We start from the raw sequence: 139,974 nt of genomic DNA on the forward strand, positions 1-139,974 counted from the left end.
AGAGATAACAGTATAATGAACCCCCATGTATCAATCACCCAGCTTCAGTAATAATTAAAAACTTTTAAATAACAAAAGACACCGCAGAGTGAAAGACAGTCCCCCACAGACTAGGAGAAGAGATTTGCAATCCATATAACTGAAAAAGATTTAGTATCAATCATAAACAAAGTACTTTTGTAATCAGTAAGAAAAGGACACACACACACACACACACACACATATCCCACAGAAAAGTGAACGGAAGATATGGGCAGGTCATTTCCTGAAGAGGAAACATGAGTGGTCCATAAATGTGAAAAGCTACTTATCCACATTAGCTCATGGGGAAGTGCAAATTATATCCAGAAAGAGCTCTCATTTCGCACCCCTCAGAAGCAGAAATTCATGGAGTATTGGACACAATTGTTTTAGAGGGCAATTTGGCAATATCTGGTAAAGCTGGAAACACACATTTCCTTTGGAACTCGGCAATTCTACTTCTAGGTGTGACTCTAGTGGAATTCTCACAGATGTGCACAGGGAGACATGTATGAGGATGTCCATTCATGGTTTTTGTAATAACAACAACAAAAACTGGAAACAACTTCAATGTCTACCTACAGGAGAACAGAAATGCAAATGTAATCAAAGTGGAATACTATACAGCAGATAAAATGAATGCACTAACTCATGTATCAACAGGGATAAGTTTCAAAAATGTGATGTTAAGGTAAAACCAAGTGGTAAAAGAATATAGGTCAAATCATACCAGGTATGTAAAAATGCAGGACACATGAGCAATAGGATATATTCTTGTGGATACATACCTACGTATGCCCATGTAGTAAAAGTAAAAACATAGATGGGAGAGACAGGACTCCAGAGGAATAGCTCCTTCTAAGGGAGAAGGGACAGGAAATGATGGTTTACAGGTGTTGGGGGGAGGGATTATAGCAGTGTCTCTAATGTATTATCCCTTTTAAAAAATAATGAAGAAAACTAGGGATGTCCGTGGCGGTCCAGTGGTTGAAACGCTTCGCTTCCACTGCAGGGGGCATGGGTTCGATCCCAGGTCAGGAAACTAAGATTCTGCATGCTGCACAGTGCGGCCAATAAATAAATAAACAAACAACAATTTAAAAATGAAGAAAACTAAAGGAAATATGGCAAAATGTTAACACCGTCTAATCTTGGTGGTGAATACATGGATGTATTCTGTTACACTACAGAATTGCTGTCCTCTGCATCTTTTTTTATTCTCCATATCTATCATTTAAAATGGAACATACATTGGTCCCCTTCACCTCTACCCTTTTTCTCTGGACCTCTCTAAGTCTCTTCCATCTTTTGCCCTCTCTTTCCCTCCCAACGTCCCACAAGTTTCTGGCCCCCCAGAAGTAAAGGCTGTGCATCCTGGCAGTTAGGGGGCATGGTGCCAGGAGGCAGGTCTCTTGCTTCTAGCTGTCCCCTGGGGGCGGGCATCCTCTTTTCTGTCCTCAGTCTCTCCTTGGGTATCCAGCGCTGGGCTCTTTCTGCCCCCTCTCCTTTCTCTGGCCCCCATAGTGCTTTGTGTCAAGGATGAGGCTGGCATCAGGGGAGTGGGAACAGGACAGGCAAAGGAGGAGGGCCAGGGAAACTACATACATGGAAGTGACCTTGCTATGCCCCCCCCAAGGCAGTCCAGGGGAGCAGAGCCTGTCCCCTGAGCCACAGACACAGAAGGATCCACCAAAACTCCCCTATCTCTCTTCTCCTGTACCCAGGGTGGCCTCTTCCCTCCCCTTCTTCATCCTCAATTCTCTCTTGGTGAGGAGATTCTGAAAACGAGGGAAGGGAATGGAAATCTCATCCTCAGAATGCTTGGAGGGCCTGGAATGGTGGGATTGGGGATATATATATGTCAGTACCACTGAAGGTAAGTCCATGCCAAGTATGACAAAACAGATGCCTTTAAACTTCTCTGTGTTTAATTCAGCCGATGAGTATTTATTCTATTTGAATCTGATAATACAAATGTCAAAGAACAAAAAATATGGGCATGATTCTTTTTTTTTTTGGCAGCACCGTGCAACATGTGGGAGTTCCCCAACCAGGGATCGAACCCACGCCCCTTGCAGTGGAAGTACGGAGTCTTAACCACTGAACTGCCAGAGAAGCCCCTGGGCATGGTGCTTTTTAAAGAGCTACATTTTGAACATGTCTCCATCCTTGGGAGATAAGTGATTATCTACACAAAAATCTACCTACAGATTTACCATTGGAGTTAGAATCATGCTGGGAGAACGTGGTTGTATGATTGGGTCACAAAACCCAATTAATTAATTAATTGAATAGGGCAGCTGTCAGACCAAATAATACTATTATTTAATAGACGGACAATATAGGGTGGTGGTTAAGCAAGTGGAGCTATGTGGTCTGGATTCAAATCCCAGCTCCTCTACTGCCAGTGTGGAATCCTAGGCAAATAAGTCATTAACTGCTCTGTGCCTCAGTATACTTTTCTATGAAAGGGGAGCTGATTTGTTTGGATGAAAGGTATTAATAGTTAGATGTTAGAACAGTGCCTGGTATAGAAAACATGCTGAATGAATGGTAGCACTCTTTTTTATGATGTACCCACACCTCGTATTCATTCATCACATTGCCATTTACAAAGTATGTCATTCACTTGGTCCTCACAATTTTCCCGAGTGTTCTCTTCTCTAGACAGGTAAGTAAACTGAGGTTCAGAGAGGGCCTCGGTGACAGTCAGAAAAGGGTGATAGGAAGACTATCAGTCGAGATGAAGGAGTTTGCACATCAGACCTAAGAGGATCCCAATTCCAGCTGGGCCACGTTGGCCCTCCAGGAGGCATCCTGGCTGGAGAGCTTTGAAGTTTCAATGTGGGAGCGGTCACATTAGCTGGGGGAGCCATTCCTTTCCTTGGTCAACAAACTTATTTAATGTTCATACGTGCAGGCATTCGAAATGCGTCAATGAAAATGACAGTCCTGCCCCCAGTGTATGGTCAATAGGGAGACAGAGGAATAAACAGGAAATGACAATACAGAGAGATAAATGGTCTGCCAGGGGAAGTGACTGGCACCTTTGGAGTCCGGGGCACCCGGCCAGCAAGGGGCCTGGGTGTGTGTGTGCAGCTTCTCAGAGGAGGCCTCCTGGAACACAGAGCCAGGGAAGGGGGAGGACTGCAGTGGGACACTCAGGAGGGAAGGGAAGGCGGGGCTGCGCTGGGGCAGAGGATGGGCAGAACGTGACGAACAGGTCGTGGGGAGACCTGCTGCAGGAAGGGGACAGCGAGGAAGAGCATGAATAAAGACAGGAGACCAAACAGAGCAGGGCAAATTCGGGAAATGTTTGGTGCACGCAAGACAAGACGTGGGCCGGAAACAATGCTTGGGCGAGTCTTGGACGTTCCTGTTGGCTGGTTTCACCAGCAGAAGGAGGGAAACTAGCATCTTTTGGGGTGATGGGTTGATGATCCGAGGTTTCCACCAAGGTGGTTCTGAAGACCCGATGAGACCAGGAATTTGACGTCTCTGGCAGGAGTGAGGGCAGTGGTTAAGCTTGGAGGGGGTGGGGATGGGGCAGGAGAAACGTGGCCAGGGGTCCAGGAGAGAGAGTGAGGCTGCTGTGGGGATGGGCAGGAGGGAAAAGTTCCCCCCACATCAGCTCCTCGAGCTTACCTCCTTGTGGAGACAGAATAGGGGCAAGGAGATATCCAAGAGGGAGGAAAGTGCAGTTATACACTCCCAAAGGAACTGGGTAAATGTAAGAAATTTATTTTGTAAATAAATAAACCTATACGCAATTAAAAACATGCATAGGCATTGATAAACAGGAAGTGGTTATCCTAAGAGGTGGAATATAAGGTGAGTTTTGCTTTTCTTCTGTGCGCTTTTCTGTGTTTTCTACGTTCTACTGAGAATGTGTAACCCCTAAAGTCGATAAAGGACAGAATAAATGTTATTTACACACAAGAGGAGTCTTCAGTATAGAGTCAGATGTCACCAAAAGGTCAAATGTCACCAGGAAGAGTGAGGAACTAAAGGGGCTTTGGGATGTGGCTGTGAGAGGGGGCAGGTGGCCTGGAGAGGGAGGTTCTGCTGGAGCAAAGGGCAGAGTCTATGGGCAAGCGTTAAAAACCTAGTGGAAACACAGATGACAAAGGAAAATATTTGCAGCCCCTATGCAGAGAAAGGTCAAGTCTTCCTAAAATATAAATAGCTCCTAGAATTTTATGAGGAAAAAACACAAAAGCCCAGTATAAAAATGAGCAAAGAATACGAAGCGCTCACAGAAAATGAAATGAAAGGAAAACATGAATATTTGCTCAGCTTCAATTGCAAAAAAAGAAATGCAAATTACAAGGACAGTCAGAAACCATTTTTCTTCTATCACATGATAAATATGCAAAAGTTTGACCACACACTGCCTTGATGGGGAAATAGACACTCTTATATTGCTAGTGGGAGCGTAAATTGGGATTACCTTTATGGAGGGGAATTTAATATGTATCCGACTTACTGATGTATATACTCTTTAGCTCAATATCCCACTTTTAGAAATTTATCCTATAGAAATATTTCCACTGTATGAGATGACATATGTGCAGTGTTATTCACTGTAGCATTGCTTATAGTGGTGAAAGACTGGAAACAACTCAATAAAGAGCTGATAAATAAATGTCGAGACTTTGCTGCAGTGGAATTCTCTGCAGCTATAACAAATCATAAGGAAGCTCTCTGTATACTAGTAGAAAAATATCTCCAAGGTATGTATCTCTTCCCCTCTAGCAACCACCTGTTTGTTCTCTGTATCTATAAACCTGTTACTGTTTTGTTATGTTTGTTCATTTGTTTTATTTTTTAGATTCCACGTATAAGTGAACTCATGCAGTATTTGTTTTTCTCTGTGTGACTTACTGCACTTAGCATAATACCCTCTAAGTTCATCCATGTTGTCACAAATGGCCAGATTTCATTCTTTTTTATGGCTGAGTAATATTCCATTGTGTGTGTGTGTGTGTGTGTGTGTATACACACACACACACATATATATATATACACACATATGTATATATATATCACATCTTCTTTATCCATTCATCTATTGATCGGCACTTGGGTTGCTTTTAATTACTTTTTAAAATAAACTATTTATTTTCAAATAGTTTTAAATTTACAGAAAATTGTGAAGATAGTCCAGAGAATTTCTGTATACCCACACCCAATTTCCCCTGTAATTAATATCATATCTTAGTATAGTATATTTGTTACAATTAAGGAACCAATATGGATATAATAGTATTACCTAAAACCCACATTTATTCAGATTTCCTTAGTTTTTACCTAATGTCCCTTTTTCTGTTCCAGGATCCCATCCAGAACACCACATTACACTTAGTTGTCTTACCTCCTTAGGCTCCTCTTGGCTGTGACAGTTTCTCAGACTTTCCTTGTTTTTGATGACCTTGACAGTTTTGAGGAGTATTGGTCAGGAGTTATGTATAATGTCCCTCAAGTGGGACCTGTCTGATGTTTTTCTTAGGATTAGACTGGAGTTTGGGGTTTGGGGGAAGGAAACCACAGAAGTAAAATGCCATTCTCATCACATCATATCAAGGGTATATTCTATCCACATGGTTTATCTCTGTTGTGTTAACCTTGATCACCTGCCTGAAGTCGTGTTTGTCAGGTTTCTCTACTTTTTTTTTTTTGGCCACACCACGCAGCTTGTAGGACCTTAGTTCCCTGACCAGGGATTGGACTCGGGCTCTCAGCTTTCACTGCTTGCGGAGTCCTAAGCACTGGACCACCAGGGAATTCCCAGGTTTCTCTGTCTTGAAGCTACTCTTTTCTCTCGATTTCCACACTGTCCTCTTTGGAAGGAAGTCACTATGTGCTACCCACACTTAAGGGATGGGGAATTACACTCCACCTTTGACATACTCTCATCGTGCTTTTTGTTTTTGCTACTTTTTTTTTTTTTTAGCATTTCCATACTTTCTGGCACTACAAGATGCTCCAGGTTCATCCTGTATATTTCTTGCCCCAGTCCTAGATTCAGACATTTCCTTCTCATTTTTCTTGTGATGAGAACTTTTAAGATCTACAGCCTTAGCCACTTTCAAATATGCAACACAGTATTATTAACTATAGCCAACTGTGCCATACACATCCCCATGACTTCTTTTTTTGTTGTTGTTTTTGGCCACACCACGCAGCTTGTGGGATCTTAGTTCCTTGAGCAGGGATTGAACCCAGGCCCACGGCAGTGGAAGCATGAAATTCTAACCACTGGACTGCCAGGGAATTCCCCCCATGACTTATCACTGGAAGTTTGTTCCTTTTGACCACTTTCACATATTCCACTCAGCCCTCACCGCCACCTCTGGCAACCACCAATCTGTTCTCTGTATCTATGAGTTGTTTTTAAATTATTAAAAATTTTTTTTTAGATTCCACTTGTGAGATCATAGAGTGTTTGTCTTTCTCTGTCTGAGTTATTTCATTTAGCATAGTGCCCTCAAGGTCCATCCATCTTGTTGCAAATGGCAAGATTTCTGGCACATTTTGACCCCACTTTCTCAGAGATCAGAGGACGAAGAAGCTCTGGAGCTATCTATTCCAAGGGACCTCTTCCCTGATGTGGCCTCATCTTTGCAGTGCAGTTGGAGGGTGTAGAGAGGGGTCTAAAGGAAACGGGGGCAGCTGCTGTGGAGAGTGGCAGTGAGTCATCCAGAGGTGAACTCTAGATTACCATGTGACCTCAGTCAAGGGCACCCAGCTTGTGTTGTGCAGGGTGCAGGCAGCATGGTCTAGTGCCCTTCCCCAGCAAAACCCCACCTCTGTGAACAGAGGAAGTGCCGCATGCTGAGGACCAGAAGAAAAGAGCAGAAAATGTGGCTACACACCACTGGGAGATGGCAAAGATGTCATGGGAAAGGTCTCCCAAGCATTAGGCTGGGGAAGGAGGCAAGTGAAGTTGAACAAGGTTGAGTCAGAAGGGGCTGGTGAGGGTGTGTGTGCAGAGAGCAGACTTGACAGGCAGGAGGAGGGAGCAGCCAGGCCTGGCTGTAGCTGGGGGGAACTTTTGTTTTAGAGTTTGGATGTGGAGGAATGTGATGTAGGCATGTTTGCATACATGTTGGATGCATGCATGAATTAGATATGTTTATTAAATGTATGCTAGTTCATCTCACTTTTCCAATACAGGGCAGTCATGTGCTAAAATTCTGGGGATGCCCCTCACATCATAATCTGGGTGAATGATGCCCCTTTTAATTGTTCAGAGCACAAACTATATATGGGGCTCTGCTAAGTGTGGTGACGATATAAGCAGAAAGGGTAGGGGGATCCAGATATAGTTTTTTTTTTTTAAGATTTTATTTTTATTCATTTATTTATTTATTTTGGCTGCACAGGATCTTATTTTGGCACGCGGGACCTTTTAGTTGCAGCGTGCAGACTTCTTAGTTGCGGCATGCATGCAGGATCTAGTTCCCCGACCAGGGATCGAACCCGGGCCCCCTGCAATGGGAGCGCGGAGTCTTACCCACCGGACCACCAGGGAAGTCCCCAGATATAGTTTTTTGACGTAAGAGAAGCCATTTAAGCCTAAACCGTTTTGTGATCTAAGCCTGGCCACAATGCTTGCCCTTGAACAGGTCTCAATAATAATGATCGTAAGGGAACAGAAGAACAAAATGACTTAGGCAAGAGAAGTAAGAATGGCAAAGATAATAAATCAGTTGTAAAGACTCCCAATTCTGGTTCAGTGGTAAAGATTAGCCTGAAGTGCTCAACCACCAGCTTGACTGGAACCTAAGAGATGGTGATGTTGACCTTTTCTGGCCCTTGTGACTTCAGTCAACTGAAGCTTGGCCTCTGTTGACTTTTGCCCCAATTCCATGCTGAATTCTCCTCTGCTCAAGCCCCGTCATGAATATGCATGTACTCTTAGTTTAGAACGTCCCTAATTTGGCTGTTGGGGAGACACTGCTTTGGGAAAGATCTCCAGTGTTCTCCTTACTTGCTGCAAGTAATAAATCCTTCCTTCTCCTGCTCTTTGGCTTGGTTGTGTCTTTTGGCTTGACACCCACCAAGAGGGGAACCCAATTTTTAGGTAACAGTAATGAGTTTACCATCTGTGGGAAGCACAGTACTTCACCCTCATAACCTCAGTCGTCCATACAGCAGCCCTGAGACAGGCACTGTCACCGCCATTTTTTTTTGGCCGAGCCACACGGCTTGCGGGACATCTCAGTTCCCCGACCAGGGCTTGAACCTGGGCCATGGTAGTGAAAGCCCAGAATCCTAACCTTTAGGCCACCAGGGAATTCCCTGTCACCCCCAACTGACAGATGAGAAAAAGGAAACCCTGTTACAGAGAAATAAAATAATTTGCCCAAGGCCATCCAGCCAGAAGTTGGCAGCATCTTCCGCTAGGGCAAGGGACAAGGATGGGGTGGGGTCAGCATCTTGCTGGGCTCCCCAGAACCAACTGGGCACTGCCAGGTTCTCTCAAAACTCAAAGGACCTGCTAGTTTTCCGGCCTCTCCCAAAGGATCCCTGACCCACCCAGGGACCTTTGCTCCTTCGCTGCTCTGAGGAGAAAAGGTGGTGGTAGAAAACACGGGTGGAGGAATCAGTCTTAAGACCCTCATTAACAGAGTGTGACCTTCTCTCTCAGACAAGAATGCAGAGGGGAGAGGATGGGAGAAGAGAGTGGCAGGGCTGGAAATGATTCCTCGGGAGGTGGTGCGGGAGGCAATGGAGTGACAGTGATGAGCAGTTGTCACAGAGGAGGCAGGGGGCAGGGCTGGTGCAGGGAATCAGTCACCAGATCCAGGAAGACTGGAAGCCCCCCACCCCCCAAGCATAAGAGGAATGGGCGTGTTTAGTGCAAATAGAAGGAAGTCTTTGAGTCCTTACTGCAGGAGGAAACGAAGCTAGCTACCCTGGGAAGCTGAAAGTACACAGACCCAGGAAGGATTCCAATTCTTTTGGGGTTTAGATTCATTCGACCCTAAGCTAAGGGAATTTGAAGGCGGTCTGTATGCAAGAGGCTGAAAAGCTCGCAGGCACAGTTCCCCAGAGGGGGAAGCCACGGAGCGATCTGGAAGGACAGGAGAAGTGCAGTTGGGGGGCACTGCTGGTGGTCTCAGTCTTCCCACTGCAGCAGGAGGCTGGGGGCTGGGGGCTGGAAGCAGGGGGCGTCTGAGGCAGAGACTCCAAGGTCAAGGACTGGTGAACCAAGGATCCCTCCACCCTTCCGGTGAGGACAATAGCCTGGCAGTCAGCAGTTTTTTAACAGTAAGAATGATTTGAATCTGAACACCTTTAAGGCAGGAATGAACTCACCTGCGGCCACTGTCCCCCACCCCTCCCAGTCACACATCCAAGAGGGTCAGTTCCTTTCTATGACTGGCTGACTCCTGCCGGTGCAGGATTTTTGACTTTTGAGAGACCAGCAGTGTCACCTTTGGAGACTCCAGTTTGAGGAAGGAGATGGGAGGGGCGGTTCTGGGTCCTGCGGCTCAGCCCTCCCCTCGGATGCTGCTCTGGGTACCGCTGTGTACAGTTCACAGACAGGGACTCATGCCTTTAGCATCCCAGCCGCTGCCCATAAATGACAATAGCGCCCTCTAGCTTCTGTGAGAACCACACATTTCCAAATGCTCCCTGGACAGGGCGTGGTATCACCCCAACTGAGAGCTCCTGGGTCCCCCCCTCTTTGGTACTGAGAAAATGACTTACACCCCTGCCAGTCTTTTCCTGGCATAGAAACACAGAGACACAGAAGCCTGTGGCATGTGTTGTTCATTATAATAATGCCCTTGAGTGAGGGGGAGAAGGGAGGAGCCATGAAACAGGCCAGCGCGAGCAGGGTAGGAAACGTGGACAGCCTCCCCAGCCGGGGACACCGCAGAAGTGTCACTTAATCTTTAGTGAAATGTACTCAGAGAGGGAGGGAGACTGTGGGGTAAATCCAGCCACCAGAAGCCTGGCTGGGGTAAAAGAAAAACACTTTGCGCTGGGAGGGTGGGCCTGGAAGTCCCGCTGCTGGAATAAGCATCTCGGCCCTTCCATCAGCAGAGACCGCAGAGTTGAGCGCCACAAGGAGCACCCCGCCTCCCAGGCCAGAACCCGGCGGGGGGCGGGGCGGGGCGGGGCGGGGCGGGGCGGGGCGGGGGGCGGTGTTGATGGCGGTAGGAAGCCAGGCTCCCGCAGTGACTAACCCCACATGGTTATCTGCAGCCACTGTGGGGCAAGAAGAACATCAGAGGATGGGCGAGGTGGTGGTGGGGCATGATGTCTGGGGAAAGGGAAGGGCCAGTGGAGCCGCGGCGGGGGGTGGGGGTGGGGGCGCGTGCCTGAGGATCCTTTCCATGTACCTGGTTCAGGTTCAAGCAAATCTGGCCAGTATTGTTAGGGTCCATGGTTAGAAAGTACGCTGTTTCGAGGAGGAGGCAAGGGAGAAGGGTTGGGAGCTGAGTCAGTGGTCTGCAAGACCCCTTCCCGACTAGGGAGGATGTCAGAAAGGGTGTAAGAAGCTGTTCCTTCCCTCTTCCCAGCCAAACCCCCAGCCCAGCAGGGAATTAATGGTAAGGACTCCTACAGCCTTGCTCTGAACCAGGGCCTGTTCTGAGTACTCTCCAAATACTATCTCATTTAATCTCTGCCTCCATTCTATGCAGGCTGTACTGTTATCTATATTTATAGGTAAGGCAACAGAGGCACAGAGAGATAAAGTGACTTGCTCCAGGCAACAGAGCCAGCAAGTGGTGGAGCTGGGGTTTGAACCCAGATCATCTGTGCCCGGTGCAGGGGAGTGGTTCTGGAGCAGTGCTCTTTGTATGGGTATGTGGGAGAAGGCCTGCGGTCCCCTGGCCCAGGGTGGGGAGTGGGCAGGTGCCTGACTCACTGAACATGGCCTTCAGCCTCAGGAAACAGCTGATGAAGCTGTCAAAGTCCATGATCATTTCGTCATTTGCATACCTGGCCACCAACACCTGTGTCACCTTGTTATTCAGTTTGATGCCTGGGAGAGAGAGGAGTGTGGAGGGGGAGAGTCCAGCCCTCTGGCCGCTGCTGCCTCCCCCGTCCCTGTCCCAAAGCCCTCTCCTGCCCCTGGCCACCTGCTTTCTCAATTGCCAAGCGCATCTCATAGGAGTTCAAGGTGCCTGAGTGGTCCTGGTCACACTCTCGGAAGATGTCCTGAAGGGACAAGACAGATGTGGTAGGGCCGTGTGCATGGCACAGTGGCTGAAGTGATGAAATGCTTCACGACTGCTACCCAAGACCCCAGGGGCCCCCTACGCTGGCCCACCCCCTGAGCGCCAGTATTCCTATCACCTGGTGACTGTGGGGTTAGTTCCTGGCACCCTGCCCAGGGCTCTCTGCCTGTATCCTTTACGATGGCTGATACCTGGACTGTGCTGGTTATTGAATATTTTGACTAGTTAATACGCCAACACATCAACGGCTCCATCCTTGGGGGGGTGTGTGTGTGTGTGTGTGTGTGTCTAGTCAGGGGCTCCTGTTCCAGCTCCATCCTCACTAGTCCTCATCCCTCTGGAGGACCTCTCTTTCTTACCTCCATAAACTGCCCCCTCAGTGCCCTTTACCGTCCATTTCTTGATTTTTCTCCACAGGATCTGGAACTCCTGAAGCCCCAGTTTGCCAGAGCCATCTTTCTGGGAGGTAGTCAAGGATATAAGAGGAGAGGGTGGGGAGGGCATCCTGGGGGCTGGGAAGCAGAGGGACTCACCGAGGTAGGGCACAAGACGGAAGGGGCCTGTATGGTAATCATGGTAACAGCCGGAAGAACTGGCATCTTTTGTTACTCCAGCGCCTAATCCCCATCCGGAAGGAGGGCATGGCTGGTCAGAGAGGTGGCCACCTTGGGGCCAGGCTCAGGGGTAGGGGGCTGGGGCTGGAGAGCACTGGACAGGACTGCCCACTGGACAGGAAGATACATCCAAGAGGTTGACCATACAGCGGCACACGTCCAGGCTGAAACCCTTGGTTTTGAGGTTTTTGACTGTGAGGGAGGGAAGGGGCAGGAAGAAGGGGAGGGATGAGCAGGGTGTGGTCGGGGTTGGGGGGAGGGGTGGGGGTGATTAAGGTTGGTGGGAAGGGTTGTGAGTGGGGGATGGAAGACTCACCTTTGGAGACCACCTTGTTGAGCAGCTTCTGTAGCTCATACATGCCCACCTCCTTGTCCTAGGAAGGGGGACCATAAACCCCCGCTCTGGCCCCTTCAGCCCCAAACCACCTCCTTTCAATCTCCCAGCCCTCTGCCTCTCACCTCTCCACCTGCCACTATGTGAAACAAACGTATGAAGTCCTGGTCTATGTCATTCTCAGAGATGTTCTCCTGGAGGGAAAGGAGTGGGAGAGGGAAACAGTCCAGAAAGTTCTTCCACACCCCTACATGCTGCCCCCAAATCCCACCCCACACAGCCTCCCCTCACCTCTTGGAGAAGCTCAGCGAAGTTGGCTTCATCCAGTTCCCTGGGCAGAGGTGGATGAAGGCTCGGAGTGAGCAGGGGTCAGGGAGACAGGGATTCCAGTGGGATGGTCAGGGAGGTCATGTCATGTGTCTGCAGCAATACGGAACGGGCTCCGTGGGATCTGGCTTCTGATTCTGGCTCTGTTACTACCTGGGACTTCCCTGCCTCATGCCTAAGTTTCCCTGACTGTAAAATAGGGACGGGGGCGGGGGGAACCAGCTGACTGTACCCTGAGCTTGAATCTTACAGCTCTGGGGCAGGTGGCCTTGGAGCAGTGAGGTGGGGCCCCTCACCAGGACTCGCTGTGCTTCTCCGTGAAGACCCGGAGCAGGAAGTCAGCATCCTTGTGCGGCTCAAAGGTGGAGGGAATGATGATGTATTCCCCCGGAGGCAGCCGGAGGTGGCTGCTCACCTCCCGTGAGTTGGTGAAGATCTCTGAGAAGCCCAGGTCCTGATACTTCACAAAGAAGTTCTTTTTCAAGTGGACGTCCTGGAGGTTCTGAAACTGTACGTGCCCTGGAGGTGGGTACTGGGCCCACAGGGGAGGGCAGGGAGGGAGGGACCCCCACGGTGATGCCCGGCTGGGCAGGGCTAGGGAGGGCCTGGACCCTGCCCATCTGGCAGGTAACCCCAGTGTGGTCGTTTCCTTCCCTGACCCTCACTCAGGGCCCAAGGGGGCCGGAACCCTGACCCAGTGGGCCCCAGAACCCTTCGCCAAATTCCACCCCTTGCCCATCCACATGCCAGGAGCAGGGTGGATGTCTGCCCAGGATCAAGCCCCACGTCTTCTGTACCTCCTTTGGGACCTGGGAAGGGAAGAGAGAGGAGGGTCAGATCCCCAGGATGGTGAAGGGGCTCAGGCCTGTGGAAGCCAGGTGTGTGTGTGTTGGGGGGTGCTAAGGGCACTGGGACGCTGGTAGTGGGGAGGGGCGTGGGCTCTAAGAGCTAAAAGTCCCAGCATTAATAACACTTCCGCTTTGAATCTAGAAAAATGGTACAGATGAACCAGTTTGCAAGGCAGAAATAGAGACACAGACGTAGAGAACAAACGTATGGATACCAAGGGGGGAAAGGGGGGGGGGATGAATTGGGATATTGGGATTGACATATATACACTAATATGTATAAAACAGATAACTAATGAGAACGTACTGTATAGCACAGGGAACTCTACTTCGCTGTACGGTAGAAACTAACACAACATTGTAAAACAACTACACCCCAATAAAAAAAAAAATAACCCTTCTGCTTTGGATGGCAAAGTACGGTTTACACAAAGTTTTGCCAAGGGGAGATTTTTACCACTGCAGGTTAAGGATGGGAAACAGAATCCCCCAGAGGTGAGATAACTTGCCCAATCTCACACTGCTGAACAGTTGAAGAGCTGGGATAAAAAACTAAGAGAGCATTTTCCATGGAGCGCTCATGTCTTGCAGGAAGTTAATAGGGGATTATTGAAACCGAGGAATGAGCACATAGAAGGTTGTAAAAAAGGTGAGCTAAACCAAGATAAATAGGTTGCTCTCCTCCAGGGATGACCAGAACCTTTAATATACTGATGGCCCCATGGAGCTCTGGGTTGGGGTAGAGAATACAGCCTTTCCTGGCAGGGCTGTGTCTAACCTTGGAAATGGCTTCAGCTGTGTCTGTTAACCTGGGGGACTCACAGCCTAGGAGGAGTGCAAGGCTCGTGTCTGCTTTTGTTCACGATTGAACCTCTGGAGACTGACTGGGGCCTGGCTTGCAGTAGGTGCTCCATGAATATCACTGACTATGTAAATGAATGGACAAACGGGCATTTCTAGGATTTTGCAAAGCACCGTTTGGGAAATGCTTGTCAGGAGTTTCTCTCGGCCGGAGTCCATGCTCTTGGTGGGGCAGCTGTGGGGAGGCTTGGGGGCCGTGGAGAAATCTCCGAGTGTGTGGGAACTGGTGTGAGTTTGGACAAGTGACCTCACCTCTCTGGTTCCCAATCGCCTTCCTCTTCATTAAAGGCGTTACTATTCAAAACGCCTTTGGAACAATGCCTGGCACAGAGGAAGTGCTCCCTAAGTGTTTTAGATTTTAAAAATCTGAAAAGAAAACTTCCAGCCCTGCCTCAAAAGCGCAAAGCACCACTCCAGAAAGAGACAGGGCCGAGATGGGCGGTGAGGATTAAATTGGGAGATTGGGATTGACATATACACACTACTATATATAAAATAGATAACTAGGACTTCCCTGGTGGCACAGTGGTTAAGAATCCGCCTGCCAATGCAGGGGACACGGGTTCGAGCCCTGGTCCGGGAGGATCCCACACGCCGCGGAGCAACTAAGCCCGTGTGCCACAACTATTGAGCCCGCGCTCTAGACCCCGCAAGCCACAACTACTGAGCCCGCGTGCCACAACTACTGAAGCCCGCGCGCCTAGAGCCCGTGCTCCACAACAAGAGAAGCCACCGCAATGAGAAGCCTGTGCACCGCAAGGAAGAGTAGCCCCTGCTCACCGCAACTAGAGAAAGCCAGTGTGCAGCAACAAAGACCCAATGCAGCCAAAAATAGATAAATAAATAAACAAATTTTTTTAAAAAATTAAAAAAATAGATAACTAATAAGGACCTACTGTATAGCACAGGGAAAACTACTCAATACTCTGTAATGACCTATACGGGAAAAGAATCTTAAAAAAAAAAGCGGATATATGTATAAGTACAACTGATAAACCCTGTAAATCAACTATATTCCAATTTTTAAAAAAAGGAAAAAAGAAAGAGCCAGGGGTGTGGAGGCGGTTGGAGGGTGTCCTGGTCCCGGGGCAGGTGGTGGGGTGGGGTGGGCAGTGGTCCCAGGGGTGAGGCCATGGGGAGAGCAAGAGTGGCTGGGGGACCAGCTGGGCACGCACAGAGTAGATGACAAAGCCGATGGTCTGCAGCTGGGCTCCCTGGGGCCGTGCCCGCCTCCAGTTCTTCTGCATCAGGGCCACCAGGCAGGTGCAGACGGCTTCGTCGTCCTCTGGGGCATCATCCTCCTCGGGGAGAGAGATCTTAAACTGTGGGTTGGTCCAGAATGTGTCTGTGGAGGAAGCAGGTCAGGTTGGCCCTGCCCTTCCCAGGGTGGACGGGCTTCCCAGCCAAGTGCCCGCCTCCTCAACGGGGCCCAGGTGTGCGGTGAGTCAGTGGCCCATCCCTTGCTCCCTGCTCCCCTGAGTCCCCTCGCCCACCAGTGTAGCTCCGGCAGCCCCCTGCAGTGCTGCCCCTCCTCCAGCTGCCCTCGTAGAAGGTGGTGTGCCAACACCTCTTGTAGTCCCCACAAAGCGTGTCGGGTATCAGGTTGCAGATTTCCAGGAGGGTGAAGTTGTCCAGGAAATCTTGGTAGGACATCCTGTGGTGGAGGGGTGGCCAGAGCCCATCAGCAGCACACCCACACCTGTAGGCGCCCCGCCAGAGCCTCCCCATCCAAGGCACAGGCGGGACAGTGGCAGGAGAGATGAAGGGACTGGGTGTGGGGACAGAAGGTGGTCCTTCTCAAGCGGCGCTGACCAGAACTCCCCGTCCTCCTTCCTGTGCAGCAGCTGCCTCTGGACGTCTGGGGCCACCTCTTCCCACTCCTTGGCACTGGAGCAGAGACAGGCAGTGGAGGGGCAGGGGGTCGGGAGGCACCTCGGTCCTCCCCCAGGGATGCCCTTACCCCTGAACGTCTGCCTACTGGGGGTCCTGGTTAGATGGAGAATCTAGAGGGGAAGGGCTCACACTGGGCGCAGGTGACCGGATGCCAGTCGGTCCCTCTGTGGCATGGCCTTGTTCGTGGGCCTGCTCTGTGCTCTGCCCCTCCCCCCAGAGTGCTGGTCGGGGCACCTACTTGTCACTCCAGGCTCCATTCCACTCAATCCGGCCCCAGGGATTCCGGACCCGAATCAGTGTTTCCATCCTGCCGCGGTACAGGACCTGGGTGGGTTGTGGGCAAAGGTTAGGAGTGTAGGGTCACAGAAGTTCTCCTTTTCCTGTCCCTCTGGGTGGGGTGTAGTGGTCAGACTCACATCCTGAAGGCCGGTCACTGAGTAAGCATGTCCTCTCACCAGCATCCTCTGCGTCAACGACTCCAAGTCACTTTGGCTGTTGATCTACACAGAACAGAGAGGAAGGAAAGGAACTCAAGGTCTGGTGAGAGGGATGGGGGCACCTGAAGAGAGGTGACAACTCTCTGGGTTCATTTTTTTAAAATTAAACTTTGTATTTTCAAATGATTGTAGACTCACACGCAGGTTTCTTTGTTTTTTGGGGTTTGTTTTTTCAGTTGTGGCATGGGGGATCTTTTAGTTGCAGCAGGCAGGATCTAGTTCCCTGACCAGGGGTTGAGCCCGGGCCCCTGCATTGGGAGCCCGGAGTCTCACCCACTGGACCACCAGGGAACTCCCTCACATGCAGTTTTAAGAAATAATACAGAGAGATCCGTGCACCCCATATCCAGTATCCCCCAGTGGTAACATCTTGCAAAACTATAGCACAATATCATGTTTTTTCTTTTTTTGGCCATGCCACGCAGCATGCAGGATCTTAGATTCCCAACGAGGGATCGAACCCTTGCCCCCTGCAGTGGAAGTGCAGAGTCCTAACCACTGGACTGCCAGGGAATTCCCTATAGCACAATATCAAAACCAGGATGAAGATGTTGACACAATTAGTCAATCTTATACGGATGTCTCCACGTTTACTAGTACTCATTTGTGTATGTTTTATGCATTGTTATCATATGTGTAGTTTTCTGTATCCACCACCATCGTCACAATATAGAACATTTCCATCACCAGTAGCATCCCTCGTGTTGCCCTTTTATAACCAACATCCACCTCTTATGACCCTCTTCCCTAACCTCTGATAACTCCTAATCTGTTCTCCATTTTAAAAAATTTTGTCATTTCAAGACTGTCATATAAACGGAATCATACAGTATGGAATCTTTTGGGATTGGCTTTTTCCATTCAGCATAATTTCCTTGAGATTCATCCAAGTTGTTCTGTGTGTCAATAGTTCATCTCTTCTTATTGCTGAGTAGTATCCCCTGGTATGTATGCACCTGTTAAACTATTCACCCTTTGAAAGATATCTAAGTTGTTTCCAAGTTCTGGTTATTATGAATAGAGCTGCTTTGAACACTTGGGTACAGGCTTTTGTGTGGACATAAGTCTTCATTTCTCTGGGATAAATGCCCAAGAATACAATTTCTGGGTCTTACAGGAGCACTCTGGGTTCATTTATTTATTTGAACAAATATGTGTTGGGTATCTATTGCATGCCAAGTACCATCTTAAGTCCCAGGACCCAGCAGTGAATGAGTTTTCATGGAATATGAAAACTGTCTGGAGAAGATTGGTTGTGAATATACACGTCGATAAGTAAGACAGTTTCTGATCATGATAAATGTTGGGGAGAAAATCAAAACAAAGTAGAGAGGAAATGGGGGGCAGGAGCGGCTAATTTAGATTGGGAAGCAGGGAAGGCTAGCCTGAGGAAGGGCCATTTGAACTAAAAAATGAATGAGAAGGAGCTAGTTATGCAGGTATTTGGAGAAAGAACTTTCTAGGTGAAAGCAACAGGAGGTGCAAAGGCCCTGAAGCAGGACCAAGCATGGCTTACTTCGATGGAGCACCCCATGAGGGAGGATCGCTCTATGGCCTTTCTAAGCATCCTCAGCAGGTTCGGAGGGGGCTTCTGGAGTTGGAGGCTCTGGGTCACGCCCCCCGTGAAGTCCTCAAAGCCCTCCACCGTGCTGCCCCCAGACAGGGCTTCATAGGATCCGTTCAGCCTGTGGGCACAGAGAGGGCACCGTCTGGGCTCTGGGATGCAGTTGTGAGCTTGGACCTCAGAGGGTGCGGTGAGGGAAGGGAGGGATGCCCTGCCGTCCCCTTGCCTCTTCCCCTGATTCCAGTTGCTCCCCTACCCCCCGTCACTGCCAACTGTCAGGGCAAGCTTGGAGGCCAGGCGAATCGCCAGGCTGGGGCACTCACTTGGCGTACGCCTTCTCCAGCAGGGCACTCCAGAACTCGGTGCACTCGGCTGAGTGCACGAACACCAGCTTGCCATTCTTTGTGGGCAGCCGGTCATCCACCACCACGTCCACCCACTGCCCAAACTGCCAAATCTGCGGGCGGCAAGGTGGGTCTCAGCGGGGCGTGGGGCATCTGTATGCCCCAGGACCCCTTCCGAGCTCATACACACATACATGCGCGCATGCGCGCGCGCGCGCACATTCTCCCCCCTTCTTGCATGAAGACTCTGTTACACGAGCGCCTCCTGGTGTCAGGTTCAGTGACACACCAGTAACAGAGGGCCCCCCCGCCCCTCCGCCGCCGCCGCTGCCGCCGCCGCCGCCAAAGAAAGGCAGTGAAAGGTTTGAACCTCCCCCCAGCCTCACCTCCAGGTTCTGCCATGGCCTCCAGAGGGACCCACCCACCTTTTGACCTTGGCTGGACTTTAGGACTTCTGAGGTTTTAAAAACTCTTGTGACTTTCAGTAATATTTTTATGACATGAGGAATTTGTCCACATGTTGAATAATTTGAAGAGCAGATTACAAAAATTACATGACAGAAACTCCCAGTGTCATATGCGCACATGCACATACACACACGTATACGTGCATATACATATGTGAGTGTATCTACCGAGAGAAAGAGACAGAGACAGAGAGAGAGAGAAGCAGGAGGAAGAGGAGGAGGAGAATGAATCACAAACTGATAACAACTATTTCCTCTGGGGGCTTTAAAAAAATTAGCTTACACAATTTCTTTAGTGAGCGGATATTTCTCTGATAATTAGACAAAAATCCACCCTAATAAATGTCGTTTTTTTCAAAAAGGAAAGAAAAAAGGTAAACTTCAAAGCATGTACTAATTCTCTTTCTCTCTGTCTCTCACACACACACACACACACACACACACACACACACACACACACCCCTCATACACAAATCAACTCTGGCTTTCAAATCGCCCTTCACCTGAAAATGGAAGATGCCAGCATAGTTTTTCTTGAAGCTCTGCCCCCTGGGCACCACGCGGTACAGCAGTTTGGGGTACGCAGTAAGGGAGCCGATGGCAGCCAGCAGCCAGCAGTCCCCTGGAAAGACAGAAGGGCTCCCCACTTGAGCACTCCCATGTGTGTGGGTCCCAGAGTCCAAGCCGCAGAGGAGCAGGAGCTGCCCTGTGGCCCCCTCCCCGACAGAGATGCCCTCCCACTGAGGAGTCTTCAGGGAGGAAGCAAGCAGGGAGAAGCTGCAGAAGGGCCAGCTCTGGGGGTGAGTTCTCCACCTTTTCTATTAGGCGAGAGACTCACAAATCAGAGCCGGATGTTTTTGTTCTGGGATTTGGGGAGAAGGAGTTTTTGGCCTTGGTCTTACTCCTCCCTCTGGGACCTGCCATCTTTGGGGGACAGCCAATCGTCTCCTGTCCCTTGAACAAGGCCAGTCCCCTTCCCCATGGCCCCCCACCTCTACCCCATGATTACAGTGGTGTGGTGATCAAGACGGCTCTCCTTGTTGTCAGCCCCGTAATACTAGAGACCCAAGGGGCTCAGTCTGTACCCTCGCTGGGACACAGGGGCGGGATTCTTGGGCTGAGGTCATCTGTGGCCATCTCTCCTGGGGAATCTCAGACCACGGGTGGGGCTTGGGGCAGGGTGGTGCCCTGAGGGGGGACGTGGGCCAGGCTGAGGCTGAGGGCACTGGCAAAGCTTCTGTGATTACCAAGGCCTTCTGGCTGCCTGAGGAACCCTTGGAGGGGGGCAGAAGGGGGGAGAGGAATGTTAAGGATACTCTAGTCACCATCGTGGAAAGGGCACCTAGGGAGAAGCAATTTTTCCTCCGGTAACCCTGGGCCCTCCAGCCCAGTGAGCCCCAGCGGCAGCTGTGGGACCTGCTGTCTCCTTGGCCTCTGCCCTACCCACACCCTGCCCTCTTCTCTGCCACAAATGGGACAGAATTCAGCCCTAGAGGAAGCACACCCTGGCCTTCTTCCTTAAGATGCAATGAGGGGTTTGGAGGAAACCGGGGGATAAGACCAGGCTTAGGGAGGAAGCTCTCTCTGGGGGCTGTCCGTGGGAGCCTGCGAGAGAGTGGCCGCTCCTTTACCTGATACCCCACTGAGGAAGTCGTTTCACTTGCAGTGGTTAGCAGAAGCCTAATTGCCCTCTCCTTGAGCTTAGGCCGGATTGCAAGCTTGCTTTTAACAGCAGAACATGGGGGAGGTTACCGCCTGCTTCTCCTGAGACCAGGTGGTGAAAGCATTTGGGCTTCCTCCTTGTTCTCTCTCTTGGGCCGCTCACTCAGGGGGAGGCCAGCTACCATGTGTGGACACTCAAGCGTCCTATGGAGAAGCTTATGTGGCCAGGACCTGGGGCCTCCTGCCACGTGAGTGCACCATCTTGGAAGGGGATCCTCTAGGTCCTGTGGAACCTCATGAGAAACCCTGAGCCAGACCAACACGGCTATGCTACTTCCTAATTCCTGCCCCAGAGAAACTGTGAGATGATAGATGTTTGTTGTTGCTTTCAGTCACTGACTCTTGGAGCAACTGATAACTAATATAGCACCCTGCTTACTCCCAGACCCAGATGGCAGCAGGTAGGGGTGGAATCCGGATTAGGGGAGGAGCAGGGACACAGAAGAGCTGTCTGAACCCAGGGCTCCCAGTCCCCCAGCCTCAGGAGACACCCCGGCACTCTTCCCCAATTCACCCCCTGCCCTCAGCTTTCTTGCCCCCCACTCACCGAGCACTCCCTGGCAGATGTCCGTCGGGCTAACCCCATTCACGATGAATTGAGGATTGCTTGTGATTTGCTGCAAAGAAGGAATAAAGGTTTCAGAGAGCCCAGGACACCCCCCCTCCCAAGCTCCCTCCCACTTCCCTGGGGAATGTTGCTGTCTCTTGGAGTTCTAGGGGAAACATGGATGGGGGTGGCAGGGGGAACTTGGCCTAATTGTAGGCTGTGATGGCAAAGGTCAGTGAGTGACCTTCCCAGGGGTTTTCTGAGAGGTTTTACTTAAGCATGTCCTGAACCGGACCCTGCCTTGATGGAAATGGAGTCTAGTACAGAGCCAAGATAGGGCGGTGGGGGATTGGAGATTATCCAAGTGACTGGGACGTCACGACTACCCCCACCCCCCATGAGTCCATGCCTCCCTTCCCAGTGCCCACACTGGGCCGCTGCCAGCTGATGTTCTGCACGTGTTTGGAGTTGGGACCCAGTTCCTTGAAGCCCAGTGAACTGGGTTCAGCGGGGAAAAAGGGGTCCTTGAACAGCTCCCCCTTCCGCAGGCAGAGTGCTCGCAGCTCCTCAAAGCTCTGGTTGTTGTAGTTCTGGGCGTTGTGGTGCTGGCCCAGGCCCTTGGCCTTGAGTCGGTTCTGGCTTATGTGAGCCGCCATCCCCTTGTTGGTGAAAACGGGCTCCACTTAATAATAAAAAGACAAATAACCCAATCAAAAAATGGACAAAGGATCTGAATAGGTGTTTTTCTGAAGAAGATACACAAATGACCCATAATCACATGAAAAACTGCTCAGCATCCTTCGTCAACAGACAAATGCAAATCAAGGTCACCGTGAGATACTACTTCACATCCACTAGGATGGCTCTAATCCAAAAGACTGGTAATAACAAGTGTTGGTGAGGGTGTGGAGAAATTGGAGCCCTCGGACACTGCTGGTGGAGATGTAAAAGGGTGCAGCCACTTTGGAAAACAGTCTGGCAGTCCGTCAGTTAAACACAGAATTACCATATGATTCAGCAATTTCACCTCTAGGTATATATACTCAAGAGAAATGAAAATATATGTCCATACAAAAACTTCTGCACAAATGTTTATAGCAGCAGCAACACTCACAATAGCCAAAAAGTGGGGAAAAACCCAAATGTCCATCAGCTGATGAATGGACAAACAAAATGAGGAATACACGTACAGTGGAATATTACTCAACAATAAAAAGAAATGAAGTACTGAGACATGTTACGACATGGACGAACCTTGAAAACATTATGCTAAGTGAAGACAGCAGTCACAAAGGATCACGTATTGTATGGTTTCAATTATGTAAAATGCCCCAAACAGGCCAATCTATATAGAGACAGGAAGTATAATCATGGTTGCCTAGTGCTTAGAGGGTTGGGGGATTGGAAGTTGATGGCTAAAGGGTATGGGGTTTCTTTTGCGGGAGAATGAAAAGGTTCTAAAATTGATTGCGGTGATGGTTGCACAACTCCGTGAAAACCACTGATTGTACACTTTAAATGGGTGAATTGTATGGTATGTGAGTCATAGCTCAATAAAGCTGTTTAAAAAAAATGACCTCCAGACCATGCAAACAGACACTGCCTTTTGGGGAGAGTGGAAATAATGGAGTGCAGCGGGCAGGAGGGCAGAGGGGAAGGGGCTGCTCGCGGGGGAGTGTCCAGTTAGGGAATGGCCCACTGGGTGGGGTGGCTGGGTCTCTGAGACGCAAAGTCAGGCCGGCTGACAGGTCCTGAGCCAGCTGGCGGCTGGGGACCCAGGATCCCTCCTCCCCCAGAGGGATTGCAACCTCTTACACCCTTCCTGACTATGCCCGCCCACACCCGTCTGCCCTCCGTGGGACTGACTCCCCCCTGCCACCAGCAGGGGACCCAGGAGGAGAGCGTGGAGGAGGGGCAAGAGGAGCCGAGGTCCACTCTGAATCTCCAGTCCTACCCCACCCAGGCACCCGGGGCCTGTGCCCCCCCATCTCCCCACATTCTCAGCTGCCTCTGGAATAAGGAAGTGCTTGGGGGAAGGGAGGAAGGATGTGGTCTAAGTTAAACAGAGCCCAGTTGGGGCCAGGGTGTGGGAGGAATCCAGAGTGAGGAAAAGAAGGGGGCAGCTGCAGAGGGGGGGCAGGGGGTTCCTGGGCTGTCCAGAGGTGAGACCGGATTGGGCCCAGAGAGGGCTGCCTTCCTCAGAGGTGGGAGCAGGGGGTCTCAGCTACGCGTCCTCCCTCGAGCTGACAGGCAAGAAGAGTTAGAACAGCAGAGCTGACAGTCCTGAGCGCCTGCCCTGTGCAGGGCCCCGAGAGAGGGCCACGCGGTGCCCACGGTTACCGGAACAGGAAGCCGGAGCCGGAGCTCGGAGGTCGGTAGTGGGTCGAAGTTCACAGAGTGAGGGCTGGGGTGGACTAAGCCTGACCGCAGACCCCAGACTGGGCTTGTGACCTTCACCCTACACTGCCCTGGAAGGAGGTGGCTCTCCCCCGTGGGAAGGCCTGGGGACCCAGAGCCATCTCCCCATCCTAGTCAACTAAGGAGGTCACGGGCCATTTGTGGCCGAACTTATATGATACCCCCTTACTCTTCCCATTACCCAAGCAAGCAAACCCATTCTCCCGTCCCTCACCAGCGTCTCCTGGGACTTCCCTGGGTCCAGGAAGGACTCCCGTTCCCTTCACTTATTAGCCTGACAAACCCACACAGGTTGCCACCCACCAGCCCAGTGCCTTGGAGCACAGGCTGCCTTTGTTCTTCAGCTGCATCGACTGTTCCTGCCTCGGTGCCTCTGCTTGGAATCATTCCTCATCCCACACACACATCTGTCCACTGGGAAAGTCCTGACTCAATGCCACCTGCTTGGTGAAGCCTCCTCTGACGCCTGTGCAGAGTCGGGGCTGCCCTGGTGTCCAGCACTCTCCTTTATTATGACACCCATCCCTGCCTGGTCTGTCTGCTCCCCCCCACCAGGTGATGAGCTCTCAAGGGTAGAGGTGGGCTCCCCTGTCCACTGCTGGGTTCCCTCAGTCTTACACTGCACCTGACCCAGCAGGCGCTCAGAAATGTTTTCAGGGGATGAATGAGTGACTGTCTGCAGACAGTAGTAATTTTTCATCTATGTTTGCAAATCTATGTTTTCTCTCTCCTGCCACGCTCCCCAACTCCCTGTTCCACTCTAGCTCCACATGTATTCTGTTTATTGGTTGCCTCCCTCATAGAATGAATGCTCACGCAGGCAGGGATTTTGGTCTGTTTTGTTTGCTGCTGTATTCCTGCTGCTGTATTGTGTACATAGTAGGTGATCAATAAATATTTTGAAGGATGTTCTTGGCAGCTTCTGTAGGGAGAAAGTCGGTGTATCTCAGTTTCTCCCACAGGAAGAGGGCCCAATAACAATCTGTGAAGGGAATGGGTGGGCGTGTGGTTCATCCCTGGGACCCCCCATCCATTAGGTAGAGCCCCCTAGCAGGTGCCCAGTAAATGGTGGGACCTGCAGACTCCAGTCCAGCACCGTCCACAGGCCATGCCTGGGCTGGGGACCAAAAAGGGCTCAGCTCAGCCCAGGAAAGCCAGAGTGTTGGTGCAGGGAATGACAAAGGTCTTGGCTACAGCAGAGAGGTCTCTCTGGGGTCCCTTGGGGTCCCTGAGGCCTGGAGGCTTCTGGCTCCCACTAAGAAAATTTCATTGGCTGTAAGGATTAGGGTGAGTTTGCTGAAGAAAGACTTGGAATCCTGTCCTTAAAGCCTGTGGCTTGTGATGAGAAGATAGTAGGAATCCTCCCTCAGTTATGAAAGTAACTAGCACTTACACAGCATTTATAAAAGTAATAATAGTTAACAGAGTTTGAGGACTCAGCGCATGCCTGCATGGCTCTAAACACTTTATGTGCATTAACTCATTGAATCCTCACAACAGCCCTGTTAGTTAGGTTTATTATTATCGTCTCCCTGCTTCAGAGGGAGAAACTGAGGCACACAGGCTGAACTTCCTCAAGGCTGCACACCTGGCTGGCAGCAGAGTCAGGGTCACACCTAGGCAGGCTGGTCCACGCTCTCACCCATTACCCTTACTGCCTTTCAGGGAGGGAGCCTCGGTGGAGGGGCAGAGGCTGTGCTGGAGAGAAGGACAAATGGTCAGCAGGTCTGGGGCCATCCCTTCTTCCATCTTACTACAGCCTCTAGGTGGCCTTTCTTAAGCTCCTTCCCTGGGCTGGGAGGAGATGTTGAGGATGGTGTTGGAAAAGGGGTCAGGAGGTAGCTTATTTCTCTTTAGCAGAGCTAGTGCCCTGGGCTGCACCAAGCCAGAGTGGGTAGCTGTGTGACCTTGGGCAAGTTGCTTTACATCTCTGAGCCTCGGTTTCCTCATTTGCATGAAGAGGTTGCTATATCCTATCTTGAAGTATGTATCAGGATTAAATAATGCAACATACATGAAAAAGACAGGTGTTCCATAGGTGCTCAGACAATGTTAGTTGTCTTCTCCCCACTGATTTGGCTGGTCAACTAGTTAGTATTTATTGAGCTCCTAGCAGGATCACATAGCCCCCTGCATACCCCTCTGTCACAGGACTTAATGATCATAAGGACAGGGTCCTGAGAGGAAGGACAAAGAACATCCCTAAGAGAGAAGAGAATCCAGAACTTGTTTTGTTTCACTGCTGGGTCCTCACCCCATGTTGCCAGCCGACCTGGGTGGGTGAACCCAGGGCCCGCCCAGAGAAGGTAAGTCAGCGGTTCTCACTGAGGGGTGGGGGGTGATCACATCCCCAGGGAACACTTGGCGATGTCTAGAGACATTTTTCATTGTCCTAACAGGGGACTGGGGTGTGGGAGCTACTGGCATCCAGTGGGTAGAGGCCGGGATGCTGCTAAACATCCCACAGTGCACAGGACAGACCTTACAACAAAGAATTATCCTGCCCCCCAGTGTCAAGAGTGTGGAGGGTGAGAAACCTGGGCTAAGTGAATGGCCCAAGACCCCGCATGGTGAGGGAACTCTCCGTGCCCTTCCACCGTGGGGCTGCCCTCTGCCCGGCTTCCCCCAGGAGTGAACATGCCGAGCTCTCCAGGGGGTCTGGAAGGACCACAGAAGGTGCTGGTGTCTAAGAAAATTGGAGAACATCCGAGGGCAGACCAAGGCGATGAGGGTTAAATGTCACCTCCCTCATCTCCCGGGAGCCCTCCGTCCCCGGACCATCACCCAGCCGAGGAGTCACTGTCCTGACTCCAAACCTGCCTAAGGTCCTGCATACTCCGTCGGCCGGGCCTGCGCTCCTGACTCAGTGGCTGGCAGGGAGGACTCACACACACACACACACTCTTCACCACAGTTATCTCCCAGAATGTCTCAGGGCCAGGGGCATGGGCAAGCTGAGACAGACAGACAGACAAGGCTGGCTGTGGGAAGGACACGCAGATTGCCAGGACAATATGTGAAAACAAGGCGACGATTTTTGGACAAGTCAGGGCATGTCTTGTCTTCCCCCATCAGACTGGGGACCTGTAGATTTAGGGACAGCTTAATTTCCAGAGCAGAGAGCAAACGAAGATGTTGTCTAGACTGGGCTTCGGGTCTCCCCTTCGGCCTGCACTTCCCAAGAAGCCTGGAGGCTGGGCCTAGGGTGCCCCTTATTTCTCTAACAGCCACGGCCATGGCCACGGGGGCTTCCCTCACACAAGCCTGTTTCCCAGGTGGCTGTGACAGCGCGGTGGCTGGTCCCTCTCCTCTCCCCGACTTCAAACTCTCAGTGGTGACAACGAGGTTGGGCTCCTGCAGGTCTGACCATCCGTGGCCCGTTCTTTCCCAAACCAGCTGAGGAAGAGGCCTAGCTCCTGTGCCTCAGGAGCATCCAGTCTGATGGAGGAGTCACCCTCAAGGGGACACAGCCCCTTCCCTGGGGGGAGGCCCTAGTCTGCCAGGGACAGGAGTGGGACAAACCCCATCAACGCCTACCTGGGGAGTGCCTCATGCTGGTGGCTCGCATGGTGCTTGACAGTTGAAGGTTCTGGGGGGAGGGGCCAGAGGACTCCCACCCCCACCCAGAACTCTCCAACTGCAGTGGGATTCCTAGGTCAGTGGCACGTTTGTTTTTTTTTTTTAATTTATTTATTATTTTTGGCTGCGTTGGGTCTTCGTTGCTGTGCGTGGGCTTTCTCTAGTTGTGGCGAGCGGGGGCTACTCTTCGTTGCGGTGCGCGGGCTTCTCACTGCAGTGACTTCTCTTGTTGCGGAGCACGGGCTCTAGGCGCATGGGCTTCAGTAGTTGTGGCTCGTGGGCTGTAGGGCGCAGGCTCAGTAGTTGTGGTGCACGGGCTTAGTTGCTCCGTGGCATGTGGGATCTTCCCGGACCAGGGCTCGAACCCGTGTCCCCTGCATTGGCAGGCGGATTCTTAACCACTGCGCCACAAGGGACGTCCAGTGGCACGTTTTTAACAGCTGCCTCCTTCCCACTTGTCCCCCCACAAGCTGGTGCTGTCGCTAACCTGGCCCCTTCCATCTGCCTGGTCCCCACCCACCAGTCCAAGGGCCATCTCCCCGTGGGGACGGGAGACCCAGCACCCGCACTCTGGAGGTCACCACGAGGCTGGCTGTCCTCACTGTATCATCCCGTCAGGATAAGTCTGAGACCCTCTTCTTCTGCCCAAGGCTGCCAGGAAGGGACTGTCCCTGACCCTCCAACCAGACCTCTTTATCTTGAAAGCTTCCTCGTTTCCAGAAGCCACTGACATGGCGTTCTCCCTGTGCATCTCTGTGTCTTCACATGGCCTTCTCTGTGTCTCTCTCCTATTCTTATAAAGACACCAGTTGTATTGGATTAGGGACCCACCCTTTTCCAGCATGACCCTATCTTTTTAAAAAAATTTAATTTTATTTATTTTTTATACAGCAGGTTCTTATTAGTTATCCATTTTATACATATTAGTGTTTATATGTCAATCCCAATCGCCCAATTCATCACACCACCCCCCCACCCCCCCACGGCTTTCCCCCCTTGGTGTCCATACGTTTGTTCTCTACATCTGTGTCTCAATTTCTGCCCTGCAAACTGGTTCATCTGTACCATTTTTCTAGGTTCCACATATATGCGTTAATATATGATATTTGTTTTTCTCTTTCTGACTTATAGCACTCTGTATGACAGTCTCTAGATCCATCCATGTCTCTACAAATGACCCAGTTTTGTTCCTTTTTATGGCTAATATTCCATTGTATATATGTACCACATCTTCTTTATCCATTCGTCTGTCGATGGGCGTTTAGGTTGCTTCCATGACCTGGCTATTGTAAATAGTGCTGCAATGAACATTGGGGTGCATGTGTCTTTTTGAATTATGGTTTTCTCTGGGTATATGCTCAGTAGTGGGATCAGCATGACCCTATCTTATCTAATTACTTCTGCAATGACCCTATTTCCAAACGAAGTCACATGCTGAGGTATTGGGGATTAGGACTTCAACAAATCTTTTTGGGGGATGCAATTCAACCCATAACATTCTTCTTGGCATGGTTAGGCCACTGGCATGCCTCAGAGCGGGTGATGGGGGTGTTTCTGGCTTAACTCCATGACCCCAGGGGAAGGTGTCTGGTACCACGTCAGTCATTTTGGCCTAATTGTGGGTCCTTGAGTCATCACTCTCCATGTCAGTTTTCTCAGCTGAACACTAAAATGTTTGAATGAGGCAAGATGTCCTGCCTTTAAGCTCCCATAACATCCTAAGATTTTTTCACCCTGTCCTAGCTCCACTGTGTACAGGTTGTGTTAGCTGGGGCAAGTGACATCTCGGCCATGGGCCTCACGCTTCTCATCTATAAATTTGGAATAGGGCACCTCTGAGGACTCAATTACAGGCCCGTCTCATTTTATTGTGCTTCGAAGATATTGCATTTTTTACAAATTGAAGGTTTGTGGCAACTCTGTGTCAGTCAAGCAAGTCTACCGGGGCCATATTTCCAACAGCATTTGCTCACCTTGTCTTTGGGTCACATTTTAGTATTTAGAGCTTACCACCAGCAAAAAGATTACAACTTGTTGAAGGCTCAGATGATGGCTAGCATATTTTGCAATAAAGTATTTTTAAATTAAGGTATGTACTTTTTTTTTTTTTAATTTTATTTATTTATTTATTTATTTATGGCTGTGTTGGGTCTTCGTTTCTGTGCGAGGGCTTTCTCCAGTTGCGGCGAGCGGGGGCCACTCTTCATCGCGGTGCGCGGGCCTCTCACTATTGCGGCCTCTCTTGTTGCGGAGCACAGGCTCCAGACGCGCAGGCTCAGCTATTGTGGCTCACGGGCCTAGTCGCTCCGCAGCATGTGGGATCTTCCCAGACCAGGGCTCGAACCCGTGTCCCCTGCATTGGCAGGCAGATTCTCAACCACTGCGCCACCAGGGAAGCCCTGTACACTTTTTTAGACATAATGCTATTGCACATTAATAGACTACAGTGTAAACGTAACTTTTATGTGTGCTGGGAACACCCAAAATTCGTCTGACTTGCTTTATTGCGATATTTGCTTTATTGTGGTGGCCTGGAACGGAAACCCCAGTATCTCTGCAGTCTGCCTGTAGTTCACTCATAGAAAGTGCTAAGAACAGTGCTGGCCCTAGCGAGCACTCCCATCTGTCTGGCTTGTCGTGCCCTCGGCTGTGGGTGCCCAAGAGGCAGCCTTGCTCCTCAGTGTCACCGGTGCACAGTAGGTCCTCAGGATGGTTTGATGGAGGGATCAAGGGTGAGACTGCTGTTTGTGGCCTCCGGGGACTGCTGTGTGTGCTCCCTGCTGGAAACTCAGCCAATTTCTGCCCATCCACCGGCTGACTCTCTGTTCCCCTGCCCTTGGCCCGGCAGCGACTCCAGCCCTGGGACTTTGGGATGCCCCCTGGGGTCCACATTTCCCAAGACTGCGGATCTGACATACAGGACACCCGGGCGATTTTTATCAGGCTTTTCTCTGTTTGCTGTCCGCACTGTTGGCCGTTTCTTGCCGACAGTCTGCAGGCCTTTGGGGTACCTGCTTCTTCCTCCTTCTCCGCCTCCTCTGAGTCTCCCCTCCCTTCTGGGAGTTCTTTGACTCGCTTTCTTGTTTCCTGCAGTGGGCGGTGGGTGGCAGGTGGGCAGGAGGATGCTCCAGGGCCTTAGGGGTCACCTGGTCATGCTCCCTGAGTTTACTGATACGGAAACAGGTCCAGAGAGGAGAGGTGGCTCCCCTGGGGATGCACAGCAAGTGAGTGGCAGAACCAGGACTGGAGTCCAGGTCGTCTGGCTCCTGTTATACACGCTGTATACTCTGTGGGCCTCTGGAGGGCGGGTTACAATGGTCACGGGAAATTTCTTAGAAGGTGAATTTGAGTTGGATGTTACAGGATGGATCAGACTTGAACTGGAGGGTCTGGAGACCCTCCCTTTCCAGTCTCCCTCCCTCTCCAGTCTCCCTCAGGAGAACCTCTCCAAGATCCCTCCCAGCCCAGTATCCCTGGGCAAACCCCATACCCTCCCTGAGCCTGTGTCCTCACTCATAAAAACAGGAAAACCACACCTGCTTTGTAGGTACTATTAATGAGCATAGTATTAATTACAGCTGACGTTTATGGGGTGTTTACCATGTGCTGGGCACTGGGCCAAGTGAGCACTAGACATATATTATCTCATGTAACTCTCACAGCAAACCCACGCCTGACCTCACAGCCAGCTCTGAGGAGTAAATGCTTTAAAAAGCATAGAAGTCACTTAGTGTAATTCCAGGCACATAATAACCACTCAATAAATTGCATCAACAATGACAACAAATAATAATGACAGTATTTGGTCGACTACTGTGGCCCTATTTTCTTGCCTCTCCCCCTCCAGAGCAGCCCACTAAAAGTCCCTTTCTGGAAGCAGCTGTCCTGGGATCTTCCTCCTCCAGGAAGCCTTCCTGGACCAGTGTGGAACTTGTGGCTCTGCACAGCCTTTCTCCCCTGAATCTCTGTCCCATTTATGTGGGTCTCAGCAATTCAGAGTGCGTGCCCATGTCCCTGTTCCTCATTCTGAGTGGTCCCACAATTTCCTCAGGGCAGGGGGTAGAGGCAGAGGTGACAGGGATGCAGGGGGAGGGTAGTGGAGAAGCTGGCATTGTGAATATAGCAGGCCCCTCCTGCTACTCTCTCCTCTCCCTGATGGAGAAACTGAGGCTCCACACAAGAAGTCTCTTGCCCAGGTCACATGGGGATGCTGACCTCACAGGTCCTCCAGACCAACAGAAGGGTGGTTGGACACCAGCCACGTGTCCAGGGCAGCAGCGCAAATCAGACACCTGCCTTGGAGTTTTTCTTTCCATTTTTATTTTAAAGGAAAAAAAAAAACAACAGTGCAAAACCCCATTTTCCAGTGTCAGCCACGCCCACCCCCCACCCCAAGGTCACCCCCCCTGGCTTGGGGCCTGACTCTTCCTCCCGCTCAGCACCCCCTCCCCTCTCATGCAACCCCGTAGGGGCTGGAGGCTGTACTTCCCTGGAGTGCTACATCCCAGGGGGACTTGGGGGGGGAGGTAAGAACTGGGGGGGCAGCCCCTGATCCATCTGCCCCCAGCAGGTCTCCAGCCAGTACCCCCCTTGGCTCTTATTAACCCTTTCCTGATTACACTACTAGCCCAGGGGGGCACTGATCTGGGGGGAACCCTGTCCACACCCCTCTTTGCCCCGGGGCCGGCTCGGGGCTCTCCTCACTGAGGTTGGGGGGTTCCCTCCCTCCCTCCATGGTGGGGGAGAGCGGTGAAATCCCCAGGTTTAAATACCTTAATGAAAGCAGGGGATGGGGAAGGAAGGGGCTTTAGATCTAATAAATTATTAGCATTTTAGTGTCCGTGGGGGGCGGGGTGGGTGGGGGCAGGGCGTGGCCTCCAGGGCCCTCCCTCCCCTTACTGGTGAATCTCATTCTCTATGAGGCTGTCCTCACAAGACTGGAAGTCTGTGTCCGTGAGGCCGTCAGGCGGCATCAGCAGGTCCTCATCTTGGGATGAGGATGACGGGGGCTCGTCCCCTGAGCTCCCGGGACCCCCATCCCCATCCCCGTCAACTTCTGAGTCCTGCAGCACCTGAGCGATATATTTCTGAAGGGGGAGAAGGGTGGGGGTGAGGGTGGACAGCTGCCCCTCGTGGGGAAGGGGTGAGGGGGGACCTCATGGCCTGTGAGGGTAGGGGCGGTGACCCTCTTCCTAGGGCGAGGTGGGGCAGCCCCCAGCTGGTGAAGCCAGATCCCTCCCTGCCCCTGCTCAACACCGCCCCGGGGTCTGGAACAGGCTTCCCTTTCTGGATGACTAATGGGACACCCAGCTTTGGGGCTGGATCTCCACCAGAGGCTCTTCCCCACACTTGGCCATGGAGCAGGGCACTCACCGCAGATTTGGGGACAGCGGCAGCACTGGGGGGCCGTCCATTGCTTCTGGGGTCCACGGTATCTGTCTCCGTGTGCTCAATCTTGAGGGGCCCAGAACGAGTCAAGCAATGGGGGGAATGCCCTGGCCCTCAGCCATAATCACGACCCCACTCTCTCTTGGCATCCCTGCCCTCAGCTCCCAATCCCCCACCCTCACCCTGCTGAGATTCTGCCCTCGGCCACCTCCCTGCCCCCCTTGCCCCACACCTTGTAGTTGTGGGCACTGAGGTATTTGAAGTGTCCGAAGCAGACGTGGCAGAGACAGATGACGATGGTGATGACCAGGACCACGAATGTGAACATGGACGTCGGGGCTAGAAACCCTGGCATCGGGGCGGGCAGAGAAAGGGCCGTTACCTCTCCTCCGGGCCCCCGTCCCACGGGCTTTTGCTCCCTCTGAGCGCACTCCCACACTCACATATGCTGGGGCCTCTCCCAGGCCCCGGGCCTGCGACCCCCGGCCCTCGTGGCCTCCCGTGGCCTGCTCTGCCTCGACTCTGGCGGGAGTCTCCTCTGCCCACCGCCCACCCCGGTCCCCGAGGGTGGGGGGCGGCCCTCACCCGTGCGCATGGTGGAGAAGAAGAGCAGCCAGAAGAGGCACAGGATGGGCGCAGCGACCACCTGGTTCACAGCCCCTGAGTGGATCTTCTTGTCCAGCTTGGCCGGCAGGTAGGCGTAGTAGAGATTGTACCTGTCTACCAGGTGCTTCAGCAGCATGTACATGAGCCCTGGGGGAAGCCACATGGGCCCTGACCTCGAGCTGCCGGACCTTTGCGTGTCTGTCACGGGTTGTCCTGGGCCTTTTGAGGTCGCTGAAGGGCTGGTCCCCCTTCTTCTGCCCCAGGCCCAGTAGACAATAGAGCCCCAAGCCCCTCACAGGACCACGGAACCTCAGCTTCCACTGCTTCAACCCCTTCACTCTGCAGCCCCTCCCTAGGAACTCTACTATTAGAAATCCATTTGTTTGGGTCAGCAAGCATCCTCTTAAAACCCATATCGTTCTTTCTATCTCTGCCCTTAAACAGATGAGTATAAATTAGGTGGTAAGTTCTATTTTCCTGGAGGTTGACGGGATGGGAAATTTCAAATGAGGACAAGGTGGTTAGCTTGGGAGTTTGAAGCCTTCAATACCCAGGGAGGGTAGCGAGGGGTTAGGATGTTAGTGGGGGGAAAGGAGAGGCCACCAGTGGGGGCGATAATTGGGGTGAAGAGAAACTTTGCTAAATTTCTTCAGAAGGAAGAGGGACTTGCCCAGGTCACATGGTACAGCTACAGCAGGGTATTTCCATGACTAGTAAGGACCACGCTGAAACCCAAAGGTCTTTCCCGAGTTTACGGGGCTGTGTACAAGTGTGCCCATGGATTCTGTGTAGGACTGTGTGTGTGTGTGTGTGTGTGTGTGTGTGTGTATATACCTCAGTGGGCATGGGATGTGTGTCCAAGTATATCCACCTAAGTGAAGGCACTGGTGTGAGCAAACATGGCTGTGTTGGGGAGACTTGGCCCAGGGGCCCAGCACACCAGCTGAGTCCAGCCTGAGCTGAGATGGCTTTTCCCCTCCTCCCCCCTGGCCGAGCCCCAGACTGAGCCAGGGACCGGGCGGGAGGCCCGAGGGGCCGGTCTCCCAGCCGGGGCCCTGTCCACTCGGGTGGCCTGCCTTGCTAGAGTGGAGCGGGAGAGGTCCTGGGTCCCCCCGAGCAGGGCCCAGGTCCCGGCGCGGCGGTGCCTACCGAAGGGCACGATGATGGGGCAGGTGATACTGTAGGTCATGACCACCGTGAAGACGCACATCATCCAAGCGTAGGCTGCGCCAAACTGGAACTCGTAGGCCTGATGCTGGGGGGGAGATGGGCAGGAGGGTAGCTCGGGGAGGGGAGGGGAGGGGCAGGGCAGGGCGGGGCGGACTGGAGGGGCTCAGGGCAGGTGGGAAGTGGGAGGGGGCCAGGAAAGAAGCCAGGGGGAAAAGGAACCCAATGTCCAGGGCAGGGCAGGGCAAAGCCGATGGAGAGAAGGGCTGTGGCTGAGACGGAGGCCAGGGTGGGCACAGTGATGGGGCATCAGGAGGGGCCTTCGAGGCATGAGGGGCTGGCAGGTTGGTGGGCTTGGGAATGGGATGCCCAGAGCCCTCGTGTGGGGTTAGGGCAGAGGGGCCCTAGGTCTAGACCCAGACCTCCCCCAACCCCCATCACAGAACACTAGACTGTCAGAACTGGCGGGGGCCTTCAGGGTTAGCTGTGTCAACCTGTCACTGTACACATGGGAAAACTGAGGCCCCAGACGGGAAGAGGGTAACCCAGGACCACGGAACTCGCTCCCCAAGTCTCAGTACCCCGGGTGCCCCCACACTCTAGCACGGCGGCCACTGTTTCTGGTTGGGCCCACTAGGGGGCGCTGTGAGGACCGCGGCTGCCCCGGGCGGCCCTACCCGCTTCACGTTGCGCCTCTCGGCGGCCGAGCGCGCCAGGCAGAGCCGGATCATATACATGAGCAGGCCCGGGATGCGCAGCAGGTCCATGGCGTTGCCGATAAAGGCTGAGGCAATGACGTAGTTCACGAAGAAGGCGCCGTTGTCCGGCAGGAACACGCACCTGCGGGCACCGGGTGCTCCAGCTCTGCACCCTTGGGGGACCCGGTGGCCCCCTGCCCACTGCCAGCGTGCCAGCACCCCCAACGTGCCTTCTTCCACGTGGACCCTTAAGGTCAGCCCTCAAAGCACCTGTGTCCCAGTCCCCCCTGAGTGTGAACCCCAGAGGCAGATGCCAGAGTGTCCACAGATGCCTCCAAAGTAAGCCCCAGACCCTCTCAGCGTGAGTGAGCCCAGAGGCACCCCTAGAACTTGTGCCCCATCAAGACCCCCGGAGAGAGTGCTTGAGACCCCTAAGGCCACCAGTGTCCAGGGTGTGATGCCGGAGGTTGCCCCCAACCCCCTGTGACCCCAAAGACCCCCAAGGGTGTGAGCCCCAGCAATACCCAGAAGGCTCCCTGCCTTAGACCTTAACTTAACCCAGAGTCACCTCCGGAGCATGAGCCTCGGACACCTCCAGAACTCAAGCTCCAGAGACCCTCCCCCAGAGATCTTCAGAGGGGGAAGCCCAGGGACCTTTGTCAGTACCTATGACACCCCAAGTGTGAGCCCAAGATTACCACAGATGGCCTAGAGCAAGACCCCTAGAGCTGGTGCCCACATAAACAGCCAAGGTTCATGTCCCCCAAGACCCCCTCACAGGGATTCCCAGGGAAGGTGCGATTCCCAGAGAACTGCAGAGTCACAACTCTGGATGACAGCCTGAGACTTCAGAGGTGTTCCCAGAACTTGTGCCCCAGAAACACCCCGAAGTGTGAGCCCCAGAGTCCCCCATAGGCACTCTTAGGTGTGAGCCCAAGAGCCTTCCATAGATACTCAAAGGTGTGGCTCCAGAGACCTTCAGGGATACCTCTAGGAACCCCCGTGTCACTCCCACAGTACAACCAAGATCCCACTATAGGCCTCTCCAAACCTCCCGAGTGAAGCTCCAGACTCCCATGGTTAGTCCCAGGATACAAACCCCAAAGCCCACCATAGAACCCCCCCAAGTGTGGGTCCCAAAGCCCCAAATACACCTCGGGGGTGACCTCAGAATCCAGACCCCGGGACATCCCATGTATACACCCAAGACAGCCTGTGGGGCAACCTTTGGGATGACCCTGACTGTGATATAAGCCCCCTCCTCCTCCCTGCTGCAGGGGTGGGAGCTTTGTTGCACCATCCCATGGGGGAATACCCACCCCCACCATCTGGTCTCCTTCCCTGGGGACCCCGGTCACTCACTCAAACCGAATAGCTGCCTCAGCCAAGAATTTCTTGTCAAAGAGCCAGCGGAAGAAGAGGTCCAGGCTGGAGAGGAGAGGAGAGGAGAGGAGAGGGGAAGAGAGGAGAGGGTGTGTGTGGGGGAGTTGGAATGGCCCAGAACACCAGGAGAGGGGGAGGCCCATCCACAAGCTCTGGGGATGCCCCCCAGACATGGGGCCTCTGGCTCTGTAGAGGAGGTGGGAGCCTGGGCTCCCCCTCCCCCTCGGGCAATCCCGGACCCCAGCTCCCATCCCCTCCTCCGAAACCCACCTGCTCAGTCCCAGCGAGGGCAGGAGCAGCACCATGAAGATGAGGAAGGTGTAGCACTTGTGCATGGTGGTCCTGTTCTCCCCAGAGCTGGGGTGGGGGACATGGGGGGCAGAGGTCAGATGAGCCAGCCCCCATGCCTGCTCCCCCAGCTCGTATGGTGTCCCAGGAGGGTTTCCTGGGAAGGAGGGGGGCTTCCCAAGGTGAGGATGCTGGTCACCATCCCTCCCTTGCCAGCTCTGGGATTGCCCAGGGCAGGGAGCCTGAGGGCAGAGGGTGTGCGCCCAGGAGGACCACAGTGAGGCGTGGTGTGTGTGTAGGGGGTGTCTCACCGTGTCCAGTGGGCTTCAAAGAAGGCAGAGTAGTAAACGATGGTGGGGAGCAGGGCCGAGAAGCACCACAACAGCAGGGTGGGGAAGAACTGGGTGATGATGGGGTTCTGCAGAGGGGGGCGGAATGTGTCAGGTGGGGGCAGTCTAGTGGGCCCAGCTTGCTTTGCTTACCTGCCCCCTCCCCCAGTGAGCCCTGGGCCCCCCAGCTCTCAGGACCTCATGTCAGAAGTCCAGAACATCTGGGGGCCAGGGCCATATGTACAATCCCAGCATGAATAGTATTAGTAGTTATCATCTCTGAACACCTACTGATCATGTACTTTTCACGTATTAATTCTTACATTAATGATATTACCCCATTTTTACAGATGAGTAAACTGAGGCAAAATGAGAGTCAATAAGTTATCTAGCTAGTAAGCAGTGGGTGGGGGAGATTTGAACCCAGGCAGCCTGGGTCTTATCTATTATGCTATCATCACTCAATGATTTTCAAAGTGCCTTCTCATGAACTTTGAGGTTCCAAGGAGGTTTGCAAAAGAGGTGAGGGGAGAGCAGCAGAAACGCCCCCACACCCATTGCCATCTGAGCGAACTTGCTTTCCTACATTGGGTTTCATGTAAGATTCCTTTTGATGAAGGCCATCAGAATCCAAGTTTGGAAGCCAAGGATCTGGTCTGACCCTTCACTCTTTGGTTGGAGAGACCGAGGGATTTGGAGAAGGACCTTGTTCAAGGTCACATGATCAGTTTGGAATGGACCCAGGCTCTCTCTTCCCTCAGAGCCCCTCTAGGCGTGTGTAAACCCAAGGGAGGCCTCTCCTAGGGGGAAGGTGGCAGGGAGCCCGAGGGAAGTGCACAAAGGGGTTTGCAGCCCATGGTCATGTGGGACCTTCTTAGTGGGGCTGGGCTAGAAAAGCGGAACAGGAGCTGGACTGGAGGGCATGTGGTCCACCCACCGCCTGCCGCTGCCAGGATGGATGTGGGGCCTGGTATCTGCGTTTGGGGACACAGTGCGGAGGGTTGGGGTGTGGGCCTTACATTGAGGTACTCCACGGGCTTGGTGACATTGAACTTGTCCATGGTGGTGATGATGATGGCCGGGGTGGTGAGGAAGAAGAGGAGGATGAAGAGGACGACATTGATGACCAGGCAGCGCAGCCACCAGATGAAGCCACGGATGGAGAGGTGCTCCCTGGGAAGGTCCGGAGGCGTCACTCCAGGGCTGGACGCCTGATCCGTCCCCAGCGACACCTAGGGCCTCCCTCTCCTTCCTCTCCCCACTGGAGCCCACGCCGGCCCCACGAAGCCACCCCGCAATCCCCCTTTGTTCACCAGTAGATGTTTCTCTCCCCACTGGAGCCCACGCCGGCCCCACGAAGCCACCCCGCAATCCCCCTTTGCTCACCAGTAGATGTTCTGGGGGTCAGGGGCGTAAGACACATTCCAGTTGGAGATGTGCAGGGACTCGCTGCAGGAGGAGGAGCGGGGCTCCCCGCGGCAGGTACAGCCCTGGCACTTACACACGTTGAAGTCCTTCAGGATGCTGGGGGAGGGGGGCACGGTTACCTGGGACCTGGAGCCCCAGCTAGTCCCTAGGGGCCGGGGCGGGCGGGTGGAGCTCACATGGCGGTGATGGTCTCATTGTGGAAGGTGACAAAGGCCATGCCGAGAGGCTTCTCGTTCACTTTCTCCTTCTCCCGCTTGTAGTCCTCCTTCAGCTTCTGCTCTAGCTTCGTGTAGTATTCAATGGCCTCCACCTGCCGGGGCGGGCGAGGCAGGGCCCCGGTCAGAGCCCCCGGTCCCTGCAGCACCCAGCGGGCACTGCCCAGAGCTGACTGCAGCCCAGGCACTGCTTTAAGCTCTCTGTCCACTCGCTTATCCTCACAACTACACTGGGAGGTGGGTACAAGTAGCTCTGTCCTACAGACGAGGAAACTGAGGCATGGAGCAGTCCAGAAACTTGCCTAAAGCCACAGAGCTAGTAAATACAGCAAGCTATCCTCTTGGCTGACCTCTTCTGATTTGGGGGTTGAAAACTTGGTCACTGTAGGGATAGGGGGCAAACCCAACAATGGGACTAGGGCTTCCAGGAACAGATGGGGACCTGCTTGCGGTCCGCACCCCAGCTTTGCTTCCTCCGGGAGTCTCTTCACCTTGGGGTATTTATGTGCAAGGCGTGTGTGCATGTGCGTGCGTGTGCGTGTGCGTGTGTTCCTGGGGATGTGGGACGGGCCCCACCGTGGGGTGCATCCATCTTCACTGTGACCTGTCTCCCCGGGACCTTCCAACTCCCCCCTCACCCATCAGGAGTCTGGGGGCCCTGAGGCCTGAGCCGAGGCCAGGACGCCCCGTACCTGCTCGCAGCCTTGCACCACACAGCAGCAGAGGTGGCCGCAGGGCTTGGGGTTGATCATGGTGGGGACGTTGTCCTTGCTTTGGAGGTTTGTGAAGTAAAGCTTTCCCCGCTCGGCCTTCTTCCTGTGGGACCCAGGTGGCCGGTCACCTACTGCCCAGCTGGGTCTGGCTGGAGGATGGGTAGGTAGCCCAGCTTGGGGGTCATGCAGTCCACTCCCCAAGGACAGGGGCCACCTTACTCTTTGGTTTGTTTAGGATGCATGGTTCAGACATGTCCCCAGCCCAGTGTCTCCCCACCATCCCTTGAGGGGCAGAAGTTCTTCCTATAGTCTGGCCTAAGTTTCGCACACTGTAGCTGAGGAAGGGAATGTCCTCAAATGGGGTGGGGACAGTGGGCCCCTTTCCTCTAACCTCCAGGCCTTGCTCTTTCCAGAGCTGAAATGACAGGCACTCCAGGGGGTGAATTAAAATCAAACGCCCCTTGGGAATTCCCTGGCCGTCCAGTGGTTAAGACTCTGCGCTTCCACTGCAGGGGGCACGGGTTCGATCCCTGGTTGGGGAACTAAGATCCTGCATGCCATGAGGCATGGAAAATCAAATGCTCAGGGAAACACCTGGAAGGGGAGCCAGGCTCCTGAGTGGCAGCCAAGATGCCCTCCACAACAGGCAGGGGGCCCTTGGGTGTTGCCCCCACCCCCAGCCCCATTACCTCTCTGCATCAAGGAACATCAGGCGAGCCACGTTGTAACATGGGCGGGCTTCCAGAACCGTGCAGTTGGGGTAGGCCTCCCTGAAACACAGTCCACCATCATCCTCTGCAGGGAGCCTGCCCACCCGCCCCCAACTTTCCCCTGTGACCCCGGCACCTTCAAGACACACAGCCCCAGTGCAAGCTCCCTCTTTCTGAGTCTGCAAAAATGACATTTCCTGAGAATAAAACTTTGAAATTCCTCCTCATGCTCATCTGAGTGGGGGGAGGGTACGCACATAGGCGTGGGCATGGACCCAGACGCGAGCGTGTACCTACGGGGCGCTGGGGACACCACGGCTGTGGTCTGATTCTTGTCTGGGGCTGTGAACTTTAAGTTGAGAGAAACTGTTTCTAGTATGGTTGTTCTCTTAACCCTGCTCCTAGAAGACCTGATTACAGTCCAATACTTAACCTTGACCATCAGCTGACCCCAACCAACCCACAACCCTGGGCTACAGAATGATCTCTGGCCCAAGGCCGACCAGAGGTTGATCCTGAAACCTGACCTGAGACTGACTTCTAACCCTGGCCGGAGACTGATCCTTTACCCTGACCCAAACTGATCCATAACCCAGACCCAATACTGACCCTCTAATCCTGACCCGAGATTGACCCCACCTTGACTTAAGACTGACCAGACAGACTCTCAGTGCCTGGTACCTGGCAGGGCTCGAGTGATGCTTGCAGGCTGAGTGGAGGAGCACTTCCTTTTTCATCCTGATCACACAGGGCTCCTTGATCCTGATCCCTAATCTAAACTGCGTCCCTGTCTTTTTCTTTCTTTCTTTTTTTTTTTTTTAAATTTTTAAAGAAGGAAATACCAAGTGTTAAAGATTCAGGAGACATGGTTCTAAAGTAACAAGATGGACCAAACCCACGAAAATTTGGAAACTTAAATCTGGGATGGGGTCCTTGAAAAGCACTTCCCAGGAGGCTTCAGACTTTTCCCCAGACACCGCTATTGCTCAAACCATTTTAGGGTTCCTCTTTGGAAGGGCCTTTAGCCCTGTGGCAGGCTGAGCCCTCTTTTTCACCCGACTAATCTCTAATCCCCTAATCCCCACCACACAGGTTCCCTGATTTTGTACACAGGATAACCCCTGATTGTGCTGGGTCAGTCCTCCAACCCAGACAGACTGCAGACCTGGACCCCAGACCCTGCCTGATGCTGACAGCTAGCCAGGGGCTCCACGAGGACAAGGGCTGCCTCCTGCTCAGCACCATATACCCAGGCCTGGGCCAACAGCCTGCACATAGTAGGTGCTCAGTAAATACCCACTGTGCTGTGGAATGAACGGGTCAATGAAATGGCTGTTCCATAATGCTCACCGTACTGATCCTAAAAACTCCAGTTAGGACTGCAGTCTCCCCAACCCCTGCTCATAGGCTGACCGCTAATTTTAATCAGACTGTTTCCTAAACAAAATCACCCACCAACCCCTGAAACAGACAACTTGGACAGTGAGCTCCCCACCGATCAAGCCTGGCTCTTCTTTGTCTCCCTGGGATGAAGCACATAGTAAGTGTACAATAAACAGTGTACTGGATCAATGGATGCTTGACTCACAGGGTTCACTCCCTCACTGCACTCAGGGATCTGCTCTAACATCACCCTGTCAGAACCCCTGCTGCCCACACCATCGGAAACTGCAACCCTCCCTGACCCTGCTCACCCTGTCCCTCTCCCTGCTTTGCTTTTCTGCTTAGCACCTACCCCTACTTGACTAGTTCATTTCTTTGCTATCTGCCTCGCCCCACTAGAATGTAAGCAGATGAGGGCAGGGGCATTTTCTTTGTTTCCTGCCATATCCCCAAACTCCTGTTCCAGTGCAGGCACATAGCAGGTGCTCAAAGGATCCCTGTTAGTAAAGGACTTGTCTGTACAAGCTGACAGCTGATTCCACTTGGATGGTAACATTAAGATGTCGCCTAATTCTCAGCACACACTGTCCTTTATCCTGACCCAGCCTGCCCCCTAATGCTGAGCACAGCTTGAACCCCAGATGGGATCCCAAATCATTCTCTCACACTGACCAATGACTGATGATCTAATTCTGGCTGCTGTTCTATAAACTGTATGAGGGCAGGACTTGTTTCTAATTGATTTATGCCTGGCACACAGAAGGTGACCAATAAATGCATGTTGAATGAAAGAATATTCACCCACAAATGCCTGTCACAAACCAGTCCTTCTCCTGTAATACGGGAGCCTGGAATCCGACCCCAATCCAGTCCTGATCTAGGACGACTACTGACTTCTCATCCAGACCTCACTAAATCCTGATCCTGGCCAGAGACGGAGCCCTGATCCAGACCACCAATGTCTCTAATCAGAACCACTGGACAACTCCTAATACTGACCCCAGACCAATCCCTGAGCAGCCCCTGGACTGGCCCCTAAAGCTGGCCTCTGCATTGCAAACCCCCGAGAGCTTGATGGTCTCGTACTCATTTTTATAGTCCCCAGGCCATCACAGTGACCTCAACAGCACCTGAGAACGTTTGCTGAATGGACAGATGGATGTGTGATAGGATCCCTAATCCTGTACACAGACTGTTCTGGCCACCTGGAGGTGTATATCCACCTCCCTCACTAAGACAGACTTCCAGCTAAAAAGTGTCTCGGAGAACATACAGTCCAGGCTCTCCTGGGCTCCCTGAGGATCCACTGAAAGCCGAGGAGCTTCTCCCTGCTAGTCTGCACACAAGCTCTGGAATGCCACGCACAATTCTGAGACAGCCACACCCCCCAAGGGCCCGTGGACCTGGGGTTGACAATCCATGACCTTGTTCGAGCCAGGAGGAGAGGCCCAGGGGACTCATTTTTCAAGTATTTCTCCTGCTCTTTGAGGGGTCTGAAGTCCAGCCCAAGTGCTAGACCGCCCTGGAGTCAGAGAATTCTTCCTTAGCCTAACCTCCACCCCTCACTGCAGCCCCTGACCCCCCCGAGAGAGAGGCGTGTGAGGATGCTCCTGGAGATGGAAAGCAAAGAAGAGTCCACAGGTCCTAGGGGTGAGGGTGGAGGAGCTACTCACTCAAAATGCTTCTTGATCTTCTCTGACTCTGCATATTTGGAGATTCCGTTGATGAAGAGAGTCCGCTTCACCTGGGGTGAGACAGGACAGGTTGGCCTTCCTGAGGCTCCGATCCGGGAGAATGCAGGGAGGGGTGGGGAACAGGTGAGCAGAGAGGAGCAGACAGGAGTAGGAGGAGGCCTTGGGAGAAGCCAGGCCCAGGGAAAGCAGGGGGAGTGTTTCTAATAGAAATCAGGCAGTGAACAGAGTGAGAGCCCCGGGCCCCTTGCTCCCTGAGGGGTTACAGAGTGGGAAGAGGGGGTTCTACTCTCAGATCCTCAGGCTGTGAGGCCCCAGCACAGAGGGTGGCATGGAGTGGGCATTCGGTACTGGTTTTGGGAGTGAATATTGAAGGAGAGGGACAATCACTCCCGTAATATCCACCGCAGATATTTCCTGCCCCGGTGCCTTCCATGCAAGGCCTCACCTCATCCCCCACCTACCTTGGGAGAGGGACTGTTCTCTCATTTCACAGATGAGGAAACAGGCTGGGAGAGGTAACTTAACTGGCAGGATGGTGGGGCGGAGGAATCCTGAGCTGCTGAGCCAGGATTCAAAGCCAGCTGGCCTCACCCGGAGCCGGAGCCAGAGCCGATACCCCTTAGGACTCCGGCAGGAGAGGCCTGGAGGGAAGGGGAGGGGCTGGGCTTGGGCGCGGACCTGGGCTCTGCTCCACTCACCAGGTCGTCCTCCTTGTAGCGCATCTTGGAGGTGTGTCTGCGCATGCTGTAGACGGTGAGCAGCAGGTACAGGAAGGCGAAGGAGGTGTGCAGCCAGAGCAGGTTGTTCCTGGCGGGCAGAGGGGTGCATGGAGCCACCGGGGTTGGGAACACTCTCAGACACCCCCAACCTCCGACTGTTAATTAAACCCTGGTACAGGGCCCCTCTAGAGCACTTCGGACCCCCTCCCAAGGCGGGCCCCACACCCCACATCCTCTAGACCCCAGGATTGTTCCATTCCAACTGAAATGTCCCCAAGAAGTCATCTCTTCATGCCCTACCTGCTGGCTATACTGCCCTCCAACCACCACCAGCCAGCTCTCCTTGGCCCGGGGTTGCACACGGCTCTTCTTTATCTGGCCATCCCTGGGATCTGCTCCTTCTGTTTCCATCCCAAGCCCTCAGGGACCCACAGCCATCTCAGCAGCCTCAGCATCTCTCCCCTGAACACTCCCTTTTTCCTCTCCTCCCTGTTCCCACCCAGACTCTGGTCGCAGACCCAGGCCTCACTGACCAGCTTCCCACCCTTACCCTGATTTCAAGTTGGCAATGGTGGTTCTCCCGAAGCTGTAGGCATTGTTCTCTGGGGGGGGTGGGAGGAGGGAGAGGACGACGGTGGGGTCAGGGCACATCCCCTCCTGCCCCCTCCTCTCCCTGCCCCGCCCATCCTGGCCCTCACTGACCCAGCAGGTCCCCTGAGAAGTTGACGGGCAGCACGATGCCTACGGAGAGGACGCCCACGACCACCAGCAGCCCAATGATGTGTCGCTGGAAGGACAGGTAGTGCACAGCGTCGCCACCACATTTATCCCGGATCTCGTCATCCCTGCAGGCGCCGGGGACAGAGGGATGCGGTGAGGACCAGGGCAACAGAGGGGCCGCTTGGCTCGCCTGCCCTTGCCCACCCCAGCCCACGTCCGCCCTAGCCCCTGCCAGTCTGGCAGCAGGACGGGGTTGAAAGGCGGGTCTCTGGGTCCCCCATGTTCTGGGAGGGGAGGGAGGAAAGAGAGAAAGGGAAGGGGAGGGAGAAAAAGGAAGGATGCAGAGAGAAGGGGAGGGAAAGGGAAAATAGAGGAGGAGGAGAGGGATGAGGGGGGAAGAAAGAAAAAGAAGGGGAGAAAGAAAGAAGGAAAAGAAGAAGGAAGACTGCAGAGAGGAAGAACAGTGAGGAATGGGGAGAAAAGGAAGTAAGAGGATAATCTGGAAAGGGAGGACAAGGATGGTGGCAGGAAGAGGCAGAGGTGGGAGGGAGGAGGGAGGTCTGGAAAGCAGTGGCGCTTTAGGGGTGCTGGCGAAGCCCTTTAGACTTGGGGAGGGGCCCTAGGGGCCCAGGGGCCCAGGGGCGAGGGCGGTGGTGGTGCTGACCTGTCTGGGCTTCCTGCCTCTCTCAGGGCTCACTGCCTGCCTGCCGCACTCTGGCTCCATCTCCTGACTTCTGCCTGCTGGATACTGGCTCCTGCCTGCTGCTGGCTGGCTGCTCCCAGCCTGCCTGATGCCCCCACCTGCTAGCTGCCCGAGGCTCTGAGGTGGCGGCGTGAGCCCCTGCTCTCATGGGGTGGCAGGGGCGGGGAGAGCTGAGGGCAGAGCGGGACCCCAGGCAGGGGGGTGCACAGGAGACTGTCGGGGGGTAAAGTGAAGCCGGCTTGGAGGAACAGCAGGGGCCTGGCTCCCTGGAGCAGGGAGGAGGGCGCTGGGCTGGCTAGGAGCGCTAAGGCCCTCAAAGCTGCTGGTCTCTGGACTTTGTAGGGAGATGACAGGTCTGAAGTTTCTCTCTGTTTCTCTCTTTCTTTAGAGCCTCAAGACAGTTCACTTACTTTATCCTGAAGATGGCTGTCAGCCAGGAACAGAAACCCTGCGGGGACAGAGGGCTATCGGCTAGAGTCCTCACCCCACCAGCCCGAGCCTCCCTTCCCCCTCAAGCCTCCCCTCCACCCAACCCCAACCTCGTAACCACCTGCAGGCTGTGGCTCACCTGTCACAGCTCCCACAGTCCCCACAGAAACTAGCTCATCCCCAGAGAAGGGGACAGGAAAGGTGCCAGCCCTCAGAGAAGAAAAAGGACCAAGGCCAAAGGGGGTCATCGGCGGACCCTCATGCCCAGAGTGCAGATCCCCACAAACACCCAAGGGGGCAGCAGAACTGGAGAAAGTCCTGCAGTTGTGTGGGCCAGGGTGGGGATAGGTGGGGTTCAGGGTTCTAGGAAGGGACCACAGGCCTGCAGCTAACACGGAGAGTTTGCAACGTGGCTGCCAACAGCAGAGCGGTGGGCCACGCTGCCCAAGGTCCTGCACCTACCTTCCAGGATGCCCCAGAGGGACCAACCCAGGGTCACTGTGAGCTGCAATCTCCTGCTCTCCAGCCCCCAGGCTTGTCTTCAGACAGAGACCCCACTCAGGGCAGAGTGGGGATACGCGGGGCAGGGCTGGACAGAGAGACCCTCCCCCAACTTCCTACCGGGAGAAGGTACAGGCATAACACGGGATGAGGGAGAGAGGTGCCCTCCAGCTAAGATGCAGAACTGTGCTACCTGTTGCCAACATCACCTGAGTCTGGGGATCATCTGGACACCTCTGGCTGGCAGGGGTGATAGCTTTGCTTTGCCACTTACCAGTATGAGTCCAACTCAGGAAGCTGACAGGCTTCTTCTGCTATGGCAGCTACAGGAGCTGCCACCCCCAGGGCCCACAGCCTAAGCTGGACTGATCAGTGCCACCCTAGGGCCTGAGGATTAGAGTTCTGACCAGGATTAGAGTTCTGACCCCGGCAGAATGACAGAGGGCCAGGCAGGTAATGTCGGAGTGTGGTGTCTGACCTGAAAGGGGTCTGGGGTCCCCTTGCATCACCAAGTACATGCTTTGTCTACAGGGGCCCCTGCTCCTCAGCTCCAATCTACAAGCAGGTCAGCTGGCCCCAGGCAGCCAGGGGCTGCCAGCCTGCAACCTCTGAGCAGCACAATGGATTCTGTGTGTTTTGCTAGGTGGGCCTGGAAGGCTCATTATTACTTCTAGAACCACATCTAAGAAAAAAGCCATCCTTAGCATTGATCACTGGAGGCGGGCACGGAACTCTATCGGGGAAAATGACGTTTAGAAATCACAGATGTTCAACCTATGCTGGTTTGGAGGCTGCCATGGAAGACAGAGCCAGGAGTTCTGGGTCCAGGGGCTACCCCGTGGCTCTCGGACAAGCATTACCCTTGCTGAGGAAAAGGCCACACTCCATAGGCCCCTGACTCTGTAACACTGGAAGCTACAGGCTGCTGAGCCCACCTGCCCTGGAGGAGGGGGTGATAAGAAGTTGGGGGGAGGGCACTCACATTGTCTCTTTGGTCAAAGTCGACGGAGCTGGAGACAGACGTGAGACGCTCATACCGGTCATGACTGTCCCCGTGCATAGCTGAGGCCACACTGGGGGTGGGGAGACGAGAGATCAGAGAGCTGGTGAGTCCGAGTCCCTGGGGAGCCAGGTGAAGTGGGTGGGCTTCCACTCCAGAGCTCCAGGGTCCAGACAAGGCACAGAAAGCGCAGAGGCAGAAGCAGGGATGAGTGACTGCCCTCTCCCTGCCTCCCTTAAACCCGCCCCTTCCCTTCAGGGGACCCGGGGGACCTGGGGGGCACTGACGCAGGGCATGGGGGTGAAGGGAGGGGGTAGTCTTCAACAGCACCCCGTGGAGGTTGAAGGAAGAATGTGAGCTGGCCCTGCAGTTCCGGAGCTGACCAGTGGGGGATGGGGGAGCAGAGCCCACACGGGGCACAGGGCAGTGGAGGGGGTGTGGTGAAGGACAGGCTGGACCAGGAGAGCCCTAGAAGGGCCGGGGGTGAGGGGGGCTGGGGGGGTGTCCTCCACCCTCCATGTTCCCTGACCCCAGCAGCTGCCGCAACTCCAATGCCAGGCCTATAGACAGAGACGGTGATGGACACAGAAGGCCAGACTCAGAGCTTCTCTGGCAGCCCCCCTCCCAGGCCTCCAGAAGGGGTGAGCAGGGAACCCTGGAATAGGAAGAACTAGCTGTTATGGGGTGAGAAGCCACTGGAGACACCCAATCTTGTCTCTGCAACCAACAGGATGACTATACTGTGGGTTCTCGGGAGGATGGCTCCTCCACCCCAGCCAACCAGGACTGCTGAGGCCTGCGTGTATGGGGCACATGGGGAGGGATTTCTCCCAGGCTGGGGGCCGGAGGGAGAGATGGGGGAGTGTGGCAGAGACAAGCTGGGGAGCCCCCTGCTCTGCAAAGCACACCACCTGCGTTAATCCGAACATGAGCCTGCAGAGGAGAAAGCTGAAAAGAGAAACCGGCAACGTGGCAGGAAGAGAAGAGAAGCATGAAAGAGAAGAAAAGGGAAAGCTGGTTTAGTGGGGATGAGGGGGCTGCTGCCCCACATACTATTCCTGTTCCACTCGGTCCCTCTCCTGCCGCTGGCGCCTGGGGACAGAGAACAGACAGGGTTAGCGGGGGCAGGGGTGGGTCTCCAGGGACTGGCAAGGGACAAAGGCCCAGCTGTGGGCCCTCATGCCCCCATGCCTGCTCTGGGACCAGTCCCTCTTCATCCCCCCACCAAACAGGATGAGAACGGGCTGGCTCTCCTCCTATCCCCGAGGAGTGTGGACGAGATGTGTGGGTGCACGTGTGTTGTGTGCACATGTGTGTGCACACACAAGCCTGTGTGTAGGGGTAGGGGTGGGTCTCGGAGCCTTACCTGTCTGCATCTGTCACCAAGGCCAGCCGCCCATAGTCCCAGGCCACCTTCCGGAGGATAGAGAACAAGAACAGCAGTGCCTGAGGAAGGAGAGGGTGGTTGGCAGGAGGAGAGGCCGTTCACCCCCTGGACTAGCCGGGACGGCAGGGCGGAGGGGCAGAATTTTTGTCTTAGAAAGGGATGACTCTGGCTGGGGTGAATGGTCAGAGGCTAGGCTTGGGCTGGGTGATGGGCCTTCCCTCCTGCAGTCATTCCTGGGGAGTCAGGGGCAGGTGGGAGAGTGGTTAGAGCTGCAGGTGTTGGCCAGCTATGTACAGGGTGTGAGTGCCAAGGGTGGAGGGTGGCATGTGGGCACTCACAAGGAAGCACATGAAGTCCAGAGCCAGCACCGTGGGGACGCCCCCGAACGGCAGGCCCTGCAGGACGGTGCTGCGGATGCGGGCACTGTAGCAGTAGTCCTTGGGGTTGCTGTTGTTGAGGGCTGTGGTGCCCAGTGTGGCCAGCAGGAAGGGCAGCATGGCTGCTACTGCCGCATGGTCCTCCTGGGAAGAGGGCAGAGCAGTCAGCTGGGCTTGGCCCCTGTCCCCCTCACGGTTCTGTTCATGGCTCTGGCAGGATGGGCGTGGGCAGGGGACAGTGAGGGCAGATCCCCGGGCTGCCTGGGTGGGTGGAAGCTGTGGCCTCTGGAGATAAGGGCCTGGGGAGGGGAGGGTTGAGTCACATGGATTTACCTTCATTGGCTCTCGGGATGCAACCCCACCCTGGATCTAGGGAACTTGGCCCAGGTCTGGACTAGGGAGACTGGTTTTTCTAAGCTGGAAGCTGTCTGTGAGTCTCTAGCATTTACCTCCTACCACCTCCATACACACACATTGCCTCTCCCTCCCTCTCTCTCTTTCCCAACACAAACTCTCTGCCTCTGCCTCTGTCTCTGTCTGTCTCAGGCAGGGGGCAGAGCTGAGCCTGAGGGAAGATGGGGAGGGTTCTTAGGTCTAAGTGGAGGGGTCTCTAGGCCAGAGGAGGATGGGTCAGGAGGCAGTTACCTAATCCTGATCTTTTCTTTCTACCCCTATTAGAAAAATGGCATGGTTTCATTTGTTCAGTTTTCAACTCTGTTAATCACCTTCCCAATATAATTGGCTTCAACATAAGATGTTCAGCTTTAGAGTTGTCCCTCTGTCCTCAGAGTAGGGGTCTGAGGATGGAGTCAGAGTGGGAAGTCCATTAAAAAGCAGGACTTCTGGGGCTTCCCTGGTGGCGCAGTGGTTGAGAATCCTCCTGCCAATGCAGGGGACATGGGTTCGAGCCCTGGTCCGGGAACATCCCACATGCTGCGAGCAACTAGGCCCGTGCACTGCAACTACTGAGCCTGTGTTCTAGAGCCCGGGAGCCACAACTACTGAGCCCCCTCACCACAACTACTGAAGTCCGCACGCCTAGAGCCCGTGCTCCGCAACAAGAGAAGCCACCGCAATGAGAAGCACACACACCGCAACAAAGAGTAGCCCCCGCTCGCCGCAATTAGAGGAAGCCTGCGCGCAGCAGCCAAGACCCAATGCAGCCAAAAATAAATAAATAAATTTATTTAAAAAAGTAATCTCTGAGAGATTAAAAAAAAAAAGCAGGACTTCTGGGTTTGTGTGACCTGCCTCACTCGCCCCAGCTACACCTGTTTACCCTCATTCTTTTTCCTGGGCCACGGCAGCAACTACACCTTTCCCCCTTCCAGCTTCCTCACCTCTTTCCAATTTTCTTTGCACCTGAGTTGTGAGGACTACAACTCCCAGAGTGCCCTGCTCCTGCCCCTGGAGCAGGGCAGGCTGGGAATGCCATGCCCTGCAGCGAGCTTTTCCATTGGCAAAGGAAGGGAGAGTGGGTGGGGGCCTCTCAGCTGGCCCAAGCCCCCTGCAGCCAGGGTAGTGCCCTCCGGCCTGGTTCCCTGCCACTGTCAGGTTGTCCAGCCCTCTACGGTCCGGTGGATGGGTAGGGAGGAGGAGGAAAGGGGCAGCCAGCCTGGATGCCTGGGTTCTGGAAGTGCCTGGGGACCGAGCTGAGCCCGGTTCTGGGGAGGCTCCTGGGGCGGCGGCGAAGTGTGGCCGTGGCACCACTGCCCCACCCCCATCCTACTGGAGGGCCCCTGGGGGCCCCTTCTGCTGACAACACTGAAGCTCTGCCTTGTGTGTGTGTGTGTGTGGGGGGGTGGTCCCCAGGGAAGAAAGGAAACCAGGCAAAGAGAGAGAACAACAAACCTAGAATCGGTGACTGCAACTCTGGAAGCAAGCGTCCCCCAGCCCCCTGGGGTGGTTCGGAGGGTTTCTCCTGCCCACCAATCCCAGATTTTCCCCTGCCTCTTCCTAACATTTCAACTGCAGGGCAAGAGGCACCAGCTCTCAGATGGAAGGGAAGACGGGGTTGTCTCACTTGGTCCCAAGCAGTCTCTGAAAAACCTGGGTTAGGAAGGCTAAGGGAATAACTGCCCTGTGTGTTATGCCTCCCTCTTCTTTTCCAGCCTAAGTTGCCTTAAAAAAAACCCCATTAACTTAGTAATTGTAGCAGGTGCCATGTATGGAGCGCCCACTGTTTCAAGAATATATACATTTTTCATTTAATCATTGACACTCCAGAGTTGGATGTCATTGCCATTTTAAGATGAGGGCACGGGGCTCAGAGAAGTTAAGTAAGTTTCCCAAAGTCACACTGCTCATAAAATAATGGACCTGGGGATCAAACTTAGGTCAACTTCTTTCTAAAGCTTTAACACTTTTCAGGGCACCTTGATGCTTTTCTGATGTGCCTAGAACAGGACTCTGCAGACCACAGAAGCTTCATGAACACTCATTACGTGTTCTCTGGCTAGAGAACACCACAGCACTGTGAGAATGTGTGTGTTGAGGTGTGTAAACTTGTGTTGATATGTGTATCTGTGTGTGTGTGGGGTGGGAGGTGGGGAGCTGGGTGACTACATGGCAGTCCACAGAAATGAAGAGAGTCGTTGGTCTCTAAGTGGGGGTGTGTATGTGGGTGTGTCTGGGAGCCTGGGTATGTAAACATAAGGTGCACCAGGAAAGGTTAAAGGTAGGTATAGGTATCTTGCTGTGGTAATTGGGGGGCCTCTACACAAGTCCCCCCTCCCTTAAGTCCCAACTCTAATGCACTCCAGAAATCGATCCAGCCCATACCCACTCCTTGCTTGTTTCTCTCCAAAACTCCAAGGCTCCACCAGGCCAGAATGTAATGGGTACAAACTCCTGGAGCAGCATCCCCCTTCCATTCTATCCTCTCCACTCCAAGGAAGGTGGAACATTCTGGGAGCTCCTACGTAAGGGGACCCAGTAGAGTAGGTGAGGGTCCAGGTACGTGCTTAGTAACTGAAGTCACCAGGTCCATCTGCTGCCTCCCTCTTTACAGTCACAAAGCACTCTCCCCTCCGCAACTGCACTGCTCGTCCCACCTGCACCAACAGGAAGGCAGGGCACACTCCCCATCTGACAGGGCAGGAAGCAGGGACCCGGGGTGGAGAAGCCACTCACAGGGAGGTCACAGGGCAGGAAAGGGTGGAGCCAGGGCTGGTGGCTCGGCTTGCTGACAGGGTACGCCAAGCTCTTAATTGTGGAGGCGGGGTTGCTGGGCTCAATTTCACCCAGGGCAGCTGCTCTCAAAGCCTTCACTGAGAGCAGATGAGAGAAGGGAAGAGACTGAGGCAGAATGTTTGGGGGAGGGAGGGGCAGTTTATCCACTCCACAGGGTTGCCTGAGTCAGTGGTATCCCAGAATTTCTCTAGCCTGACACTGAGGCTTTAGCTGGAAGTGTGCAGGGAAAGTGATGGAGGATTTTATTTCTAGCTAACTGATGGTTACTTTATCATCAAGAAGTGTTTGCATGGTGGGGGTGGGGTGGGGAGGGAGCTATAAATTAAAAGTTTTTTTCTTAAAGAGTTACTAGGGAAGATTTAATTTAGGGCTTGGGATCATAGGAAGGCAGTGTGGTCTGTTGGGAGGAGATGAAGATGGAGGCTAGTTCTGTTACTATGTAACCTGGGCCTCAGTCTTTCAATGTGTAACAAAGATATACTAATGCTCCATCCCTACCAACTTCAGAGAGATGGGCAAAAATGTATCCACAAATGAGGATAAAAGTGGTAGGAAAAGAATGCATTTATCAAATACCTATTTAACTCGTATTTTGTGCCAGGCACTGTTCTAAGTGCTTTACAAATGTTATCTTGTTTACTCCCCATCACAACCCTAGGAGGACACTGAGGTACAGAGAGCGTACATCACCTGCTCAATGGCACACAGCTAGTCTGTGATAGATCTGGGCATGGACCTAGGCAACCTGGCTCAAGCCCATGCTTTTAACCACCGCACTTTTCGGCCTCAGCCAACAGAGGAGCCACTTCCATCAGGAAGCTGGGTGTTGGGGGCTGGGGGTTGCCAGCTACAGCTCTGGAGAAATGCCACACCCATTTCTACCTGTTTGCCTTCCCTCTTGCTTCTAGCTCCCAGACCTTCCACCCTGGGTTTGTGATTTCAGGTTCTGAGGCAGGTGTAGGGGACCGGCAACAGAGCCTGGTGGTTAAGAGTACAGGCTCTAGAATGAGACAGATGTGGCTTCTGACCTGGCGACACTACCTCACCACCCTGGGCCTCAGTTCCTTCGTCTGTAAATGGGGATAATAATTCAGTCGTGTGGTTGTTTTGAGGATTAAACATGATGATTTAGGTAAAGCTCTTAATACAGTTCAAGGTACAAATGGATTCTAAAAAAATTAGCTACTCTTATCAATAAAGTGTGGAATAAAGAGGTTGGTTTAATGAAGAAGAACTGGTAAAAAGCAAAATAAAACAGAATTTAATATGCTAGAACCCCTCAGTCTGGATGGGCTTCTTGTCTATACCTAAGGGCTTACACTGCTTTCAGGACTCTGCCACCGAGTGGCAGAGAATGTTTCCAAACTCTTCAAACAAACTGATCCATCTGTAGCAGGCTGGGAGGTGGGGGCATGGGAGGGTGGTGCTATGCCAGGATGGGTCAGAAGTTCAGGGAAGAGAACTCTTATTGATACACTACCAGGCAGGGTGCCAGGCTCTTTACCTGTACTATCTAGTTTGATGCCCATGAGTAATCTCGTAAGGAGATGGTAGTAAACATACTTTTTAACTGACACTAAGGTTCAGACAAGTTAAGTAACTTGTCAAGGTCGCACAGCTAAAGAATGGCAGAGCTGGAATTTGAACCCAGGTCTCCAAAACTGTTTTAATTGGAGGGAACTTGTAGGATGTCCAAAAGGGGATTGTTAGCTACTCACCACCTGCCTTCTGCCTTGACACATCCCTAACCACCCACCCATAGGCCAAGACCCAACTGGGTGAGCCAACAGCAGGCCCTAGCATGTGCCACCTGGGGCATGCCAGGGCCTGGACCCTCTGGTACCCTGGAGGACAGTCATGCTGCCAGCACCCCATCTCCCCAGCCCCCCGCTGGAAGCCTGACAGACACTGTCACTCCCCTCCTCACATGTTCCTGGGAGGCAGGTCTGGGGGCTCCTCCTCAGGAGGGGCTAGGGTGGCCTCACTCTTCCTGGGCTGCTGCAGACCCAGGGAGAGGCTAGAGAGTAGTATTGGGTACAGAAGTCCTGGCCCTCCCGCCTGTGCGCCCCCCCTCCCCCCCTCCAGGAAATTGGAGTGTTGAGCAGCCAGACCTCCACCCAGGGGACCCAGGCAGGAGGCAGCACAGAGCCCCAAGGACAGCCGGCCCCTCTGACCTCTCCTCTCCACTTCCCAAGCATCCTTCTCTTCTGGGGAAGAAGGCGCCAAAGCTTTGGGACTGTCCTCCCTAGGTGGTCCAGCAGGCCAGGAGGGACAAAGCACACCGCCCACCCCCTTCCCCCCAACAGGGCCTTTGCCCCACTCCGGTTCCGAGTCCGAATCCTTTCCCCACCGCACCCTCCAACGCAGGCCCGGGCGGCTCATGAATGAACTGTACTGTGTGGGGCGCAAGGAGAGGACACGCTCCCGGGGCCAGTCGCCTCCCCAGCCCTCCGACCAGTCCCCAGACGGACCGGGGGCAGCGGCCGGCCTCGCAAACCCTGCCCTTGCCCGAGCCCGAACCCCTGCCCCGGGCCGGCTTCTGGGGTACTCGGCCCCTGAAGCAGGAGAAAAGATAAAAGACACCGAGGGCATTGGACTTGGAGACCCTGGAATTCAAAACTCGGGGGCGGGGGCGGCAGATTCCCCACAGCGGCGGCGGGCTGATGGGGCGCTGCTGGAACCGCGGAGGGGACGCGCACCTGGACCGGGCAGGTGGGAGAAGAGTGGCGCTAGGGGGCCGTGGGCCGGGGGCCAGGGGCCGGGGGCGGGGGTCCCACCCCTAGGATCTCTCGAGGGGTGGGGACAGAGGTAGGTGTACCTCTGGACCCCCGGCAGGGGTCGGAGCACTCACATGATAAGCTCAGGACGGGGTTGGGGGCAGCGCGCGGCACCACCGGTCCCGCGGGCCCGGGCACCTCTGGGTCCCGCAGGAGGTTGAAGGGAGGGGACGCGCAGCTGAGACCGGGGTTTTTCTTTGGGTGGTGGTGGGATCCTCAAAGAAAAGAGAGGGGGCTGGGGAAGGGTCTCGTACTCACCCCCAGGCGCAGACTCAGCTCCGGCTCGGAGCCCCGGGTTGGGGCGGGGCGGGGCTGGGGGAGGGGGAGGGGGAGTCGCTGGGCGGCTGGAGCTCCGGGCTCCTGCGGCGGCCGCGGCAGTGTCTGGGGGAGGGGGAGCGGGAGGAGGGAGGGGGAGGATGAGGGGGCGGGGCCGCGCAGGTCCCTCCCCCCACGCCGGCACACGCAAGGAGCGGGCGCACTCTCAGATCGCCGTCCGCCTAGCTGGGCCCGACGCGCAGGCGCAGGGCGAGAGGCCGCGTAGGCGGAAGGCGGCCCTGGGCCTGTGGGGGCCCGCGGCGGGATATTCCAGGGCGGCGAAGGCGGTATGGAGTCGGGGGGGGGCGGGGGGGAGGGGACGTCACTCTCCTAACTCTCTGCTTCCTCTCTCCCTTGCTTCCCCGCAGGAGGGGTGGCGCACACTCCGGGATGGGTGAGGAAGGGCCGGAGTGCGAGGATCGTGGGCCCTCTGGGGGCCGAGGGGCAGTGGGAGGGTCCCGACGGGGATGGAGGCCTCTGACCCGGACCCTCCTCCCTCCCATCCCCCAAGAGCGGCGAGGGCTCCGGTGGCCACTGCGACCCCGTGCCCCCGGCCCGCGCTCACCTGCCTTCCCGGGGACTGGGCGGGCTGCCGCTAGGTCTCACGAGGTGGCCTCGGCCGGTCACTTTGGCGCGGCTCCTCGGGTTTGTCTACTTCTCTCTTTCTCCCTTTCCTTTCCTAATCTGGGTCTTGAGATGACTTTGTGACTCGTTTGCCAGGCGCTTCTGTGGTGTGGAGAGTGAGTCCACCGCTTTCACTGTCATGCCGATGAGTGGCTACCCCGGCTCCAGGGGTTTCCTTGGTTTCTCATTTCATCAGAGGCTGCACCTGCCAGGGATTAAGACTGGAAAGAAGAGAGAGAGAGGGGAAGGAGAGAGAGGTGTGTGTGTCTGCGCGTGTGCATAACTCCTGTATGTTACCCACAAAATAGATCACAGAGGCACACAGAATACCAACTTTTCCATTTAATTGTGGGTTCCTGGAAGGCTCTCTTCCCTTCAGGCTTGATGGGGGATGGTCTGGAGACAGAAAGGAAGTATTGCTTTTCACGGTGGGCGGTAAATGAACTTTGCTACCCAAAGAGATGATGGACTGAATTTATAAAGAGGTTAACAAAAGAGCACATGACAGAGTCACCTCGGGTTACTAGGGAAAAGCTGGGAAGTTGGGAGATACTTGAACTTGGGCTGCTGGACAGAGGAAGGGCACTGCCTACCTGGGTGTGTCTGGTTCTTGTGGCTGGTCAGTGTCTCTGCTGTCTGCTGGCTTTTTCAAGGGTTCATTAGTAGCTTGTGGAATGCAGCTGTAAGGTTTTGATGCAGTTCAAACTGAATTCCCATTCAAACTGAGTCACATCGGTTAGTTGGAAATCAGTTTAGTGGATCATGGCCATCATTTAAGAAAAAATGAAGTAGAATAGAAAATATCAGAGAGCATTGTACTTAGTAAGGGTTAAGTATTGTTTCTGGACACTTGCTTCAGGTATACACACGTGGTGAGTGTGTGTGAGTGTATTAGGAAGTGTTACGCAATGCGTTTCTGTGTGTCACAGAAAAGTTCGAAACACATTGGTTTCCTGTGTTCTCCTGTTTGCGCTCTTGCCTTCATCAGCCTGCGTTTAGAATCATTTAAAATTGTCCACGAGGATGCAGTTAGCACACCAGGGATATAGAATAAAGAACAGAGTGGGTCTCTTTTTTCAGGGAGGTTACTATGCTAGAAGACAGTTTACCCTTCACTCATGGAAATACGTACAATGGAAGAGCAAGGATTTTGTTGGGGTAGGAAGTAGGTTGCCTTCCTAAGAAGGCCAGAAAGGGAGGTGGGGTTAAGCTGTGTATGGTAGACTGCCTGGTGAGAGGAGTCTTTGTAGGTTTGAATTCTGGGAGCTGTTTTGGGTAGGAGCAAGACGTTTAGATGAAAAGGAATCTGTCCTATTTGTGTTGTTGTTTTTCCCTTTTATGGAATTGTCCATTGTGCCCTTAGAGCTTTTTGGATGTATATTTTCTATGGAACTTTTTACATGTTGTGTTGATTTTATGGTTGTAAATCTGGTGTGATCCATTGCCAAGTAGCCCTTGTAATGGATATGTGGAAAATGGAAATGGGAGTCCGTAGTTACCTGGGTTTGGGACCCCTGAGGATCACTGGGAGGCATTTCTCATGTATTATTATCTTTTTAATAATACAGGTAGGCGTGTTAACATGTGGTGGATTCCAGATCTATTTCTGCTTGTGCCTAATTAGGGTCACTACATATTAACAGACAGAGAGAAGAGGAAACATTTCAGAAAGACCAAAATGAGAACTGAATGAAGTACACCGTGAAATCCATGAAGGAACAATGGCCAAAACGTTTTATTAGTGCCCCTGAATATGAAGGGTAAAAACCTTCCGGAGTCCATTTTTTAGGTGCTCTGTTGAGCACTGAACATAATTATTTAGACTCTCCTCATCATCTAGAATCTTACATGATGCAAGAGTTATTTGAAGCCTGTCTTACCCCACTCCTGTCTTGGGGGATTATGACACCTGGACCCACATAAGATGGATTTTCCTACTGTTTTCGTTACTTGGATAGTTCTTATGGCCATGTGGGAACTTGGGAGGGTCTCAAAAATCAGGTTACAATTGATCCTTTTTAGAGGCCAGTGGTTTGTTCTGGCTCACCCTGGTGTGATTTTACATGTGTATTAACAATGACAACCAGCTTGTACGAGAGGGCTATGATTCAGATCCCAGAAATGTTGCTCTGGGTCAGGTAATATGCTCTCTTATTAAGAAAAGTGCCAGGTAGCTTATTATTCACCAGTGAAACGCAACTCAGAGTGAGAAAGTCTCCTTGTCGAAAACTTAAAAAAAAAAAAAAATCATCTATGTCTTTAGAAAAGAGGGAGTACTTTTTCTTGTCTACTTTAAGCTGAAAAACACTTTCAGGACTGAGTGATCTTAAAGAGACACCCATAGTGCTGGCCTGAGAATCAGGGAGTGAGACTATTCTCCCTGGTCAGAATCTGGGAAACAAACTGCTTATGCTGCAGACCTGGGCCCTACTGGTTAAATTCAGAGAGGGGTTCTCCCACTTGAAAAACCATCCCTTACGTGAGTGAAGCTAAAACACGTTCATTTCCTTGCCTCTTTGCTCTTAACCAATGACCCTTGCTTGACAAGAGTCACTGAGGCCTGGAGTAGTGGATTCCAAGGAAACAGACTTGGCAGGAGAGGAGGGGAGGAGGGGTGGAGGAGATACCCTTTCTTTGGGCTTTTCATCCCACCCCCATCCCCCTGCCTGCCCACCTGACATCTCTATAAACCTGGTTCCTTGCCACTGACTTGGTAGAGGTACTAATAGGAAAGAAATATGTACGTGATTAAGTAGAATTTACCTTTGCCTTGTGCAGCTTTTCTGAGTTAGACCATACCAAGAATGTTATTAATGTTAAACTTATTTCTGGAACTATAGGTGTTTGCACACCTGTGAGGTGAGGATGGCAGGGGAGCAAAGCTAGAAATAGATAAAATCTACACATTGAAAAACCAACTTGAATAATGGAGAACTGTCAGATATTTTTAAGAACCACGATTTTAAATCTGTAACAAGGTGGAGCAAACAAATATACAGGTAAATAAACACGTATAGTTAACCAACAGACAGAGACAAGAACCCTGGAAACGTTTTTTTCTTTGTGAACCAGATTGAGAACTGGGGTCCTCACTGGTAGCCATGGTAGAAACAGCCCATGGTGCTAATGAGGGATTGCTATTGCTTCTTGATAGTAACGCTGTGAAAACTCACACCTTTGCAAATGTATCAGAATCAGCTTCAGTGTTGGTCCCAGGCTGTGCTGTTTGTGGTGCAGATATCTATTGAAAAAGCAGCTTTTTAATTTCTGAGTTTTAAAAGATTATGTGGCAGCTTTAAGAGAGGAGAAAGAATACTTGCACTGTGTGGGGTGTTTTTGTTTCTGTGAAGTTTATTAGTGGTTAAAGCAGCACCTTAGCCGGGCAAGTATTGTGCAGGGTGTAGTAGAAACAGCCTTCTACCCTTCTTCCCTTCCTAGGACAAGCTGACAAGTTGCTTAGCAATTCTGACTTAATTTCTTCACCTGCGAAATGGCAGTTACTCTGTTGAACCTTGAGAACTGTTCAAAATCCTTAGGAATCAACCCTCCCCAAACTGTTGCTCATTGTTATTTATCTTTCTGTTTCCACTGGGTGCTCAAGAATGAAATCAACCAAGAAAGTGATCTGTGTGAAAGTACTTTGAGAACTGTAACGTGTATACTTATGTGAGATTAAAAAAACTCACAAAAGATGTTTAAAAAAAAAAAAAACCAATTCACAAAACTTCCTGAAAGAGAATCTTTCCGGGACAAATCAGTAATGAGTATTTAAGCAACAAATAAGAGTACTTTTTGGTCCAGAATGATTGGGGCGAAACCTGCAGGAGATGGGAGGGGCTGTCAGCATGACAGGGCAGAGGGTCCAGGGAGTTCCCTTTTGTTTTTTGTTTCCTCTAAGCTGCCAGGCCTCTGCTTTTTCCTGCTTAATTAAGAAGGACATTTATATCCTTACACTAGGCAGAGTTTGTCCATTTTGTGGCTGGGCTTTGCACTTGATTTCTCCTAGTGTTTCTTTTCACTTCTGTCACTTACTAACAGAATCTCCTTTAAACACTCTTTTGCAGTTGGGCTGAACTTTTTGTTTTGTCTCTTTTCTTTAGAACCTGTTTCTCTTGAAAGGCCTTTAAAATTTATGAAACATGCCAGGCACTTAAAGATGGAAATTGTTCAGGTAGAAACAATGTATAAGTATATGTGGATCTGTGATACTAAGTACAACATTTTGCTGATTCCTAAAGTTCAAGTAATGGTACTTTCTAGCTTTTCACAAAGCATCAGGCTCTTTCTGTCTGCTTTTCTAGTTCAGTCTCTATGTATTACAATTAGCTAAAAGTGAGCTCTCAGTGTCTAGGAAGCTCCCCCAAGTTACTGGGAGCCTGGGTGAAGGGCACAAGAAAGACCGCCAACTCACCAACATGGAGCCTCTCTGGAGCTGGAGGATGAATTGCAATTGCAGATAAATTTTATACATTTAACAGATACTGAGCTCCATTTGTGTGCCAGGCACTGTTCTAGGTCCTGAGCATGCAGCACTGGACGGGGCAGGCACGGTCCCTGCTCTCACGGAGGAATGTTCTTCCAATGGGACCTATAAGGTGATGCCAAGTGAAAAACTCACCTGTGTGTCCCTAAAATCTACAGTCCTCCCTGGCCTCCAGAACTGAAGGGAGATCCTAAAGTTAAACTAAGATTTGAAATAAGCACGGCTCTTGGATTGTATTAAGTAATTTCTCTCCCTCTCCCTCTCCCTCTCTCTCTCTCACTCTCTCTTGCCTTCCTTCTCTTGCCCTCCCCATCCCTCTACCCCCAGAGGTTATGATTCACACTCTAAACCGGGATGGCAGTACTAGTGCTGACCAGGAAGTGGCATGAAAAGCCAACTCTGGCACTGGAGTCTTCCGAATACCTGGCCTCCTCTGAGTGAGAGTAGAGGAGGAAATATCATTGGAGTTAGCTTCCTGTGCAAACACAGGACTCAGAATAACATTGCTTGTGAGACAAAGCACTCTATACAGACTGATCTGAAGTTAATCAGGGCCTATGTCTACAGGATGGATTTATCCTAGGAAATAACATCAAGCTCAGTCAGTTGCTTTGAAATAAATTGCAGCCCTCATTACTCTTACCTCATCTGAGCCAGTTGTTTAGTGGTGCGATGGTGTTTTTTCACAGTGGGCAGTGTAAGCACCAGACCCAGGAGATGATTCCGGGGGCCTGTAGACATAGCATGAGCTAATCCTCTCATGACCAGCACCATGGTTCTCCTAAAGCATGTTTGCATGTGATGTGCTGGTTCCCGATATACAGATGAGATCTCTGCAGTGTCTGGATTTCCCTGTGTCGAGCCGTGGGTGGGGGAATCTGTCTTTCTGTTGGCTACCTCATTTATTTTATTCAACAAGTATTTATTTTACTCCCACTCTATCAGGACCTGCTGGGATCTTTTGCTGGGGTGACAGTGGAGGGGACCACAGATTTTTTTGTATACAAATATACAAGTATATTTGCTTCTTTTATGCTTTCAAGTTCATAGGAATGCTTACTGCTGCCCATTGGATGTCTTTAAGTCCTTTGGGTCTGGAGGTTACTATCAGATCCACCAAAGAGCTAGTGAAAAGTCTTTGAATTTGGTCTTTTCTTGTGAAAATGGAGGTGCTCCCTGCAGACGTGAATGTATTACTTTTGTGTTTGAGGGTAGTACAAATAATCCGGAGTCTGTGTGATTCCTGAGTTCCTATAGTGAGTTCAGATGCCATGTTGTCAAGATCTCTGTGGTTTCTGTGGATAGTGAGTAGCAAGAACTAGAATGTTAGGGGCTATCAGCCTTCACTCCAAAAAAAAAAAAAAAAAAATCCAGATTTATTCCATGTCTGAGTTTGGATAGTGAAAGTTGGAACGGTGAGAGTTCCTTTGGCACAGGACGCCCAGATGTCCTTGGTGTGCAGGAGGGGTGACAGCAGATGCTGCAGCCTTACACAGAGCTGCTCGCAGGAGGTGTGTTTGGGGCCAGGGCAGTTTGGTTGGGCAGAGGTGGACCCAGGTTGTGGTGGTGGCTTCTCAGCAAGGCACAGAGAGGAGGCCTGGGTGTGGTTTGTGCACAGGCTGCCCTGTAGATTTTAGGGAGGTGCCTTGAATGGTGGGGTTTGTTATGCCCAAGTTGGGAAAGTTCTGGGAAGCCTCCAGGCACTTCTGCACTTCTTGGAGTCACATAAATGCTCTGGAGGAAGTGATGCAGTGTGGAGAGGCTGGATGTTGCAATTCTCAGGAGAGGGAATGTGGGTGGCACTGGACTAACCTGGAGGGTTCTGTGGAGGAGCCTCTTTTCCCCCAGGGAGTGAGAGTAGGGGCCCGCCAGCATCAGATGGGAAGGCTTGGCTGAGATTGGACGTAACTGCAGCCTAGACCAGAAGGACTGCTTTTCAGAGCTACTTTTTTTATTCCTTTTTTTTAAAGCCAATTTTCTATTATTGCTCAGAGTGTGGAGCTCTTCTTGCCACCTACACTACAAATTGTATTCAAAACCTAAATTGGATGAAAGTGAATGACTTTCACCTGGTGTTTGTCTACATTTCAGTTGATTCAGCAAGCACTGAGTTAGGTCTGAGTAAAATGTTCATGTGACATCAGTATTCTTGATGGAACAAGGATGATCTAACAGTTGGAAAAATATTAATATTTAAGTTAAAGTTACCATGTTAACTCTGCTGATTAAGAGGGTGGGTTCAGGAAGCCGACTACTGGGCTTCAGATTTCAGCTTTGTCACTCCTAGCTGTGCGACTTGGGCAGATTATCTAACCTCTCTGGGCTTCATTCCCTCCTGTTTAAAATGGGGCTAATCATAGTGTCCATTTCGTAGTTTTTGTGACGCTTAAATGAGATGATAATGTAAAGCACTTAGACACATTATAACTAGTCGATACATTTTCATAAAGAAAGAAAGCAGAAGAAGACCAGGTGACCCTCAAAGCTGCTTCTCATCCTGAGCTCCTGTGTGAAGTGGGCTTTGTACGGCAGAAAGAGGCCGTAGGGTGTGGAGGGAAGACCCTTGGACCTAAGCTGAGTCCACTTCTGGTTCTGCTTCTGCCCTTGGCTAGTTATGGGGCTTTATGCAAGTCCCTTCCTCTCTCTCTATCTCAGTTTCCTAATCTTGGAAACGGGACGTGATATGATGACGATGATGATGGAGAGGGCTAATAGGTATTGAGTGCGGGCATCATGCTCTGTGCTTTGCCTGGCTTACCTCACGACCGTCTTGTGAGTAGGTGTTACAGGTGGGGAAACCCCACGTTACAGTTGGGGAAGCCGAAGCTCATAGTTCCTTCTCCAGGGCTACCGAGCTGTGAAAGTAAAGCTGGCCTCATCTGATAGTCTTTGATTCTGTGTGTCAGATGTTAGTAGTTCTGTAAGTAGGCCACCTTCTTTTGCATATAAGTTTCTGATCATATTTACATTTTGGCCAACGCTTCCTGGGTTGTCTTAAGGAAAACACTGGCAAATAAGCTTGAGGTTTGAGGCTAAATTGTAGTTAATAAGCATTTCTGGAGTGTTTAGGTTTTTCTCTGAAAGTAAATAGTGAGTTTTCCCCCACCATTATTAAATAAAAATCTTATCTAAGGTGCTTTGAACTTATGCCAGGCAAAGCTATGTGTAAATACTACAGTGGTAGAGGCTTTCTCAGCAGAGCTCTTGAATGAGGCCCTCTGTAGCCAAACATGTGGGTGGAAAACAGGCATGTCTTGCAGCTGGAATTACCAGCTGGCTGTAGGTTTTTCTTAACTATTCCCCTCACTGGTGCCCAGGTGTTTCAGGAAGCTGGGGAGGGCCGTATTTGTTGGTGCTAGGGAGCACAGGGTTGAGGTTCTGCAAGCTGCAGTCATCAGTGTTGGGTTGGCGTTTGCTCTTTTGTCTCCAGCTTGCTCTCCCAAAGCCCACTTTCAGCTGCAGTGTGGGGTAGGTAGTTTTTCTTTCTTTCTTTCTTTCTTTTTTTTTTTTTAATTGGGGTATAGTTGCTTTACAATATTGTGTTAGTTTCTGCTGTACAGCGAGTAGGTAGTTTTTCTGTGTTACGTTGTCATTTGGGAGACCGACCCAAATAGAGGCCTTGGTCAGTGACTTGGCAAGGGCATCCTTTGGCACTACTTTGCTAACCTTGAGCTGTCCAGGTGTTCTGTCTTTTACATTTGGGGGAAAGGTGATGTGGTGACCGACAACCTGGGCAGCTGCTCAGATAATCTGCTTTCCTCCAGGGAGTAAAAGTTCTGGTTTCAGGAGGCACACGAGTGTCAACAAGGGGCCAGTGTGCAGGTTTTCCTCTGTGGAGGATGTGGGAAGTGGTTCCTGCCTGGGTGTGTCCCAGAGGATTCGTGCTGTGGAAGTGATATAATTATGAAGGCATTCTCTGTGCTGTTGTGTTACCTACAGCGAGAACTGTGGTGGGCCATTCCAGCTCTCTGACCCCAGTTAGAATATGAATCAGCAAAATTGCAGCTGGAGTTCCATCTAATCATCTGCGTAGCTTTTAACCACTAAGGTTTATATTTAGTGACTAATGATCTTGTGCTCGAAGTGCCATCTCCCACACAAGTCCCCAAAAGTCTTAAAAAACAAAACAAAACACCAAACACCAAAAACTACTGGCTCTGAGTGTGGACACTGACTTAGAAATAAATCCTTTTTCCCCCTTTTTCCCTGCAGGATTTGCCATCTTGGGATCCCATGGCTTTCTTTACTGGGCTCTGGGGCCCCCTCGCCCACGTGAGCAGAGCACTGAGCCAACGCCGTTTCAGGTAACTTTTCCTATTAAGTTCTTAAAGCTGTGTCTTTGAGTAAGCCTCCCATCAGGGTGGGGTATTGGTGACTAGAGTGGGAGTGGAAACTCAGGGAGGTGGGCTTGGGGTCAGGGAAATCTAAAGGCATAGATGGAACTGGGGTTTGGTCAGGCCAGGTGAGGGGGATAGGTAAGGAGGCGATATTGCTGTTGAGGACGGGATTGGGAATGGATATGGAGAATGATGAAACCTCCATCCTTGCCAGACTCTTATAGTGAATCCGATGTCTCTCGACCCTATCATTTCTCCAGTGCATTAAAACCTTCTCTTTTAAGAAAATGTATATATATACATTTTATATACACTTTATATATATACACACACATATATACACATATATACTCTCTCTATATACGTATATATGTGTATATATAAATATATACTCTCTATATATACATATATGCATATATATACACAGATATACTCTATATACATATATATGCATATATATACATTTTATATATATATGAAGTATATATCTATATACTTTATATATATATGAGTATATATACTCATTCTTAGTCACATTGCTATACACCTGAAACTAGCAGAACATTGTAAATCAACTATAATACTTCATTTTAAAAAAACATATAAATAAAATAAAAGGGGGGAAACCCTTCTCTCTTAAAAATGGAATATATATATATATTTTTAAATCACATACTTATTACCATAAACTCAAGCATGATGGAAGTTTGACAACCTCTCCCCTCCCCGTTTAGATGCTAAGCCAGGGCGGAGAGCACAGGTTGCATTCCTGTTGGCAAACATGCCTTTTGGCCCCGTTCGTGCACTCATTCCGCAAGTGTTTACTGAGCCCTGTGCCCAGGGTTGGTCATAGAGAGATGAATAAGAATTGCTTCCTGCCCTGGAAGAGTTCTCACAGTTGGCCACGGGAGCAAAGTTGGAAACAAATAACTCTAAGAAAATGTGACCAGTATAATAATAAAGGCTTGTACAGTTCTTCGGAAGGCCTGAGGCAGGGGCTGCTAACGGAGGAGGAGGAGCAGGAGGAGGAGGAGGAAAAGAGGAGGATGGCAGCTACCTTCCCAGAAGGCAAATGGGGGCAGGTCCTGTCCAGGCCCCCAGGGAGGGCCAAGAGGCCAGGCACGCTTGGAGAGCTCCAGGCGTTCCCGGCCATTGGGGCTCAGAGTGAATGTGTGAGTGGCAGGATAGAGGACCTCAGAAGGCAGGTACATAGAGGCCAGGTTGTTGACAGTGTATATAGTGGGGAACCACTGACCAGTCCTGAGCAGGGGAGTGGCCTCCGTTTTATATTCTAAAAAGAGCTCTTGGTTGGCGGAGTGACGTGCACAGGGAGCTGGTTAGGACACTAACGTAATAGTCTTGGTGTAAGAGAGTGAGCTGCTGGATGAAGGAAGTGTCGACGGGGGTGGAGGGAAAGGACAGAGGTGTTTAGGAGGTGGTGTCAGTAGAATGGGGTAGCTAGTGGATGGTGATGGAGAGGTTTATGGCTCAGGAGCTGAATTTTCTGTAGAAGCCATCATCTAGGCAGGAAACACAGCAGTGGGAGGAGGTTTGCAGGGGGAGGCAATGAAGTCACTGTAGGGCCTACTGAGTTTGCAGCATCTGTAGGACATGTGAGGAGTTGGAGTGGAAACATAGGACCGAAAGATAGGAGAGAAGTGGGGCTGGAGATGGAATTTACTAGCTGGAAACAACGGGGATAGAGAACATTGCCCAGGGTAGGCATGTGGAATGGGAGAAGAGGACCCCGGGTCACCCGGGAGAACACCAGCACTAGGGTCCTAGCGGCAGCAAACTAGAATTCCCACTGTCATCAGATGGCTTAATAATAGCTTATTTGCCTTTAATAGGTACTCTTTCTAGCGGGGAAAAATACATTAAAACAAAAGATTGTTACCTTGACTTATTTTCAGTTTCTGCTATGTTGTGTCAAAGGACTCCCTTAGCAGACATACTCACTTGTACCTTCTGGTTCTCAGCAACATGTAGATGGGACATTTGGTAATCAGTGTATTCTGGGGGAGCAGGTTTTGCAGGCTAGGCAGTGGGTGAGGCCTGGGCCATAAGGTATTCCCTTAATCCTCAGAGGCCTTTTGGAAACCAAAGGCTTTAAATTAAGTCTGCCATGCAGTTTGTTATAACAGAATATCAGGTCCTCTTTAAAACCCATCCAGATTGAGGTCCTGACCCGGCAGCAGAAGCTGCAGAGAACTGTGAGGGCACTGCCTTGGGCACAGAGAAGCCTTCCCAGGCACCGCCTCTGTCAGGGCCCTGCTAATGTGCACGCTGCCAAGCCTGGTCTGGCAGAGGCCTCTGCGCCCTGACCAGCAGAGATGCAGACCTCAGACTCTTTTCCTCTTCCGCCAGCACCACTGGGAGCCTTGGTGCAATTCAGAAGATGACGCGGGTGCGTGTGGTGGACAACAGTGCCCTGGGAAACACCCCGTACCATCGCCCTCCTCGCTGCATCCACGTCTATAACAAGAACGGGGTGGGCAAAGTGGGCGACCGGATCCTGCTGGCCATCAAGGGGCAGAAGAAAAAGGCGCTTATTGTGGGGCATCGTATGCCCGGTCCCAGGATGACCCCCAGGTTCGACTCTAACAACGTGGTCCTCATCGAGGACAACGGGAACCCTGTGGGGACCCGAATCAAGACACCCATCCCCACCAGCCTACGCCAGAGGGAAGGCGAGTTTTCCAAGGTGCTGGCCATTGCCCAGAACTTTGTGTGAGCAGAGCCCAGGCACCGGCTGCCTGGGGGCTCATGGATGGAGCCGTTCTGAGAGCTGTGCCTCTGCTGAGAGGGAGCCCGGGGCGCAGTGTGCTGTGAGAAAATAAATGTTTTCCTGTACGTTTCTTCCTGAGCCGTCTGGGTGTGGCCATGGGGTCAGCGGTACTGAAACAGTTAAAAGGTGCCACATGAGATGGTGGTCTTTGCCTGCAGTAGCCTGTGAGCTCACCCAGGATTATCAGGCTCTGGAAAACTGGGGTACAAGCCAAATGCCAATTTGTAGATATGCAATGGAATCTCACTTTCTAGCCAGGCAAACTGTTTATTTGCCTTCCAGAGTGTCATCTTCCTGTGTCAGAGGGCCGGAGGTGCTAAATGGGTATGAAGGTGACTGGGTTGCTGGGTTAGCGTGAATGGAGCTGGGGGACCGTTTCCTCCAGCACAGCACAGCGTGGCCTCCACCCTCCGAGAGGACCCACATCGTGATCCTTCCTCCACCATGGGGTGCCCTCTGCTAGGCACCGGCTGCTTCTCTGTGCCCAGAGCAGACAGCTTCCTGCCTTGACTCCTGGGGAAATGCACTAGCTCCGGTGTTTGCAGAGCACCAAATCGTGGGCCTGTGCAGGGGATTCAGTGACAGTTTACCTCCCATTTGTTTGTTGGTCTCCTTGGGGAGGTTCTGGGGTGCTCCCTTAGTTTCTTTAAATGGAATCTCATCAACTCATTTCTAAAGTCACTCCTTTATTCATTCAAACTGTCCTGGGCACTTCTCATTAAACATTCCAGTGGCCTCTGAGAGGCAGAGTGGCATGATGATTAAGAACACACGCTCTGTAGCCAGACTGCCTGGGTTCCAATCCTGACTCCACCACTTACACGTAATGCCTTTGGGCAGGTTATTTTGCTTCTTACACCTTCTGTTTCCTCACCTGTAAAATGGGGATATGATAACGGTACCTGCTTGATACGGTGGATGTAAGAAATGAGTTCGTGCCTATGAGTACCTGGTGATAATAAGCACTTGATAGGCATCAGCTGTTTTCTGTCATCATTGCTCTGCAGCTGCCAGCGCTGGGAAACAGAGGTGAGGATAAGTACATGTCCGTGCTCTCCTGGGCAAATTGACACAGATCACCTAATGACTCCAACACATGCAGATCCCCAAGTGTAACAAGTGCTTTTGACGGAGAGGTTAGACTTTTTCCGTGGGACAGGAGGCGGCTTCCCTGAGAAAAGGTTGCATCGGCTGCCTTTTGAAGAATGAATAGGCATTGTGATAGAAGTCAGAATAGTGGCTACCTGGGGGGGTGGGGACGAGCATAGACCACAAAGGTCACAAGGGAAACTTATGGGTGTTGGAAATGTTCTAAATCTAGATCTGGGTGGGAGTCACGTGAGTGTATATATCTAAATAATTATTGAGCTATATACTTCAGTGCACTGTACTTTATACCTTAGTAAAAATAAATGGACAGGCATTAGCTAGGTGATAGAGGAGGGGAAAGTGTTCCAGGCAGAGGGAAGAGCATATGCAAAAACCCTGTGGCAGAAGGGAATGGGGTGAGTCCCAGGGACTCAAAGGAAAAGCCGATGTGGCTGGAGCAGGGCAAGCAGGAGGGATTGTGGTGTGGGATGGGGCTGGAGAGGCAGGGCCAGCCAAGCCTGGGAAGCCTTCCTTATCCTGAGGGTGTTGGGACGCTGTTGGAGGGTATTCAGCAAGGAGGGTCAGGGTGGTGGGAGGGGAGATACAGTTGGATTGACTGTGGAGTGGGGCTGAGGGAGTCCAGAGTGAACGAGTGTAGGCTTTGCAGGTCATGATGATGACCTGCTGGCCTAGGGCGGTGGTGAAGGAGGGGAGCAGAAGCCGTTAGCGGGTGCAGTTGACTGGGCTTGGCAATGCGTTAGGATGATGGGGAAGGGCCAAGAATGTGTCTCAGGTGTCCAGCTTCCGTGCCTGGATGGTTGGTCTTGCAGAACACCGAGCTGGGTGCTCTGGGAGAGGCCTGAGGGTGGGGGAGGACGAGCAGCTGAATGGCGTCTGAATGGAGGCACCTCTGAGATGTCCAAGAGGTGTCAAGTAGGTAGCTGGATGTAAATAATCTCTTAAATTGGAATAGCACTTAGTGTCTATTTTGAAAGCATTTATGTGTACGTGCATTCTTGGTGTTCCTCACAGTCCTTCGGTTTGGCGGCCACTGGTCCCGTGTTTTACATGAGGACACTGAGTTTCAGAGGTAACGTGATTTTTCTGCAACTAACAGATGGTCAAGCTGGTCTCAAAGCCAGATCCTATGACTTCAACGCAGGGGTCTTCCCACAATGTCCGGGGGTCTTACTTTTGCAGTTGATGAGTCCTTGCCATCTTGAGCTGATTCTCACTAGCTGTGAGTCTAGAGGATAATAATCTGGTTTTCCCGAATTCAGTGGGTACACTTGGAGCCTCACCAGCTCAGCCTTGACTGCTGGGAAGCGAAGGCTCTTCGTTTTCCATCTTCCTAGTCAAGGCATGCACCGCTCCCCAGGGCTGCTCTGATTAAAGGCTGATTCAAGGTGCCTCTGGGTATTTTAGGAGCCAGCAGCCCTCTTCGCCGGGCCCTCTGGAAGGGCTGGCAGACTCTGGCTGACCTGCTCTGCTGCAGCAGCTGACGCTGGCCATGGAGGAGGAATCGTCTGCACCGGGGCCTGCTTTGCCAGGGGGGAGTGTCTCCCCAGCTGCAGCAGCTGCTACTCAGCAAGTTCTTAATTCCTCTGCTTTCTGGGCTGCTTCCCGAAGGCTGGGGGAGGAAGAGACCCCTGTCCTGAGGGAAAGGAAGGGCGGGATTGTCATTCTCAGCCTGGCACCACCTGCTCAGGGCATGGCCTTTGCTCTGACCAGGGCAGCTTGACCAAAGCTGCCCTCTAGCTTTGAAGGGCACTCGCTGTCTGGGGTCGGGCTCACTTCTTCCCCTGCCCTTAGTCAGCAGAACATGCGTCCATCCTTTCACGGGTCTACAGGGCACCAGGTGCCCTGCTCCAGCCCCGCTCCCACCTCCCTCCTGTTGAGGTTTGCCCGAGTCTTTCAAATGACTGTCCTGCCATCCCCCCTCAGCTCAGGTCTTCCATGGGCTTAAACACTCTTCCCAAGGTGTTCTGTGCTGATCGCTGGAAGGCTGTGGTTTCCAGGGGCTGGGGGCCAGAGACCGCTCCCCGACCGACCGTGACGCAGGCCCTGGCAGCACACAGCCCAGAATAGCCTCAGCTCTGCTGCTTTCCCAGCTGCCCTATCACTTTGCAAACTGGAATCTAATTTGCTGTCCACCCTCCCCGCCCCAGTCTCTCAGTCAGTACCGCTTTCTTTGCTCATGAAATATTTATAATCACAGATTATGTTTCCCTATGAGTATAAACTTGCTTTTGTTTTTTTCCCTTCTATGCCCTTAAGACAAGTCAAAGAGCCTCATCTCTCTGGGTTCATAGACCTCATCCAAGTGTCTGCTGCAGCGGCCGGCTCCACCCACAGGTTGACTCCCTCTGCTGCCCCACTGCTGAAGAAACGTGGAAAGCTGTGCATTGGGGGTTGTGGTTGGGAGACCTGGGTTCCAGTTGGGCCTGTGCTAACTAGCTATGTGACTCTGGGCGAGTCACCGCCTGGGGAGCTGGGGAGCTCACCCCTTGGGGGCTTGGTGCCTCCACTGGTGGGTATGCCTCCAGGGTCACCAGGCATGGCTCTGACTGCACCCTTGCCCCAGCGACCTTGGAGGGTGTGCCCCTGGCTGCAGATGGGGACCTGGCCAAAGAATGCAGGGATCACCCTGTCACCATCAATACTCCTGGAAAAATAGCCAGAAGCCAACCACCTCCCGTCGGGGTGGCGAGGCTCCATCACTGCTCCGCATAGCAGGCAGTTCCCTCCTGAAACCCTCAAGCCCAGCCCTGCTTTAGTGAGGTGCGGGGTGGGGGCAGAAGGGAGGGGGTGCCCCCTGGTGGGCAGGATGCCCCAGAGGCCTGGTTCCTCCGGAATCAGAGTGAGGAGGAGGCCCCCGCGGGGCATGGCTGGGCCTCACCCGGGCACAGCCTCCTTAGCTTCCCTGCTCCATCTTCCCATTGCCTCTCTTGGCTGCTTGTTCTCTCTTGTTCTTTCTCAGTTGCTGAGAATTCTTGGTTTTGACGAAAATTGCATGATATTGGAATCAAATGCTTACCTGAAATTCAAATCTGTCCCAGCAGCTGCATTTCTTTCCTTCCCCTAGTCTTGTGATTCAATCTTTTAACAAAAAATTTCAGGATTTCATTTTATTCTTTCCCACCTGGCGGATGGATCACAGTTCAGTTTCCCTCAGTATTTTGGACACTTGCTGAATTGTTTTGCCAAATATTAGGTAATTTTCCAAATTAGGTGGACTTCCTAGGCTCAAAGTGAAAATGAGTTTGCTTCTCAATTTTCAGCATCAAGCCAGTTTCATTATGATTTTTTAAAGCCAGTGGTTTCCAGGCAGATTCAGTGATAACCTGTTGTCACTTGCTTGATATCATGACAGGCTATCTTGTAAGACATACCACAAGCTTTTTCTTTCTTTTTTTTGGCTGCGCTGGGTCTTCGTTGCTGCGCGTGGGCTTTCTCTAGTTGCGGTGAGCAGGGGCTACTCCTCGTTGCGGTGCACAGGCTTCTCATTGCGGTGGCTTCTCTTGTTGTGGAGCACGGGCTCTAGGCACGCGGGCTTCAGTAGTTGCAGCATGCGGGCCCCAGAGGGCGCGGGCTTCAGTAGTTGTGGCATGTGGGCTCAGTAGTTGCAGTGTGTGGGCTCCGGAGTGCGGGCTCAGTAGTTGTGGCACATGGGCTTAGTTGCCCCACGGCATGTGGGATCTTCCCGGACCAGGGATCGAACCCGTGTCCCCTGCACTGGCAGGAGGATGTTTAACCACTGGACCACCAGGGAAGTCCATGCTTTTTCTTTTTTTTTAAATGAAAATGAATTTAAACTTATTTTGAGGATTTCATAAGAACCCTTGAATAATTGGGATACCCCTGGATATTATGAAACTGCTTGGCAGTTGATTTTAGGCCAAATATTTATATGACAAATAGATGCAGCTCTCAGTCAATCGAGACTGATGATCTGGTGTGGGATCAGAGCCATCCTGCCCTCTCCCTGCTCTGGGCTCCCTGGTGGTTTGTACCATCTCCTAGGGCTGGAAGAGGAGAGAAAGAGAGACCTTCTCTCCTAGTGCTGGCCTTTTCAAGGGATGCCATGCCTGGCCTCCCATGGTTTCCGGGGCTGGGAGTGGGCGGTACTGACCCATCCCCATGGGCTAACCCAGTGCCCTTCCTGGCTGGCACAGAGCAGAGCTTTCATTTGTTCATATACCTCACTGGCACTGTCCTTACCCAGTTACATTAACTCATCGGTTTGCTGCTAGCTCTGGTTAAAGGTTCGCTAGCGAAGAAGAATGAAACCCTTGCTTCAAAAGAGATTTTAGAGTTGTCTGTGGATTTCGTTTCTCCAGGCTGGGTCCCTACAATAGACAAACGATTAAGAATTACTTACATGGTTCTCCATTTATTTGAACAGTGTTTGCTGCAGATCTGCTGTCCCATAGGCTTCCCTTTGTAATTAATTAAATTGCTTTCTAGTAGGTAACTGCTTGCAGAGAGACAGTCTACCTATATATATTTTTTCTTCTGTAAAATAAATTAATTTTAGTCTTACCCATTCCCTTTGTTTATAAGTTGTATTTATGGTTTTAAAAAGTCTGGTGCTAAAAAGCACTTAGGGAGTGAAGTGTCATGATATCTGCAAGAAATTACCAGTTGATACATCTAAATGAGTATATGGAGATTATACTATTTTTTCAACTTTTCAAAGGTCTGACATTTTCAACATGTTAGTAATAAAAGTAATAAAAAGGAATGACTGCTTTTTTAAAAATAAATTCTGGGAGGAGGAATCAAGATGGCAGAATAGAAGGATGTGGCTCTCACCTCCTCCCACAAAAAAAAATTCTGATGATAAGACCAAACCTGTGTGTGAAACGTGTTTGCATTGGCCGGGGCCCTGGCTGGCCCCCAGAACTGTGGCTGTGTGCTGGCCGATGGGGACGGGACGGTTCAGGCAGCAGGAGCCAGGGCTGCCAAGTCCACTCACTGCTCTCCACGCACCAGCTTCTGACCTGGCCGTTCTCACCACCCTCCCCACTTCTGGGCCAGGGCTTGGGTTGTATTCTATAGGAACGTGGCTATATTGTTTCTTTTAACTCTGTGTTCCCAACACCTGGCACATAGTAGGTGTGCGGTAAATGTCAAACTAATAGATTTCCTCTGTTCAAGTTTGTGGTGAGTTTTTAAAGGTGAGGAGAACTTTGAGCTTCCTAAGTAACACTGTTAGTCGATGTGTACTTTGTTTCGGGGAAGGCATAGGGTACCTCTCTCACCAAGGGCACCTCTCTCGCCAAGGGCACCTCTCTCGCCAAGGGCATGTCATAGCTAACCCACCTGTGGCTTGAGTTCATTTCAAAACAAAACTGGGGGAACTCTCACCCACGTGGTTTGAATCTTTCACTATGACTGTGTAGACTTGGGGGCTGAGGAGCCCTCCGAATTCCACAGAAGAGAGTAGCAGATTCAATCAGACCTTGGGTTTTCTGGTGCCTAGTCCTGTTCTTTTCTACAGCATCACTGAGCACTTTCTTTCACCACTGAGTTTAAAAACATGATGAAAAAAAGAATAAAAAATAAATAAAAACATGAGGAACTTTCTGAAAAATACATTTGGATGGGGCCATATGTACCCAGCCGGTAGGGGTAGGAAGCAGCATTGCTTGTGAGCAGCTGGCAGGATCGGGGCTCCCTGGTGAGCATATTTCCCAAGGTGTGGTGGCCAGGCTGTTGGGTGTGCAGCGGTGATGGGAATGGGAGGAAGCAGGTTTGTGATGCTGTGTCTGAAACCTCCCCTCTGACCCTTCAGGTCCCCCACTGGGTCCGAGGGCTTCAGAGCACCTCACAGCCCTCTCTTACTCCTCCTGATTAGCAAGGTCCTTCCTCACTGGGGTCCTTGTGGTCTCTGAACACTGCTGTGAGCAAACCTCTACCTCTGCAGAGCCCTTTTGCTGTACAGATGCCCCCATCTTTGTGATCTCACCTCATGCCTACTGCTAAGGCTTCCTCCAGCTGGGTGGTAGGTAGGGCTGAGGTCCCCGTTTTATAGACGGAAAACTGAGTAAGGGTGCAGTGGAATTGAGCCCAGCGTTCCTGTTACTCTATGCTTGCTATGCCTGGTACCCAGCCCCCCCGCCAGGCATAGTGCTTTTCACACCTCTTTGTAATTGATAATCCCGTGGGCTCCGGAACAGTGTCCGTCTTGTTCATGGTTGTCTCCCCCATGCTCAGTAAATGCACAAAAAATATTGAGAGCTCCAGTAAGTTAATGACCCCCCAAACCTGCTCTTTGACCCCAAGGACCTGCTCTTTGCACAATGCCCTAAAGACAATAAAACACATTGGAGAATAAGGCCTACAACCTGCCCAGTGGTGTCATCAAGTTAATGACCCCCAGCACATGCTCTGCGCACACACAGAAAACAATCATTTATGGAAAGGTGACATTTCAAAGTGAAAGACCCTCATTGTACTGAGACCTGAAATAATTCTTCCAAAGTGCCATGACAGTCCTGACCTGACCATGTAGGGACAAGAAAACTCCTGTGCCCAACCTGGAGGAGGAGCTGATGATGGAAACGTGATGTCTATTCAAGAAAGATGTAGAAGGTCTTCTCCCCCTCCCCTGTCTTCCTCTGATTATGAAAATGTAACCCACTAAGTCGGGGCAGTGCAACGCTTGCCTGCCTGCTTGAAAGCCTCACCAGCATCCTATTCTAATAAATCACTTCTTATCTATCAAAAAAATATTGAGAGCTCAAAGGTTAAAATTTGGATTCTCAATTTAGGAGTCTGTACAGATGTCTAGTATAGGAGTCAGCAGAAATAGACATTTATGGTATATCTTCAAGGACCGGTGCTGGGTAGCGTTGCAGATCTGCATGTAGATCCTTACCCAGTGGACTTCACCCACGCTGGCCAGATGCCCAGCGTTTCCTGTTCATAGGCTATCTTCCCGTGCCAAGTCTGGACTGATAACCCTGTTAAACTGGAGTTCACGTTTGTGTTCAGAGAATCTGTGTGCTTCCTTGGAGAAAACCCATGATGAGGTGTGGCTTTTGGCCGTACCTTGGGTATCTCTTGCCAGGACTAGCCAGGCATGAACAAGGAGCCTTTAACTGCAATTTGGTTTCTAACTTTTCCAAACATAAACTACTTTACTCTATTCCTAAACTTGCTTTCAGTCATACAAAAATTTTTAATACCTTCAAATGTTCAGGCAACAATAAAAAAGATAGTTATGAAGCACCTTATAAGGCCATAGTTTCTATGGGGTGCAGAGGGCAGCAGCCCCTTCAGGCGGGTGGATGTCTGTGGGATGGATGGGAGGGGGAAGATGAACAGCTCAATCCTTGGCTCAAGTTCATTGGGTTAAATGATGTCCTTGGAAGCAGTCAGCAGTCCTCAGGCTTAGGCAGGGGACAGAAAGAAAAGGAGTAGGAGGAGAAAAGAAAGCGGTGCACGTGATGGAAAATGACAATGTGTCACCATAAATCGGCCTCAGTGTTCATCAGTGCCCAGGCTGCCGGTTGCTTCTTTTTGACAGAGCTTTTCCACCTTACTCTGTCTTGTTTCCTCCACTCTCCCCACCCAGAGGGTTGTAGAATAAACAAGTTTACTAATGGATTAATGTTGAATTTTTTACTCTTCACCATGTTTAGGAAAAAAGAAAGCTGTTCAAAGGATAAGGCAATGGTTCTCCACGGGGGACACTTGGCAGTGTCTGGAGACTTGGTTTTCACAACTGGGGGTGACATCTAGTGCCTAGAGACCAGGGACGCTGCTAGACATGCTACAGTATACAGGACAGCCTCCACGACAAAGAACCGCTGGCCCCAAGTGGAGATGGTGCCAAGGGTGAGAAACCCTGGTGTGAGACTAGGTGGGATCTCTGGTGTGTAAGGGGACAGAGGACACCTGGGAGTCATTGTGAACTGTTGGTTCCTAAGTAACAGTGTAGAATTATAGGAATGGAACCCACACTGGAACCCTTGCAACTCTGCACTTGACTGCTGTTTATCTGCCTATTGCCCTGACTTGAGCCTTAGAGGTAGAGCAGGTGATGGAGAATCTAGAAGGCTGTGGCTTGCCAAAGGGTTGAAAAATAGAGTCAAGGCCATCAGAGCACTGGGGCATCTGGCTCACAGAGTGCAGATGGTGGGACGTGGTCCACACGAGAGGCTCTGGGCTGGGGGTCGAGGTCAGCAGCTTGTGGGGTTGCCTTGGTGAGTCACTTTTCCCAAAACTTTGGCTTCTGCCCCTGCTCATTCTCCATGACTGTCCTGGCAGTGGCACCGACAGCCTTCCTACCTTACAAAGCTCACAACTTTGGGGTCACTTTTGGGTTTGTCCTGCTGTTCCCTGTCCATTTTTAGTTTTCACAAAGTGCTACCCACTCTCTTACAGCACGGTGGTCCTCCTCGTCCATCCCAGGGCCCCAAACCAGTCTGGGCATGCTGCTGCCTAGTCACTGTCACAATCCAGCCACCCACCGGAGGCAGCTCTCAGTGTAGAAATCTCATCTCTTCATCCATCATCCCATCTAGAGGCCTGGGGTCTGTAGCGCATGGTAGTAGGAGCAGAAAAGAAACACTAATGTATTGAGAAAGCAATGTATTGGGGGCTTACTTTGTGCCACTATTGTACCAGGCGCTTTACACATTCTGTTCCAAGTAGTCTCTACGGTGACACTGCGGTCGTTGTGCCTGGGGTATGTTGCCCTGTCTCACTGTGCAGCTCTCGGCACCCAGTCCTTAGTGGGTTCCCAGATGGAGAGCGTGGGTCCTTCCCCACCCCCAGGAAAGGCTGTCTCTGCTTCTCCAAACCCATCCCTCAGCTGGAAAACCCAGGCCAAGGCAGCCCTGCAGAGGCCAGGCTCTGCTCACCCATCCCTTCAGCGTGAAGTGCAGTTTGTCCCTCCCAGAGACCGCTCCTCACTTTGTCTCTTCAGCCCCATCCCCTGGACCCCTACCTTTCCATCAGCACACGCCCCACTGAGCCCACAGCTCTGGCTGTGCACATCTTTCACTCAGGATGTCCTTTTCTCCTGGAGTGGAGGCCAGTCAGCTTACGGAGCCCTGCTCAGACGTCTCTTCAGTGAAATTCTGATCTCACATTTGTTGCCCGGGGCTTGACATCTTAACTTGCCCCTCAGAGTCCCTCTTGCCCCTTTCCACCCTGCTTCGTGCCCACGAAGCTGACCTGCATGACGGACCAGGGGCTCCCTGGCCCTCTGATTTCCAGCTGGGTTTGGCCAGTGGGGGCACCAGCAGGAGCTCAAAGGACCAGAGGAAAGAGAGGGTTTGGAGTCTTTGGCACCGTCACCCCTGCTTTCTCCCTGCAGGGCTGGCCACAACCCTCAGGCATATGTCACAGCTTCTCATGGCAGCTCTCCTCCTGGGGGCATTGGCCACAGCCTGTGGTACCCACTGCCCTGGTCCACACCTTTGTAAATCATCACTTTGTCAAACCCTCCTCAAATGATCTTTTTTCTTTTTAATAAATTTATTTATTTATTTATTTATTTTTGGCTGCATTGGGTCCTTGTTGCTGCACGCGGGCTTTCTCTAGTTGCGGCGAGCGGGGGCCACTCCTCACTGTGGTGCGCGGGCCTCTCACCCCGGTGGCCTCTCCCGTTGCGGAGCATGGGCCCCAGGCGCGTGGGCTTCAGTAGTTGCGGCACGTGGGCTCAGCAGTTGTGGCTCGCGGGCTCCAGAGCACAGGCTCAGCAGTTGGGGTGCACGGGCCTAGTTGCTCCACGGCACGTGGGATCCTCCCAAACCAGAGATTGAACCTGTGTCCCCTGCATTGGCAGAGGGACTCCCAACCACTGCGCCACCAGGGAAGTCCCTCAAATGATCTTAATGGAATGTGCACCTCTGTCTGCTTGGACCCTGCCCCATGCAAACACTTACTGTGCGTCCCCAGATGGGCAAAGTATGGTTCCTGCCCTGGAGAAGCTCCTGGGAGGTGGCAAGATGTGTTCATTGTATGGTAAGTGCCACACAGCCATTAGCCTGGGAGATTCAGAGAGGCTTCCTGGGGGTATCTCTAGACGCTGGATGGTTGGTCAGAGTTAGCCAAGCGACAGTCTTTCATCCGAGCACCTTTCATCCCAGCCGGAGCCAGATGTACACCCAGTAGGGTGTACAGAGACCTGCCAGCAGTTTGGGGACCCTAGAGGGCAGCAGTGAGTGAGGAGGCGGGCAGGCCCGGCCAGGAGCCCAGACTTAGACCTCTCACTGCCCTGCTTTACACGGCCAGGGCCTCCTCACCCCAGATGTGCATTATCAAGATGGCCCGGTGCTGTGCAGAGGACCCCTTTAAGGGAGGGTGCAAGGGGCCGGCCGGGCAGCAGGAAATCCGTAAGTTCAAGAGATGATAAGAACACCAGGCCAGGGCAGGGATGGAGGATGGCAATCAAGAACTATTTGGGGCGGGGTGGGGGTGGGGAAATAGGTGTTTAGCAGGCTGGGGGAGCATGGCATAGAGGAGTCATGTTGGGAGACAGGACAGGGGTCCAGAAATTCAAGTTAGCACAACCAAGCTATTTGGGATAGGTCTGTATTCAGAGGAACTGTGTGGTGGGGTGGGAAGCAGTGAAAGAGGGTGGGTGGGGAGGGAGGAGCCGCTTGGGGGTGAGATGCTCGGCCAGCTCAGGGGTGACTTGTGGTGGCCTGAGCTGGGTGGGCGGGGGGAGATGGCTGCGACATCCCTGGTCCAGCTGGGGCAGACCACCCTGGGGTCCACAGCGTGGCCTGGTCAGACTGCCGTGTGACTCCAGCCGTGGGGCTTGCTATCCTCCACTGCCCTGTGCCCCTTCTCGGCCCTGCCCTTACATTCGGAGCTGCCCCTCCTCTGAGCCACATCCTTGAAATAAAGGCATCCAAGCATCCTGCGCCTTGAGTCTTACGGCTGCTGGGCCATCCGACGGTCAAGCTGCCCCAAGGTGGGATGAGCAGCATACCGTGAATGTCTGGAGGTGGGAGGAGACGAGGGAGACTTCTAGGTCTCCCAGCTGGGGTGGGGGGCACTGCAGGGCTCCTCAGGGAGTCCGGGATCCTGGCAGAGGAGAGGAGAGGAGAGGAGCAAGGGAGATATCTTCTGGTTGTCAAGCTGCAAGTGTTGGGGGACAGTGGGCTACACTCAACACAAGGTCAGGGGAGAGAACAGGGTGGGAGATTTCAGAGGCATCAGGATGTACATGGTACTTCAAACCATGAGGTCACAAGGAGAGAGGGAGGGAGGAGCAGTGAGCCAAGGGCAGAACTTGGGACCACACTGATGCTTGGGCGGCGGGTGGAGGAGGAGGCAGCTGGGCAGGAGATCTGGAAGAAACGGCCAGGGAAGGAGGAGGCCGACTGGGGAGTGGAGTCCAGGAGGCCAGGGAGGCAAGGTTTGAGGAAGAAGTGGTCGATCTGGTCAGGTGTCACCGGGCCCTTAGCAGTGAGGTCTGCAGAGGGACGGGGAAATGACCACACAGCTGTCACGGGTGGAGAGCTGGGTCAGAGGCAGCCCACAGTGGGGTGAGGAGGGGATGGGGCAAGGGGAATTCTTCAAGAGGAGAGGTGGGCTGTAGCTAGAGGGTGACCGAAGGAGCTTTTTAGAATGGAGAGACCTGAGCAACTCTTTGTAGGCACATAGGTTCTCCCCTTGCTTTGAGGGGTCTTTGGTAAGAAGATATTAGCAAGGTGAGTACCAAGAGGTTGACTTTAGCAGCATGAGAAGACCCACGAGCTTGGTCTGTGTTTCACTCTGAAGGCCTCCAGTGACGCCCAGACCAGTGGAAACCGACCTCCACCCCTCACAGGAGAGTGGAACAAAACTGCCTGGTGGAGGGTGGGGCTCTGGGTGGAGACCCCAGGAGGGACAGATTTGGGGGTTCATCTGACTTAGGTTGAAAGATGATTTGATGAGGAGAGCAAGCAATCATTTGGTGCCGTCCCCTGGCCGCTGCATCCCTGATCACCCAGTGATCATTCAGCGGTGTCCTTGTGCCCTTCAGATGCTGTGGGTGTTGCCTAGGGGCCAGAGCAACAGCGAGCACATTGAGGACCACTCCCTGTCGGCCAGCCCAGCTTCTAATCGCTTCATGCGCTGATAGCTCATCTTCCCAGGGCCCTAGGAGGTAGGGTCCGTCAATCTTCCTGGGTTTTGCCCTGTGCTACAGATGCAGGAGCTGAAGCTTGGATTGGAGGATTACCTGGTACCTGTCTGAGGTGCCAGGGCCAGGAACTGGTGGCGCTGGGGTGTTCAGCCTCTGCAGTGCTGCTGGAGGGGATGGCGGGGGGTCTGATGGACAGAGGCCCTGGGGGAGGGCGGAGTGTGTGTGTGTGTGTGGAGGGGTGGGATGCCTGGCACAGGTGATTTCATTCTCTCTTCACAGTAACCCCACCAAGCAGGTATTACTCACCTGACTTTGTAAAGTGGAAACTGAGGCTCAGTTGTTACTTAGTTGCCCACAACAAGGGCTGGAGCCAGAATTTTTGACCTAGATCTGGCTCTAAAGGTCCCCTCAGCACTAGATGGAATCCTTGTTGGCAAAACCACTGGGAGGGAAGAGGCTTTATGCCGCCCACCCTGTCCTTGTGAGCACATGACGTGGTGTTACGTAAAGGCACAAAAGGTAGCATGGGACAGCACTTTTTATCTTTTATAAGGCCCTTTGGAAACCTCAAAACCGGTGAGGGTTATGGACTCTCTCCCCAGAATAGTCCACACATGCAATAACTCTGGGTGAGATTTCAGGGGTTTGAGGCTTCCACTGGCTCCCAGGTTGAGAACTCCCATGACACGTGTCGTTAGCAGTGTGACAGATGAGAAGCGGTGACTGTCCACACCCTTCACGGGACACGTCACAGTGCACAAGGACGTTTGTACGTGGACGGGCATTTCAGCTTCATTTTTCTTTTTTTTGGCCGCGCTGCTCAGCTCGTGGGATCCTAGTTCCCCGACCAGGGATTGAACCTGTGCCCCCTGCAGTGCAAGCGCGAGTCCTAACCACTGGACCGCCAAGGAATTCCCTCAGCCTCATTTTTCATCGTGAGAGCTGTGAGCAGCCTGAATGAACATCAGTAGTGGGTGGTTCCGGAAGCAAAGCCCATCCTTGCCACGGAATAGCATACGACAGTTCCAAGGAAGGATGGCATAGCTCTAAACAGGTGCAGCTCCCCAAGACATATTGTTGATGGGAAAAAGCACGTTCAAGAGTGATATGTACACATACATCATTTATGTAAAATCAAATGAAAACACTCAACAATATTACTTATTTCCTACACATGTAGAAAAATGCATGGAAAACGGACTTGAATGATATCCAGGATGCTGCTAATAGCAGGGTTCTTTGGGGAGAGTAGAAGGTCCTGGGCCCAGGTGACACAGCCCTATCTATACTGCTTTAATGTTTTTATAAGGACAATATACCCCTGTTTTATGTGTATGCTTAAAACTAATTTTCAAATGCAGCACACACACTGGGTATATGGGGGAAGGAGGGCAGGAGGAAGGGATTCTGAAGGAGGTGGGGTGGTGTAGGGGAAAAACGTTTGTGTCAGACATCCCTGTATTCCAGTCTTGACCTTGACAATTACCTGCCAGTGACCTTGGGCAAGTCACTTTAACTCTCCAACTTCTGTGAAATGGGGATGATAATGTCTGCCTTGCAGGGCTCTCATGAAGATGAAGTAGGATAAAGAACTCTTAGCACATAGTAGGTGCTCAATGAATCATAGCCATTATTGTTATTTTAAATTTCAGCCCCCCAAATATTCGAGCTCTGACTAGGTGACAGTTGGGTTAAGGGCTTCGGGACCATAACTGGTTCAATCAAAGGTGACTTCCTGGAGGAGGAGGAGTTACAGCTACTTGAGTGTGTGGGAAGCAGGGCATCAGTGAGTCAGAGAGAGGGCTGTGTGCAGCGGCCAGGAGGGATCATATCTGTGTGCCCGTTATCAGTAATGATATTACTATCTCCATATTACAGACAAGGATACTTGGAGAGTCTAAATAAGTTGCCTATAGATACATAGCTAGGAAGTACAGAACTGATCACACGGAAGGGATGGGCTGATGCAGAGAACTCAGGAAAATGCAGAAAACTGGGGTAGTTCTGTGGGAGAGGAAAGTGGGAAAGAATGGGCCTTGGCACCAGAAAGACTCCTGAAGACAGGGATGGGGCCGTGTCATGTGCCAGCATGATCTTGGTGAGGGCTCGGTAGAGGCAGGCAGAGCAGGCCTAGGGAGACATCGGGACCTCAGGTCTTACAATCACAAGGCACTCTTATTTTTGTTTTCCGTTTTTTTGTGTGTATGTGGCCACGCCACGAGGCTTGTGGGATCTTAGTTCCCTGACCAGGAATCGAACCCGGGTCCTCAGCAGTGAAAGCGCAGAGTCCTAACCACTGGACCGCCAGGGAATTCCACAAGGTGCTCTTGACAGAGGCCACCCACCAGCAGCCTTCCAACTGTGCTAAGGCCCAAGCAGAAAGGATTTGGGGCAGCCCACAGGGAGGATGCCAGGCTGCATGGTCCTGGGAGGCCGAGAGACTTTTCCCAGGAACCTTCCAAGAACTGGGTGAGTTGAAAGCTGGCTGGCGGTGCTGCATTAAATTGTCAACACGTACCCTGTGACCCGACAATTCTGCTCCCTAGGCAGGGCCACAGGGAGTGTCATGCACAAGGACGCTCACGCAGGATTGTTGAGGGGTGCTGGAGGGGACGTGTGTGCCCGTCACCCTCAGAGTGGGTAAATAGATGTGGAGGACACCCGCCATCGCAATATGGATGGGTTTAAAAAATACGGTGCTGAGTGAACAAAGTGAGAATATATACAATGTATTAAGTATGAAACTAGAAAATACAGGCTCAGGTTTTCACAAGAACACACACGCAGATGGTTGGCTATGGGGTGGGGGTGAGGAATGGGGATAAAAGTGAGAGAAATACAGAGGGCGTGCCTAGTGAAAAATTCAGCCCCTCTGCAGGTGAGAAGAGCGGCCCAGCAGTCAAACCCGCATTTCTGTGTGCATCACGCCACCTAGTGGGCACAGGGCTGCCAGCACCCTGGCCACAGGACATGCTGGGAGGTTTGGGGTGTGGGTGCTGCCTGGCTGGGCACTGGAGCATTGGGGACAGGGAGGGCTGGCTGGGGTTGGTTGTGGGCTTGGCTTCCAGGTCCAGGGTGGGGAGGGTTCAGACAGGCTTGCCCTGCTCCCAGGGGGGCCTTCCCACGTCAGGTGAGCTACAGGTAGATGGTTCCTGAGGCCCAGATGCCACCTCGCCACGCACAGCCCTTGCTCCTGGCAGGAATGGGAGCATCTGGCAGGATCATCATGAAAGCAACGAGGAGAGAGGAGAGAGAGTGTAGCCTGGCTGAAGACCCAGCGCAGGGGAGAATCGATAAGCACAGAGAATTCCTTGGGCAGGTCCCTTGTGCCTCAGTTTCCCTTCTTTGGAGCACAGTTGTATCTACCTTGTAGGGATGTTGTGAGGGTGAAATGAGTAAAAATGAAACAACAGGCCCCTCTCAGAGTGAAGGCTGTTAAGTGTTAAGCTGTTATCTGTATCTGAGGGTCACCCAACCCTGTGAAGCTGGCACCCCATCCTTCATGCTCCCCAGAGAGTAGTGGCTGGGGGCTCTGAGGGTAGATGATGGGCCTGGGGGCCATAGGGGCATGAACAGAAAGCCCTGGGGAATTCCCTGGCGGTCCAGTGGCTAGGACTTGGCGTTTTCGGTGCTGGGGCCCAGGTTCGATCCTTGGTCAGGGAATTGGGATCCTGCAAGCCGCATGGCCAAAAAAAAAAAAAAAAAAAGAACAGAAAGCCCTGGGCCGATGGGTGTCACTGACAACTGACAGCAGGGCCTGGGGCTCTTGGCTAGGAATGGACCATGGACCTAGGCCAGGCCTGGAGTGAAGCAGGGTGGGGTCCCAGGCTGTGCTACCCCATTCTTGGGGTCTGCAAAAATAACTCTCTATCTACTGCCTGAGCTCCCCTTTCTCCACATACCCACCAGCCAGGTTGTGGAGGTTATGTGTGATCAGCATCAATATGCCCCCGTGGCGGGGGAGCGGGGACCAGCAGTGCTGTTGTCTCTGGGGTGAGAGGGGCCCTGCCCTGCCCCCCACCTCCCTCTGCAGTTCACACTTCCCTCCTTTTTCCCTCTCTCCTGTCTACCAGCCTCTGTCCCCTCATTAATTTCAGCTGTTCCTTCCCCCCATCCCCAGCCTCTCCTGGCTCCTGTACCAGAATCACCTTCCTAAAGACAGAACAGCTTAGCCTGTTCAAGAACCTTCCTTGGCTTCTCATTGCCTGTGAGTCAATTCGGGCATCCTCGGTGGCTTTTGTGGTTCCTTATAATCCAGCTCCCAACGCCTTCTCACACCGCGACTGCTACGCTCCACAACCCAATTGCCCTCAAACATGCCGTGTGCTCTTTTCTTTGAATGCTCTTTCTCCCACTTCTCCACCCGGTACAGTCCTCCTCACTTTTTTAAAAAAATTTTTAAAAATTTTATTTTGGCTGCACTGTGTGGCTTGCAGGATCTCAGTTCCCCAACCAGGGATTGAACCTGGGGCCACAGCAGTTAAAGCACCGAATCCCAACCACTAGACCACCAGGGAACTCCCCAAAGTCCTCCTCACTCTCAAAGGCCTGGTTCAGTAGTCAGTTCCTCCACAAAGACATCCCCGGCAAACCGGCCACCCCAAAGCCCCTGTCATTAAATCTGTTGTCATTAGTCATGTACCAGTCATGGAACAGCCAGCCTAGTCCTGCTAGTGGGTAGAGGAAAGAAAACATAGGGGCTTTGACGTCAGATTGGGAATCTCAGCTTGGCCACTCACCAGCTGTGTGACTTTGGGCAAGGTAGTTAACCTCTCTGAGTCTTGCGTTTTGTATCTGCTAAATGGGGATAAAGCTCTTATTACACAACCCAAATTCCTCACCACAGCCTGTAAGGCCTTGCCTGTCCTGTCTCCTTCCTCTCTCCCTGTGGCTCCCCACACTCCAACCATACCGGCCCCCCTGCTCTTCCTTGAACACACCAAGTCCTTTCCTGCCCCCCGGCCTTTGCACCTGCTGCTCTCTACCTAGAACATTCTCCCTTCTCATCCTCCTCCACTTCATCTCCAGTGTCACCTCCTCAGAGAAGCCCTGCGCAACCACCCTCGAAATCGCCACCCCCCATTCTGCTTTGTCTCACGTTCTGTTTATTTTCTTCTAAGGTTTACCCCAATCTGTAATTTTCCGACTTTTTGACTTGGTTGTCAGCTTTGTTAGGCTGGGGTTCTTGTCTCTGGGATTATGGGAAATGAACAGACTTGCTAAGTGTCACTCCCGGCCTCACCTCTTCCCCCGGTTGCACCTGCTCACGGGGAGCCCCTCAGGGCAGGTGTGTGTCTCACTCATGTTTGCCTTCTTAGCACCCAGCACTGTGCCCGGCCCAGAGCGGACACTTAGTCTGTGTTTGCTGCCTGCCCATCCTTGTTCTTGGCCCCTGTTTTCCCTTCACAGCTCCTCGTGGCCCCTGATGATTTCCAATGTGTGTCAGGTTGAGCCTGGCGTCTCCCAGAATGAGAATGTCCCGGACAGGCCCCAGGTCTTTGCCATTTACTTTGCTTCCAAGTCAAACACAGGATTTTATTTTTTTTTATTTTTTATTTCTATAAATTTATTTATTTTATTTATTTATTTTTGGCTGCATTGGGTCTTTGTTGCGGCTTTCTCTAATTGCGGCAAGCGGGGGCTACTCTTCGTTGCAGTGCTTGGGCTTCTCATTGTGGTGGCTTCTCTCATTGCAGAGCACGGGCTCTAGGCATGTGGGCTTCAGTAGCTCTGGCGCATGGGCTTCAGTAGTTGTGGCTTGAGGGCTCTAGAGCGCAGGCTCAGTAGTTGCGGCGCACGGGCTTAGTTGCTCCGCGGCGTGTGGGATCTTCCCGGACCAGGGCTCAAACCTGTGTCCCCTGCATTGGCAGGTGGATTCTTAACCACTGTGCCACCAGGGAAGTCCCCAAACACAGGATTTTAAATGGGGAGTTTGGGTCTCATTTCTGACTGGAGTTTTAGAGGCCTTGGGTGGTAGGACAGTGACCTAGAATGGTCTGGTCTAACCTGAGGGACTTGGAGAGGGCAGGAGGTCCCAGTGATGCCCACCAGCCCCTCTTGGGTCGGGGAGCTTGGGCTGTGAGTTGCCCAGGCTGAGTGGGGTCCATGCAGTCTAATGAAGCCTCATTTGGCTCACAGGCAAATTGATCCCTGAACATGGCTTGTCCTTTCTTAAGCTGAACCAGAGGCCTGGTAAAGGGGACAGTGCCATGGCTCTGTGTCACCCACTCCACTGCTGGAGGATGGCCTCTGGCACCAGGAAGCAGGAACCAGTCTGTTGGTATCGAGAGGCTGGCCCTCGGGGCTGTGGCAGCCAGCCTGAAATCAGTGTGCTGCTGTGGGGATGCGGGGGAGGGGCTGGAGAGAGCCACCCAGGCAGGGACAGACCTCAGGGCCCTGCCCTCTACCCACCCACTGAGCTAGTGAGGTGGGATTCACCCCTTGCTGGATGAGGGAGACTTGTGGGGGAGTGTGGGTGGGTAGAGAAAGCCATGCTCCTTGGATTTGAGGATTTACAATAAAATTTCAAAAAGTCATTTTGGGAACTGATGTAAGGGCTCCTGGCATCTTATTTTGTTAAGTAAAGACGTAAGAATAATTTAAAAAATTATTTTCTTATTCTTACATTCTAAAAAAAAATGAACATTTTAATACCAAAAAAGAGAAATAAGAATAGTCTTTCCCCAGAAAGATTGATAGGCATTCTTATGCTGACATTTTGAGCTGTGGGCAGGTAAGAACCTGGTCAGGGATCAGCTCTTAAGAATTCTTGGCTTAGGGGACTTCCCTGGTGGCACAGTGGTTAAGAATCCGCCTGTCAGTGCAGGGGACACGGGTTCGAGCCCTGGTCCGGGAAGATCCCACATGCCGCGGAGCAACTAAGCCCGTGCACCGCAACTACTGAGCCTGCACTTTAGAGCCCGAGAGCCACAGCTACTGAGCCCATGCTCCACAACTACTGAAGCCCGTGCGCCTAGAGCCCGTGCTCTGCAACAAGAGAAGCCACTTCAATGAGCAGCCCGCGCACCGCAACGAAGAGTAGCCCCCGCTCGCCACAACTAGAGAAAGCCCGCGCACCGCAACGAAGAGTAGCCCCCGCTCGCCACAACTAGAGAAAGCCCGCGCACAGCAGCGAAGACCCAACGCAGCCAAAAGTAAATAAATAAAAATAAATAAATAAATTAAAAAAAAAAAGGAATTCTTGGCTTAGGGATTTGGCGGTATGTATATGTGTGTAAGCTTGTGTGTGTGTGTGTGTGTGTGTGTGTGTGTAGGATAGAGGTGTGAAAGCAGGTAGCTACCTAAGTGGTGTGATTGGAGGGAAAAGGGAGTGTTTCCCGCAACCCAAATATTTGTTGAATGAATCCAGAAAGTCTCCACTTCTCTATATCACTTAGACTTTCTGTGGATTAACTAGTTTTCTCTTTGAAAGTGCAAATATCCCATGGGCAGGGTCCCTCGGGGTAGCTGGATAAGTGCTGGGTGTGTGGACGACCTCCAGGACCGTGTTTGTCCAGGTGACATCTGGTTGGGATAAATGTCATGGGCACATGTACAGATAGGAGACGGAGGAAAGGGGCAGGCTTGCTGAGCCCTCACTATGTGTCAGGCACTATCCCCTGGGCTTTCCCACGTGTGTCAACTCACTGAATTCTCCTAACAACATGGAGAGCGTCTTCTTCTTCTGTCCATTTTCTAGATGAGAAAACTGAAGCCCAGAAAGGACACAGGGTGTGTCCAAGGTCACAAAGCCTGTGCTGGAGGCAGCGTTTATATCCACGCCTATCTGAACTCAAGCCTGGAGCTGTTATTTCTCTAACAGACCAAGGCCCAGAAATGTTTAAAAACCACTTGAGGGGAATTCCCTGGTGGTCCAGTGGTTAGGACTCCGCACTTCCACTGCTGGGGGCACAGGTTTGATCCGTGGTCGGGGAGCTAAGATCCCGCATGCCGCGCGGCGTGGCCAAAGAAACAAACAAAAAACAAAAAAACAAAAACACTTGGGTCCCATATCTGTGTCAGTACAGTGTCCAGCAGACTTGTTTTTTATTTGTTCTGTCCACACTGAAACACCACGGCTGAGCGTGTTGGCCGCTCCCAGGCCTGTGAAGGGAAGGGACAAGAACTGGTCTGGTCCAGGCTCTGTCTTTCAGTCACTTCTTTTTTAACTTAAAAAAAATTGTAGTAAAATGCATATAACATAAAATTTACCATTTTAACCACCTAAAAGTGTACAGTTTGATTCACTGAAGTGTATTGAATTCAGTAGCATTTAGTACGTTCCAGGGCTGTGCAACCCTCCCCACTATCTAGTTCTGCACCCATTGGGTGGTCACCCCCTATTGCTCTTCTGCCAGCCCCTGGCAACCACTGATCTGCTTTCTGTCTCTATGAATTTGCCTATTCTGGACATTTCATATAAACAGAATCACACAATATGTGGCCTTTTTAAAAAAAAATTTATTTATTTAACCTATTTATTTTTGGCTGCATTGGGTCTTCATTGTGGTGCGTGGGCTTCTCATTGCGGTGGCTTCTCTTGTTGCGGAGCACGGGCTCTAGGCGCACAGGCTTCAGTAGTTGTAGCACGTGGGCTCAGTAGTTGCGGCTCATGGGCTCTAGAGCACAGGCTCAGTAATTGCAGCACACGGGCTTAGTTGCTCCGTGGCATGTGGGATCTTCCCGGACCAGGGCTTGAACCCGTGTCCCCTGCATTGGCCGGCGGATTCTTAACCACTGAGCCACCAGGGAAACCCCCAATATGTGGCCTTTTGTGACTGGCTTAGCAGGTGACTCAGCATGATGTTTTCAAGGTTCATCCACGTTGTAGCAGGAATCAGAACGTCATTCCTTTTTATGGCTGAATAATATTCCACTGCATGGATAGACCACATTTTGTTTATCCATTTATCAGCTGATGGACACTTAGGTTGTTCCTACCTTTTAGCTATTGTGAATAGGGCTGCTATGAATATTCGTGTCCAAGTTTTTGTCTGAACACCTGTTCTCAATTTTTTTTGGTCCCTACTAGGAGTGGAATTGTTGGGTCATATGGTAATTCTATGTTTAACTTCCTGAGGAGCAGCCAAACTGTTTTCCACAGCAGCTGCCCCATTATACATTCTTACCAGCAGTGTATGAGGGTTCCAATTTCTCCACCTCCTTGCCAACACTTGTCATTTTCCTTTTTATAGCTGTCCTAGTGGGTGTGAAATGGTATCTCATTGTGGGTTTTGTTTGCATTTTCCTAATGGCTAATGACATTAATCACGTTTACTGTTAACTCCTTGTGGGTCCCTCACTCTCTCCATGCCTGTTTTCTCATGTCCAAATCAGGATACACCAAAGGAGGATGTGAGGATGAAATGAGTGAACCAGGCAAAGAACTTAGCATCCATGTCAGGCATATAGTAGGGGCTCCTAGACCACCTCAGGCAGCCCCAGGCCCGCCCTTGCTCTGTGAGGGGAGATGCTGGCTGCTCGGGGGACCCTCCTGCCTCTGACCAGCTGGGACTCTGGATAAGTTAGAGCTGCTCCCCTCTGCCTCGACCACCCAGGACTCTACAGGGAACCATAACCCTTCAAGGCTGGGTCGGGGCTCATTTCCATTCAACCCAGAAGACAGTTATGGAGTGTAGCAGATCCCCTGGGACCCCTTTTCCATTTCCGAGCACCCCCTGCCCTCCGTGAGTTTTCCCTTCTTTGCGAGCTCTCTGCAGACGGCCCTCAGCTTCTGGAGCAGCAGAAGTGCCTGGAAGCTCATCCCCCCAAGGTGACCCTTAGCCAATGACTGGGATGTGGGGGAGGGAAGACCCAGCTCCCTTGCCTGGCATGGGGACAACCTTCACTCCAAAGTCCCCCATATGGGATAGACTGAAGGTGTCCTCTGCACCCTTATTGGCCTCTTCCTCTCCCCCCCTGCTTCCCCAGTCCCTCTCATGTCCCCTGGGAGCACTCCCTTAGGAAATTGGAATCCCCTCTCTGGATCTGCTTCTGGAAAAGTCAACTTAAGACATGGAGCATCTACTGTGTGCCAAGGCCCTTTGGAAAATGCCGAGATAGACAAAGATCAGCAAGGTGCAGTTCCTCCCCCAGTGGAGCCCACAGCTTGCTTGGGGCTGGTGTTGACAGCAGTAGCAACGCTGGCAGCCAGTGTTGTGTACCTACTACGTGCCAGACACCGAGCTGAGCGTTTTACATACTTTACTTCATTTAAACCTTGTAACAATTCTGTGAGGGGATGCTATTATCGTCCCCACTTTACAGATGAGAAAACTGAGGCCCAGAGAGGTTAACTAATACGTACAGAGGGACAAACTTTGGGGGGAGGGGGAAGGGGATGTCCAGATGCTCCCGTTCAACGAAGGACTGGTTGTGAGGGTGTTTCACAAGTAATTTGTTACTGACCTTGGTCAACCTTGTGGGAATGATTCAAATTAAGAAGGAAAAAAGAAAGAGAATTCAAGTCCATCCCTCTGATACTGTCATTCTCTGCTCACTTACTCCTACTCTACTTTCCTGAGCGAGAGATGTGTGGAAGTCCTGCCCATGGGCCAGGTGAAGACCCCGTCCCACACATGTGGGTGCAAATGGGGTACCAGCTGCTGCCTTACCTGGTCTCCCCACCATCTGAGCTGCCAGGAGGCCGATGGGGAGCAGGTGCCCCAGGCACCCATGGGGGGAAGAGGCATGGCCTGTGCCCCTTTGTGATTGAGGCCTGCCCCAAGTATCAACAACTACCAGACCCCTGGGAAACGAGAAGCACCGGCTCAGGAGAAGCCAGGCAATTGCTCTCTCAGAGTGTATTGGAGTGATTAAGTGCATAGACCCAAGGCAGACAGCCTGGGATCAAATCCTAGCCCTTCTGTTTACAAGCTGAGTGACTTTGGGAAAGTTACTTACCCACTCAGTTCCTCAGTTTCCTCATCTATAAAGTGGGGACAATAACAACATTGGTCTCTTAGGATTGTTGTAAGAATTAAATGAGATAATGCATGCAAGGTAGAAGAAGGATAGAAGACTGCCTTGTATGTAGTAGGAACTATACAAAGGTTGGCTATATTATTACTCATTACTATTGTTGTGAAAGGTGAGTCAAGGCCCGGCTAAGACTCCTGGCTTAGGAGTCAGCCAGCAGCCCCTGATAGAGGCCCTGAGTCTGGATGCACTCTCCCAGACAGATGACCTTGGACTCCTCTGTGCTCCTGTGGGGCAGGATAAAGGCTTCTGCCTCCCTCTTTCCCCACTTCCCACCCCTGGCTTGCATCTTGCCCCTGCAATGTTCCTGGGGCTCCCCTGAGTGGGAGGCTCTAGGAAGGGGACTGGGGGCTGGAGGGGATGGTCCCAGGGACACCGCCCTGGACTCTGAATGAGGACATTCTGTCTGCCAGCCTGCAAGCCTTATGGTGGGAGTGGGGGGATGACAGCTGGCTGTGTGTCCTGCAGCTGTGACTAAGCCAGCTCAGCCACTACCTCGCTGTGTGACCCTGGCCAGCTCCCTCCCCTGGTCCTGGTGACAGTATGAACATTTATGAAACACTGCCTCATTTAATCCGTAGCAAGAGGTGAGTAACTGCAGTAAGACAAGACAGACTCCATCAGGGAGGGGCTGGGCTAGTGGAAACTTCTCCCCACTGAAAATAGCTGGATTCACTGGGTGTTCCCTCTGTTCCAGGCAGGTGCTGCTAAGGTGAGAAGCCTAGAGCCACGTGCAGGTGGAGCTGGACCTGGAACCAGATCTGCTTAGATGTGGTTCCAGTGCCTGACCCTGGGCCTCAGCCACGAGGGCCAGGTCCAGGGGCTCAGCCCTTGGACTGTGCCTCTGTCCCTGGCTGGGGTCGGGGGTGCTGAGGAGATGCAGGGAGTCCTTGGCCACACAGAGGGCAGAGGGCTGTGTCTCCCCCATCAGACTGCGGGTCCCTGAGGTCAGGCGCTGGTCTCCTCACATGAGAGACTTTCTTACTGGGAACTTTTTCTTTTTAAAGTTTCTATTATAGAAACTTTCAAACATACGCATGCGTAGAGAACAAAGCATAATGACATTGGTAATCAGCTGTACTTCAATATAAATAGTTTTAAAAAAAGCATAATGAACCCATTCTCAGGCTCAAGGCCAATCTCCCATCCCCTCTCCCTGTCCCCACCCCCAGATCATCCTGAAGCACACCTCAGACACAGTATCTCACGAATGTTTCTGAATGTATCTAAAGATAAGGACCCTCCACAAAGAAGAGAAAGAAATCCCCTTAATTACGGAGACATTTGTGAAGGCAAGAACCCGATTCTCATTCATTTCCGCCTTGCATCCAGCTCAGGGGAGCCTCATGGCTCTGGGTTTGAGGTTCCTTCTGCTTCCGTTTTCAGGCGCGAAAGCAGCACAAGCTGGGTGGGGCTTCGAGTGTGCAGGGGACTGACTCTGGCAAAGACCCTCTGCTGCCTGGGGAGGGCGGGGGCAGGGGCGACCTCTGGGGTCCTCAGGCCTTGGGGACAGTTCCCCTCGCGGACCTTGGGTCCAGAGTTCGTCTCACTCTGCTCACGGCAGGCTCGAGGCCATCGCTGGCCTTCTTGTTTTGTGTGTGTGTTTCTTCTTTTTCATTCCCTTCCCACACTCTTCCCCTCTCCTCTCATAGTATTTGATGCCCATCTTTCTGTTGGTATGTTTCCTGCAAATGGGTGCTGCTGTTTTGTAAACTTTTTTTTTTTTTTACTTTGGTAAATGTCATTGTGTGATAGACCTCCTTCACTCAGCACTGTTTTAAAAGTCTAGCCTTGTTGCTTCCAATTGCTTCATTGTACTGCAGATGTGCAGACCCACAGTTTTCTGCTCATCCTGACCATGAACAAGTTGCCATGACCCCCCGCTTACCTGCCGGGTAGGGACAGAGCTGAGATTTCTGGGAGGTAATCGTGAGTGGAGCTGCTGGGTCCCAGGCACGCTCGTATTTCATTTGATTAAGCACAGCTGACCCCCATCCACGGCACAGAGAAGAGGGTCCCTGTGTCCCCACACCCCTGCATGGCTGGGCTTCAGCCTGCTACCTCATTTTTGCCCGTCCACCAGAGGTGATGTCTGTGATTGTCTGTGTCTCTTCTCATGCTTGTTAGCTTTGGGGGCCTATGTCTCCTTTCCCGGCTTGTTCATGTTGGGGTCGGGCCGCTGTCCTCTTGTCGCTGTGCAGGCGTTCCTCGTATCCTCTAATCTAGGTATTAATCTCTTGTCTGTTTTGACATGGTGAGTATCTGCCATCATTCTGTCATCCTCCAGAACTTTGAAACCTAACTCCTCTCCCTCCTGCCTGCTCCCGGTTCCTTTCTGAGCTGATGGCACAGGTGAGGCCCTTCTCACTGTCTCTGCCCTTTTGGTAAATGCCAGGCATCCGGAACAGGGTACAACCTGCACCAGGAACTTGCTCTTAGCACAGGGCTCGGGCACAGGGAAGGGAGGGACGGGCCAGGGCAGGATGGCAGCTGCCCCAGGGCCCTAACTCTTGGGTTCCCTGGTTAGGGCCTCTGGGCTCAACTGGTCAGGGTGCCTTCATTCCACACTCACCAGTGCTAGGCTGATCACTATGTTGGACCTGGGGCCTCCAGCTTGATCAAGACCCTGCCCTTGGCCTCAAAAACGCCTGCTCAGTGCGGGGAAAGAGCATGTCCACTGCCCAGGGTGGTGGCTGGGCTGAAGCTGCAGAGAGAGGGCATTGCAGGACACAGTCTTGGACCACTGCCAATGCTGGGCAGGGAGGGCTTCCTAGAGGAGGTGTCTTTGATCTGGGCTTTGGAGGAAGCAGGAGCGTTCTCCAGGCCTCAACAAGGTCTTAGCTCAAGCCCGGGCAGGAACAGGAGCCCAGCCTTTCATCTTCATTTCCAAGGAACATGCCTTCTAGGTCTCTCCCTTTCATGGAACTGAGTGGTCATTGCTCCTGGCTTCTCATTCTGAACAGGGGCCAGGATGCCTCACGGGGAAGGGAGGCTTGCTTGGGGGTTAGCAGACCTGCCTTCTGTCCTTGCTCTCCGAGTGACCTTGGGCAAGTCCCTCTTCCTCTCTGGACCCCGGTCCCCGGTGAACAGTGAGAGCTTGGGGTGGAGACAAGCTCTCCCAGGACCCTCTGGGAACGCTGCCAGCATGGCAGCAGTGGCATCTTCCCCTCTTCTTGGTCCCTCCACAACTTTCAAGGGTTGGGGAACTGAGGGCAGAGGTCACCCGGAGTCTGTGGTCCCAGGTCCTCCACTGCCTCTCTGCCCTGTAAACCACCTTGCTAATAGCCCCAGGGTTTGCTCTCAGAGCCTTTCTGTACTTTCCTCATAAAACTCCTGTGAACAGAGCAGGTCCCATGGGCCAGGCGCTGTGCAGGTGTTTTACACTCCTGACCTCATTTACTTCCCACAAATCTGCAAGGTGGGTACGATGACTACCCCCTTTTTGCAGGTGATACGGAGGGGCTCAGAGAGACTGAGCCACCTGCCCAAGGTCACCCAGCTTATAAGTGGCAGGACAAGGATCCCAGCCCAGCTCCGCCTGCTCCGGAGTCCATTTCCTAATCGCCTTCTCCCACACCCCCATGTGGCCTCCCTCCTAAATTCCACCTACCCTGTTAGCGTTCCTTGGGCAAGCCCTCTCCATCTGTCTCGATTCCAAACCTCGACCTCACACAGACACCTCCGCCTCTCCCGGGCTCACTCCTACCTTCCCCTCTGTCGCCCCCTTTCCTGGTGGAGCCCCATCTGCCCCCTCCCCATCCCAGCCTCTTCTTACTTCTCTGCACCTCCCTGGAGTGTGCCCAGGAGCTGGGTGCCTACAAAGCATGCCTGAGGCTCCTCGTTAAGCCCCAGCCCTGCAGCACACATGGGGCTGAGGTGGGGCTTGGGGGGTGCTCTGGGCCTCACATCCAGGGCTGTTGCCCCCCCTTCCTGAGGTTGAGCTGAGTCAGCCATGGAGGAGGTCGCCCTCTAGGGCCCAGAGGGGCTGGAGACTGGGCCTTGGCAGCTAGTCTGGCATGTGCCTGACGTGGCCAGCCTGAGGGGTACGTGCCTGTCTTGCTGGAAGGCACTGGCTTATCAGAGGGGAGTGAAGGGGCTGGGACACCCCGTCTCCTGGGACGTGCAGGGACTCACGCCACCTGGGGGTGTGCATGTGTGCATGTGTGCACGTGCCGGCTGTGCCAGCCCAGGGCAGCGCCAGCCTGGCCCCAGAGGAGGGGTGGTGGGAGTTCTCGGTTCACTACTTGCTTCTCCTGCATTTACAAACAGCACAGTGTCTGGGACCCAGCAGGCCTCTGGCCCGTCTTCGTTGTTATTATTTTATAGTTAGGAGCTTAAATCACATTTTCTTTCCCCCCAGGCAAAGCCTGTCTTTCACATGAAACCCCAGCTGGTGGAGGGCCCAGCGTGTGTGTGTGTGTGTGTGTGTGTGTGTGTGTGTGTATGTGTAAAGTGAGAACTGGGTTGGGAGTGCAGCTGCCTAGGCTGAGTCCTGGCTGTACTTCTCTTCCGGCTGCAAAGTCATCCCCTGCTCAGACTCAGCATCTGCTTGTCAAGGAGGCCACCAGCACCTGGGGTGGTTGCTGAGTCTGAAATGAAACCGGGGGTGTGCTGTGTGTAAACGCTGCCGTGCAACACAGATGTATGTGTGGGCTTGCTGGTCAGCATCTTCTATTTCTCCTTAGCGCTGTGCCAGGTCCAGGAAGAGTGGTTGATGGACCCCTGGCTCTACTTGCTAGGGATTTAGCTCGTGCTCTTGAAAAGGGATTGGGTTGCCTCGGCCCCTGAGATGTAGAGCTGGCTGGGTGAGGTTCATTGGGTGACTGACCGAGTGAATGAATGAAGAGACATCTGTCTCTGCAGGTGCTGAGGCAGCTGGGAGGTCATGAGGGGCTGGACCAGATGATTTTTGAGGTCACTTCCCACTGCAGGTTCTTTCCAGGTTCTGTGACCTGAGCCGACTTCTGCTCTTTTTCCAAGAGCCTCTCACTCCAAAGCCTCTCTGCAGCTGGTGCGGTGCTGGGCACAGTACTTTCTGTGCCTACACGGTCCTGCCCTCAGGGTTTCCTGGGTCAAGGAAAGCCCACAGTGAGCAGAACTGAGGCCCAGGCAGGACCTACGTGATGGGCCAGGGGTGAGGCTGGGGAGGGGAGGACATCCTTCGGGAGGTCATGGCTGGGTGTGGGGAGGGGGACTTCTGGCCCTTTGTGGATCAGCCTGGAAGGCTTTTTGGAGGAATCAGGGTTGAATCTCAATGAGAGAGCCACCGGGCTGGCCCTCGGTCCCAGCCATCACAGGCTTGTGGTAACTGGCACGCGCCTGCCCTCTGCTTGCCATGCCCAGACTATGACCCTGGAGGGCAGGAGGGAGGGGTGCCCAGCTGTGGAGGCAGAGGGACTCCGGCCCAGGTGAGCGTGGGAACTCCTGAGCCTGCAGGTTTCAGTCCTTGCTGGCCCTTCTGGGCAGTCTCTTGGGAAGCTGGGGCTTCTACGTGTGCTTCTGACGCTGCATGACCTTAGCTGGTTCTAATCTCTCAGAACCTGTTTCCTCCCCTGCAAATGAGTGGTTAGCAAAGGTGACTACCCAGGCCCCCCATTGTGAGAGCTCTGGGTGGGGGTCTGCTAGGAGCTAGAGCCCAGCCCAAGACCTTGCACCCTGGGGTGAGCTAGGGGTGGGGGTGATCCCTCCTCTCTTTGCAGCTGCCACTTCCTGGAGGGCTTTTTTGGGGCCTGGCCCTGCCCCCCACCCCAGGTCCCTCTGCCCCATTTTGTCCCCTCGGTGTTAAATTCCATAGAGGAAAGTGATCCCTCACTCAAGGCCTGAGGATTACGGGCTGGAGAGAAGTCTGCGTTGCCCTGGGAACGCTCACATAGCCCTTTCCCATCGGTGCCCTCCTTCTGCCAAAGGCCGGGGAAGGGGGATGATCCTGGCACAAACCAGCCTGGAGGAGCAGCAGGGCCTCTGGGGTTGGGGGGCTGGTCAGTCCTTCCCTCCCCCCCACGGGGAATCAGCAGCCCCAGTGTGGGGTGAACTATGTTGAGCTTCTAGTGCGCCCTCTCAGGAGGTGGCTAGGGGCTAGGGGCCCTGGGATCTCCGTGTGCCTGTACTCCCCTGCCCCCTCACTCCTGCCCTGTACCCCCTCCCAGGCTGAAGCCCCTCCATCTCTACTAAGCTGGGGATTTCCGCAGGCTGAGCCAACCGCCTGATCCTAATTATGGCGCCTTCATCCTGTTGGGGTTAAGCTCCCCATGGCCTTCCCTGCCCCCACCCCAGAGGCCAGGCCTGGGGTCAGAGATTGAGGAGGCTCATGCCTGCTGGGCCCCCTCTGGGAAGGGCCCGAATTCTCCCTGGGGTCTGGGGGGTGGGGAGGCAGCTTGTGCTGGGGGTCTGCGCGGACAAGTTAAGATGTCCAGGGAATGCTGGGGAGGGAGGGCTGGTTTCTCTGGAGAGCCCTCAGGGCAGCGGGGAGCCCTGGGGAGCTGATCTTTAGAGGGCAGTGAAGTCTAGAGATGAGAAACTCCCAGGGGCCCCATTCTCAACCCTGGCTTCATGTAGAATCACCTAGATTTTTAAAAATACCATACTTCAGTCCCACACCTACTGATTTTGATTTCATCAGCCAGGGCTGGGGCAAGCATCTGCATTTAAAAAATTCTCCCCAGGTGATTCTCATGTCCAGCCAGTTTGAGAATCACTGCTCTATCTGATGCCCCATGGTGCTGTCAAGGAGACTGATCTGCCAGCAGAAGGCCCTTGAGGGAGGTAACTTCACTAGTTGGGCAGGACTGGGTTGGAACTTGGGGCTTCTAACCCCATGGCAGGCCACTTCCTCTCAGCCTCCTCCATCCACTGGAGGCTTGCCGGGTGTCCCATTCATTTAATCATTTGGGCACTTAGGAGCTGTGTGACCCTGAACAAGTTGCTTAACCTTGCTGTGCCTGGTGATAATAGGCCCTAGTGATAAGAATAGAAGGAGATGATGCTTATAAGGTCCCAGCAGCACTGCGGGGGAAGGGTAGCCATTGTCCTTCTGCCTTCTGCCTGGGGCCAGTGTCTGGGCAGAGGCCTCCATCATCTCATCCATAAGGCAGGTGCAACCCTCAGAACTCCAGCTACTCTCAGGTGGAGTGGGGTAGTGGCCATCCTGGAGGTTCCCTGGGCCCTGAGAGGGAGTTGGGAGGTGCAGGGAAAGTGCTGTAAAGAATGGCTCCCTCACCCTAGGACCTCCTGTTAGGAGGTGTCACTGGTCTGGGTCCTGCAGATATAGAAATGGCCACCAGGTGTCACCCTCAGCTCATGCTTGAAGTGAAGGCAGTGCAGAAGGAGGGAAAGGGGCTGGGTGGAGAAGAGGAAGATGCCCTTCCGGAGAGTAGGTGAACTTGGAGAGGGCCTGAGGCTGCTGGGGTGGCCGTTAATTTCCTCAGGAAGGTGATCTGCAAAGGTTCAATTGTCCGCCTTCAGAATTCTCCTTCCCATGCTGATGGCAAATCACAGGTCAACAGGTTCTTTATGGGGCACCTGCTGCACACGGGAGTGGGGGGGTTGGGGGATGGGTGTGGGGGGGAAGCAAGGGGGGGTAAGAATCTTACTGAACACCTACTCTGTGCCAGACCCTGTGCACACAGGAGGCCACTCAGTATTCACAACAACCTGGTGTAGTAAGTAAGATCATTAGTCCCATGTTACAGATGAGGAAACTGAGGCTCATACTGATTATGTGTTGGGCTGAGGTCACCTAGCTGGACAAGATTGAGGCCTGTCTACAGCCTAAATTCTTTCTCCTATACCGGGTTACGCAGAGGACAGGAAACCTGTAATGGGCTTCCCATCAGGCTGGGAGAGGATGTGGGTGGCAACCCCGCCTGGCTCTGGTAATCAGGAGCTAGCAAGGAGCTCAGACAGGCCTGCTGCCAGTGTGCTGGGGAGGTAGCTGTGCTCACTGGGGTGGGTGGAAGTGGGGTTTGGGTGCATGATGGGTGTGGGCATGGGCAGGCTGCAGACACAACAGCAATGAGAGGCTCTCACTACCTGCACATGTGCTCCTTGAAGCAAACTTCCCACCCCAGTGTTATTTCAGTTTCCTCACCTGTCAATTCTACAGGCAGACTTTGTTCATCCAATACCCTGTCCCTGCCCCCTGCTGGGCTCTGAGCTGACCACTCCTCAGGTCAGGTACTAAGACGGACAAGACAGGCCATCCCTCACCTGCAACCCCCCACCTTAAGCCTAGATCCAAAGTTTTTTGATCATGCCCCCTAGCAATAAAACAATTGCTGAGCATGCACCTGTAATATAAGCATGTTTTCATACTGTTTACCTTGTAAAACACACTCACACTGAATGAAAAAAGATGAGATTAAAAAAAAATAGATGTCCTAATATTTTCCTCCTGCATCTCTGTTAACCCCTCCACCCCCCGCCAACGGCACTTTAGACCCAACTGCTCCAGGAAATAGGAGGGTAGAGTCAGTCCAACCCAGCTCAGGATGGAAGTATGGTCAGTGTTCTGGAACATCCTTGCCCACCCCTTCATGCTCTAGCAATGGAAGGGAGAAACTTCAGGGACAGCAGGGTGGGAGCGTGGGCAGACAGGAAGCACAAGGGCCATGTCAGGGAGGGACTCCGATGACCTGGACAAGAAGCAGGTTTTTATTTTAGACCCTGATGCTGAAAGTTTTGTGATTACTTTTTACACTGCCCCAGGACATATAGAACCAGCACATTGTGTCCTAGGTAGTTATCTGATTTCATGTCCTTCAGGTAGTTCTGTTCTGTTTCCAACAGTTTAAAACATCGCCCCCCCCCCACCCCCCCGCCGCCCCGAGTTGGGAGCACTCCTTCCAACACACACACTTGGGACAGGAAGGACAGAGTCCGGCGGGGGACGACTTAGGTGCCCCTTCCTCAGGGGCTTCATCCTCCACTGCCCTTCCTGGGTTGGAGGCCCCTGTGTCATCCTTGCCTGGGCAGGTCCTCCTGCAGGACCAGCACTTGGGGGCCTCCATGAATAGGAGTTGCAGGAGAGGAGGGGCAAGAGGCTGCATCTGGGGTACAGAAGTGAGCCCCCCCTTACTCAGAGAAGTCTTGAGAGAAGCCCCTTTTCCCCCAACCCTGGCTGGGTGCTGGAAAGGACCAAATGGCTTGTGAAGACATCTGGCTGCCCCCCAGGGTGGCTGCCAGGGTGGCAGCCATGGTGGCTGGCCCAGTGTGGGTGCCTTTGTGTGCTGTGACTGGGTGTCTGTTTCCGCAGTCACTGGGTGCTTGTTCTGTGGGGTGAGGGGTGTGGGGGTGGGAGTGGGGGCACGGCCTGTGGCTGGGCAAGTACGTGAGGCTGGGCACGAACAGCCTCACCTACCAGCCCTACTCCTGCCAGGTACAACCAGCTGCTGCGGCTGCCCGCCACCCGCCTCCTCCCTTCCCTGGGCCTGGCCAGGCCGGGGGGCAAATGACTTGGCGGGCACCTCCCCTCACTTGGACCCACTGGGGCAGGGCCGGCTCACCTGGGGCACAGGCACGGCTCCCAGCTAGGTGGGTGCTCTGCTAACCGCCCTCCCCCACTCCTCACCAGGGGGATGGGGGATGCGGCAAGGGAGGGGGCTCGGGGCAGAGCTACGCCCCCTCTCCTCTCCCAGACTGTGGATGGGTAGAGCAGGGCAGAGGGGGCCAGAGGAAGGGGGGCGTTCTCTGTTTAGGGCCAGGAAATGATTTCCATGCAAATAAGATGCAAACTCCTTAATGAATTTGCAATTAGGAACAGAGGCTGCCAGGTCCGGGCAGCGCCTGCGGGTTTTATGAATGGGCCAGCGTGGGGCGGGGGCGGGGGCGGCGCGCCGCCCCGCCCCCACGTTTCCCTGCCGCTGCGCCCGCGACATGCCGCGCCGCACGTTGCTGCCTCCCGGCCCCGCCGCGACCTGGCCCGCCGCCAGCGGGTCAGCTGCTTCGGACCGGGCGCGGGAGGCTGCCGGCCAGAGTCCCCACCGCGCCGCCGGCGGCGACGCGTCGGGCCGAGACACGCCTCCTGGGGCCCGGCAGGGGTCTCCCCGCTGGCGTCCCTTTCCTTGGTTATTGGAATGGTTTCCTGAAGCAGGAGGGAGTGAAGATAGCTTTCAGGCCCTGTTCCCTTAGGATGGGCAGCCCTGGGAGGTCACTGACCACAGGAGGGGGTGGGCCCCTAACTTGGCGGGGATGGTGGTGGGGTTGGGGCAATGACCTTGGGAAGGCTGGATGTATAATGTATAATGAGACGAGGGGAGACGGACCAGTTCCCATCCCAGAACTCCCTGCACCTCCCCAGTCCTCCTCATGCCAGTTCCCACCTCCCTAACATCAACAGGCCTGTTCCCACCACCCCAGGGCACCTGGGTTTTTTCCTGCAGGACCACCGCAGTCTGCTCTGGGCCTTGCTCTGACCTGGCCAAAGAGTGTGTGTCCTGGGCGGGTGAGTTTGCTTAGGTCAGCTCTGGTCCGGAAAGAGACCAGTTTGAGAGTCTGAGCCCTATTAGGCCACAGACTCTATCCCCTCCCCTCCCCCCACCCCATTGCTTTCAGAGTAAATTAACCAATTACCTCTAATTAAATCGCCATGCTTTCTGTTCCCTCCTGGGCCTCAATCCCCACCCTGGGAGTCCTCTTCACTCTGGCTGGTCTGGAAGGGAGCCTGGCCAATAAGGTGGAATCAATGAATCAGTGAGTAGAGCTGGGCGGGGTGGGGGAGGGGAAGCCCACAGTGCCATTTACTTCTGGGGAGTGGTCTGGGCAGCCAGGGCCCCTACCTTCCTTGGGGTCTGGGGATTGGGCCCCCTGTGGGGCCTCAGAAGGCTGGGAGCCTGGGATGCCTTTGGAGGTAAGAACTTCGTGAAGCCCTGTGCAGATGCTGAGGCCCTGAGGGCGACCCTCCTCAGAGGACTTGTGGGGCAGGTTCATGAAGCTTCCAGTCCTTGGTGGCACCTGCTGCTCCCTCACCCAACACGCCAGGAGAGGCTCTGGACGCCTGGGGGTCCATCCAGTCCCTTGTCTCTCTAACCCAGCTCCTCCCGCTGCAGTGAGAACCCCTTCTTTCTTTTCCTCCTGCCCTCCATGGCCCTGAGGCACAGGCCCCAGCGCTAGCAGGGCCTGCACCGCCCTGACACCTCCCTGGCACCACCCTGGCCCCACGTGTGAGACGTGATGGGGAGGATGGCCAGTGGCCAGAGGCAGGGTGATGGGCTGTTGAGCCGGGTCTCACCTCTTGGCAAGCTAGCCTTTCCTGAGACTGGGCAGTACCACACCAGGCTGTGACTCAGGCCTGTACCCTACCTTGAGCCCCGCCATGCCAAGGACCTGTGTATGTGGGGTGGATTTGTCAATTGTAGACTTCTCTCTGGGGTCACCTTCTCTCCCAGCCCTGAGGAGCCAGGCCATGACTAGAAGGTTTGGGGCTTCCAGCCCTGGCTGTTTCTCCTAGCCCACCACCCCAGTAGAGGCTGACAGTGAGGGAGGGCCCCCTGGCAGGGCACAGCAGTCATCAGAGTCAGCGGGGGTGTGAGCCATCCAGGGCAGGGGCAGGACTCTGCACACAGGCAGGGCTGCCCCTGGGGTGTCCTGAACCCCCATCTGCCAGCATGGTTGCCCTTCTCTGGCCAGGGAAAGCTGGCTCAAAATTCCCCACCTTCAGGAAGGCTTCAGCATACCTCCCTTATTTGTGGCCATCCCAGCGCCACTGTTCGCTGGCTCCTGGTTTTCATTTGCTTCTTTGACTTCTGTCCCCTTCTCCAGACCGTCCATGAGTGCATCTGCAAGACTCTGTTCTTTTCCTGCATTTCCCAGTGGCCAGCAGAGGGCGCCTCCAAAAAAGACGGAGGTATCAGGGAGGAAGCGAATCCGCTTCCCTGGATCCAGGTACTGTGCAAAGCCCAGGCTCATGGGTTCGTTTGTGTGAATTCAAACTGACCCAGGACGCCTTCCTTCCTGGCGATCTAGACTTAACCTGTCAGCACAGGGCTAGAGGTTAGACCACAGCTTAAACCCAGGCGGCTGCCTTCGAGGTGAAGCCAGGTGGCCCGCGCACGATGGAGAGGATGAGGGAGCTGCCTCCTCCCAGTAGCCCGAATGGGGAAGGGGCACTGGAGGTCGCCAGCTCTCCTCCCCTGACCCTGAGAGAAGAGTTGGGAGGGGCTGCATAGAATAGCTGGTGTCCCACCCTGTGGGAGGGACTGCTGTGGACATCTGGGCCACATCTGGATTCCTGGCAGCAAGGGGAGCTGGTCTGCTTGGGATCCTCGAGGAATATACCGTCCACCCCTTGGTGGCTTCTCAACATTACATTCCTGGGGAGCTCTTTACACACAGGTGTATAGGACACAGCCCCGTATTGTGGTGAATTCATGCCAATCTAGCGGGGGACCCTCCTGACACTCGTTCCTTTGGACATGGACTTAGGGTCCTGGGCAGCAGCCTGCTCTTCTGGGCCACCAGCCCTTTCCGCCATCCTTTCCGAGTTCGCGTGTGAGGTGCTGGGCTTCCCCTTGTGGAAATTCTGGGAACTAGGCTCTAGTGTCCATGCTGTCCATTCCCCTTCCTCCAGGTGGGTGGTAAGAGAGAGAAGAGTGAGGCTACAGTACTTCTTAGGAACCCCATCCATGAAAGGCGGAGTGGGAAAGGGCTTGCTGTTGGGTTATCTCACACAAAAGCCTGGGAATGTGACTGGGACGGGAAGAGGATAGAGGGGACAGCAGGAGTGGTTCTTTCTTGGGTTTGGGTTCTGGGTTTTGGGGAGGGGACAACACGGAGAAAAGACCTCTTGGTCGGCTAGGTTCCAGGACGTCCGGGCAGGGAACAGGGGGCTGGCCGGAATGGCCTTGAAGTAGGGAGCGACGGCGAGGGGGGAGGGGGAAGGGAGGGAGCGTTGCGCCCACCCAGGCTCCCCTGAAGCCCCTCTCCCCCAGCTTTCCCCCGCCCGGCTCGCCGCGGCCCCTCCTCCAGACCTGGGCACCGCCTCCCCCTCCCCTCCTCCTCCCCCTCCCACCCGGCGCTGCAGCTGCTGCCGACGGACCATTCTGCACGTAGCGAATGGAGGAGACGCACAAGGGAAGCCTCAAGTGCGCGCGCGCGGGAGCCAGAGCCGCGCGGGCGGGGGAGCGGCTGCGGGTGCGCGTGCGCGTGCGGCGCCGGCCCCGAGCGCGCGCGCGGAGCCCCGGAGCGCGCGGCTCTTCTGCGCGCTGAGGTTGGGGATGCTCGGCGGTGGGGTCCCCGCTGCTCTGGGGCCTCCCGTGCACTCTGTCCACCTTCCAGCGAACCCCACCTCTACCCAGGCCCCTTTTCATCATCCACCCGAATTGCGCGGTCCTTCACCTGCAGTAGGCGCTTCATGGTGACAGGGTGCTGAAATGAATTGATTCGCTCGCCCTCCTCATCCTCTGGGTCACTGCTCTACAGTCGGCTGGGTCCTGGGCTGGGGGTCAGAGAGGGCTGAAAACTCTGGTCCTTTGGGGACTTAGATTCACAACCCTATAGTCCCACCTTTGCCTCAGGAGCTCTCAGCCTGGAGGCCCTCACCCTGAGACCTCTCTGTACCTGGATCCAGGGTAGGCCCCTAGAAGCCCTAGACAAGTGGCTGTCAAGGAAAAACAAATGAGTTCTTTGACCTTTATCTCTGCTGGGATGGGGAGCTCCCAAGGGAGTGCCTTTCCCTGTCACCTCCTCCCTCTGTATGTCACCTGCACAACTCCCACTCCCTGGGACGTCCAGGACAGGACTGGGCTCTGCCCAGTGCAGTGGCGAAGGTGTGGTATGGTGAACACAGAGTCTGTCTCCTGGGACAGGAGAGGCCATGCCAGCCTGGGGTAGACAGTACTCATCTTGGAGGTGTCTTCTGAGTCCCCGTGGCACCCTCCCCACTTTCTGAGCCCCTGATCCTGGGGGCTGGTAAATGGGTGGCTTGGAGGCTGCTTCTTCCTTCCCTAGATGGCCCAGGTTGGCACCTCACTCCACCTTCGCTACCACTCAGAGGCATGGGATGAGGCTATCCCGGCTGTGAGAGCCTTGGGCAAGGCAGGTGCAGGGCCTTGCAAGGGGGTGTTTGAATTGGATTGGTCGCCTGTTGGACCTCCTGTTGGTTGGGGTGGGGGGAGTGAGTTGAAAGGGACTGGTTAGTGGCATGTGGGGTGAAGGTGGATGAGGATTCTTTGTTGCATGTGCCGAGACTTGACCTCTCCAAGCCTCAATTTCCTGTCTAATGGGAGCACAGCCTTCACCTAGTGGGGCTGTTGAGGATTGAAATGTAGTCTGCATATAACATGCTTCACGTATTGGAGGCAGATGCTCAGTAAGACCTAAATCTTTTTTTTTTTTTTTAATTGTGTGTGGACTGGCTGAAAGGCTGGGAACATTTCCCTCAGATGAATTTCCACGGATAGAGTGAATTCAAATCCCAGAACTCCTTGGAATTTGGAGGTGGGTTTTGCGAAAACTATAGAGAAACCAGTAACATGTCATACTTCTGTCATCATCCAAGAATGAACCATTTCACATTAGTTTTCCAGACATTAATATCTGAGACCTTAAAAAGAGATATTTTGGATGGAAGTCACTAGTGGGTATTACACACTTTCCTGCCTTCTTATTCAGACGTTATAGAACATGTGAGTCCTTATGACTCAGAGTTGTGGTTACAAGTGTCCCTCACGATCCTGGTTGTAATACAGTGAAAATCCAAGGTCTTTTTTGACCGCACACTAATGGCCCATTCCCTGATGTCTGTTTTTTCATAGTTCTTATGACTACTTTTCATAGTTCTTTATCACTTCAGCAACTCTCTATTAGCTGTCACTTACCACCATCACTGCCTCAGGCAGACCACCACCCCACCTCTTCTCAACTTGTCTCTATTCTGCTGTGGGCTGAGAAACCAGAAAATCACATCTGTTAGAAGATGTGAAAAACAACGAATCTTCTGAACTTGACAAATTATATTAAAATTCATCTGGAAAAATAAACATGCAAAAAGAGTTTGGAAAATTCTGGAGAAGAGGCATTATAAGGGGCAACTAGAGCTACTAAAATGTTGTATAAATCTTCAGTAATAAGACAGCTGGGTACTGGCACACAGACTGTCAGATCAAAGCAACAGAACAGAGCCCAGACACACACCCATGAACAAATGGAAATTGAATATATGGTAAAGTGACATTTTAGATCAGAGGAGAAAAGATGCAATCAAATTGGACAACTGGCTAGCTGTTCAAGAAAAAAAAAAAAGCCACTTCTCCACTTCATTCCTTATTCTGAAGTAAGTCCCAGATGGATCAAATATTTAAATCATTAACAAAAAATTTAAAATGTATATTCTTGAATTGGGGAAAGTAGGACACAAAATATAGGAGTCACAAAGGGAAAGATTTAAAAAAATTGGCTACGTAGACATGTAATAGCTTAAAGTCTAAAGGCAAATAACAAATGAGAAAAAATATTTTCACTCTATATGACAGGTGAGTTTATACAAGTCAATAAAGAAAAGAGAAGCAGATAGAAAAATGGGCAAAACACATGAACAAGGAAGGGAATACTAATGGCTAATAAATAGGTGAAAATTCCTACCCTCAGTCAAAATACAAGAAATCAAAAGTAAGAAATGATAAGATTCTCTTTTCCCCTTATGATGGACGACAACTGAGACGGGGTCCCCTTGCTTTGTGGACACAGGCATCCTCGGAATTGGTGGGAAGGCAACTGCACCCAAGAGGGGGGTTGGCAATTACCCGGAAAGAATTAATTCTCAAACTGTTGGCTCAGGGGCTCCATATCTAGGAATTTATCAGATACACTGTCCCAAATGTCGCAAGTGTCTAAAGTCTATGTACAACTGCATTCATTGCAGTTTTATTTCCTAATCTAAAAAACTGGAAGCAGCGTCAAGTCCATCAGAAAGACACTGATTAGCTATGTTCTGGGGCATCCAAACACTAGAGTTGCATGCTGTGATTAAAAAGAACGAGGACCAGCTTTATAGGTTGATATTCACTAAGTGGGAAAGCAAGTGGCAGGACTGCTCTGACGGTACTAGTCCACAAAGGGTATACCTTCGGGCAGCACTGAATCTTGAGAAGCCTGTTAGAGACCCAGAACCTCAGGGGTGGTGGGATGGGGAGGGTGGGATGGAGCTCAGAACAAGTGGGTCAGGAACCTGGGGCTGGGGCCGAGCAGTCTGTTTTCTTTTTTTTTTTTTTTTTTTTTTTTGGCTGTGTTGGGTCTTCGTTTCTGTGCGAGGGCTTTCTCTAGTTGCGGCGAGCGGGGGCCACTCTTCATCGGGGTGCGCGGGCCTCTCACTATCGCAGCCTCTCTTGTTGTGCAGCACAGGCTCCAGACGCGCAGGCTCAGTAGTTGTGGCTCACAGTTGCTCCGCGGCATGTGGGATCTTCCCAGACCAGGGCTCGAACCCGTGTCCCCTGCATTGGCAGGCAGATTCTCAACCACTGTGCCACCAGGGAAGCCCCCGAGCAGTCTGTTTTAACATGCTCTCTAGAGGATTTTGACTTCATGTTTGAGAAATACTGGTGAGTAGTATGTCACTATTTGTGTAAAAAATGGATATAAGTCTATCTGCCCCCTGCTTCGGAAATTTCAGGGATTCAATCTGAGCAGAACAAGGTGGGGCTGAGGTGAACTTTCACTTTGCACTTTATCTGCTTGTGAAATCCTCAGATTTTTTTACCCTGAGAATATATTACTTTGATTTTCTAAAAGAAATCAACAAGCTACCCAAATGGAGAAACAAAATGCGATATATACATACCATGGGATATTATTCAGTCTTAAAAAGGAAGGAAGTTCTGACACACACTACAATGCAGACAAACCTTGAGGACATTATGCTAAGTGAAATCAGCCTGTCACAAAAGGATAAATGCTGTATGACTCCACTTTAACGAGGTACCACATTCATAGAAACAGAAAGTGGAATGGTGATTGCCAGGGGCTGGGGGGAGGGAAGAATGAGGAGTTATTGTTTGTTGGGGGAAGATGAAAAGACTTCTGGAGACGGATGGAGGTGGTTGCACAACAATGTGAATTACTTCATGCCACTGAACTGTACGCTTAAAAATGATTAAGATAGTGAACTTTATGTTCTATTTATTTTGTCACAATTAAAAAAATGGGTTTTTTAAAAAAAAGAGCTACCTGACCAAAAAGTTGTATAAAGTAGGGCTAGGGATGGAAACCGGCAGGTTCTGGGAGAGCCTCTCTCTAGATTACAGAGTATGAACTTGAGGGTTGGGCTTGATGACAACTCCTTCTGCTGCAGGGTCGGGTTGCAGCAAGTCTTGGCATCCGATAAGAGAGAGACCACATCCTCGCCCACACAATGGGAAACAGACCTAACGAACTTGCTCCCTTGAAAGATGGCATAGGCTGGTAATAGGGACAGAGAGGAGAGTGGTTTGGGTGGAATACAGAGACATGCGAGGTTATGGGGAAGCTGAGTCGTGGCCCCTTCCCGGCTGCCTCTGCTGAGACCCTTCCCTGGGCTGGGGAAGGGCTGGCTCTCCACGTGGGTAAGAGCTCTGCAGAGAGTGTGGTGAGCCCGGTGGCCCCAGGAAGATGGCTTGTGTGGGGAGAGGGGGGAGAGAGGGCAGGATGAGCAGAAACTGGTAGGGTAGGGCATGGATTTCTCTGGGACAAGTCTGTGCTCAGGCATCTGGCTGGAGCAAGGACTGTACTTGAAAGAGGGATGGTGGGGGGTGGGGTGGGGTGGGGCACTGGCCAAGCTGGACCAGGCACGGCCAACTGGCTGGAGCACGTGGGCTACTGCCTGCCCTTCTCTCAGCTTGGGGGAGAGGGCTCCTGCACCAGGCTCTGGGGACTTCTGCAGGTAGCCCAATCTGGTCTGGATGCAGGCCTGCCTGTTCACCCTAGACCCCGCTCTGCCAGGAACCAAGCAGGGGGACTTGTGGTTCAGGAGGGGACCAGAGATGGGGAGGCCCTGCAGCCAACCTGGTCAGGCTGAGGGGGCAGTGCAAAGCAAAGGGGAGGGGGAGAGGATCTGGAGAATCTTCTGAGCTTCCTGTGTGTTCTCTAGGACAGGAGACACGGATGAGAGGACCCTGATTTGAGGCTTCCTGCATGAATCCCCCACCCCCCAGGGCCAACTCGGCTCTGCACTCAGTCTGCCCTCATTTAGCAAGCCCTTTTCAGGAAGCTGGAGACAGTCCCTGATCTCAGGGAGCTCACAGTCCCACTGGGGAAGGGGCCGCCCTGACACAGGCAGACGTAGGTTTGGCCAGCTCACTCCAGGGCTGGATCTACTCTGGCTCTGTAAAGTCACAGGCCTCAGTCTCCCCTTCTGTACAGTGGGTTGCTAGCTCAGGGTGCTCCCAGCCATGGTGATGCTCAATTCTCAGTGCTCGGTGGGGAGTACAGACTCTCCAACACCACCCAGAAGTCTTTGCCTCTGGTGTGACCTCACCAGCCCTAGTGCTACATGGCTTTGTGGTTCATTTCCCTGAAAGAGGTGTAGGAGGTAAAGAGGTGACGGGGAGGAGTGGGGGTAGAAGGCTGAGGAGAGCCCTATTCCTGGTATAGAACGGTGATTAAGAGTGTGGGGTGGGATTCCCAGGCCCGTCCAGCCCATTTCCTGCTTCCTTCACTACCAAAAGTATCCACTCCAGGGTAGGGCTGCCCCCTTGCAGTGACCCATTGTGGTAGGAGGCCTCTCCTCTAATCTGTCGGGGTAGCGTGCAGGATAAGGACGAGCTGATAGGAGTTGAGAGCCACTTCCTGTGCTGATTTGGACTCATGGAGGTAAAAGCCTGCCTAGTCCAGCCTCATCTGGCCTGTGTCCAGGCCACAGATGCCCACTGGCTTGTCTGCTCCTCCCCATGCTCAACTGCAGATCTAGGGGGAACTGGACCTGCAGACCCCTCCAGCTGAGGGCTGCTGGATGTGATGCCAGAGAACACCAGCTCTCTCAACTGGACCCCCACCACATCCTGCACATGTCCTGTGGGTCTACCCTGCCCAGCGGGTGATTTAGCATGAGAGACTGGGGCTAGAAAGTGGGAGGGACCACCCAGCGAGGTGAGTGGGTGAACTGGGAGCAGGCTGCTCTCTGGGGGAGCCCCTGCCAGTGAGTATAATTGGCCTCCCTCAGGATGCGGCTCTGTTGGGAAGATGCTCCCTCCCACCTCCAACCCTCCAACCAGTCTGAAAACCCCAGTGATGTAGGTGGTGCATGAGTCACCTGTTACAGAGCTAAAGGAGATCCAGTTTGATGGGAAAGACACAGCCCTGCCTCAGGGACCCCATTCTGAGGGGAGACACAGCCCTGCCCTCGGGGAGCCCCAGTTTGAGGGGAGACCAAGCCCTACCCTCAGGGAGCCCAAGTCTGAGGGGAGACACAGCCCTACCATCAATGTCCCACTTGATGGGGAAATGCCTTATGCTCCCTCCTTCCTCCCTGGCGTGTTACTTTTCCTCCCCAGCCCCATCCTCTGCTCTCCTGGAGCTTTTCGTTCCTAGGAAGGATTGGTCAGGGCATGGGGGGGGGGAGTGTGAGGGGGATCGGGAACTCTGGGCTGGCTCTGCCGCCTCCTGCCTGCTGACTCCAAGCCCGCTGATGGTCCCTGCATGAAACCTGTGAAGCTGAGTGTGAGGGTTCCAGGCGGGGAGAGTGAGTCATGGTGACTCCAGGGTGGACTGGACCCCCCTTGCCCCAACAGCAGTGGCTGTGTGAGAGGGGACAAGAGAGCCAGAGGTAGGAGAAGAAGGGGCACCCCCCACCCCGCTGCCCTCTCTGTGCGTGCTGGGGCCGCACACGTGTGTGGAGGAGCCTGTGTAGCTCCAAGCCTACGTCCTCCCATTTCTGCAGACATGTGGGGTGGGAGTGAATCACCGAGCAAGAGGTGGATGTCTGGAAGCCAGATGTGGGCCAGCTGTGCAGGGCAGCGAGCCCAGTCACCCCAAGACCAGATGTGGCGGCACTTCTGTTTCCCTCCACCCTCTATGGTCCGGGCGCTCAGAAGCACCTCTGGGGAAGATGCCCCAGCCCTGGGCGGACAGAGGACTCTCTCTCTCTACTGTGAGGAGTTATCTCCCCCATCAGGCGGGTGGTCCCCGAGGGGGTTCCACACAGGGCATTCACCTGTGCCTGCACACTTTTTGCTTAAGCCTGAGTGCTTAAGGTAGAGAGCGCCCCGAGGGCAGAGGCCACATTTGCCCCATCAGATTAGAGGCTCTGAAGGAAAGGTGCTCCCTCAGACATAGACGCCCAGGGCTGGGGCTCCCTAAGAGCAGAGGCTGAGTCTCCCCATCACACTGTAACTCCTGGGGGCAGACGTCAGTACAACTTCCCCATCAGATAGGGAGTTCCCTGAAGGCAGACTTCCTCTCTCTCCCCATCAGTCTGGGGCTTCCTGAGGGCAGGCCTATGTGTCCCCATCAACCTGGGGTCCCTATGAGGTCAAGGCTGAGTCTCCAGCTCAGGCTGCTTCCTCCAGGGTCCCTGGAACTCAGGTCAGCTGCAGTTCCCTTCCTGTCCTCTCTGGCCACCGCCTCATTCCTTGAGGCTTCCCGGTGTCTCCTGTGGTCCCTCCTGTGGTCATTTCACTCTCAGTGGCTGGAAAGGCAGCAGATTCCCAGCATCTCCTGCATCGCTGGTGACTCAGCTCCTTCAGCCTTTCTTCCTCTGCCTGAGCAGCCTCAGGCCCCACATCACGGTGGGGAAATCCCTCTGCTTCCCTCTTTCGCTGACGTCTATGCCTGTCTCCCATGTCCTCCCAGTCAGGACGGCCCCCACCCTGCCCACACACACATACTGTAGTCCTAATGTACCCGCAGAGATCATGAGGAGGGAGCGTGTCACACACACGCACGTGGCTTCATCTCATCTTCACTAGCCTGGGATGTAGACAGGAAAAGTAATCTCCACTTGGCAAGTGAGAAAACGGAAAGGTTGAGGGACCTGCTCAGGTGGTTGAGGGACAGATGCTCAGGTGGTTGAGGGACCTGCTCAGGTGGTTGAGGGACAGATGCTCAACCCTCAGGCTGAGGGACAGCTCTTAGGTGGTGGACTGGAAATGGAGCAGGGCCTGACTATGCATGTTCCCCAGGTCAGTAGCCTGGGTGGCATGGCTTGCTTGGCCTCTGCTCTCGGAGAGCACCAACTTGGGGTGTCTGTGTCTGAGGGAGCACCTTTCCTGCCTTCCTTCAGACCCTCTGATCAGATGGGGGAGCCATGGCCTCTGCCCTCAGCCTCCCTGCAGGTGCTCACAGTCTCCCTGGGGAGAAGACAGGGAGAACCCAATAGCTGTGGAGGGTTACGTGACAGTGCTCGGGCTGAGCTGGCCATGCCAATGGAGCTGCCTGGCTAGACATGCTTGTGGCTTGCAGCAGAGCCCGAGTGCCAGGGAATGGAGCCACTCTGTGGGTTTGGCCCGAGGGAGGCTGGGATGGCACACTTCAACTGGCCAGACATTCTAGAGGACATTCTAATCACTCGATGGAAGGACACTCAGAGCTCTGCTAGGTGAAGGCAGTAGTACCTTCTTTGTGTGAGGCCACTGTACTTCATCACTGCATCACTGTGCCTGTTTTACAGGCTGAGAAACATTGGCCCAGAGAGGGTCTTCACTTGGCTTAGAGCACACAGTTCCTGGCCTTGAGCCCATATCTGTCAGACCCCAAAGCCCTCATTCCCATGGGGTAGGAGGCTGAGCATTGCCCAGTCCCATCCCTGTTCCTGCTGCATTCTGTTGGACGTGGTTCGGCTCTTGACTCAGCTTGCATGGTTTGAATCCTGACTCTGTCCCTTCCAGCTGTGTGGCTGTGAGTAAGTTGCTCAACCTCTCTGTGCCTCTGTTTCCCTATGTATTAAATGTGTATAATATAATAGTACTTACTATATGGAGGCATAATGGGTATTTGTGAGCTGACCCAGAGTAATCATATGAAGATGTCGGCCTCTTCCTTCTTCCCCACCCTAATCCCCTCAGTCCAAGAGAAGAAGAGTGGTTGAGAGTTGGGACTTGGCAAGATGGGACTAAGTCTCTCTGGGGGTGGCACATTCCCCAAGGGGTACTCTGGGCATGTGCAGGCCCCTCCTTGGGAGTTTTGGGGGGGCAGGGGGGGAGCAGAAAGCCTTACTCCCCACTGATTCCATCCGTCCCGGGCTTCCAATCCTCTCCCCACCGCAGAGTGTGGGCATGTGGGCTCCTGGCACGTACCGGTGATAAAGGCCACCCAGCAGTCAGGACGTGGGCTGCGTAAGGGGCCAGCGGAGGCGGCTGCTTCAGCTGGCAGCCGCCTGCCCAGTTCAAGGGGCCAAGGCCGGGAGACTGGGCTGTGGGGTCCATTGTCTGCCCGCTGCCCCCCTCTGGTGAGCACAGCCTCACCAGCAGCAGGCAGCGGGCCCTTGGCAGAAGCTCTGCTCCTGCTTCCCCCACGCAAGCACGCCCTGGCCCGCACGTCCTCGCCTGGGCCTCCAGCCACCATGGCACTGCCCGCTGCCCGCTGCGCTGGCCACTGCTGCGGCTGGACTCCAGGGGGCACTGCTTGGGCACCTGGGAAGTCCTTGCAGGGTGAGTCAGGGCCTGGGGACTTCGTTTTGGGGTTGTCAGGGGCTGGGTCCACCAGGGTGGAACAGACTGGGCAGGGGGAAGGGCAAGGTGACCCCCTGGATGCAGCCTCGGAGAGTTATTGAGATGTCCATGTCAGATTTCAGGTGCACAAGGGGGCAGAGAGCTGGTGCTAACCAGTGGTGTGACCTTGGGCCTCCTCTCTCAGGTCTCAGTTACCTGTAGGATGGGGACGGGAGAGGCCCTATCTCCAGGTCACCAATCTGTGATTTACAATACCCTTGCTCTTCCTGGCTGAGCTCAACCCCAGGTGAAACCAGTGCACAAGATAGGGCATGTCCTGTTCTACGTCTCTCTCTCCCCTTCTCCATCAAAGTGGGGTGAGAGCTGGGGTCCCCACAGCCCAGTGCCCTTGAGGGTCATTGAGATGAGGCCTGGCCACGCACTTCCCCCTGAGAGCCCGCAGCCCCGGGCCTCCCAGGGCCAGAGCTGTGGCCTCTGATCAACAGGTTAAAAATAACCCCCACAGGCTCTTCTCCTTCCATAGGAATGGTGTTTATGTTGGCATCCGTGGCCCCTCTGGGCCTGCCAACTTCCACAGCATGTGACACTGTCAGGGGACCATAGGTGTGAGGAAGTCAGCCAGAGGGGCTCGTGCTGCCCTGACTCCAGGTGAGGGCACAGTGCAGGGGGTCAGAGATAACTGGCAGGGCCACCTGGGGCCCTGGGGCTGTCACAGGACCGCCATGAGGCTGGGGGCACATGATGGCCAGGGTGAAGCCCACTTGTGGAAGTAAAATGATGCGGGCTGCAGACTGGACTGTCAGGTTCTGGGCTGGGGCTGCACGAGGCAGAGCTGTGCAGATGTGTCATTCTTAGTCCTCAGATCCCAGAGTCAGAATCGGGAACCACAGGATTGTGGAATCAAGGAATTCTAGACTTGAAAAGGACTCCAAGGGACACTTTCAGCCTGATCTCTGCCCAGACAGGAGAAAAATAGCAGCGGCCCACTAGAGAATACTTATGGGTCCCTGGCCCTCATCTGGCATCCACTTAATTAATCCTCCCAGTGGCCCTCTGAGCCCAGCTCTGTTGTTGTTGTTGTTTTTATTTTTTATTTTTAAAAATTTTTTAAACTGAAGAAGAAACAAAGGCACAGCAATTAAGTAACTTTGTCCAAGGTGGCTTCAAACTCACCTCTGTATGATTCCCAAACCCAGTGATCCCCAAATCATTACCTTGTGTGGTTCTATGGAGGTGGGAGCGGAGGCCGGGAGGCTCAGATGCTGGCTGGAGGTTCCGCTTAGGGTGCGGGACCCTTTCATTCCTGACTGTCCAGAGCTCCCTCTGCATCAGGGCTCGTCTCGTGGGCAGTCACAGTTCTCCCTTAGGCCACCTGGAGTCACGGTGACTTTTAGGTAAGATCATTTTTTTCTTGTTTGCTGCTCCAAGGAGATATGACAGCCCTCAGTTCCCCTGGTAAAGTCCCTTCGTACCCCGAGTAGCGGTCTCCCTCATGTTATAACCCCCGGGGTTTTTCTGGGGAGTTTTAGGAAGGGCATCCCTGTGCAATAGCTCATGGAGCTGCAGAAGCTGGCATTGAGGTGGACCCCAAGGCTTCCCCTCCCCAGGCAGGACAAGCCAATGCCTTTCCCCTTCTGCTCAGGCCTGTGTTCACCCTCCTCATGGCCTCTGTTGCCCTGCGTGGCCTCTCGCCCGCTTCCTGTGACCAAACATGGACCTGCTGAGGGTCTGGTCTCACTGCAGTGGGACAGCAGGCTATGCCCTAGCCATCCCCACCCTGCCAGGTCTCCCCACTACTCCCATCCCCGCCTGCGTCCTCGGGGTCCTGATGGGGAGGGAGGGTGGCTCTCCCAGGGCATTTACGTTCTTTGATCTTTAGGGCTGGGGCTGTTGCTCTGGGATGAGGAGCCCAGCCAGGTCTCTCCCTAGACTCACACCACAGGTCACCTGGTGGCAACTCTGTTCCTCACACCCCAGGGTAGGATTTCAGGAGCGCGGCAGTAACGAGCTCCTAGGGTTTCCTGTGCGTTGCATTGCGCCAGGCGCTGTGAGAGGCACACTGCGGCGTCAGCTCCCTGAATCCTCGTGACACCTGGATGAGGTGGGCTCCAATACGGGGGAATCCCAGTACAGAGAGGGGCTCCAGGCTGGGCGCTGTACTGGCGCAATGCCACACTGATGCTGTGGTCTTAAAAAAAAAAATCACTGCTCGTTGCCCTTGAGTAGTGAGGTGGTAAGACCCATTCCCGAAGCACAGATTGGAAAACAGAGAGGCCGGCACAAACAGTGGGTCAGGCTGGCCATCCTCCTCTCCCCACATCCCAAGCCTGGCTGTCTGTCACCTGAAACATCTTCCCAGGGTATTTCCCTCTTTCTGGATATCTCTCCCCAGCTCACCCACTTACCTGATTCTTTCCTTCCTTCCTTCTTTGCTTCCTTCCTTTTTTTTTTATCCACCCACCCATCTATCCCCAGCTCCTCTTGGAGATAGGTCCTCCCAACAGGGCTCCTCCTGGCCGTGCAACTCGTGCAGAAGGAAGTGCTCCTTGAGGGGATGTCACATCCCGGGCAACTCCTCTCTCCCAGGCATGCCATCTGTCCCACCCGCCCCAGGCACACATGAGTCTTGAGGTGATTCCACCAGAGGAAGGGCCTATTAGAGTTAAGTTTGAGGAGCCAGTCGTGCATTTTTTGCTCCTGTACTCGAAGGTGGGTTCAACAACCATGTGCTGTCATGGATCCAGGCCCCTTCTAGCTTATTGATCTGCTGGGTGTCATTTCCATTTCCAAGGTCACTTCAGCCACTGGAGCTCCAGCCAGAGGGAAGGAGGAAGAAAGCCTGACCCTTCCCTTTAAGGAAACTTCCCAGAAATCACACACTGTTTCTATCCCACTGGCCACAACTCAGTCCTCCAGCCACCCCTGGCCCAAGGGAAGCTGGGGACCATAGAGTCATTCCCATGCGGGTCTTGCTGAAAACTGAGGAAGGAGGGACGAATGGAGGTTGGGAGACTGTGTCTGCCACCAGGCCCTTGTTACCTTTAGTCTGCAACTGGCAGGGTGTGGGTGGGGCTTTACCAACTCCCTTCCTCAGACAGCCCTGCTCCCCTCCCTTATCTGACGCCTCAGTTCTTCCTGATACTTGGCATTTCCTGCCTGGAGCTGTTAAGGGCGGCAATGCAACCCCAAGACTGGCTGCTGTGGGCCGCTGTCTATCCACTGCCAGGCCAGGGCACTCACTTATTCTCATGGCCACCCGGGAGGCAGTTCATCTTAGTCCCACTTTACAGTTGGGGAAATTGAGGCCCAGAGAGGTTGGGTAACTTTCCTAAGAGCACTCAGCTGGGCTTTGAGCCCAGTTCCTGTGCGTTCCTTTCTTTCCCACAGAGCCTTCCCTGGAGGAGTGGATGCCCTTGGGTCTCTTAGGGTCTGACAGGAGGAACTGGAATGGTCTGGGCTCCAGGAGTGCTTGTCTGGGAGGAGAGGGCAGGCGGGGCGTGACATCAGTCCGCAGGTGTCTCCTCAGTACTTATTCAATGCCACGGTCAGCCGACGCGTCTGAACAGGGTCTACTGACGGGCTTGGGGATTTCTGCTGGTGCCAGGAGCTGGCCACTGCAGCCACATCCTCAGACGCCACTTTCCTCGGCATGAGCGTCCCGGAGCCAGCAGTGAGGAAGGGCAGGGATGGGGCAGGCTCTGCCACTTCCCCTCTCCCGCTCCTGCCCACCTTGGCTGAGCCCCTACCCCAACTGGGCTGCTTTGGTGGGGGAGAGGGAGGGTGTGCAACCAACTCTGAGAGGAAGGGGCCAGACTCTGGGCTTCTCAAGCAGACCAGGGCCATCCAGCCCATCCCGCTGCCTCTGGGAAGGACTGTCCTTGCTTGCTGCTGACCCCCAAGGGTGAGGTCACTGCTCCGCCCTCGGGGTAGGGGGAGGTGCTCTGAGCGTAAGCATGGTCACAGCCACCACATGCAGTTAGTAATGTTACTGTAATATCTGCTCCCCAATCTCTGGCCAAGAGGAAAGGCTCATGAGCCATGAGTCACAGCTGGCAGCTGTGACTGTGGGGCAGGCCACGCGCGGCTCCCATAGGGATGTGCTGGGGATAGCCCTGAGACCCAGACATGACCTCTGGCCTCTGGGACTTCCCACCGGAAATAAGTGATGAACAGGAAGAGCAGATGTGAGACTGGAACCCCGCCCTCCTCCCCCCCGCCCCCGGCTCCCCTCCTACCTCTGGCAAGATGGGCTCCATCCTGCCAAGTCTGGGCACCTACAGTTTCTGTGCTAGGAGCAAGGGTGTGGACAGGAATGTGGAGATTTCATTCAAGTCATTCATTCATTCATTCTTTTGACAAATGTGCCAGGTGCTCAGGATACACTGGTGAACCCCATGGACTCAGTCCTGCTCTCTCAGAGCCTGGAAGAGAGACTGAAAGCAAATGGTCAAACAAATAAAAAAGAATTACAAACTGGATCCAGGGAGGGCAGGGCCTGGGGGTGAGGGGATGGTGGTTGGGGGGCTTCTGGGGGTCTGGGCCACTCCTGGTGGGCGCAGATCCCCCTGGCAGCCCTCCCCTGCCGGAAAGGGTTCTTCAGGGAGATGGCTGGCCAACACGGTGGCACGGTGCCCACCAATGGGGGCCGTGCCAAGCGTGATGTGATGTGTGCTGATCCCTCTCCACTCCTTACTGAAGACCAGTGTCTGCTGCCCCCGCAGCACAGGGAGCCTGGAGCAGCACTCGCATCTCATCTGGAGGTGTTTGGGGGAGATGTCAGAGTGGGGAGAGGGTTCCCCTTGTGCTTCAGGCAGAGGGGCGGTCTAAGAGAATCTGGTCCTCCACCCTCAGCTGAAGGGCCCCCTGGCACTGCCCAGGGTGTCAGTCCCTCTGCATTCCACTTGCACCATTGCAGTGGATGGAGGAGGTGGCCCTTTTGACCCTGCTGCTCCTCTTGCCCCATGCTTTGCACCTCCCACTGTAAGACACGTTGGAGACATGTTTTTTTTGCCCTCTTTTGCCTGACTCTGCCTGTTTGGGCCCCAGTTCCAGGAGAGAGAGAGAGTGAAGGAGCCTATGAATAAAAGGGGGCCCAGAGGCAGGGATGCTTCCATCCCTCCAGAATTAACCAGTGCACATTGACTGGGCTCCATCTCCTTTTTCCTTCTGCGGGGGTCCCTGTTGTCTGAGATGGGGGGCTGCACCGGGTGGGAGGAGGTCCAAAGCCAGGGGCAGCTACTGTATTTAAATATAGACTCTTGGGTCCTACTCACAGAGCCTCTGATTCTTTAGGTCTGGAAGGATTTAGGACTCTGCATTTCAAAAAGTCCTTCAGCCTTTGTGACACCAATGGCCAAGAAGCACACTCTGCTTTTGAGGAAAGAGCTCAGATTCTGGAGGTCGGAAGTCTTGCTCTCTGGGTGACTTTGGACACTGATTCTTGAGGTCTTGGCTTTCTCATCTGTATAGTGGGACGGCGATATCCCCCTTAAAGACTAAATGGGCAAGTGCAGATAAAGCACCAGCATTGAGCCTGGCACATAGCAGATGCCCAATAAACAGTGTTCATTCTTGTTATTTATCCAGGTTGTGTTTGGAATGCATCTGGCTCATTCACTTTCTGGGCAGGGTTGGAGCCGCTTGTTCCTTTCACCACTTGGGGATCCTGGTGGGGTGAGGGAGGGGATTCGGAGGTTGGGAATAATGGGTATGCAAAGAGAAGCTCCCCCAAGGCTGCTGCTGCTGGTGACAGGGAAGGGTGAGAATCTCCCCCACACAGGACCTCTTGCCTTAAAAATAATAACCTAGATCAAACACACAGCATTGTGTATCAGCTCTGTTCTGAGTCCATTAACTAGTCCACTAAGTCTTGAGAAAATATTCTCCCATTTTACAGATGGGGAAGCTGAGGCACAGAGGGATTAAAGAAGCTGCCCACAGTCACACAGGCTAGTGACTGGCAGGGCTGGGGATTGAACCCAGACAGCCTGGCTCTTAAACACTGCCTCTCTGGCACAGGGCTTCCTAGGGAGAGGGATGGACTTGCTTTTTCTTCATGTCCCCCTTGCGGGGATTCTGGAGCTGGGCTGTCTGCGTGGGGTTCTGGTGCTCTGCTCGGGAGAGGCAGGCGTCAGTTGCACCTCTGGGGGTCTCTCAGACTCCAGCAGCCTCTGCCCATCCTCCCCTGGCTGTCTCTGCTCCTCTGTGGTTGCTGCCTGCACCCCACTTCTCCTTCCCCTGCTCCCAGGTCGGTGTTCACTTTCTCTAGCTGTGAGCATCTGGACCCCCCAGGAGCTGTCACTGGGCTCTGCCTACCCCAGGCTGCCTCGGCTCGGAGCCCAGTGATCAGGGAGAGGCGAGGAGTCTCTTGTCAGGCTCCAGCCTGACTTCTTGGCCCAAGACCTGTGACCTCTGTCCACGGCTCCCTCAGTCCCCAGGGGCTGTGGGTATGATGTCACTGGCCCCCTTGAGCTGCTGTTTATGACCCGGTAAATCACTCATTGCCCCCTACCCTGGCCTTAATGAGGGCCAGAGCCCATTATGACACCCCAATTAACCACACTATCTGTCTCCCTTTAGGGGTGAGCAAGAGCCCAGAGTGCGGATGGTGTGGGTTGGGTTCTGGGCTGGTTTTCTTCCCTGGAAAGTGACTTAACACCCACCCTGACCTCTGCCGTGCCTAGAAGGTGGCTCCCCTTCCTCACAGGGGAGCCTGGGAGCCCCCTGAAGGACAAAATTTTCTCTCCCACAGCAGCTAGCTTCTGCAGCAGGCTGGATGTGGGTTCAACGGTGACTCAGATGGGATGCAGGGCACCCCATTGTGTATGGCCTTCCTGGAGATTTGGGCTGCCATATGTCAGTGTCAACAAAAGTATCTGAGTACAGGGATGGGCAGGAGGCGGGATGGGAAGAGGGAAGCCCGTGGTTGGTGAGGTCATTCCCGGCAATCCTCATATTCTTTCATTGATCCATGGGTTTGTGGAACATTTCCTGAGGGCCCAGTGCTGATTGGGCACACAGACAAGTGAGGGAGGGCCTTTGGGGAGCCTAAAGGTCAAGGATCTTCCTGGAGGGGTGTGGACTTAAAGTTCCAGGAATTAGCCCATTTCAGCTCCAGCTGTTTCCTGAGGTCAGAACCCTGGTAAGCATGAGAGTTCATGTGAATGTTGGAGGGCAGGGTTAGGGATGTAAGTTGGAGAGGGATTAAGTTGGGGATAGGAATCAGAAGCATTAGGAATAATTGGTAAAATTGGTCGGTGAACAAAAGCTGAGTTGGGGTAATCAGCGGGTAGTGTCAGGAACCTGTGGGGTGGCATTAGGGCTGCCTGGGGAGTATATGGCTGAATGGATGCCACTCTGGCTTAAGTGGAAGGCACCTTCATTCACTTCTCCCCCAAATATGTGGACAGTTACACAGCATGCACATTGTCAATGTCCATTTCTGCACCATGGCAGGCATCACTAGCCGACCACAGTGCTCTTTCCTTCTGAGTCCAGAAGCAGCTTCACCCTTTTTCTTACACACTGGTCCAGATCATCACTACTAAATGAGCAGAGTTGACAGATGAAATGAAAATCTATTTACCATCCTGGACTGAGATTCAGACACGCACAAGGGTCTAAGGAAACTCTCAGAAGAAAACTCATCGAAGGGAAGAGAGAGTCGGGAGACAATCTTGGCCAAGTGACAATGCTTCACTGTCAAAGGGCAAAAAAGGGCAGTTCTAAGCTGAGTGGATGATTGTCATTGGATATGCTCTGATCCAGCTCTCTGGTAGACTTATATCTGGGTCTGAGAGACAGAGCAGGAGAGAGAGCTGGCAGCAGAATACAAAGTGCTGTCCATCAGGATTCTGTTGCAGACAACAGAATCCACTCTGGCGAGCTTAAAATGGAAGGGATTTATGAAGCGGCTACAGAACTATTGGGAGGTCAAAGACAGAGACTCAAGGTTGAGTTTTCAGGAGCAATTCTCAAAGCCACACAGCAGAACTGGGCCACCAAGGAAGCTGCTGCCTCTTTGGTAATCATGAGGTCACCAACTCCAGAACCACACACAGTACCATGATTAGGAAGCTGCTACTGCTGCCAGCTCCACACTGCACCTGTTGTGATCCACACTAGGAGATGGATGCACTAGACCTAGTGTACTTGATGCCCTCTGTGAGCTCGGCAACAAAACAAGAACAAGAACAAGAACAACAACAACAACACAAATTGCACTCCCCCAATCCCAGAAAGCATCAGGAGCTGTAGAAGCACAGCCTTCCAAATTTCATGCAAGTGCATCTGATTGGCTGAATCTTGGATTCCTGAATCCTAACAGCAGGGGACACTGAGAAATGTAGGGTTTGTTGTTGTTGTTTGTTTGTTTGTTTTACTCTTCCTGTCTCTGCAGTCTAGGAAGGCACCTAGCAGAGGGTGGAGTGGGCATTGAGAGCCAGTCCACCATATCCACTGCACACTGTCTTGTAAACTTCTATAAGATGCCAGGTACAGCAGCACTGTTTTGGGAGTCTCTTGTAGGGGAATGGGAGGGGGAGATACATTCTCCTCTCTTTACCACAGACCACTGTTTAGCTTTGGCACCTCAAGGGCTTAGACACATCAACCTGCCATTTGCGGGTGGTCCGGGGTGGGGGCAGTTTTGGTGTCAGGTCATTGCACCAGGTGAGAACCCCCCTAGGCCTGTCCAGGGACAGTTGATGGGACTTTGGAAGCAGCTGGGACCAGCGGATATTCACTACTAGGGTCTGAGTGATTTTATTTAACTGCCGGCTGGATCCATCTTTTGAAACAGTTCCGTGAGCACCTACTATGTGTCAGGCACCGTGCTGGGTGCTGGGAATACAGACAGGAATGGAATCCAGTCCCAGCTGCCTTTGTGGTACCTTGTCTAGCCAAAGGAGAGATGTGGACAGCAGATAAAAGGATGCACATGGTGCCCGGAGGATGCATAAAGAACAGACCCAGAACCCTCTTGCACTGTTGGTGGGAATGTAAATTGATACAGCCACTATGGAGAACAGTATGGAGGTTCCTTAAAAAACTAAAAATAGAACTACCATATGACCCAGCAATCCCACTACTGGGCATATACCCTGAGAAAACCGTAATTCAAAAAGAGTCATGTACCACAATGTTCATTGCAGCTCTATTTACAATAGCCAGGACATGGAAGCAACCTAAGTGTCCATCGACAGATGACTGGCTAAAGAAGATGTGGCACATATGTACAATGGAATATTACTCAGCCATAAAAAGAACTGAAATTGAGTTATTTGTAGTGAGGTGGATGGACCTAGAGTCTGTCATACAGAGTGAAGTAAGTCAGAAAGAGAAAAACAAATACCGTATGCTAACACATATATATGGAATCTAAAAAAAAAAAAAAAGTCATGAAGAACCTAGGGGCAAGACGGGAATAAAGACTCAGACTTACTATAGAATGGACCTGAGGAAACGGGGAGTGGGAAGGGTAAGCTGGGACAAAGTGAGAGAGTGGCATGGACATATATATACACTACCAAATGTAAAACAGATAGCTAGTGGGAAGCAGCCGCATAGCACAGGGAGATCAGCTCAGTGCTTTGTGACCACCTAGAGGGGTGGGAGAAAGGAGATGCAAGAGGGAAGAGATATGGGGATATATGTATATGTATAGCTGATTCACTTTGTTATAAAGCAGAAACTAACACCACTGTAAAGCAATTATACTCCAATAAAGATGTTAAAAAAAAAAAAAAAGAACAGACCCAGGAGTGCAGGGGGTCTTCCCAGGAGAAATGACATTTGAGATGAGCCCAGAAAGGCTCGAAGATGCTGAGAGGAGGCCTGGGTGAGAGACAAGGGTACAAATGAGAAACGCAGAAAGGGATGTGGGTGGAGCAGGGGACGGGACTGGGGATTTCTCAAGGTCCAAGACTCAGCCGCCTCATCCAGACCAGGCTGCTGTTCCTGCGCTGGGCACCTGCATCTGGCCAGTCCTGTAGTTTGTCCCCTGTTCTCCTCAGGCTGTGGCACAGGGTTTACTGTCTCTGCTCACACAGACTGCCGGGAATGACTCACAGACAAGGAGGAGCTGGGGGAGCCAGGGGTCGCTGCGCAGGATGCAGGCTATGTGGAGGCCTCTCCCCTGGGGTGGTGGTAGCAGAAGAACTAGCCCATGTGGGCAAGGCGGTCCCTATCACCCCACTCTGGGCCTCCAGGCAACAGAGGGAGTCATGGAACCCCCAAGTCCCCTGCCCCCCTCCTCCAGCCCTCCTATGCTCTGCTTTCTCCCCGAGGCAAGGCTGCCCCTCCTTCCCTGCATCCCACTCCATCCTGATGCCAGCCCTCCCGGCTTGGGTGGCTAAGGATACCTGTGGTGGGGTCATTACAGGACACAGCAGCCCGAGGGTCAGAATGGAGGAGGCCCAGCTGTCAGCTGGAACCCATCAGAGGCCAAACCAAGCCCTGGCAGCAGGCAGGAGGGGGAGGGCGGCTCATGGGAAAGGTGTCCCTGCGAACTTTTCTTAACCCTTCCCAATCCCGTCACCAGGGTGTGTCCTGAGACTTTTCCACCCTAACAGGTGGCTCTAGGTCCCTGGTTCTTCAACCCAGGTTGGTGGGAGTGGGGGAGAGATCCTGCCCCTGCCTCAGGATCGTGCCCCTAGTCTGAAGAGAAAGAAACAACATAGTCCCTGTTTTCAGGGAGATCTTAGTTATATGAGAAAGACGCAACTCAGACCTAGTCTGAGGGGGAGACACAGCCCTGACTCAGGGAGCCCCAGTTTGAGGGGGGAGACACAGCCCTGCCCTCAATTAGCTCAGGGTCAGAGATGAGAGAGGGAAATTTTGTCTTGTTATTAAACTGAGAAATTAATGTAATGGCACCACTTTTGATTTTCTGTGTGATTTTGTGAAGAATTAGCAACTTGAACACACATCCCTGTGCTATAAAAACCCAGGAATGATGTGTCTGCAGATCCAGAGGACTGTCACCAGGGAACAGTTTTGTCTGGTCACCCTCTTGGGGTCAGCTGCCCACATCGGCTGCCCGCTTTTCTGAGACCCCCCGCCCCATCCTGAAAGCCACTCAGCACATGGGTTCTTTTCAAGAGCTTGTTCAACTCCTTCTTTGGTATCCACGGAACTTATATAACTCACAGCTTGCAATTAACAATTAGAGCTGGTGAACAAGAGCACAGAAGGAAACAAGGCTACGTGCAGCTGGCCCCTCTTCAGCTGTGGGGTTTAGATTTCCCTGATTTATTTTCCACAATTAGCGGCTGGCCTTCTCCCAGTGACTCTCCCAGGGTTCTTGTCGGGGTGGCCGCTGGCTGGGCACAGGGACTGGCGAAGCGGACTTCGGGCACCCCTGCCCCTGCTGGGATCACAGGAGAGGTCAGGCCTCTTGGTGACTGGACTGCACGGGGCTAATCATCAAGCTCTTCGGTGGGAGGGGAGCCAGGCCGCACGCAGCTGAGGAGGAAAGGCCCAGAAAGGCTGATGCCTTTGTGAGCCTTTGCTGCACTACTCAGTTTCAGGCCTCATTCCGGCTCCTGGCACCAGGCGTCAATGTCCTCATCCGTTAAATGCGAGTGAACAGTGAGGTTAGGTGGTCCCTAGGGTTCCTTGTGCTTGGACTTTGCTGCTCCTGCCTGCTTCCCTCCCCACCCCGATCTGGGCCCTCCCCACACCTCGTCAGGACCACAGTGGGGGCTTCATCATGACCTCGGCAGCCAGAGTGGTCAGCAAACATGCCACTGGGCAGCCTCGCGATGCCGGCCAAAGGCCTGGGGCCCACCTCTTCCAGCCCTGGTCAGGCACTGGGACGCCTGAGGACAGTGTGGCTCTACAGGCCAATGGGGCTGTTTGGTCACCTTCCCTGGGACCCCTCTGAGCTGGCCTCTGGGCCTCGCTCTGGAGGGGCCCCCAGCACAGGGAGCTGAACGCATCTAGGAGGCTTGACTGCGGCAACCATCACACATTTACCGAGCACCTGCTCTGAGCCAGGTCCTGGGCTGGGCAGGGTGGTGACAAAGATGAATGGGCAGACGTGGCTCCATCCCTCGTGGTGCTTAGAGGCACGTGCATGGGCTCCAACTTTGGTCTGCCGGGTTCAAACCTTGGTCTGACACTCACTTGGGCAAGGCACTTAGCATCTTATGCTTTGGTTTCTCCCTCTGTAAAATGGAGGTACTAATAGTACCACAACCATGGGCCGTGGTGAGGAGTAAATGACCCAGTGAATGTAAAGTGTTTAGCACCCAGGGTGTAGTCATTACAACTTTCATTTCATGAGCACCAACTCTGTGCCAGGAACTGTTGTGGCATTTGGTGTAAACCAGAGCCCTTCCAGGGAGGGAGAGAGATCACTTCCGGCTTGGCTGAGGAAAGAGGCTTCATGGGAGAGTTGGTATCACAGTTTGGTCTAGAAGGATGGAGCTAAATATGATAGGGAGCAACAGGGAAGGGCATTCTGGGAGGGGGGGAACAGCATGAGCAAAGGCACGGAGGCAGGAGAGCAAAAAGTGTGTTGAGGGAACTCTGAAAGGACCAGAGGGACTCACGTATATACTGGAGTTAAAATTGGAAAGTGGGCTTAACCCAGATGAACTCCCAGACCATAGAATGTGGCTTTCCTCCTCTAGGCAATGGGGGGCCACGGATGGTTGTTGAACGAGGGCATCCTGCAGGGAGATAAAGCTGTTGTACTTAAACAAGACAGTAGGGTTAGTTTCCCTAGATGATGATAACAACAGTAAGAATGTCAATGAGAACCTTTCATTCTGTAGTAGATTGTAAAGTGCACTGAGGGCTTTCATGGGTACACCTCGTCCGATCATCACGGCAACCCCGAGAGGTGAGTTGAGCAGGGATTATCACCTCCACTTTAAAGGCAGAAGGAGGAGGCTCAGCCAAGGTCACCCAGCAGGTGATGGCGGAGCCAGGAGGGGTCTAAGTCCCCATCCCGTGGCTGCCCAGGGGAACTGCACCATCTTCTCAAGCCCCATCCTGAAGTCCTCTCTTGCCAGGTGGCTTCTGCCTTGTCTTTAGGGCTTGGCAAGCCCGTAAGTGTGTGTGTGTTATGGGGGGGGTGATGAAGGTGTCGGTGCAAGAAGCACCACGCCCCGCCCCCCTGTCAGGCCAGCACTGGGTCTGCTGCACTTCTGGCCCACTGCCAGGGGTTGGCCCACCTAGCATGCGGGAGGTGGGTGTCTCATCTCTGCAGACTGGTCCTGAGAACATCGGTGACTTGAGTTGGGGGTGACAGCCACTGCCAGGAGTGTAGGGGGCAGGCGGGGCTCCAGGGACGTGGGGTGAGCTCACACAAAGCTCTGCCCTTACCATAAGGCTTTTGCCTTCCTAGAAGCCCCACAGCTGAGCAACAGCCAAGGAGGAGGGGGAGAAGCCTCCGTTTGCTTTTCCTCTCCTGCCAGGCTCCTCCATGTCTCCTCTGGGTTCCTGCCTCAGGACTGGGAGTCTGGCTTCTGCTGCCCCAATCTTAGCTCATTCCTCTCTTGGGATCCCGCCTGCTTGACTGACACCCCCTCTCCCTCCCACACTGGGAACTTCCTTCTCTGATGTTTATTATTGAGGTCCTAGAGCAGGGCTTGGTGGTGAGGAAGGAAAGGGTTGAGCCCCTGGCTTCCTGAGCCCTGCTCCCTGCCCCCAAGATCTGGCCAGGCTCGCCCACATTTCTAGGGGACCCAGCCCAGGGCCTGACTCTTGGTGCAGCCCACGTGGCATTTGTTGGTATTGTCTGCCAGGGCCTGCCTCTTCAGGGGAATCCAGCAGCCCTAGGGGGACTAACAATGAGCGTCCTGAAAAGGGCACATCATAAGTGGGAGAGCAGCCCTAGCAGAGGGCTTTGCAGGGTTTGAAGCAGGTGAGGTCTTGGAGCAGGAGAGGAGGCAGTCAGGGGACTTCCTGGAGTGGGGCTCCTGACTGGAGCTGAGCCTCAAAGGGTGTGGGGCTTGGATAGGGGAAGGGGCTATGCAGGAGGTCACTCCCAGAGGGTGGGGGGCTGGCCTTACTGAGCTTCACGAAGCAATGGGTTGAGTGGGGAGAGCAGAGGGGTAAGGGCCCGGCCAGCCCTGGAAGAGGTGTGCATTCGTGGACCTGAAGGCTGGTTAGGTTTAAAGGCCTTAAAGGTGGTTACAGGCGTTCATTCGTTCATTCACTCGTTCGTTCAATCATTTGCATCTATCCAGGACCTCCTCTGTGCCAAGGGCTGTGCTTGAGGCCGAGGACTTACTGATGGGTAGCGTAGATGTGTCCCTTCCCTCCTGGGGCTCCTGGTTTAGCTGGGAAGGCTGAGGAGCAAACAGAGCCTCCCAGCACACTGATTGGTGCCAGGAGAGGAGGGCTGCAGGGGCTGCGAGAGCAGAGAGGAGGGCTTCAGCTTCAGACCCCAGGGGAGGTGGAGAGATACCTGCAGGGTGATGAGTGAGCTGGAAGGAGAGAAGAGCATCTCGGAACCGGAACCGGGGCTGGGGGTGGGGGGTTGAGGGGTGGATGTTCCTTTCAGCGGGTGAAGATCATGGCTTGAGGGGCCCCTGGAGGCGAGGTACGCTAGTGGCAGGGGCCAGACCCCACGTGTTGAGCTATGTTAAGGAATTATCTGGAGGGCACTGGGAAACCTTTGAAAGGCTTTAAGCAAGGGCTGGATGGGATCCGATTTGTGTTTTGGAAAAATCCCTTTGGCTCAGGCGGAGATCTGGTTGGAGGACACCTGAGGGATGTCCTGTACCAGAATCAGTTCTAGGACAGGGAGGGGCGCCTCCAGGACACCAGCCCTGTGAAGGCAGATGGCGGCCTTCTTGCTGGTACTCCACAGAGCCCAGTGGGGAGTGTTGCCCAAATCCCATTAATGGAGGCCACGTGCGGTCCTGGGCGATGGCCGGTCTTCTTGCCCATGGGGTCCCTTCCCCTGGCTGAGGTGCAGCCACTGTGATGTGGCCCAGCTCTCCAGAACCACTGAGGAGAGATAAGGTGAAGGCTGCCAGGAACAGGTGGGGAAACCTTCTGGAGGGGGCAGGGAAGAGCCAGTTCTCAGAGAAGGCGACCACTCCGATTAACCCATTAATACCTGCATCCCCTTCCTGCCAGGTGATTCATTTGGTCTTTAAGAGTAAAACACACGTGGTTCCCTTTGCTTGGGGAGGGGGTTGTTGGGTGGGAGAGAGCTGCCCCAGACTAAGCCCAGCCTGTGAGGGGGGCAGATGGTTCCCCAGAGATGGGGGTGGAAATGAACTTCATGGTCAAGGGGACAGGTGGGGGTGGGCTGGACTTCCAAGTCTGCTGCCCTGGGAAGGATGGGGACCTTGTAGAGTCTGGACTTTTGGGGTCATACCCTGCACCTGAGCTCATCTGCAGGCCGCCTGCGTGGGCTGGGGGATGGGATGCCAGTGATTCAGGAAGCTTCCTTCTCTCCCACTTCCCCACACAACCCTCCCTCTCAAGGGAGAAGGGAATGGGAGGGCAGAGGAGGGCTATTTGGCCAGGCCCCCAGTTCAGCTGGGCCTGGGAACCCTGCCCGAGGTGCCCAAGACAATGCTGGGAATGGAGGCCGGCCTGGCCAGAGGCGGGCCCAGGAGGGGCAGGAGCAGGGCCCACTTCACTCACAGTCCTTGCCCTGGAGCTGCACGGTGGCCCAGAGTACCACCCTCAATCTTGGGCTCCCCACTTGGTCCCGGGCGTCTGCCCACCCACCCCTTGGCAGCTACCAGCCATACCATCCTCCCAGAAGCCTCTTTCCTACCCAGCCCAGTCCTAACCCCCTGAAGCATTAGGGTGCGTGAGTGTGTGTGTGTGTGTGTGTGTGTGTATGTATGCCCAGATGAGTGTGCCTCAGTGCCTGAGTGTATATACATGTGGGTGTGTATATATGAGCGTGTGAGTGTATGTGTGTATGAGTGTGGGAGTGTGTACGTAAGTATCTGACTGTGTCTTTGTGGGTGAGTGTATATATGTGTGTGAGTATATATCAGTGTGTGTGTATGAGTGTGTGAATGTGTGTGTGAATGTGTGTTTGAGTGCTGGGGAAGCGGTGAGGAGGCAGAAGCTGTGCCTACTCTCCCCGACCTGCCCCTCGCCTAGCCGTTCTGCAGTGGGTGCCCTACCTCTCGTCCAGGGATGTATGCCTGGCATTTCTTAGGACAGCCCTCATTCAAATGATTTACCCCACTGCCCCACTAGTGCCATTTATATTGCCAACCCATACAGACTCATATTCAGCGTGGAAAATGCAGCCCCCATTTCTGGAAGTCCCCTTCTTCTCTAGGGCTGGGGGAGGACCCCGTGTTGTCTCTACCTGGCCTCTCTACCTGGCCAGGGAGGGGCCGCTGCAGGTGCCAGGGCAGATGGACCCCACTTCTGGGGCTCTAGGCTGGGGGTGTTGAGAAGACAGGCTTTCCCGTTCCCAGCCCCAGGCCTGGGCTGGATTTCCCTGGAGGAGACAGCAGGAGGGAGCTCTAGCCCACGGGAGAACTGGGATTTGATTGTTGAACCGAGTTGCAAGTTCAGTCCATTTTCCGGCCAACTTTTCTTCCTGCCGCCCTTTCTCCTCAAGATAATAGAAATACCCCGGGAGGGGTTCCTTTCCTCCTGGGCCAGCTGGGGGAGGCTGGTGCCCTGCCATTGGCCTGGGCTGCAGTCACGGCAGGCACACCCCCTGGCCCTAGGCCAGCTCCCCCCCCCCCACAAGGGGGAGCAGTTACATCAGCTGCTCTCTCCTGGCTCCAGCCCTCTGTGGGAGAGGCCTCTGTCTAGTCCCTGAAAGGACCCGCTCTTCCTGGAGGAGGAATGTCATCCTTGGCTAGGCCTCTTGCCTTTTGAGTCTCCCTGACCCGGCCAGGTCTTGAAACTGTGGCAGCAGCAGGGATCAGTTGGGGTGGCATGATGCCTGGATTTGAATCCTGGTTCAGCCACTTTCCAGCTGTGTGATGTTGGGTAAGTCATTTACCCTCTCTGAGCCTCAGTTTCCCCATCTGTAACTGGGATGATCATCGTGCTATATTTATAGGTCTGTTCTGGGGATTCTATAATATTTGTAAGGGACATGTGCTTTCTCTTGCACTATGTAAGTGTTGGTTAACTAAATACATCGCTTTCCTAAATGATGGCCAGCTAAGAACTAGGTGGATGGGTGGGTCACTGACCTGCTAACCTTTAGCTTTGTGCCTCAGCACTTACTCCTGTCCTGACAGTTAGCTCCTACCCCACATGGACCCAAGAAGTCTCTGACCTCTGCCCCCTTCCGCTGTGTTGAAGTCTCATCTGCACCATTTCGCCCTGACCTCATCACTTCTGGGGCAGGGATGTCACAGCAGAACATGGAGCCCAAAGGGGGCTCAGGAGAAAGTGTCTCTCACCCTGACCTGTCTCCCACTGCTCTTCAAGAGGTGCCCCTGCAACAGGTCTCTCCCCAGCACCTTCTGGGTCTTGGATGTTCTGGAGGAAGGAGGTGGCAGCTTTGCCTGCTGGGCTAGAGACTTAGGGTTCGGTTTGAGGATGGAAAAGATTCACTCATGGAAACTCACCCGCCTTCCCAGGACAATGATTCTAATCCATTTCCAGATGCTTGTGCTGGGCTGAGGGCAGTAGTAGGGGGGGACTACACGCTGCTTTGCAGGGCTGGTGGAGGGATGCTCTGTCCTCCCAGGCCCCCTCCCCAGCCCCTCCCTCCTTCCCAGGCTAAGATCCCACCAGAGGGGCAGACCTCTGTCTTCCCTGGTCTCCCCTGCACCCCTCCTCCTTGAGGGCCACATGGAATCTTGGGCAGCTGTGAGCCGCAGGCCGGAGCCTCACATTGCCGGCCGCCTCTACCTGGTCCCACTGCAGCCCCCTACCCCAGCCCCTTTTATTTATTTATTTATTTATTTGTTTGTTTGTTTATTTATTTATGGCTGTGTTGGGTCTTCGTTACTGCACGCGGGCTTTCTCTAGTTGCAGCGAGCGGGGGCTACTCTTTGTTGCGGTGCAAGGGCTTCTCATCGTGATGGCTTCTCTTGTTGCGGAGCACGGGCTCTAGGTGCGCGGGCTTCAGTAGTTGTTGCGCACGGGCTTAGTTGCTCCGTGGCATGTGGGATCTTCCTAGACCAGGGATCAAACTTGTGTCCCCTGCATTGGCAGGTGGATTCTTAACCACTGCGCCACCAGGGAAGCCCCTCAGTCCCTTTTTGATGTGCTCGCTCTGGAGCTGGAGACCGAGGCAGGTGCTGAGGCAGCTTTGTCCCTGGGCCTGGGGCCTGCCTGAAGCCTGACTTCTTGGTGATCAGAGTCATCCAGCTCAAGTCAGAGTTCTAACTCGGTAGCAGGGACCCACTCTGTGCCCTTTTGTGCCTGGCACTGGGGTCCAGTGCTGAAAAAAGGCCCAAGTGGTCCTGGTCACCAGGGAGCTCTAACACCAGAGAATAGCCTTCAAAGAGAAGCCAAGGGCCATGAGATTCCTCCCTCCTTCCTACAAATGTTTACTGAGTCCTCCATTGGAGCAGGCCTTGCTAGGCCCTGGCCATCCATGAAGGCTTACCCTGCTCTGAGGTTCAGAGGGAACCTCACTGCAGGACCCACACAGTGCTTTCTTTCCTTTGAGTTCTGCAGCTCTGCTCACTGGGGGTCCCCTCAGTCCTGAGTCTCCACCATCAGACTGTGGGCTCCCTGAGGGTGGTGCCTGAGGTGTCTCCCTCTCACAGGGTCTTCTGCATTCATTCATTCATTCAGTCCCTCAGGGCAGCCCTGCTAGGTGCCGGGCTCTTGTGAATTGGCCAGCCATGCAGATGCTGTCTAAACTGATTCCCAGTGGATGAGAAGAAGCTTGTTCTGGGAAGGGGGTTCCAGGCAGAGGGAGCAGCACAGGCAAAGCCAGGGCTGAGGTAGGCAGGGAGGAAGCAGAGACTGCCCTGGAGCCAAGGAGAAAGGAAGCTTAGAGAGGGTTGGAGATTTCACCGCTGTGGCAGGAGAGAAAACCCAAGAGAATGTCAAGTATCAGTTGCCCAAAGGAAGGCAAGAATTCAAAATTTTGCAGAATCCCTGACTCATCTCACTGGGGGTGGAGGGAGATGGGAGAAGGCTGGGCTTCTAGGATGACTGTTAGCTCCTTCCTCACAGACTCCTCCCCCTGCCTGTCCTGTGGGGAATGTGCCCTGGGGCTCTAGCTGTCATCAAGTACTCCCTGTTGTCTAATCACAGTCTCTCCTGCTGCATCCTTGCGTGTCTTTGGTGGACATGCACCACAGTTGGGGCTGGCAGTCTCTCTTCCCCGTCCCCCCAGGCCCTGGTAGAGGCCCTCCCCATCCCTTTCGCACCTCAGGTACTGCCCTGGGCCACTGGGGCTGGGTCCAGGGCCTGGGGTTAGTTCCTGGGAAGCAGCTTCATCCTCTGCCCCGGACCAAGCTTCCACCTTGATCTCTAGGATCGATTGAGGTCTTAGATCACACTGAGAGGGCTGGAGGGGCCAGGGAAGCTCATGCTCTGTTCCTGTCTCTTTCTTACCTTGGTTCCTTTTTCTTTTTTTTTTAATTGGAGTAAAATTGCTTTACAATGTTGTGTTAGTCTCTGCTGTACAATGAAGTGAATCAGCTATATTCATACCTATATCCCCTCCCTCTTAGACCTCCCTCCCCGCTTCCCCCTCATCTAGGTCATCACAGAGCACTGAGCTGAGCTCCCTGTGCTATATGGCAGGTTCCCACTAGCTATCTATTTTACACATGGTAGTGTATTTATGTCAAAGCTAATCTCCCAATTCGTCCCACCCTCCCCTTCCCCCACTGTGTCCACCTTACCTTGGTTTTTTATCTTTATCTTTTTTTCCTATCTCTGTCTCTTTCTCCCCCACCCCCGACCTGTCTTTCCTTGGTCCTGTCTCTGCCTTCCTCCTTCCTGGTCTCCTTTTGTCTCTGCCCCCTCCCTCCCTCAAGGCCGCAGTCTCTGTCCCCTTGGTCCCTCTTTCTGACGGTCCCCTGGCAGCGCTGGTGGACATGCTGGAGGAGAAGATGGAATTATGGGACTGCGGGCACAACTGTGCCCAGCAGTGTGCAGGGGACCTGACAAGGGACACCATGCACGGCCACCCTCTTCCTTGTCAAGGTCAGAGGAGATTCAGAGGACAGGGTCTCAGATCAGCAGGCTTCCATACCAGGCCCACTGGAGGAGTTCATAATAAAGGGCCGGGCACTGAAGCCCTGAGTGCTTTGACTTTCTAGAAGAAAAGCAATATAGTTGCTTCTTTAAGAGGGAAACCCTGCCTACCCAGTTCAGGGAAGGAAGAAGGTATAGTAGTTGGACTTTAAGCCTCTCCAACAAAGGTTTCACCTCCAAACTGCTGGTGGGATTGGGGACACTGTTTTGTCATGGAGAGGGGATGGGTTAGGGGCAGGAAACAAAAGAGGAAGGTGACCAGCCTCTTCTCTGCCAGTCAGCAGCTCCCCGGGGCCTCAGAGCTGGGCTGGGTGTGCCCAGGGCCTCTTTCTGGGCATCTGAAGGAGACACGAGATGGAGAGCTCTGAGTTTGCAGAGGAAATTAAGCTCTTGGAGAAGAGACAAACCAAGACGATGGGAACAGATTTCCAGAGGGTTCTGAGTGTTGTGGAGGGCTGGGAGAGCACTGCGGGGATGGGGGCAGTTTTCTCCAGATGTAAGGTGACGCATTTTAGGGGAAGCACGGAGCAATGTTGGCACGATGCTTGGTGCCCTGGGAGGGCTGATGGGCCTGGGCCCTCACAGGAGGTCTGCGCAGACTGAGGGTGGACAAATGTTGTGGACCCTGCAGTCTGCATCTTGAAGGAGAGGAGGTAGGAACTTTCTTGGTGACAGGCCAGTGTGGTGACTGAGGGGCCGCGGGAGAGAAAATGGGACCCCCATGCCGCATGGCTGAAGGGGGAAGACAGCCCAACCTCCACTGGAGCCCCGCAGGGCCATGTCCTGATCCCTTTCCACGGTCCTTTCTCTCACGCCTCTGTCTCTGTTGTTCTCTCTCCCACCCCCGCCCCGTTTCTGTCTCTGACCCTTTCTTCTTCCTCTTGTCCTCCTGTCTCTGTCAGGCCCTGCCTCTCCTGTCAGGCCCTCCTGTCTCTCTCTGTGTCTGTTTCTCTCTGGGCCTCTTTGTGCTGCCTGGTACCAGGAGAACCCCCTTTTTCCATTTCCATTTCCTCCCCATGGGCACTGGGTGACCCCTGCCTGTGTGTGTGTGTGTGTGTGTGCGTGTGTGTGTGTGTGAAGGGGCTGCTGGCTGAGTCAGGTGGGGCAGGCTGTGGAGCGTGGGGCGTGAGGGCTGGCACGGGGGCTGCTGTCCCTCTGGGTGGTGGGCAGAGGCAGGCTTTCTAGGCTGAGGCAGCCCCTGCTGCCCCTCCGCAGGCCCACACTCATTCTCGGAAAGTCACAAGAGCCCGCCCCACCATGGCCAGTGTACACAGAGCACATTGTGCCACTCCCCAAGTCTCTGCCCCGCCCCTGCCGGCTTCAACGCCAGGTCCCAGTGGCAAGCTGGCAGCCTCACTCTCTGAGGCTGGGACTGCTCACCTGGCTGGGTGGCAGCTCCTTCCGCTGCTTATCTGATGTCTCCCCTCAGGAGGCAGGGGCAAGAGCCACTCTGGGGCAGGGACAGGCATGCTGAGCCTCAGGCATGGCACTCACACCCCTCCCTGCCAGCTGCCCACCCGGCATACCTTGCCCCGTTCTAGGAGCTGGCCAGCCTGGTCTGCCCTCCATTCCCACCCCAGCCTGGTTTTTCCCACAGGTCTTTGAAGAAGCCAGGTATCCTGTGTGGGAAGCTCACCCTCTCTTTACTCCATTTCTCAGGCTTCGATTCCTGCCTGCAACTCACCTCCTCTGGGAAGCCTTCTTGGATTGCCCACTTTCCATCTCAGATAGCCCATTCCTCCTGGGTGCTGCCAGATGGTTGGGCCCACAGCAGACACACTATGTGATTGATATCCAAGTCTCCTGGCTGAGTGCTGTTCCAAGGAACAGCCTGGGGCAAGGAGAAGGTGCCAGCAATGACTACCACCCCCCAGCTGCCAGCACTTTCCATGCGTTATTGACTTCATTCCCACAGCAGCCCTTTCAGGTAGAGATTATTATTGCCATTTGACAGATGAGAAAACCAAGACTCTTAGAGATTACCAACTTGCCTGAGGTCACACAGCAACACCCCTAAACTAAGACACTCTCAAAATGATGTGGGAATGACAGAGGCTTCCAGGGTTGGGGGTGGGCAGCCACTGCCCCCACAAGGACTTGAAGTGCCTTAGCTCCTGGGCCTGTTGGGATGGAAAGTCCAGGTATTGCTACCAGCGTTTGGGATGGAGGCAGGAGGATGGATGAAATGACCCTCTGAATGCTTGCCTGGGTTCAGTCCACTCCCTCTGCCGTCCCTGTGAAGACCTTCCAGCACCACCCTCAGAGGGCTCAGCCCCTGGCTCTCCCATGAGGGCAAAAACTCGGCAGCTCCTGATCCCTGCCCAGTGCCCCCCCAGGACCCCACCTCTGGCTCCCTTCCGCGGGGCTGGCCTGGGGAGGCCTGCTTCAGAGCGGCCTGCTAGTTCTCTGCTCCAGTCGGCCCCCCACCCGTCTCCCTTGCTCCCCTCCCCAGACCACCTTGGCTGGGATTCGCCCAGGATCTCCATCCAAGGTATTTCTCCGGCTTTGGGAAGAGCCTGGATTCAGACTTCCCATCCCCGTGACCGGATACGGAGCTCATCCCTCCTCTTCCCACCCTGTCTCTGCACTTCTTTCTCTCTTCCTCTGGGGTGTGTACTATGTGCAAAGCACTGGACTTGAATGCAGAGTAAGTGGGTCCATCAACAGCTAACTAAACAAAAACATGAACTAATGTAGCAGGAGTCCACACGAGGCATTGTGGGAGCTCAGGGAGGAACACAGAGGCAGGCGGGTGCCCTCCTGGACAAGCCTTGAAGGACAGGCAGAGAAGGGGACTCTGTGTACGGATCTGGTGGAGGGAAGAGCCTCCAGGCCACTCCCCAGAGGAATCTTCCATCTTCCATCCAGCAGACTGTGAGCTGCTGGGCAGGGCCTGTATCCTCTGAAGCAGTGCTTCTCAGACCGCCTGGGGGAAGGATCAGTTGTTTTTGTTTAAATTCCAATTTGTCATAGACCATTAAATTATAAAATACAATACAAAGGAACTGCTAGAAAAATAAAACAAGACATACAAAGTACAAGCCCTAACATTTTATTGTTGGATACAACAGACATAAAATCACTTCGTCAAATAGCTATCAAGAGTCTAACTGCCTGTACTTGGTCTGCTCTGCACGGTCCCTGGCAGCCGTGGTTGAGCCTGGTGGGTGGATCGCTCCTGGAGTGTCACTGCCTTGGAGCAGGGTGTTCAGGCTGCAGGTCATGACCTGCTAGTGGGGTGGGAAATTAATTCAATAGGTTGGGACCGCATTTTCCAAACATGAAATAGAACAGAATAGGAAATACAGCGCCTTACCTGTAGTAGCGGAAGTGTGGTTTTATGAAGTGTTTATTTCAGGCAACTGCACACACGCACTTGCACACACACACACGTGCTTGTCCTGGATTGCGAGGTGAGACATCTTCCTGGGCCTGTGGCCGGGTGCCCCTCCCCACAGTGCTGTATGGACCGAAATCTGCTCTCTGACGTCACCGTCCTCACCCGAGCCTCTTGTTTCCCTCCCTTTAGAGTCTATTTCTTTCATCTCCTCCTCTGGCCACCTCTGGGCTCTGGAGTCTTTGGTCCTTCCACTTGCCTGTTTCTTTTTTGTGGACTGTCCTCCTCCTCCCTCACCTTTCCCAGATGCTCCTTTCCTCCTGGGCCCCCTGGAATTAGGCCCCAAATGCTGCACTGGGTCCAGGGCAACCACCAGACACAGAACAGGGGTCCCTGCTCTCAGGAAGGGAGTAGCTGTCCTAGGGAGTCAGAGCTGGTCTGGGGGGTCAGGGAATGGATTGCATAATATAAAGGAATGTGTGATAGCAACTGAACCCCGAACCCAAGCCCAGCCACGACCTGGTTCTCCCTGGAGGCCCTTGATGGGGAGAAACACATGACCCTACCCAGGGTCCCTGCTGAGCTGCCACCTCCTCTTTTAGGGCTCTGTTTATATGTCTCTCCCATTCTAGGCATAACTTATTCAACCAATCCTCTAGAAATGAACCTCTGGGTTGTTTCCAGTTTTTTTTTTTTTAAGTATCTGAAGCAATTAGAAACGGTGCTGTAATGAATGTCTTTGTGCCTCTCCCTCACCACATCTTAGCTGCTGACTCCCCGAGGTCCCCTCACTTCACCTCCTGTTTCTCTCGTCTCTAACCACACATGGTCCACATTCCTCCTCAGACCCCAGCTCATATCCTGGGGCTGAACATGAGCCACAGTTTTGGAAAATGTGATCTTCTTCCCCCTCAGGCCACACACCCTTCTTCCTCACAACGACTCATTTGCTGTCTTCAGCCAGGCTTTCTAAACACCCAGCTGTATCATAAGAACCTTTGACTGGAAGTAACAGAAAACCCGACTCAAAATGGTTTCGACTATACAGAAAGTTTTCATTTCATAAGAAAAAAATGTCCTGAGGTAAGGTGGCTCCAGGGAGGTTAAGTGAGTGGCTCTACCACTTCATCAAGCATCCTGGTTCTTTCTGGTTTTCTGCTCTGCTCTCCTCAGATTTGGCTTGCTCCTTAAGTGCTATAGTTCTCCTCATGGTTGCAAGATGGCTGCTGAAGATCCAGACATCACATCCAGACATGATATGTCTGGAGGTTGAAGAGGGACAATCTCTTTCTGTGTGTCTATTTTTTAGATCAAGAAAATGTTTCTCTGAAATACCCTTAGCAAAACTTATCCTCAGCTCTCATAGGCCAAGGTTAGGGCACATGCGCATTCCTTTGTTAACTCCCTAACTTTGTAGGGAGAATTAGGTTGGTGAGGTCTGGGGCTCTGTGAGCCCCAGGTTGGGTTTTAAAGGAGAAAAGGGGTCTGGGGACAGAGGCTGAATAGACAAGCCTGTGGCTCCTGCTCTGCAGACTTAGCTTGAAACTGATTCAATTAGAAAACATTTTTTGAAGGAATGAGATATGGTTTTGCCCTTGAGGGATTTTGTTGCAATGTGGGAGAGGAGAGAGCAGGGCCAGGGTACAGGGCCTGGGAAAGAAGGCTGAATTTGTTGAAACTGGAGACAGGAAGTGCTCTAGCCCTTCTCTCTGAGGGAAGGAGTTGATGAGGATCCCAGTTCCTGCTGGATTGGATGCAGGGGACTGACTGAGATGACCTGAAGCTGGGCTTCCCCTAGAGCTGAGGCCAACTCTCTGTCAGGGATGGGGCGACCAAGGTATAGGAGGTACACAGGTAAGGGGGGCACTTATCCCAAGCCAGGGTCCCCTTTTTCCTGACCCTCAGGTGGGTCCTTGTCCTTGCCCCTGAGTCACAGAGGGACAGGAAGGAAAGAAGGAGGGTTGTGAGTCAGGAGTCTACCTGGGGAAACAGAAAAACACAGGAAGTGACTCAAGGCTAAAGGGTAGACAGGTGGTCTGTGGTGCCCATGGGACAGACCCTGGGGGTGTTGGCTGAGGGCGAGGGTCCCCTCCCCAGAGGCTGCCGGTGCACACCATCCTGGCTATTTCTGCCAACCATGTTTCCCACAAACCTTCCCCTCCTCACCACAGCAGGCCGCCTGCCCACTCAC

General features: G+C 53.3%; 3 protein-coding genes across 5 annotated transcripts; 1 reads left to right on the plus strand and 2 right to left on the minus strand.

Moving 5' to 3' along the window:
* Nucleotides 1-9,797: 9,797 nt before the first annotated feature.
* On the minus strand, nt 9,798-21,896 carry CAPN11 (calpain 11). The gene is made up of 21 exons (XM_061197437.1): nt 21,669-21,896; nt 21,241-21,310; nt 19,475-19,593; nt 18,484-18,617; nt 18,113-18,281; nt 16,516-16,599; nt 16,338-16,423; nt 16,019-16,093; nt 15,700-15,860; nt 15,382-15,551; nt 13,295-13,306; nt 12,794-13,005; nt 12,462-12,501; nt 12,296-12,364; nt 12,153-12,210; nt 11,964-12,028; nt 11,613-11,681; nt 11,124-11,202; nt 10,910-11,026; nt 10,380-10,438; nt 9,798-10,245 (listed from the first exon to the last, which is right to left on the minus strand). The coding sequence occupies exons 1-21, from the start codon at nt 21,894-21,896 to the stop codon at nt 10,219-10,221; spliced, it is 2,103 nt and encodes a 700-aa protein (XP_061053420.1). The 3' UTR covers nt 9,798-10,218.
* A 9,752-nt stretch (nt 21,897-31,648) lies between these two features.
* Nucleotides 31,649-56,375, minus strand: TMEM63B (transmembrane protein 63B). 2 transcript variants are annotated; one of them, XM_061196141.1, is made up of 25 exons: nt 56,318-56,375; nt 55,925-56,204; nt 49,037-49,219; nt 48,678-48,757; nt 48,365-48,403; nt 47,294-47,384; nt 45,792-45,829; nt 44,661-44,803; nt 44,509-44,560; nt 43,938-44,046; nt 43,219-43,289; nt 40,142-40,222; nt 39,432-39,555; nt 38,701-38,834; nt 38,483-38,620; nt 38,116-38,269; nt 37,079-37,185; nt 36,750-36,836; nt 36,459-36,524; nt 35,076-35,238; nt 34,381-34,486; nt 33,211-33,378; nt 32,858-32,973; nt 32,611-32,691; nt 31,649-32,324 (listed from the first exon to the last, which is right to left on the minus strand). In XM_061196141.1, exons 3-25 carry the CDS (start codon nt 49,193-49,195, stop codon nt 32,133-32,135), a joined length of 2,499 nt encoding a protein of 832 aa, XP_061052124.1. In that variant the 5' UTR covers nt 49,196-49,219; nt 55,925-56,204; nt 56,318-56,375; the 3' UTR covers nt 31,649-32,132. The 2 variants fall into 2 exon arrangements, with proteins under 2 accessions (XP_061052124.1, XP_061052123.1); XM_061196140.1 differs by lacking the exons at nt 55,925-56,204; nt 56,318-56,375 and adding an exon at nt 55,303-55,425.
* Nucleotides 55,531-67,661, plus strand: MRPL14 (mitochondrial ribosomal protein L14). 2 transcript variants are annotated; one of them, XM_061196144.1, is made up of 4 exons: nt 55,531-55,646; nt 56,080-56,240; nt 64,679-64,770; nt 67,171-67,661. In XM_061196144.1, exons 3-4 carry the CDS (start codon nt 64,700-64,702, stop codon nt 67,535-67,537), a joined length of 438 nt encoding a protein of 145 aa, XP_061052127.1. In that variant the 5' UTR covers nt 55,531-55,646; nt 56,080-56,240; nt 64,679-64,699; the 3' UTR covers nt 67,538-67,661. The 2 variants fall into 2 exon arrangements, with proteins under 2 accessions (XP_061052127.1, XP_061052126.1); XM_061196143.1 differs by lacking the exon at nt 56,080-56,240.
* The last annotated feature ends 72,313 nt before the right edge of the window (nt 67,662-139,974 follow it).

This window comes from Eubalaena glacialis, chromosome 7 (assembly GCF_028564815.1).
Source record: "Eubalaena glacialis isolate mEubGla1 chromosome 7, mEubGla1.1.hap2.+ XY, whole genome shotgun sequence".
Lineage (NCBI taxonomy): Eukaryota > Metazoa > Chordata > Mammalia > Artiodactyla > Balaenidae > Eubalaena > Eubalaena glacialis.

Excerpts from the sequence above, each read along its gene's own strand:
- CAPN11 (XM_061197437.1), bottom strand. The coding sequence starts at position 21,896 with ATGGCGGCTCACATAAGCCAGAACCGACTCAAGGCCAAGGGCCTGGGC. Across the intron at positions 18,282-18,483 it reads CTGGAGAAGGCGTACGCCAA|GCTGAACGGATCCTATGAAG; the intron begins GTGAGTGCCCCA and ends CTGTGCCCACAG. Across the intron at positions 12,211-12,295 it reads ACATAGTGGCAGGTGGAGAG|GACAAGGAGGTGGGCATGTA; the intron begins GTGAGAGGCAGA and ends CCCCCTTCCTAG.
- MRPL14 (XM_061196144.1), top strand. The coding sequence starts at position 64,700 with ATGGCTTTCTTTACTGGGCTCTGGGGCCCCCTCGCCCACGTGAGCAGA. Across the intron at positions 64,771-67,170 it reads CTGAGCCAACGCCGTTTCAG|CACCACTGGGAGCCTTGGTG; the intron begins GTAACTTTTCCT and ends CTCTTCCGCCAG.
- TMEM63B (XM_061196141.1), bottom strand. The coding sequence starts at position 49,195 with ATGCTGCCCTTCCTGCTGGCCACACTGGGCACCACAGCCCTCAACAAC. Across the intron at positions 45,830-47,293 it reads ACTTTGACCAAAGAGACAAT|GGTTTCTGTTCCTGGCTGAC; the intron begins GTGAGTGCCCTC and ends CTGTCCCCGCAG. Across the intron at positions 36,837-37,078 it reads TTTGAAGCCCACTGGACACG|CTCTGGGGAGAACAGGACCA; the intron begins GTGAGACACCCC and ends CCCCCACCCCAG.